This window comes from Echiichthys vipera, assembly GCF_963691815.1.
Source record: "Echiichthys vipera genome assembly, chromosome: 1".
In the NCBI taxonomy this organism is placed as follows: domain Eukaryota; kingdom Metazoa; phylum Chordata; class Actinopteri; order Perciformes; family Trachinidae; genus Echiichthys; species Echiichthys vipera.
In genome coordinates this window covers 30119927-30259063 of record NC_139826.1, presented here as the reverse complement: position 1 = coordinate 30259063, position 139137 = coordinate 30119927, and the positions used below count along the sequence as shown (strand labels likewise).

The 139137-nt window shown below is 39.5% G+C and overlaps 6 protein-coding genes across 14 annotated transcripts; 4 read left to right on the top strand and 2 right to left on the bottom strand.

The window, feature by feature from the left end:
- Positions 1-13723: 13723 nt before the first annotated feature.
- Positions 13724-19884, bottom strand: psmd14 (proteasome 26S subunit, non-ATPase 14). Its single transcript, XM_083921472.1, has 11 exons — positions 19819-19884; positions 17381-17436; positions 16598-16669; positions 16372-16491; positions 16163-16233; positions 15650-15800; positions 15420-15527; positions 14958-15032; positions 14745-14870; positions 14015-14077; positions 13724-13889 (listed from the first exon to the last, which is right to left on the bottom strand). The coding sequence occupies exons 2-11, from the start codon at positions 17426-17428 to the stop codon at positions 13791-13793; spliced, it is 933 nt and encodes a 310-aa protein (XP_083777598.1). The 5' UTR covers positions 17429-17436; positions 19819-19884; the 3' UTR covers positions 13724-13790.
- Positions 19885-26280: 6396 nt separating this feature from the next.
- Positions 26281-44376, top strand: rbms1a (RNA binding motif, single stranded interacting protein 1a). Of its 6 annotated transcripts, none has more exons than XM_083911268.1 (15): positions 26281-26354; positions 26579-26630; positions 29134-29276; positions 31918-31976; positions 33964-34055; positions 35337-35497; positions 36039-36118; positions 36230-36330; positions 36798-36847; positions 36940-37030; positions 38877-38927; positions 39779-39880; positions 40923-40991; positions 41215-41289; positions 42378-44376. In XM_083911268.1, exons 2-14 carry the CDS (start codon positions 26580-26582, stop codon positions 41281-41283), a joined length of 1119 nt encoding a protein of 372 aa, XP_083767394.1. In that variant the 5' UTR covers positions 26281-26354; position 26579; the 3' UTR covers positions 41284-41289; positions 42378-44376. The 6 variants fall into 6 exon arrangements, with proteins under 6 accessions (XP_083767394.1, XP_083767395.1, XP_083767393.1 ...); XM_083911270.1 differs by having other exon boundaries at positions 26300-26354; positions 26599-26630; XM_083911269.1 differs by having other exon boundaries at positions 26295-26630; positions 35340-35497.
- A 4760-nt stretch (positions 44377-49136) lies between these two features.
- On the top strand, positions 49137-64829 carry itgb6 (integrin, beta 6). 3 transcript variants are annotated; one of them, XM_083928024.1, is made up of 16 exons: positions 49137-49276; positions 51775-51844; positions 52182-52261; positions 52486-52684; positions 52777-53023; positions 53144-53309; positions 53403-53564; positions 53767-53862; positions 54130-54219; positions 55634-55768; positions 58139-58556; positions 58645-58867; positions 59355-59449; positions 62533-62649; positions 63031-63197; positions 64194-64829. In XM_083928024.1, exons 2-16 carry the CDS (start codon positions 51790-51792, stop codon positions 64290-64292), a joined length of 2349 nt encoding a protein of 782 aa, XP_083784150.1. In that variant the 5' UTR covers positions 49137-49276; positions 51775-51789; the 3' UTR covers positions 64293-64829. The 3 variants fall into 3 exon arrangements, with proteins under 3 accessions (XP_083784150.1, XP_083784149.1, XP_083784151.1); XM_083928023.1 differs by lacking the exon at positions 49137-49276 and having other exon boundaries at positions 51687-51844; XM_083928025.1 differs by lacking the exons at positions 49137-49276; positions 51775-51844; positions 52182-52261 and having other exon boundaries at positions 52565-52684; positions 52781-53023.
- Positions 64830-67541: 2712 nt separating this feature from the next.
- Positions 67542-96398, top strand: pla2r1 (phospholipase A2 receptor 1). 2 transcript variants are annotated; one of them, XM_083918184.1, is made up of 30 exons: positions 67542-67755; positions 69752-70132; positions 70299-70472; positions 70816-70980; positions 71375-71488; positions 72476-72625; positions 72939-73133; positions 73246-73409; positions 73795-73908; positions 76966-77078; positions 77186-77355; positions 77464-77672; positions 78194-78339; positions 79630-79714; positions 79821-79956; positions 80052-80087; positions 80748-80908; positions 82393-82457; positions 83234-83337; positions 83434-83570; positions 85320-85437; positions 85602-85741; positions 87364-87505; positions 88917-89152; positions 91220-91403; positions 91526-91660; positions 93412-93534; positions 93613-93789; positions 94436-94471; positions 95491-96398. In XM_083918184.1, exons 1-30 carry the CDS (start codon positions 67611-67613, stop codon positions 95706-95708), a joined length of 4473 nt encoding a protein of 1490 aa, XP_083774310.1. In that variant the 5' UTR covers positions 67542-67610; the 3' UTR covers positions 95709-96398. The 2 variants fall into 2 exon arrangements, with proteins under 2 accessions (XP_083774310.1, XP_083774311.1); XM_083918185.1 differs by lacking the exon at positions 67542-67755 and having other exon boundaries at positions 70071-70132; positions 70282-70472.
- Positions 96399-99785: 3387 nt separating this feature from the next.
- ly75 (lymphocyte antigen 75) lies at positions 99786-125391 on the top strand. The gene is made up of 35 exons (XM_083918163.1): positions 99786-100028; positions 102580-102954; positions 104636-104809; positions 105072-105233; positions 106123-106242; positions 106933-107073; positions 107764-107967; positions 108087-108247; positions 108588-108695; positions 109781-109869; positions 109989-110158; positions 110442-110641; positions 111526-111668; positions 112092-112170; positions 112725-112796; positions 113398-113521; positions 113723-113758; positions 113951-114120; positions 115215-115282; positions 115365-115441; positions 115760-115896; positions 116742-116850; positions 117086-117246; positions 117485-117614; positions 117846-118066; positions 118138-118300; positions 118946-119110; positions 119211-119333; positions 120467-120652; positions 120776-120999; positions 121170-121377; positions 121614-121775; positions 121862-121978; positions 122521-122703; positions 123622-125391. Exons 1-35 carry the CDS (start codon positions 99938-99940, stop codon positions 123795-123797), a joined length of 5229 nt encoding a protein of 1742 aa, XP_083774289.1. The 5' UTR covers positions 99786-99937; the 3' UTR covers positions 123798-125391.
- A 730-nt stretch (positions 125392-126121) lies between these two features.
- Positions 126122-136046, bottom strand: marchf7 (membrane-associated ring finger (C3HC4) 7). Its single transcript, XM_083911210.1, has 11 exons — positions 135975-136046; positions 133725-133917; positions 132422-132568; positions 132089-132260; positions 130354-130539; positions 129050-130259; positions 128338-128507; positions 128149-128252; positions 127614-127718; positions 126981-127029; positions 126122-126811 (listed from the first exon to the last, which is right to left on the bottom strand). The coding sequence occupies exons 2-11, from the start codon at positions 133905-133907 to the stop codon at positions 126729-126731; spliced, it is 2409 nt and encodes an 802-aa protein (XP_083767336.1). The 5' UTR covers positions 133908-133917; positions 135975-136046; the 3' UTR covers positions 126122-126728.
- Between the last annotated feature and the right edge of the window lie 3091 nt (positions 136047-139137).

The following is a 139137-nucleotide window of genomic DNA, read 5'->3' as shown; positions in this document are numbered from 1 at the left end:
AGCTTTGAGTGGGCAGAACTTTTGCTGGCCCTCAGGAGATGTAAAACCGTGCAATGTAGATCCATATAAGCCAGCCAAGAGTCAGGCAGAACATACAGGAAAACAAAGTTGTTTTTGTTGTTGTTTGTGGTGAGTAATTACATTAATTCCCCTCTGCAGTAAAATGCCGAGCCAATTTGGATCCATGTCCTAGCTGTATTATTTTTGGTATTTTTCCTCGTCTTTTAAAACATTCAGCCTTAATGAGTAAGCAGTTTCCATTATGTTCTGTTTCACTATGAGCTTTATTAGACAATAAGTTGTTTTCTATGGATTATGCTAGGCTGTCGTGCACGCAGCACAGAGCAGGTCAGGGCAGGGCATATTCCAGACCTCCTGCCTGCCTCCTAAAACTTCCTGACAACATCACAGACATAAAGCAGACTTTCACTGCGGCGACCCTGCAGGGAAGCAGGATAGAAGTTTACAAGACCCTGGCAAGTGAAAAAATGTCATTCAGAGTCTCGCTTTCTCTCTGCAGTGTGTTTTTCTCATTGTCGGCACATTCCCTCCCTTTTCCGCCAATGTCTACTTTTAAGGCCTGAAGGCAAAACTATTTCCCCACCAAAGCAGCAATCCTTTGTCGAAACTAACCAACTTTGTGCGCCACAAACGTGCGATCATCATCACTAAATATTTTCTGCAGCTGAACCCTGATGATGCAGACACTTTCCAAACCAGTGAGGGGAAATATCATTAACTGTGTACCTTGCTCTAAGCATCACCATTACTCACTCATTCCCGTCTAGACGACATGGGCATGCCAGATCACCTGGGGCTGTAGGAGGAGGCCCACCTGCTTCATCTCAGGTGAGGTCAGCCTGTTTTGGGAAATGCATGACAAGCTCCTCTGCTTCTATTAACTTTATATGGTAGAGCTTGTTTCGAATTAATGATCAACAGAACAAAAACAACCTCTGACATTTGAGATGCAAGTGTAGGAACCACAGTGTGGCTCGTTTCTGAGTTGGAAAAGGTCTGTGACAAAAGCACTCTTGTACAGACCACCACAGTCACCCTCAACTCACACTCATAGTCAGACACCTACACAAATAAAAACTTCCACAGAAATACACAGACACCTCAGCAAACACAGTCTGCAAAGTACGCCGGTATTTGTGTGTTGCACGTGGTCACCTCAAAATCAAACAAGAATTAAAGAAGTACTTCAGTGTAATCCTTCTCACAGCAAAGTCTTCCTCCCTGTCTTCGGTTTTACAGACACACTTGTGTTAGGATTCTGTTTTGACACGACTACTAGAAATTATACACTGGCATCTGTATCAGCCGTGCCAACATGAGCACAGCAGGGTTACGGGGGCTTGATTCAGAGGGAGAGATGGCGGAGGAAGGGCAGAGCAGCTTTGGATGAGCAATAGCTGCTGAGTGAAGCTTGGGTCACAGTTCACACCCAGACATTGATTCTACCAGTGGCTAACAGGAAGGATATAATAGCATTTCTTCAGCATTGGTAGGGTGGTGATGATGTTGGGACTGTTCAGTGTGATCTCTCAAGCAACGAAAGACAAGTACTGAGGTGACAACCATATCGCTAGACAAGAAAGGTGATATTACACAATCCTGCAAAACCTTGGATTGTGATCAGATTTACCTTTCTTATATGCAGTTATTGGCAACATCTTTTTTATTTGTTTAAAAACAAAGATTTTGGTTGTCGCAAAATAATATGGTTATGGTTGAGGTGAGACATCTAAAAAACTTGGTTAAGGATAAGATACAATAAGGGTACAATCTAAGGGTCAGATTGGGGTCATAGATCATTAAAAGGCGACTGTTTATTGTCTGTGACAGGACACAAACTCCAGTCTCCCATGGTACACGCCCATTCACCACCCCAAACTCAGTTGCAGTTCGGCAAAGGGCTGTAGGTCAGAGTCAAATGAGGGATTTTCAAATTATATCTGGACTAAGTCAAAGAAAAGCAGATTTACTGTTTTCTACTAACAAGAAGTTCCCACACATTTAAACCTTTATGGGCTGTGTTCACACAGTGATGTCACATTATCTCAACCCCTGACATAGTCCTTATAGACACATATATATTTGTTCATGAGTGAGGGGACGATGGAGCGTGAGTTTGGCCGGAGAATCGGAACAGCGGGGACGGTGTTGCAGTCGCTCTAGCGCACCTTTGGGACGAAAAGAGAGCTGAGCCGGAAGGCAAAGCTCTCGATCTATCAGTCAATCTTCGTTCCTACCCTCACCTATGGTCATGGCCGAAAGAACAAGGTCGCGGGTACAAGCGGCCGAAATGGGTTTTCTCAGGAGGGTGGCTGGAGTCTCCCTTAGAGGTAGGGTGAGAAGTTCAGCCATCCGTGAGGAACTTGGAGTAGAGCCGCTGCTCCTTTGCGTTGAAAGGAGCCAGTTGAGGTGGTTCGGGCATCTAGTAAGGACCCCCTGGGCGCCTCCCTCGGGAGGTGTTCCAGGTACGTCCAGCTGGAAGGAGGCCTCGGGGAAGACCCAGGACTAGGTGGAGAGATTATATCTCCACACTGGCCTGGGAACACCTCGGGATCCCCTAGTTAGAGCTGGTTAATGTGGCCCGGGAAAGGAAAGTTTGGGTTCCCCTGCTAAAACTGCTGCACCCGCGACCCGACCCCGGATAAGCGGTTGAAGGTGAGATGAGATGAGATAAATTAACTGATATCATTGGGACACTAGGGGGAAAAAAGTCAGCAGTAATGTAGAATAATTGTGATTTGTAGTCACATTGCTAAAACAAACGAAACCCCTAGGATGCCATTTCATACAGACATTCAGACATTTCAAACTAAGATATACAGATCCAGATTCAATTTATGTAGGTGAGGATATCAAACCATCCCCCACACTCCTCTTTTCTCTCCACTACCTTTTTTGGTCTCAGTCTGAACGCTTCTCCCCATTTGGCTTAAAGTGAGACTGGCTGCAGCCTTCCTCACAACAGCACAGTGCAGTTTCTGAGGGAAATGTTTTACAGACTGGGCCACAAGGAGCCAAACACTATAACCACAACGCTTTAAACCTACAGTGTGTTTGCTACCCATTTACTGGAGATCATCTTTGACATCTCAGACTGACAGATGAAAAAAGCCCACTTATTGTAATAATTAACTCCATTTGGCTGTGGCTCTAACAATACTTCATGTTGGCTGTGACACACGTGTATGGCAATGCAGCACAAAAAAAAAACATAACCAAGCTGTGAGAGAATGACTCACAGTCTGTGGATGGGCACACCGACAGACCTTATTACATTATTTCCCGGCAGAATATTTTTCTGCATGCAGGAAACATTAAGAATAAACTGAAAGGAGTTTCCCAAAGCTTTTCCTGTTATATCAAAAGTAGACACACGTTATAGTTAACTGCTCCAAGAGGAGTTACAAGCCTAATAAAACACCCTCGCACTCTTGGAAACTGAAACATGTTGTAAAAAAGCCAGGATAGTTTGGTGACTGACACTTCATTACTCAGCTGTGCCAGTAACAGAAATGTCTGATTTGTCCCGTGCTTACAAGAAAAAGTATCAAGTGAGAGGACAACAAAGCTGCAAAAATCACAAAGGATCTGAGGTCCAAAACCCAATCAAACCTTTTGAAAAACATCGCCCCCTGCCTCACATCCACCTTGGCTGACATTGCATGTGTCATTTGTCAGACAAAATACAAACTGTCAGCTCAGAGTAATCTGTCGCACCGTGCAGCTTTGAAGACCATTAAATAGAGGATAACAGAAGAATGGCATCATTACAGTGTATGTGCATGCATGTGTGTGTTTGTGCATGTCTGATGTCTCTCTTCCCTTCTAGGCTCCTATAATTACACAGCTCATCATCCCCTGAAGGAGATGACATCAGAAACCACAAGGCAGTTACTTGTGTAAAGGTGAAGAACAGGAACATCTTCACATGTTCACACAGTATAGAAGCTTATGGGACCTGCTGTTCACCTGACTCACTGGAGACTCTGATGCAACAGGAGGTGTGAAGGGCACATAGAGGTAGAGAAAGTGACATATCAGGGATTAACCACCTCTCAATACCTATACCTGTATGGAAAACAAACATCTATTCATGTGGATACTGTTTATCGCTTTAAACTACAGTTGAACTAACATGGGTGGGAAAAAAACCTCTAGACGCAGAAGTATTTGAATCATATACAGTGAAATTTAAATATAACTTCTGCTGTTGCAAATGTGAGAGTTACACAGAGATGCATTGTGAAAGCCTTTGTTTGTTGTGGAGATACCTCCGTCAGTGGTGAGTGTCTTCAAACCGAAGAGGAAGTCTGGAGGTTTCTGAGGAGAGGTCACTGAGGAGAGGTGACTTTCGCTAATTGAGGAAGTTCAGTGAAAATGCATGAAAATAGGAAATAAAACTTGATCAAGTTCAAGTGACATAACATCTGGATTTACAGTTGCATGCTTGCCTATGTCCAGATCTTGAGTTCGGCCACTCCACTGATGGAAAAGGAGTGTAATAGTTGACAGTTCTGACTGATATTAGACAAATTGTATACGCAGGTGCAAAAAAACAATTCGGCTGTTAAGTCGTGACATAATGCCCTTTCAAAATATGATTTCCGGGTCCAAGCAGGTCGAAGCCCTGTATTTCTTCCACAACGCAGTACCGTGTTCCCCCTTGTTTGAACAGATCTGAGTTTTTAAAAAAGCAACGTAATTGTCATTTTACCTCTTTCTTATGGATGAAAAAGGTGTTTAACTGTCGTTGGGGTGATTGTGATTGTTCACGTTAGGACGTTGTTGTCTGTTTTGTTTCAACGGAGCGTTTGGATCTGGAAGTCTTATTTTGAAAGGGCGTCACGTCAGACTTAACAGTCGGATTGCCACATAAGGTCAGATCTGAAGATATTAAATAATTAGGAAGTCTTAGGGGTCTTTCAAAAGTCCTTCTCATTCTTTTTGCTTGTGTTCAATAAAAAAGAAATTGTGCAACACACCAATTAATCTCGTAAGCACACTGTAGAGTCATACTTAGTATGTTGTATTAGCTGCACTTTAGCCTCAGACAGCTAGACAGACAGCTGAGGCTACCTCAATAAGCAGTAAACTAATCATAGAAAAACTTCCCAAAACCAACACAAATCGCAAAATTGCTATAACAAAAAACAGCACCTAAGGATAATGCTCCAGAAACGGTAGTTAAAATATTACTGTTAATATTTGCTAAGTCACAGACGTAGAAATAGTATGAGAGTTGAATGAACATTCCCATTTAAAGCAACATAGCAGGATGAGCAGAGCGGCGGCCATTTTTATGTGTACCGAGTACCACTTGGTGTTTTCCAACTAAAATCCAAAATAATATACTTTATGCATGTAATACAGAATTTAAAAAAATAAATTTCCTACAATTCTCTATTCATATCTTATAACTGCCATTCTGAGAGGTCAAATGTTTCATGTAACCATGAATTCAGGGTAAATATACTTTAAAATGAATAGCTGCTTACTGTCGTGTGTGTGTGTGTGTGCGTGTGTGTGTGTGTGTGTGTGTGTGTGTGTGTGTGTGTGTGTGTGTGTGTGTGTGTGTGTGTGTGTGTGTGTGTGTGTGTGTGTGTGTGTGTGTGTGTGTGTGTGTGTGTGTGTGTGTGTGTGTGTGTGTGTGTGTGTGTGTGTGTGTGTGTGTGTGTGTGTGCAGTCGTGGGGTTCATTATTGACTTACACAACACTGACCCAGACAGTCAGTCCCTGAGGACCAGACCACCGCTCTTTTGTGGTTGTGTTCAACGCAGCCCTCTTCCTTGTGCAAACGCAGCCAGTCCGACTGCACATCACAAACTCGCACACACCCACTCGCTTCATCTCCGCAGGCCCTCTGCCGTGGTGGAAACTCTGCGGACAGTGACATCATCATTCCGAGACCACTGGGTAACATTACAGAGAAGAGTGGAAATGTAGTCCCGGGCAACAAGTAACATCACAACACCACGGCACCTTGTTACTCTCATTACTCGACCACAATCACAGAAGCAAAGGATGGGGCCAAACAATTGTGGATGCCCCACACAAGGACACAGAAGAGCAAAAACATCTCTCTGGGGAGACAAAGTGAGCTCATATATTTTGTCAAAAAAACCTTGCTTCATGATAAAAACGTTAAGAAATGAGTCACCCCTGGTGCTGGAATTACATGTTCTAGACAGCCACGGACAGTTTTGTGTACTTGTCAGCTCTCGTATCCTTCCAATCATGTGTCTCTCTAATAACACAAAAGCCACGTTTAAACAAACACTCTGAGGGGGGCAGGCTATTCCCTGATATGTTTATCTGTGCTGTGGAAGATAAGAAGTTCTGGTAAATTCTTGTGCTTATTTGCTCTCGACTCTCTCCTGTGGATTGGAAGCATATGGCTTCATTGCATAACATTGACAAAGAGGGCAAACATGGGGAGAGATGACTTCACATAATTATAAGAAATGGTAGGTCGGTAGACTCCCCTGTGGGGCTGCAGCTTTGAATTTTTGGCCACTGGCCTTCCCTGCAGCACCAGAGCTCCTTAGCACATGCCTGAAAACAAATGGAGTGTTAGTCAGTGTTTCCTTTTCCCAGGAATCAGCAGTTTAATGCAGTTTGACACAACACAGAGGACAAATAGTTCCCCTTCCACACTGCTGTATTAAACTTACATCTGTAGAGAATAATCCACTTCAGATCACTTCATTAATCCTTTAAGAACAGAGTGGCATATGTTTGTTGCATTTGTATTCAAACAACAAACTTTTAAGGCGGTTTTATTAACGTAACTCCAGCTAAGTGCTTACCTCAGTTACATGCCTCAGCCCAACTCATCCAGATCTTAAAGGTGCAACCATGATCTGAGAGCTCAGACCTCCGCCAATGTCATGACCTATCTCGCACTGTTAACGAAAGTGAAAAACTACTTGTACATCAGCCCCTGTGATTCGGATATGGTCCAAAATGTAATGGGTTCTTGTTTGGCTGATGCTACACCCTTCCACCCAGAATTATGGAAATCGGGCCAGTAGTTATTTTCCTAATCCTGCAGAGAGACAAACAAACCAAACTAAAAACATTACCTTCTTGGCAGAGGTAACAAAAGGATAGATTCACCACTAAAAGTTAAAACATAGGGTAGGTGCCTGCCAGCAGTGCCAAGGTGATTGACATGTCTTTCTAGGCATTGGACGTCAGATTGACCTTTTCATTCTTGACAAAACAATCTCAACTCAACGTGTGAAGACCAATGGAGACTGTGTGATAAACTTAAAAAAATCGACCAGTCTAGAAATTGAACAATTGTTAATCAATATACCTCAAATATGGCCAAAAAGTATGGATTGGGTCTTTAATCTAAAGCTATCTCCAATGTAATGAAGAATGTCACAATGAAAGCAGAGAAACAAAATTGAGGACTCCATTTGTATCGTTATTAAATATGCTCGCGCCAATTAACTAGCTCAAGGCCAAAATTTGTCCTCAAATTTGACATAGTTCAGAAACTGCAAAGGCACACACAGATGGTTAAACAAAACAATTACACATTGTTTTTTGTGTACTCTGACAGATGAGTCTCCTCAGCCGAACAGAGGCAGCGCCAGCTTTAAGTCCAGAGAAAAGAATACATTTATGAATCATTTCCGTGCTGGGTAAGGGTCAGATTATGGTCACTCCGTCTTGTAAGGCCACAACAAGAGAGACCAACACACACTCACATTCATTCTCTCTCTCTTTCTCTCTCCCTCTCTCTGTCTGTGACTTTTACACCCTCCGGCCAGAAAAATGGTCTATTGTTGCTGTATACTGCTTTACTAAATACAGATCAGGGACTCCCATAACTTGTTTGTGTAGAGGAAAAGGAATGAGGGAGCACCTGCAAACGTATTATTATCTTATTTTCTATTGATTATGTTTTTTCACCACACCCTGTATTTCCTTCTCATTTTGTTCCTCATTTTTTGTCTTACGAACCCTATAAAATATTCTGCCTGGTAACAGAGCTCCAGCTAATCCACATGCCTTCATTCCCCCCTTTTAAGGAGCAAAATACAGTCAAACCACAAGTATTCCTGAGGTGAAATGCGGTTCAACTGGCACTGAAGAGGCAGCATGACTACTTTGCCATGTATGCCATTCATTTACGCATTCATAAATGGGTTCTGTTGTTGTAGCGTTGTCTGGCTAGCTCTGTAGCCCATTACTGACTATGATCCAAGTCTTCTGTCTGGTTCTGAGTTTGATTCAGACAGTAGCAGGCACCATTTGTTACATGTTGTATATGTTAGTATTTGCCAGAAAACACTGCAGGTATGAACCAACCTCCGACCCTAAGCTGAACTAAAGTGCAGATCTGTTTATTCCTTGGCTGAACAGATGTGTTGAGAGAGTGAAGATCTCTGCAGGTTAAGGGCACTCTGACTGATGGGAAAGGTTGCCTATGGAGGGAGTCAGACTCTAAGTTGATATAACACAGCTGTCTGGCAGATTGCATTACACTAAAATGCCCAAACGGCCCGTATTAGCTTTAATGGGCAGTGAGGAAAGGTGAAATGCAGTCTCCATGGAGAAAGTTCTCCATGGAGACTGTGTGAAAACAGATGGGCTGAGTGTTTATCGCCCCAAAGAGATGCTCCTCCAGATGTGCACTGTAAAGACGTCAAAATTCACATACATGTGCAATGATGAACCAGCAGAAATACTCACACTTTCTCACATATGTAGTCAAGTATGCACACTCCCTCCACCCAAACGAATACGCAAAACAAAGGTCACAAAGCAATCTCGCCTAATGTTTTATTAATAAGCTGAGCCTTCGATATTATTATGACATTCTTTTTCAGACAGCCTTTTGTTGGACTAGGAATTTACAGCCATGACAGTGTAGCAGCTGAGTAGAGAGGAAGATGGTTGAGGTTAGGTACTGACCTTGAGTGGGTGGGGTCAGGATAGCCCACCGGTCAGAAGATACAACCTGAACCAAATGTGTTTCCGGTACTCTCGCATGAGCAAAATGCCTGGCTAATCTTAGCGCTTGTATGCTATGCAGGCTGAAAGAAAAGGCTCAAGAACAGCAGTGGGACTCATAATAATGCTATACTTAGACAAAGAGGAGCTTTTAGCTAAATGCTAATGTCATGATTGTATACTCACAATAAAAATACTAACATGCTGATGTTAGGCAGGTAAATGTGCCATCTTAGTTAGGCGTGTAGGCATGTTCACATTTGCTGATTAGCACAAAACACAAAGTACAGCTAAGGCTGTTGTGAATTGTGTTAGCTTTGTGCAGGAATTTGCTCATAAACCAAAGTATTTGACAATAAAAAAAAAAACCTAATGGTGGCACCAGATGAAAAGTCACCAGACTAGTTAAAAGATATACAGATCAGGCATGAATGTACCAAATTTGATTCCAATCCTCTCACCGGTTGCCATTTCACTCCAGACGACAACCTCATGGCGCTACAGGAAAAGGTCAGGGGATCATTAAAGTCAGTTAGAGTCATCCTCTGGAACTTGAACATGGGTAGAAAATGTCATAGCAATCTCTCCCGTAGTCCAGATATTTCAGTCCCAAAGTGCTGGACAGGCCCACTGACCATCAAAACCAACAACAAAAACACCATCTGCTGGTGAAGCTTGTGTGATATGATCGAAATCTCCAGAACAGCCAATAAATGGACCGTGAAGGGAAACTGTCTTGTCAACTGCTGTTTGTTGCAGTAACTTTCAAAATTCAAAGAGGGAAGGCTCTAAAAATGATCATTTTGGATTTGAAAGTAAACTGGGCCTCCTCGCAATATTTCACAACAGTCCGACTCAGCAAAAAATATAACTTTAAGCACTCCACAAACACAAAAATGTACTTATCTGCATTTTTCATGCTGTGGTTGTTCACATTTTATAACACTATTAACTGTTCATCTGTGAGAGCACGCACTTTAAAAGCCTCAACTCTGTAATCTTTTTGGCTCTCACCCACTGAGGCGGGGCAGAGTGTTGTGTACTTGGCCGTGGCCTCAGGGGAGTGATCTGTCCTCTTAACCGCACCAAACAGCACCAGGGTTTATTAAAGTCCCCTTCTTGTTTACAGCATCCCCTTTAAATCATCTGCTTGGAAGTGGTTTGCCACAAGAGGAAAGCAGGGATCAAAACACCCCTTTGAAAATGAGTGCTGCGAAGAGAGAGCATGAAATGAGTTGGTCCTCCTGACTGGTAGATATGTACAGGAGGAGGAAAGATGTCATGTATGCTCTCACGGCCATAGAGGGGTAGCACTCTTTCAGACTAATCTAAGGAGAAGAAAGCTTAGTTTAGGCTTTTCTTATCCTGCTTTCAGAAAGAGACCCAGCACAAAAAAAGCTGGTTCAGACTCGTGTGTTTTTACTCTGAAGTTTTCTGAGGGGAAGTCTCTTATCACGGCCCCAGAAAGATAACATTGTGTTGTTGTTGTCCCATACGGCTTCTATGCAGGACGCACGCTGGTTTAACTTGAGTCTGTAATCTCAGTGAGACATCTCCTGACATTTCCAACAGGATAGACCATGTCTGGAAATGTCTCCATGATTTCAGCAGGCCAGAATGAAAATATTTCTCTGATGATTCAGCACTTTGAACACACAATGGAGGCGAGTACACAACCTCATGTGTACAGACAGGCTTTATAGGCTTTCGGTTGTTTTTTGGAGGTAAGCTGAAAAACCTAAATTTCGGTTCATGCAATCACTGAGAAGCATTACTTTCATCATCTATTTTTAAGTTGGTTTTTCATCAACCTTCACTGCAAGGACATGTGCACTGCAACTCGGTCAGTAAGCCCCACAAATACAGCTTCACCTCAGTGTGCACACTGATTTATGTGCAGAGTTTGACATCAGATGGCTGTTTTCACATTAATCTGCTGAAGGGGGAAAGTTTCTCTGTGCTCGCCTCAAATATGCGTTTAAGGTGTCTACATTTAAGCACGATTCTGTGACATTACAAGTGGTTTTGAGGTCAATCGTGGTTCACTGTGTAACTTGTAAGACGAGTGTGATGTGGAGACTTTAAACTTCTTCTGTGCAAACTGTGAATGGACTTTTTAGTGAAGTCGGAGACTTCCAGTGTCCAGTGGTGAAACTTTTGAGGTAAAAAAAATATTTGCATATTTGTGGATTCTTCAGTGAGAGATGATGATGAGGAGGAGGAGGAGGAGGAGGAGGAGGAGGAGGAGGAGTGGATTTTTGGTTTAGAGATTTTCTTTTTATTACGTGGCAGAAAATTACATCTTTTCAATCGGAGTATTTTTATGTCTTGCTAAATGCACTGTGTACTTTACTATTTCCATGTACTTCTACTCCATTGAATTCAAGAGTGAAATAGTGCCTTTAATTCCTCTAAATTTAATTCACAGCTACAGTCACTAGTTACTTTGTAGATTAAGATTTTACATTAAAAAAAAATCCCCACCAACAATAACCTTAGAATTCTGCTTATAAAATACTTCATCAATAATAACAATCCAATAATGTCACAATACAACATACTATAAAATGAGACAATCTGCATAATGTATTTTGATAGTTAAGTACATTTTTCTGATAATCAGTATTTTTTTACATCATGAAAGTTGAATGCTTTTATTTGTAAATGAGTACTTTTGCATTCTTTTATTTCAGATGTATGCTAAGCCGTATAAGCTATCATATAGAGTCATTATCAGTCATTACCATGAGCCTTAACCTGATCTTTTTAGAGAAACATGTTGTTTGTGGGTAGTAGTAGCTCAGTCCATAGGTGACTGGGCTGGGAACCGGAGGGTCGCTGGTTTGAGTCCCTGTGTGGACCATGAACGGAGTGTGGACTGGTGGCTGGAGAGGTGCAAGTTCATCTCCTGGGCACTGCCGAGGTGCTGTTGAGCAAGGCACCGAACCCCCAACTGCTCGGGGCGCCGGTCACCGGCAGCCCCCTCGCTCTAACATCTCTCCATTGGTTGCATGTATAAAGGTCCTGTCTGAGCATGTGTGTGTATTTCGGGCCTGTGTGTGTGTGTAAAATGAAATAACAATAATAGAGTGAAAATTGAATTTCTCCATTCGCGGGACTAATAAAGGAATTCTTCTTAAAATAATTAGTGGAAAATTTGCTCCTAAAACAGTTTTGATTGATTTTTAAAATCGGCACGCTGCAGTGTTGAAAGAACCCGGTCAGCTGCAGCAAGCATCTAATATATCTTGAAATTTCATCTTTTTTGAAAATGATTTCTCAGCTTTTAGGTTATGGAATTTATCTTATGGACTATAGTGGGGCTCACTTTGTCATTCCCAAATGGCCTAAGGAAAGGCGTTTCATTTTACAGCTCAACATTTCCACATTTTTCAGAGTGTGTTCAAAGAGAAAGCCGATTTTCTCCTGTGTGGGTTGCAAAGATTTTTAAAAATGATGTTACCCTACGACCGCTCAGGTGGATTTAATGGCCTCATCTGTCATTACTCTCTGTCTATTTAGTATAAACTGGACAGGGTGGAGGCAGATATGCTTCATGTTCTCTGCTGTCACTGGAGCTAGTGCAATACAAACTGCATCTCTGGCTGAGATCCTGTGAACCCATTATGAAGACGTTTCCCTTCAAACTGTATCAAACTAAGAGGGATGGTGGCTGTTGGGCCCAGCTCCCACTATGAGAACATGACTCCTCTCAATATAAGCAGTTGGATAAAGTGTTTGGATGCTTGCCTCAGATAATCAACCAAAGCATGTCCACCCAGGTGATTTGTATTTTATTATTTTGATTATATAGCTTATGTCAGGTTCACCATGCCACTTCTGCCTTTCTGAAATCAAACTATACAAAACTTGCAATTTATGCAGTTCGGTGGAAATAATTAGGATGAAATTCCTCTTTTCATGTCCTCACTGCTGATTACTCACTTCTGAATGTGAGGTCTGTACATTACAGACGCACACGTAATCATAACTACACTGAACGAAAGGACAGTTAACTCTTGCTGATCAGCCCTTTTTGTTGTTCAATCTGGGCAAAAGCTTACAATAACTCATCTTTTCCTTAAAAATAACTTTGTGCTAACGTCTGACAAATAAAAGGGGAAGGATTCCTAATTTTATGGAGACAGTGAGTGGAGTAAGAAGCACACAGCGTTGTGGTTTCAAAGTAGATTAATAAGAGTTCACAGACACAGTAAAGACAATGTTTTGTTTGTTGTTTTAATATTTTGGCGGTGAGAATTCGGTGAAGTATGCCTTTCCAGCTATACCACAAAACTGTCAAATAATCCCTACAAGTCTGTTTATATTTTTTTATGCCAAAGCTCTAAACTGAAACGTTATATAAAAACCTCGAATGACGTCAACTTCAGATGAAACGAACTAGCCTGTATAAGAATAAAACAGTTACTGTGATTTGATGTACTTCATCTTGATCACAACTTCTAGTTTTTGCCAATGAAACTTGCTTCTCCAACACCCTCCAGTGGTCAGAATGGGTATTACTGCAATATACAAAGAGGCTCCACTGATGCAGCTTTCTATTCCAACTCTTAATGAATTGTATTTGTATTTAATCAGAAACTAAAGGGTAAATCTTACAAAATAAGGTTGTCTAAAATATTTTCATTCAAACAGAAGGTTATGTGCACTGCCAGAATCACGCAATTTAACCGCTTGGGTCGTAAAATAAAGTACAACCAATGTCTTCATTCCATACATACATTTATTTTATATAAAAGAAAACAAGGGTTGCAATATTAACAGTTATACACACAGGCCCGTCACTGGAAAACTACGGTATCCAACATGGCAGCTAGGCACTGAACAATGTTGGATGTCATTAAAACGTCTACATGCTCCTCCAAGTGCCTCTTGGGATCCTGCAAGAAGGACGGAAAATTAGGACAGGCTGACATTGATGCAGCAATTTTTCATATTAGAAAAATCAAAAAGAAAAATATGTATAGAAAAATGTTTTCATCTGAAGCTTGAAATTACAACTTACCTGTTTTCCAACATTTTTGATTGCCAGCTGCTCTGGGGTCATTTTGTCCTCCTCTTCAACAGCCTGAGGTGGAAACACGACAGTGTCTTAACATTGCAGGGGAGCACACCAGCAGCATGCCATACATGCATATTTGAAACTCTTCCTCTGCAGAAATACTGTATATTGTTTTTAGGCCTTGCAAGACCCAAAGAATCCCATACAAGGGCGTGTGTGCACCAGTTTAGCACCAGCATTTGTACGATGGGAGTCTGAAAACCTGGACAGCCACAGAGCAAAGAGTAGCTCAACGATCCTCTGACCGCTGCACCGGAGTCAACAGTAGAATTAAATTATTGCTCTCTGATTTTGTTCATTTCAAAACTGTCCTTTAATCTTTGTATTAAGAGCAAAGCTGCTCCTTTTGTGTGTATTTTAAAGGATATTTAAGCCCTTTACAGAGTTGAATAAAATCAGGGTTCCTACAAGTTTTCCAAAATCAAATTCAAGTACTTTTTAAGCATTTCCAGCACTTTACAGCTGTGATAAATTACATGTGTATACACAGAACATGCAGCATACACAACATACCGATTATTGCAGCTCTTCATCACATTAGAAAATAATTGTGCTATAAACAACCAAAATTATGTTTTCGTTGCAATATTCTACAGAGGGGTGACAAATAAAGACACACAATAAGTGTGCTTTCCAGATAATGTTAAGCTTTCTAGATGAGGTCTAAAAGTACCTTATTGTAGTTCTTAGCCAGCTCCAGCATTTCCTTGACGATGGTCTCGTTGAGCTTACAGTGCTCGCTGTAGTCCTGCAGGGTCAGGCCCTCCATCCAGCTCTTCTTGTGCAGGTTCAACAGCATCTGAAGAACAAGAAGAGTTATGTTTTTCATGCCCTATTAATAAAATCAGTGATAGTAAATCATTCTGTGGCAAGTGTATTCTCAAACCTTTTGCTCCAGCTCGTTTTTCCTGTAATTGATGGTGATAGAGTAGTAGTGTCTGTTAAGTCCATGAATCAGAGCCTGTAAACATGAGAAACCTTAAGTTAAATATATGAATTAATACCACTCTGGTTGCAGAGACAAAAATCCCAAACATTATAAATATAGTCCAGTATATTATTGTGATTTAATCCTGTTTGGATCTGTGGCAGAGCATTAGGTCACATTGAGGTGGTCATTAAGCCAAGTGTGTGTGTTTTTTGTAATAAGGTCTCTGGTGTGATGTCAATGTGACCACTAATGGCTAAGAAGACAGAGTCGAATCAGGTTATCTGCTGATAGTCAAACAATTTGTATGAATCTTTGCTCATCTTCATGAGGAAACAAGTATTGTTCAGAGGTGGGGAAAACATCTCCAGACCACCTTTTAGAATAAATCCACTTCGAACGGAGGAGCTGGTGTTGTACCTGGATTGAAGGCTTGTTCAGATGACCCAGGTTGGATGTGGTTTGTCTGGGTTCGTGACCCAACACCATCATGTTGGCATTGATCAACCTGAAGGCATCGATGACAACCTGTAAAAGACAGGACATGAACCAGTTTACTGAATTGTAGATTATTTCTCAATCTTGAATAATGCCCTTCAAATCACAGCTACAGATTATACGGTTCTTTTGCAGCAGCCAGACATCTTTACCTTTCCTTTGACGCTCTGAATGGGATCAACCACCACAGCGACGGCTCGCTCTGACAGGGCTTCGAAACTCTGCTGTGTGTTGATGTCCACGCCAGACAACCAACAGCCGAATCCAGGGTGACTGTGGTACCACCCCACAACCATCTCTGGTCTGGAGAGCAACATGGGTGGAAGACAGCAAATACATTCAGAGGGTATCCACAAAAAGAGTCTTAATTTTACCAAAAAGATGTTTTGACATCAAAGGGAGGTTTCATAAAACTACTCAACCTTCAATTTATAGTTAAGTTGTAAATTAATTTGGTTAATGCAAACACTGACCAAGTATTTTTCTAAATGTGAAAAAATGTGATAAGGTAATAAGATAAGATACACCTATATTGATCCTTGCGCAGTACAACAAAAATAACAAAACAAATACAGATGAGTATAGACTTAGCAGACATAAATGATAACAGATATATTATCTAAATGGAATATAATAAAAATACAAACTATACAAGAGTACTTTACCTGCCGGTCTGCTTCAACATGTCCAACATCTTGGCCTGGAAAACAGGGTCCACTGCTTCAACACTCACACCCTGTGAGGAAGAAAATATGAATTTAGTAATTGAGAGTTACGGCAGAAATTGGCACGATACACAAACATACACACAAGGCCTTTACTACCCAACTACATATATAAGTTAGCTCTATAATTATGTAGGGGAAATACATACTGTTCCTGACTGGGGCATGGCAAACACATCAATCACTCGCACAGTGTAGTCATCAACAAATTCTCCCAGCATCAATCCCATGACCTCCATTGGTACACCTGCACGCCCGTGCTTCAACATCTAATGAAGAGCAAATACACGAGAGAGAGAGAGGTGTTATTATAAATACAAAAATTAGTATAACCCATATAACAAAGAACATTGTGTGCAGGTGATGCGTGATTACCTTGAGCAGGGCCAGAGAGGAAATGTAAACCTGCTCTGCTGTGTCCACAGCAGGTGCATCTGATGGGGGGCCCTGAAGAGTCAAAGCAGAGGTATTTTTTTTTAGTTACTCAGATAAATCACTAACAACTCAACTCTCTTGTTGTCTGCTGTATTAAGACTCTGACATAAGATTTGTGTGAAGATGTGAGACTGGATTGGGACTTGAGCAAAGCTACCCTTGCTCTAATCCCTGAGAATTAATAAAGTTGAAAATGAAAATATAAAATATTGGACACATTATTGATGCAGTCTGGGATCCAAGCAGTGTTATGGACATGTGACTTTCCAGTTCATCCCACATATTGTGTTTAAATTGTATCTAATGGTTTTAAACATATAAGCTAAGCATTGATACTCTAAAGTTTAAATGTTATTTTAGGATATAAAAGTTGAAAATGCTTTGGTTAAAGTTGTTTATTTCGGGCATGTCAGATAGATCAATAATCATCACACATTATCTTGGTTTAAATCTTACAATTCACATGTCCGAGAGGGAAAGCGGGAGAAGCAAACGCTTATCTAGTCCCACCCCCGTTACCCGACGAAGACATTATCTTCATCATACTATTTTTCTTAATACATTGACATAATATGTTTCAACAGCAGGTAGTTCAAGTTGGTGTGAATAAGATTAGGCCAAGAATTTGGGACAGACTTTCATTTTGGGCCGTAGTTCTACTAGGAACTATAAGTAAACTTTGTTTGTGTTCTTCATCTATAGCCAATTCAAACTTTGTGTTACCTGGCCAAGCCCTGGCATTCCACCTCCGAGCCTCAGCAGCCGATCCATATTGAAATCTGATGAGCAAACACAATAAAGTCAGTACCTTGCCTTCAAAGGATACAGCTCGAAAACATGAGCTCTGCAGATTTGTCTGGTTCCCAGGCTAAGACAGTTAACCTCGAGAAACATTACATTTGTCCTAAGTCCTTTATAAGATCAGATATAAATAAATCTAGGAGCAATTTTGGACAAATTCAGAACCGACATTTCAAAATATATACAGTATATGGCACAAATAGTGGACTTACACATACAGCTTTCAGACTGTTTAGCTCAATAACTGTTGGGATAAACGATTAACGGAGTACGAAGCTATGACATCTTAAGATTATGTTATCTATAAGGGTATATCCACTGATCTGCTTGGATTTCTCTCTGAAGGTAAACTTGACCGGCCTGTGTCTAGAATGTTTTTTCACCCATACATGTACAGGTGGCATACAGTTACACACGTAAATATTATGTTAAACGACCACCTGGGACTATTAACTGATGAACATATGGTCAGCTTTTACAGCAACACTTAACCGCTAGACTGTATATGTATTGCAGATATCTGTAATTCAGTTCTTTCTAGTCAAAAATAACATTTCAGATATCCAGAATGAGTCTTTCTAATTTTGCTATCCATGTGCATTGGGCTTTCATTTCTAGATATGCACAATTACATTTTAGATGTTTAGATTGAACATTACGGATGTCTGTAATGTAATTCCTACTAGGAAAAACTAATTTCCGATATCTACAATCCAATTGTTACTAATCATGATAATTTAATTTCAGATATCCCAAATGAAAAACCATTCTAGATATCCATAATGTCATATTGACTATCGAAAATATATTCTGACTGGTAAAAAATGTCATTACAGAAATGTACAACTGCAATTTTCCTAGTAAGAATGACATTACAGATATCCAGAATGTTCTTTCTAGATATCTAAAATAATAACAATAATAATATTTTATAAAATCTAATTGTGGATATATTGAACTGAAAGCTCAATATACATGAATGCAAAAATGAAGTAAATTTTACGAGTAAGAAAGAAAAACCTTTTTCTGTATTTTTCTGGAGTAATCACTATTTTGATATAGAGTGGGAAAAAAACATGGTTATTACCCAGGAAGTTTTTATCTCAAACTAGGTGCGAGAGTCTCTGAAATTATTGCACAGACGTTATCCTGTTAATTCTGTTATTTTTAAGATCATATATGTTAAGTGTTGATCTTCCCCGCTCCTTTTGTCACATCACAGATGAGACAACACATCTTTTTAGGGAATTCTTTTAATCAAACACTGTGGCATGAAATTACCCTGTTTTTAAACACAAAGTTAAGTATACAACTCAAACTCAAAAATATTTATCTACTTTAATGTTTTGTTTTATTTATGCTATATGCACTACCTCAAGCGATATTGTTGGTGTTATATTGTTTGAAGGTTGAACAGTAATCACAGTTTAAAGTCTATTTGTGTAAATAAAGGTTTTATTTAAAAAAAAAGTGAAAAAGTGGATATCTGAAATTACAATTGTGGACGGGAAGAATGTCATTGTGGATATCTTAAATTATAATTCTGAATAGTAAGAACTCAATCTTGTATTATGGATATCTAAAATGTAGTTACATTTGAGAGTTAGATTTTTTAAATGTTAAAAATGCTTGCCATAAGTTTTGGGTTTAATCATTTTAATATTTTAATGATCAAAATCAATCAACAAACAAGTCGGCTGGACTAAATCATTGTTGAAATTATGACCCAGCTATACTTCCCTCTGATGCCTAAGTGCTGTAACTACGCAATAATTTAAGGTTAAAAATAAGTGTTTAAAGTTTTTTTATTGTCCCAAACAATGAATATTTGACACACCGATGATGGATTATCGTTTACTAGTTTGCCAATTAATAATGAATATCCAAATAAATCCTTACATTCATACTTTCAGACCCACAAATTGTGCAGAAATCGTGTTATTAATGGTTTCGTAGCTACTGCACTATAGTAGACTGGGGTACTTGAATTAAATTTAGCGACAGATATCCTGAATCTAACTGAAGTTAATCGCTAGTTAGCTTCAGCTAGTTAAAATACCCACAGTCACGCAATCACAACACAAAGACCCGGATAACCACAACTTTCATTTATGTGTGATTCAAAGTTGAATGTGTTATCTTCCACTACGAAAACAATAAAAGCATGAAAGTGACGTTAAATCGCTCGTCTCAAAAACTGAACTAGCGTCGTTACTAAAAGCGTTAGCTCGCTGATGCTAACTCACACAATAAACTTCTGTCAGCTCGAACAAGAAAAACAACAAAAATATTATCATTGAGTCCATTTCACGGTATTTCATCAAAGCTACCAGCCGTGTTAAAGCTGTGAATCTACTCACCTGTTGTTTATTATTTCGTGTGTTTAGAAAAGTCTGTTTCTGTGTCGAGTCAAACCAACAATGAATCAGCCAGAATTAGAGACACGGCTTCCGTCGCACTGATGACGACATTTGCGGTCGCCCGACTGGTAGCGGCGATATCGAGACACAAGGGGGCGCCACAGTGATCCCAATTCATCCTGTTACTACTTTTTTTATTCTGTTTTTTTAATTTTATTGTAAATAATCGATGTAAACATTTATTTTCTTACATATTCCTGAGTTATACACCACTGTTTCTCAAACTGTGGTACTTGTACCACTGCAAGGAATCTCCAAAATAAAAATGGGAACATTAATTACTACTGCTAGTAGTAATAAGAAAATACTTATACTTTTAAGATCCTTGAAATGTCATTTAAAATAAGTTTAGCATTTCCTGTCACATTTTTTGTTTCAATATTAGCCTGCTACATAGTCATGTTCATGAGTTACGAGCTAAACTGTGATGGACGAGAGTCAGCAGAGGTAAAATGATTGGTTTAAAAACACTGACTTGTCAGTTCTGATGCCACTCCTTCATAAAGCGTGGCTGTGGCTGCAAACAGTCAACAGCAAATAATCTTCTGATTAGGACTAAACCTTCCTGTCTGTAGCTGAATAGTGTCGGCCTACGCTACTGTATTTTAACACTGGTCTTAGTGGTGGTACTTGAGAGAGCCTGATATTTACTGAGGTGGTATGTCATTTTGAGAACCACTGTTTAAGTTTTCTATACTTGTCAAATATACTTAAAATCTGAATCTTGATCCTATTACCTGTACTACTGCTGCAACTTTCACTTAGAGCTATTACCAGTGGCGTGCACAGACTTTTTGAAGGGCAGGGATGAAAAGGATAAAAAAGAGTACATATAGCCCATCCTGGCCACTGAAGAGGGCACTTCAGTAAGCGTTTTGGCCCTAGAGGGCATTGTAGTACATGTTTTGGCTCCTAGACGGCATTTTAGTAGGCGTTTTGGCTCCTAGAGGGCATTGTAGTACATGTTTGGCTCCTAGAGGGCACTTTAACACGCGTATTGGCTCCTAGAAGACACTTTAGCATGCGTTTTGGCTCCCAGAGGACACTTTAGCATGCGTTTGGCTCCTGGAGAGCACTTTATTACGCGTTACGCCTCTTACAAGACACTTTAGCACAGGTTTTGGCTCCTAGAGGGCACTTTAGCACACATTTTTCAACAACTGGGCCACAAGGGGGGGCCCAATTCTTCTTATCAAATTGATAAGGAGAATTATTATTGTGCTTAATGTAATATTACATTACCTATTATATAACCTGCATACATTTCTGGCATTGTGTACATTTGGTTTTTGCAGCTTATGGATCATCTTTATTGTTTAGATGTTTTATTTGCACTCTACATGTTTGTGCTCAAACATACTGCAAATCTTTATATGCAGTAGCTACTACATATAATGTGCTTTTGTTTTGAAATCATAGAAATGTGTCAATGGATTGTTAAGGAGATTGATGGTGAAAGTAACATTAACATGTAATTTGGATATCTGATATACTAAAACATACAGCGTCTCTCTTTCAATGCCAGAAAGAATGAAAATGGCTGTGATGTTTGTGTGGTTTCTCGTATTTCAACATGCAAGCATTTCATTATTCCCTGAGGAGCCACTAACTCTGAGCTAAACCATGCACACCATCACGGGATTGTGTAAAGGCTCCTCTATTTGGCTTTGTCTATATCAGTCAGATTGCTGCCAATCCAACACAGCAACTCGGACAAGATCGCCTGGCCAGACAGGCCATCAACAAGATTTGCAAATTCTCCGATTGCTCAGTGGATGAGGAAGGGCCAAATAATCATCCACATTCCTCGGTGGTCCCTTCCTTTTCAGCACTCACTCTTACTACCATGACACTGTTCAATACACAGCCGTCGTAACCAGGATGTGCGTCCTTGTGATGGGCTTAGTTTCTATGGCCTTTGAGATCCGGACTGAGTTAGTCAGGTATATATTATAAAATTAGACAAGACACCTTTATTGATCTCCATTGGGGAAATTACAGAACAGAAATAACAGAAATGAGTACAAAAAAACATAGAAAGTAACATTTATAAATAATAAGATGTACGTAAACTGAAGAAAAGAATAGAAACTACAGTTGACAGGAGTATTTGGACACACGACATGGTAAAGTGGCACTGGTGTGATTAGCAGAAGGTAAACGGTGTGCATATATATATATATATATATATAGTTTAGTAATGGAATTCCGTGCAAGAGTCAATGTAAGATATTAACACAATATACCGTATGTTGTAGTATAATATGGTGATAAGCGTTATAGTGTAGTAATATATAGAATAACACAGTATAGTTTAACAATATAACAGTATAGAAGAGTATGGTGCAGCAATATAAAAGTATAAATCTGTAAGATTTAACGTAATATGTTTTGTAATACAGCAGTATTACATATATTACTATAATATCAATACAACATTAGGTATCAAATGTATTATATAGTTTTTAATAATAACATTAATCTAGAATATTGTCTCTTTATTCACTGGCTTTGATGGTGATCTGATCTCTGTTTGATAAGATCAGAGTCAAGACAATACAGGAAACAAACCTGTCATTATTTTTCCTTCTGAAGTGGACACAGTTTATTGTTTGCTGAATCATTATTGCTGACTGGGTTATCTCATTGAGTTCAGCTCTGCGTGTGATTCGCTGACGGCTTCCCAGTGGTTCAATTTGAAGCCTGTTGTTGCACCAAACAGAAAGGCAACTCTTTGATAAATTAACCAGACAAACAATGGATGGATAGATAAATGACTTAAAGGCTATTGATCAATTGACCCGTTTTGATTCATTTGAAGCGGAGCATGTTAAAAGAACAATGCAACAAAAATATAGATACAGATATAGATTAACACTGAACGCCGGAGGAAGTCTTTTCTTCTGGTGGCCATCAAACTCTATAATTCATCTTCCCCCGGTCAGGTAAGGAACAGTGGAGACGCTGTGTCCTGAGCAAATGTCACTTTATATCACTGCATCACTTTATTTAGTTGTACTGTAACTTAGTTCAGTAGCAAATGCTGCTACACTTTTAACACTGTTATCACTTATCACTCCTTATCACTTATCACTTATTTAGTTTGTACTTGTTTTATTTCAATATGCTGCTAAACTGCACGCTGCGTATTGTTGTATATTGTATATACCTACGTTTAACCACAATGTCTGTTGCACTCTGTCACACTTAGTTATTGTTTGATTTATTTTACGTTAGCTTTATTTTGATTTGATTTATGTTTATGCTTATTGTCACTCTGATCCTTTTCCACCTTTGTATTAAAACTGTTGCACAATAATTTCCCTCGGGATAAATAAAGCTTCTTGAATCTTGAATCTAGATATAGAAAATCTCACCTGTGAATGGCAGCTTATAACACATTTGATCTAGCGGGTTTATCGATCAATAATTGACAACAAACAGGAAATCATCTCCACAAAGACCACTGCAGCTGATTATTCAGATAGGAATGATTGGACTTTCCAAGGAACATCAGCTTGTAACACAACACCAGCATGAAACCTTAATCCTACCATGCAGAGGAAATAAGGGAGAGAAACTTGATGCTTTAAGAGCTTCCCTGCACTCTGAAGGGATTTGGATTTAGCTTCGCTGTATAAATCTCCAGCAGGATGGCTGCTAATGGCAAGCACTGCATTGTGCCCTTAAGTTTTCGTATGTGAATTTAAAATTAGTTTAATTAGATAAAAGCCAAAGGCAAATGTGTACGGTTAAGTCCAACATCTCTGCGGCCACGTATATGCATAGTGTAAGGTTGAAGTGTCTCTGTTGCATCCGTCTAGCTGTCTGAATAAACATTAAAAATGATACGTATAAAGTGGTTTAGATACATATCAGATACTGTGATGCAGAGAATGATTCTGGCTTGTTACACATCATTTCCCCTCTGTCCTTTCATTTCTTGTCATCTCTGTAACGTACACTTACATCATCAGCTCTTCCTTGGGTCCGACACTGAAATCCTACATTTTAACAAACAACTATATACTGTACATTCAAACATTACATTGCATTAACAAAATCCATCATAAACCATTAGACACTACGAACCAAAACGATCAATAAGCAAGGTAGATCACTTACCGTTCATTCATACAGTTTATTGCATGAAGTGCTCCTTTAACACACTGAATATTATGTCTGTTTACCAGTGCTTTTACATCAAGAATAATTTATGATGAGGTAAACATATATTGGTGAAATACTTGAGACAAAAAAGGTATGGACACTTTTATTGACATGAACCTCTTACAGTAATACATTTTTATTTTTTTATTTTATTGAGTTCAGTACAATAATCTCATTGTTTGACAGTAAACTTGTTCCAGCTCATTGAAGCTTGAGAAACAGTGAAATATTCCATCTCAAGACTTTTTTATATAGCTGCACAAAAATATTTTACATGACCTGTGCATCATTTCAGACATTTTCCCCATAAAAATTCAGGCAACATATTTTGGTGTCTTTGGAAATGTTGCAATCTCCACGAGAATCTTATCTGTTAAAGTATAATATGATGTTGTTGTGTTGCTCCATCATAACTTTTACTCAAGGGATTTAATGATATGCATACATCCAGGATCATAGCCAGGATTAATATATACACTGTACGGTATATATGTGAATTAATTAAAAAATCTGAAAACACATACTGTATATATATATACACATATATATTTGCATATATTTTAACTATTTATTAGTTAACTTCTCAATATTTTTTTTTTTAGAATTTAAGGTTTGAAAACTGTTTCAAACTGTTCTCAGATACAAGAATAGATTTATGGTTCAGGGAGATGCAGAGCCGTTATAGGACTTATTCTTTTATAAGATAAAACATTTCTAATTTCATACTATGTTTCATTTAGTAATTCATTCATTCATTCATTCATCTTTGACCGCTTGTCCCTGTCGGGGTCACGGGGGGGGTGGAGCTGATCCCAGCTGACATCGGGCGTGAGGCGGGTACACCCTGGACAGGACGCCAGTCTATCACAGGGCAGTTTCATTTAGTAAAAGCTTTTTATTTATATAATACATGCAACGTTTGATACATTTTTATCAATGACAAAAAAAGGATAATTATATCCTTGTTTAATTTGTTGCTCAAAAATATTCTTATTACTACTATTACTATTACTATGTATTCAAATGTAAGTATATTAAGTCCAAAAGAACTTTATCTCCCTCCAAGTGGCTAAACCCTGATCTCAGTGGCCACAGTTGTAATCATGCCTCAACATATGATAATAATTACCAGGGCAAAGAACCTTAAAACACAAACTCGTCCAGGCTGTGAATAAAGAATAGAGCTGGTTTGAAATGACTTCTGATTGACTCTATTGAAGGGGTGGACCTGCTGTAACGAGAGGGGCTGTGCCTCCATCTGGGTGCAACTAAAAGCTTTATTTAAGCCTGCATCTGATGAACCTAAAAAGGTCTTAGAGGTAAAATGCAAGAGATCAGAAATGTAGAAAGACGACCAGCTTATTTAAAACCATCAACAGCCGACCACTGCGTCTAAAAAAAAACAATTCTCTAAAAGCACTAGAAACATTTGACCAGAAGCTGTAAAGCTACAGTTCCTCTTTTTTTTCATCCGTCAGTGGTGTGAGTTATTTGTGTGCCATATGTGAAAATGCTTAGTTTACATTTTTACTAACTGCATATGAAGAAATCAATCTTGTGCATGCACTCAAACGTGCATATAGGAATGGTGCTCTACATTTACAAGTTGCTTCTAATTCACAGTTAAAACCTTTGTGTCATATAATCTACACAGATTATAATCTACACATTATCTCATAAATATTTGTCCTCAGTTCTTGTCTTTTACTTCTCTCTCTCTCTCTCTCTCTCTCTCTCTCTCTCTCTCTCTCTCTCTCTCTCTCTCTCTCTCTCTCTCTCTCTCTCTCATAGCTGGGTTTATATAGGCAGAGTGTGACCTCCAGCCCGGGCCAGCCCCTGCTTATATTTCATTGCATCCTGATTCTCTGACATGTAGTGTGTTGGATGATGGGGGGAAGGGTAGGAAGAGGAAGAGGGTGTGTGTGTGCGTGTGTGTGTGTGTGTGTGTGTGTGTGTGTGTGGTTGGAGGAGGTGGGGGTGAAGAATGCTTGGTATGTGCGGACGACAACAACATGAAAGGCGACGAGTGTTCAGCCCAACCGATTGTGCGCCTACAAATCAAACCCAAAAGCACTTTGTATGCGATTATAAACCCAGCCACAGACACCAGACGTCTCGACGTGCCTTTGTCACAAAGAAACAAACCGCCAGTGTGAGTTTGTATGAGGCGGCCACGCAGTTTATTTGATGTCAAACACCCTGCAGAGGCGGAGATGGTTTGGTCTGTAGTAGGTGGGACTGCCGAGCGGTCTGCAGCAGGACGTCGTAGATCAATGAACCGGACCGTAGGGTTGGTCCATCGCCTGGTATGCATCTGACTGTATAGATGTGTCAGTATACCTATGCAGGACCGAGGCTTCATTTTTTTTTACACTGTTAACCGGTTCGTTCAGTATGCGGATGTTTTAACCCGACTGGCTCTTTCATAGGCTCCGTTCACCGCTTGTATTCCGTCTCTAGTGGCTCCTCGTTGCGATTTTTTTTTTTTTGGGTGGAAATAAAATTAAACCCCTTTATCTGTAACCTCCAGAATGATCTTTGCAAACACAGGCAACCCGCTGAAGACAACCAATCGTAAACAGGTAGGCCGAAACACACTCGCTGGTTTATTTTATTATTATTTATTTGATTTCTTCCTCTGCCTAACACCCCCCCCCCCTCTCTCTCTCTCTCCACACACACACACACACACACACACACACACACACACACACACACACTTGAGGCAGCATTTGAATAAACAGGCTGAATAATAGCAGCCACAAATGACATTGGGAAGCCCTCTCTGGCTTTCTATGGTACATATGCATTCATATAATCGACCGAATGATTTCAATTCTCTATAACAAACTAGATCCACTGCTGTTACACGACTTGCCAAACGGGAAGCTGATCCTCTGTTACATGTAGAAATAAAAATAATAATAAATAAAACAGCTGCTGACCCGATCCATAGCTCTACAGCCGAGACTTTAATTATTATGTCCATATAACCTTGTTTGCCCAGTCACTCGCCCCCTCTGGTCAATATGCATGGCGGTTATTGTAGTCCATTTCATAGATTAATGCATTCTGGGTGAATCCAGTGGGATATATCGGTGTGCTTGGGGGGGGGGCTGTGCTGCCTCCATCTGTCATTTTGACCTCTCAGGTGAACAGAAAGGTAACTGCACCTTTGCTTTCCCATCACACCTCTCCATTTAGATGGAAGATGGGAATAGAAAGCAGGAGCAGAGGTGAGATGCAGCTGCTATCCTAACCTCCGATAATGGATATGTGAGCCTTGTGTCATATGAAGTGGATTGAGACTGCAGTTGATAAAATCCCATCAAATACCCACCTTTCAGATTAAACTGTAATATGTATACATCAGAAAGCGCCGTATATGACTTTGAGGGCAGGAATCTGAAAGCAGCCACATATGTATCCCTGCAGGGAAGCCGTGAATGATTCTTCATTGTAGGCGTAACACAGGTTTAGTCTGCTATAAGGTGTGAGGATGCCTCTGTGAAATGTACCACCGTAGCTGCCCTCTAATGGAGTAGGCGTATGTTCTCGAAGGCCTGATGTGAACCCCTGACGGTCTCTAACAAAGTTAGCATGGTAAATTGCACACCAACAGAAATGTAAGGCCTCTACTTGAAGACACAACAGGCCCAACAGATGTTCCTGTCACGGTGATCAATTCTTTATCCATAAAAGCAGCTGCTATCAACATTTAACCATCACAAGAAGAATGTCTCAGTGATTCTTCTTGGCATGGCTGTAGCTGTATCCACCGCTTTGGCTCTTGGAGTGGATTGTACTTTGGTTATGGACAGATGGCGCGATTCTGCTATGCTTTGTCTTTGATCTGATCTGGAGAGGGTTTGGGGTGGCTGGGAGCGATTTTAATGAATGAGTAAGGGGAAAGAAATGCTTTGCAGGGCAGTGCTGCATTGCTTGGCTCGCAAGTATGAAGAAAAGTGCAGGTTTTTTATAAGCATCACAAGAAGTGGTTTTATTTTAAAATACTCTGTGGTATACTGGTGGACAGAATCACCTTTTTACAACAACCAAGAGCTTAAAGGTCAAACCTACCTGCCACTCACATCCAGACAGGGATAGAAGGAGTAGATCCTTCACTTAAAAGTATAATACAATACTCTATTACAATTAAAAGTCATGCTTTTAAAATGATACTTAAGTAAGTATTAATTACAACGTGTACTGAAAGTATCAGAACGCTCCTTCCAGGGTGTAATATTATTGATGATATATTACGATATATGATATGATATAACATGATATGATATGATACAACATATGATACAATACATCATTGTGCCCATTTTCTTTAACTCATTTTATTAGATTAGTGTACTGCACATGCATTATATTATGTGCCATAATTACTTATTGTTGTAATTGTTCAATGTGTAGCTCATTTGAGGTACTGTAGACAATAATTCATTAGTTAAGCATTGCATCATATTTTATAGGCTCATCATATGTTTTTCATGTAACTATGTGTGCCATAGAATAAAAACTAGAATATCTCCCCTTCGAATGTAGTGGAGGAAAAGCGATGAAAGAACTCCAGCACCCATACCTTACATGGAGACATGCACTTAAGTACAGCACTTGCGTAAATGTTCTTCCACCACTGGATACTGATGTTGTCTCAGGTGTCTCACAGTGTAGAAGCTAAGTTGTCTTGGCTGCTTTGTGGATCATTGATGAGCAGTTCGTATCCAGCACCCATACCTTACATGGAGACATGCACTTAAGTACAGCACTTGAGTAAATGTTCTTCCACCACTGGATACTGATGATGTCTCAGGTGTCTCACAGTGTAGAAGCTAAGTTGTCTTGGCTGCTTTGTGGATCATTGATGAGCAGTTCGTATCATCCTAAGAATATTACAAGGGTGACCTTTAATGCACCATGTACATGGAATATTAAAATCTGATTGTGCCCTCTGTGTGCCTCTGCATTTTTGTTTCGCTCAGATGATGAGATGTTCATGTAATCAGTGTTGACCTGGGTTTAAATTAGATTATCCAGCTCCCATACACTTCCTAACAGTGGGTTTCCTGTGTGCAGTCCTACCCCATGACTCCGTCCAGTCCCAGCAGCAGCAGCAACAGCAGCAGCACAGGCCTGGAGCAGCTCAGCAAAACCAACCTGTACATCCGCGGCCTGCCTCCTGCTACTACAGACCTGGACCTGGTCAAACTTTGTCACCAGTAAGTACACCCAAGTACAGTGTGAGCGTAACAAGTATACTAATGTGTGTGCACAACAGTGGTTTGTTAATGATATGCTTGTTTGCTGAAAAAGTGGCCAAAAGCTGGCTGAAGATATCACATACCAATGTCATTCCCTTCTGATTTGATGAAGGTCTCTCCCTGACCATAGGCACGTGATGTACAAAAAATAAAAGGACTTGTGTCATAACTATACTATATATAGGTAGAAAGTGCCGTTACAGTGACGTTACAGTCATTACCCGGCTGCGATGACGGTGCAGACTGGGCTTTTTCAGGAGCTGGGCTTAAAGAGAGAGGCGCTTAAAACGGAGCATTTAAGACAGAGTGAATATAGGTATATTTAGACTGACAGTACCAGAACAATAATGGGTTTTTTTAACATTAAATTATATAAACATGTTCAAGTAGAAACCCAAAATAAAAGTAAGAACCTGAAAATAAGCATAATTTGTTCCTTTTAACTTAAAGGAGTATGTTTGGCAATTTTGAAAAACGCCTACCCTATTTTTCGGATTGAAAGTTGCTCCGGAGTATAAGTCTCACCAGCCGAAAATGCATAATAAAGAAGAAAAAAAACATATATAAGTCAAGGTCTACAAGGTCGGTAGTATCAATCTTCTCAAATAACTCTTGGCAAGAAAACAAAATGTGAATTTTTCTCTCTTTGTTCTGTATTTTAACAGGGTTTAGCAGCTAAACAACAAAGGTTTGACAATTGATTTAAAAATAGCTAAATTAAATGACTATGAATAAAGAAATTAAATAGATTTTTGACCAAAAAAAAATCAAAAACAAAATGAAGACCGTGCGCAGTGTTAGTTCCAAATCATCCATGTTGGCATTCAAAGATACACTCTGGTTTAACCATAATGTACTGTGTGACATTAAATGCTCCAACCACCATACCTCTATAAACAGACACACATGGAAAAGTCTAGCTCAACTGTGGTATGTGAAGCACACTGTAAAAATGATTGTTTTCCAAAAAAAAGAAGTAAAAAACAGAGTCATGTAAAGCAGTGAACATGTTCGATACTTGATACTATAGGCTTCAGTCCGAGTGGTTAGTGTGGTGGATGCCATAATTAGTGGAGTTTTGTCTCCACTCGTTCCCTTTTGAATCACAAGCATATGGAGAAAGGCATTCACCCATATAACCAGCAGCAGCAGCAGCTGTTTGTGTCCTGTTTGCTTGTGTTTTGTTCATGTTCCCAATGGTGTTTGCCAGCACAAAGCAGAAATGAAAGCGCTTTTCATAGCAACAGAGTCTGAATAGTGATGTAAGCTAGGCATTCAGTCTGTATGTTGTGCGCGCTCAGATAGCAGCTCACAGCTCGTGCCACAATTCAACTTGAGTATAAAGTCGGAGATCAAACAATCCCTGAAACATTGACATTGGAACGGAAGTGTTTGGCAACAAATAGAAGAGAGTAGGGATGTACAGTATGTGCCTCTGAAATATGACCGAGTAGTATTATAATAAATTGTTATTTTCTGCTTGTGTTGTATTATTTGGTCTGACTCCACTATCATACTGAGTGAAAGTAATCTCTGTGCAAATTCCTCAGGAAATTTGACAAGTCTGAGGGGATTAAGAGTCCCATATAGTAAAAAGTGAGATTTCCATTTCTTTTTTCATTATAAAGCAGGCTGAGGTGTTACATAAATACTGTGAAATTATCAAAACATGCCGTCAGGACATCTGTACAATGTGATTTCACAACTATACTATATATACGTAAAAAGTGCAGCTACAGTGATGTCACAGTCATTCCCGGCTGCAATGATGGTGCAGAGACGCCAAGAGCGCAGATGCAGAAGACCCAGAAACCTATGGATTGATTCGCATTTGCTCAGCATATCCATCTGGGAACTCTCGGTTGGAGATTTTTTGGAAAGGGGAGGAAAATGGTTTCTGATTGGATAAACCATCTGTCTACCACCAACATACGGGCCAAATCAACCAATCAGATCAACGAAGCGTATCATGTGCTAACAGCATCGAGGCAAAGCTCAGAAAGTAAACAACATGTCAATAAAGGATATTTTCCATTTGTGTAACGCAAATTGACGGATAAGAGGCAAACTTTCTGCTGTACGGTCGATATTCCAACAGAAGGATCCAAGAGAAAAGTTGTTTACACTGAACAGTGGCTTCTCTGTGCGTCACACTTCGACTCGCCTTAAAAGCCACGCTGATTGGTTCGGTCGCTTGGGCAAACGGCTTGAAATTTTCTCTGCCGCACATTACCAGACTGAACTGCGAGTAAAATAGAACAGAAACCTGACCAATCAGAGCAGACTGGGCTTTTTTTAGAAGGGGGTCTTAAAGAGACAGGCGCTAAAACAGAGCGTTTCAGACAGAGGGTGGACACAGGTACTGTATATTCAGACAGACAGTATGAGAAAATAATATGTTTTGTTTTTTTAACATTAAAGCATTTAAACATGTTTTAGGAGTAACCCAAAAAACAGGCATGATCCTGGAAATAAGCATGATATGGGAGATTTAAGAGACATTTGGATAAAATACTGACACCAGCTCAAATGTTTCATTTTCATTCATTTTGTTCAAAGAACGTTATCTGAAAGTAATTTAATTTTGATGTGTGTACAGGTATGGCAAAATTCAGTCAGCAAAGGCAATCCTGGACAAGACAACCAACAAATGTAAAGGTCAGTAAGGTTATTAACTTAACAGCCGTCACTTATTAAGGCTGTAGGATTAGAATTTTCTATTTTTTTGAATATAGACCACTATCCCACTATAGTGTTCTTCCAGTTGTGGACTCTCTACTGCATGTTTACGTTCAAAGACTAATTGTTTCGTTGAGGCATTAAAGTAACTGTTCTTTTCAGATGATGTTCATAAAGTGTCACACCAGTGTTTATTTTATGCTATATATGACAGCACATATACCACGTTATGTTATATTTTTGAATTCATTTCCATACCTTCCAGGCGGCTCCTGGTTTTCATTAATTTCCATAGTGCATGAAAATCAATTTGCTGCAACTTGATACTTTGCTTGGTTTGTGTAATCCGTCACCGTGTGAACATGAACTATGAATGTGTCTGCCTTCATTTTTGTCAAATGTGTTATGTTGTGACATGACGTCGCAGTTGAAAGTGCAGCTTGATTTGCAAAGTCTGCACTGCAATACAATGCAATGAAAACACATGTTTGACTAAAACAAAAGCAGATTATGATGGATTACCTAACTCAAGCAGATTTAGAGTCTACAGATTTTTTTACACTTTATGGAAATTAATGTAAACCAGTGAGTGACTGGGTGATGGGAATGCTTTGTAAAATGGTGAATAGAAAAGCAGTAGGTGTATTTTGCCATAAGTCAGGTTAAACATAGACTCTGGTTTGTTATTTAAAGCAATAGTTCAACATTTCCTGGAAGTCACTGCGTACGGCCAAGTAATAGTCCCCCTTAAAACCATAATTCATGCACATCAGTTTAGTACAGATTTAAAAAAAAAAAAGATAAAGAGTGTTAATGAGTGAGATTTAAAAGTGCTGGTAAGCAGATTATTATTTTTCTTTAACCTTTGGCCAGAGCTAGCTGTTTCCCCCTGTTCCTAGTCTTTATGTTAAGCTAAGCTAACCATGCCTGGGTCCAGACTTTTAAATCCGCCCACTCCACTGAGTTGACTGATTCATCTGGCATCTAGATATGAAATACATTTTCTTGATTGAAAAAGCAACTGATCCAGTGAGCGCCATGGGGGAACTAACACTAAGCCAAACAACGCCAGGGGCGGGACTAATGCCAGTTAGCAGGTAGCTACAATTAGCTGTGAAGGGGTAAGGTTAGGGTCAGATCAAAAGACAAGAACCGGGTTACATCTTGTTACTTAGAAATTCAAATAACCGTCAGCCGGCAGAGTCCTTACTGTATTTTGACGAGTACAATATAGCATTTAACACTGTAGACCGCAACATTGTCGCCACACACACTGCCCACACTGCAGTGACACAAAGCTGGTTGAAAAGGGTCAAAATTAACATTGAAATGAGGATGAATTCAGGCGGATACATTGGTCTCTATTGATTTTGTAGGGGAAATTTAATCTCCCTCCCCCACGAAAATAAGAGTGGAGGCAATATCAGACTGAAGATGGAAACAGAGAGTAATGAATTGACAATTTTTTCCGATATCAGGCAAAAGCTGGGCTTGCATTGCCAGACAAATCTCCAAAATGCTGTGTCATTGCTGGAGAAAAGTCTGGCTGTACAAGTTAACATTCTGGCTAGGGGAAAAGACTTTCTGGCTTGTTTATATTTATTTAAACAAACGGTATACATCCAGTGAGTCAGACTAGGCAAAAGCTTAGCAGCGGCTGGCTTCAGCTTAATATCTACCGCCCAGACATGCAAGTAGTACCAACCTTCTTTTCTAACTCTTGGGAAGACAGTGAATAATTTCCCCAAATGTTGAACTATTTCTTTAAAATATTTAATTGAATTGTGTTTCATGATTGACAATGTGAAAGATATCTTGAGAGGTTTACAGTACTAAACAATCAAGATCAATACATAAGACCCATCCCTCAGTACCAGCGATAGTACAAAATGCAAAATATGGTTGCTCTGATTATTAAGTGACTGTTATAATAACAAAAATATAAATGCCCCTTTACCGACCACAGGTTACGGGTTTGTGGACTTTGACAGCCCGGGGGCTGCTTTAAAGGCAGTACATGCTCTGAAAACCAGTGGCATACAGGCCCAGATGGCCAAGGTGAGTTTGGTGCAGGCATGTATGTGTGTGTGTGTGTGTGTGTGTGTGTGTGTGTGTGTGTGTGTGTGTGTGTGTGTGTGTGTGTGTGTGTGTGTGTGTGTGTGTGTGTGTGTGTGTGTGTGTGTGTGTGTGTGTGTGTGTGTGTGTGTGTGTGTGTGTGTGTGTGTGTGTGTGTGTGTGTGTGTGTGTGCGTGCGCGTGCGTGTGTATGCGCATATTTGTCTTGCTTGTGAACATCTCTGTGGACCTGTGCTGATGTGTGTTGGAGAATGATTTTAGACTGGTCACATGACCTCAGCTGACAAGCTGTTCTTCCCGTGACCCCATTTACTTTCACTGTAGAAACCAGATGTCACGTCCCTCTCTGCCAAATAACCTGTCAGTCAGTGTGACACGTTACACACGACCCCCCCGGCCCACACACTAACACACCATCCTGCTTTGGCTGTACTATATTGATTGCACTTTTTTTTTTTACCAGTATTATTACTATGTCACTGAGTGTTAACAATTATCATTCATGCATACTGATGTCGGCATATCTGCAGCGAAGCACTGGGGCAACAGTACTGCTGCTCCGAGCCATTCTTGATCCTCAGTGACTAATGCAAAGATACCAGTTTTTCATTTTCCAAAAATATTTTTAGATGACCAACAATGTCATTCTGCATCGTATCTGTTATTTGTCTAGTGGTGGAGCAGCGTAAATAGTCTGAATCATGTAATTTGTTTCAGTCACCCATTCACGGCGCAGCCTGAGTTGCTGTGCTTACAGGTCTTAATTGATGGAGGGTCTCTCTCTGGAGAGATGCATGTAGCTGCTCTGTTTGGAACAAACACGGCAGAAGACAGTTTGTGTGTTGTGGTAGCTAGGCTACGCTCCTCTCCTGCTGTTTCTAGGGAAGACCGTAGAGGCGCTTAGCTTCTCCACAGTACACATGAAGTGTGTTTGTGTGTGTGTGTGTGTGTGTGTGTGCAGGACAGCTTATTAATGTTTGTTTAACCAAATGTCTTCGTCCGACCCTTAACTATACTTTAGTCTCAAAGCCTGATCAATTCACACATTTCACAGCAGAGAAACACTGAGTAGAAACATACATTCACAGTCTTTCATTAAGAAATAGCGCAGCACTGTCTTTGTCTGTGGTTCAATGCACAATTGCATGGTTCATGAGAAATTATTCTTGCATTTCATTATGTGGCTCTCTCTCAGGCACACAAGCAAAATATAAAACACATGACATTGTATGTACATCTTATTTTCCATCTTCTTTACTGTAAGCAGCAACAGGAGCAGGACCCCACCAATCTGTACATTTCCAACTTGCCTCTCTCCGTGGATGAGAAAGAGTTGGAGAACATGCTGCAACCCTTCGGCCAGGTCGTCTCCACGCGGATCCTCCGGGACTACAGTGGCAACAGCCGAGGCGTGGGCTTCGCCAGGTTGGTCACAGAAGATCTTATGAATCATCTATGAAGTAGTTGTAGAATAAACCCTTTTTTCTACATTATATATCACACATATTTTATAACACAATACGTCAGTTTATATTTATTTAAGTTTGCATCTTTTAGCTTGATAGTCTAAACTATATAAACCTACTAACTATGAAGATCTTATTTATTCTTCTGTATTTAAACTGTTATTTTCCTGTTATTTTAACTGTCAATAAGTCTGACTGTGCTATAAAAATTATTTTTTCTACCTGAATCTTGTATTTTAATGCTTCAACAAACCTGCTATTGTTTTGGAGAAAAGCCAAGTGAGATAATTAGCTCTTGTTCCTGTTCACACACACACACAGCGGAGTTTATTTATGCAAGAATCAGAGTCTACTTTGGTTTGTGGTTTACAACTGAATGTGATTAGCAACAATAGTTAATCCTAACTTGCATCACGCCTTTACAATAGCACGATGTGTTTAACTGTAGATGGTCTACGTGTGATTTGATGGTGAGTCTGTTTTATCTTCTCCCCTGTCAGGATGGACACAACAGAGCAGTGTAATGCGGTCATCTCCCACTTTAATGGGAAGTTTATCAAGATAGCTTCTGGAGCTCTGGGTAGGAAAGAAAGGCACCTTTCTGTTCATGTTCCTTTTGATGAAAACTGTGCAGGTGCTAATGATTGATTGCCGAGTGTTAATATGTCAGTTTTTTGTGCTTTGCCCCCAGCTCCCTCTCAGCCCTTGCTGTGTAAGTTTGCAGACAGTCAAAGGAAGAAACATACTCACAGCGGGTTTGTTCCCAATGGACAGACAGGGGATCTCAGACTAGTATGTATCTGCTATCGTCTTACATGTGTTGTGTAGCATTTTGCCCTCTCTGTTTGATGACAATGAATTAAGTTTTTATTATTGTGTCATGCAAAACAGCTATGCATAATTCAAGAAAAAAAGTAATTTCACTATCAAATACGAACAGAATTCATAAATCACTGGCAAAACATTTACTATATAACACTGGAAAAAACAGTGTATATTAATTAAATAGTCCCTCGTGCTTTTTTTCCAGGCTTGTGAGTTAAAATCAAAACTACAATTTTTGAACATCCGTACACCAGAGCATGCTTTGTTGAGCCATTCAATGGAAAATTAACTCTCTGCAATGAAAAGTCTGTTTTCTAAACATATTCCCATTTAAAAACATTACAACGGATTTTTATTTAATATTGGGTATGTATTCTGTTGTTCTGATGCAGTAAATATGTAACTCCTCATTATTGTCTATTTCCTCACCTCAGGGTGCAATGACTCTTACCTATGACCCCTCCTCAGCAGCTATACAAAATGGGTAAGTTGAACTCGGAGGTCATGACAACGTTAAACTTTTAACCAGAGTCATAATTCTTGAGCTCTATTTTGAAATGCTGTACTGTTTCCTAGGTACTATCCTTCTCCGTATCCAGTGAGCAACAGGATAATGACTGTGCAGCCTACGATGTCTCCCTACATGTCTCCAGTCTCTGCTTACCAGGTAAGGCAAAGGATCCTTTATACAAACATGTCCAATGGCCAGAAGTGAATTAAAAAATATCTCTTTCTCTGTCAATCTCTTCCATTTTTTGCATTTGAGTTAATGGTCTGTATGTATATGTGGGTTATGGTGTATTTTTGCTTTTGTATGGGTTGCACAGGTGCTATAGATGTAAGAATAGGTGTTAAAGCTGCCCCGGGCCAGCGTACACTGTGGCAGCTCTGTGTGGCAGTGGATGATGATGATCAATTGAGCTTGGTCAACCAGAAATCATGTAATATAACAGTAAGCTCAGTGATTCACACTAGTGAAGTAGTCAAAAATGCCCTCCTCTTTATCAGTACAACCTTGTCTTGTTCTTGCTCACTGCTTTGTAATATTTCACTCATACGTTTGAAATTCATTTGCACGAGGGATGAATCTTAGTTTTGAATAAAGACCTCTGCCAGCTGGTCTTCGGATGAACCCACAACCAGTTTCAGTCTTCCAGGCCGGCCCTGTAGATATTCCCGTCATGTGGAGAGTTGGTAATAAGCTTCTCTTTGTGCAGTCTGTCCAAGAGAAACAGCCATTCATCTGATGGAACACCTGCAGAGTCCATCATCGACCTGGTACTTTAAGGGCTCTGGTACTATGAACACAGGGAGTTTTTCATCTATACATAACTAATATTGACTGAAAATGTACATCCTGTCAATCAGATAGGAGAGGCAGTTCCTCTCATGTACTCCCTTCTAGGTGTCCCATTAATTGTCAGTATGAACACTGAAGTATTCAAGTAAGATGATGGAGCAGGTGAAGCTTTCTCAAGGACCAATCCCACTCATAGTTTAGAAGACAACATCCAGACTGCATCCAGTCAAGTCCAAGCAACCCTCTCCCCCTGGGAGAAAGAGAGAGTTTTACCTTATCTTGGTTGTGATTATGGAGGAGAAGCAATGCCGTATTAGAGTCCAAGTATCTCCAGTTGGAATCCCTCAGCTTTATTCTCCAGCTCCTCCCCCTCACTCCGATGTACAATTTGTGCAGCCAACACATCTGCATCCTCTATAGTCCTGCCATTTGCCCAATGGGCATTATATATATATATATATATATATCTCCTTTATTTAACCAGGTCAAAGTCTCATTGAGATTAAAATCTCTTTTCCAAAAATTACCTGGCCAAGAGGGCAGCGAGGGGAGTGAGGGCAGGGCAGCAGGGAGTGAAGCTAGAGCTAAATAATAATAAAAAAAACAGGCTTTCAAGGCTTGTTGGCACAGGTAGTGGACAAAAAAGGTTGCACTTGTTATAGTTACATATGCAAAAACAGAGTATGGGGCATGCTTGTAAAACCAGGAGAACCTTTAGACAGCTTCAGAGAAGTTCTGGAAAACCATTGAGCACCTCAGGTGAAGTGGCAGGGCCTTTGCACAGACTCACAGATGTTGTTGATGGGTCGAATAACTTTTTTTTTAAACTCCTAATCAGACAGACATACCCTCGGGACAGGAGGCAGATTCGTGGAGTTTGGAGGCCATTTAAAAGGTTGAGGTTATGGGGTAGTTTAAAAGCTTTTTAGCCAACAGAGGGGTAACCAGATAGGCCCAAAAAAGCTGAATGCTTTGGATATTTTTGGGTCATGGTTAATTAATGTCCAAGAGCAGAAACAGAGGTTCAAATGGCATTAATGGATGGATGCAGTATTTGCTCCAGATGTATCATTTAGACGGATGGCGTTCTTGTATTTCTATTTAAAAACAATGCCTTTTGAAATTGTAATGTTAGTTTGTAACATAAAGGTTTAATCCCTTTGTCCATCTGTCTTTTGTTCTGCCTCTCCCTTCCTGTCTTACCCTCCGTTAGGTACAGAGTCATTCTTGGCTGGCACATCAACCATATATCATGCAACACCCGGTAAGGAAACAACGGCATTTGCTTCTTTTTTTTCATACCCACGTAGACCACCTCCTATTCTGTGTACAGGAAATGGCTGTGTGGCGCCGCTGCAGCTCTGAGCTCACAGTGTTACTTTAATAAGCCTGTTCTGCTGACTCAATCAAACCAACAGCGTCTAAAACTTCCCCAAATGTACGAGAAGAGCACAGCTGACACAAGTTCTGGGGAAATAGCCACAGTGTATACACATATTGGAAGTGTGTAAATGTGTGTTTGAGTGTGTATGAAAGAGAAATGGAACAACTAAAAAGACATCCAGCCACCGCCCCCGCCCCCCTCCTCTTCCTCCTCCTCCTCCCCCTCTCTGGATCCAGCAGGAAATGCCTGGAGCAGAGACAGTCTTGTGACTCTTTGACTCTTCCAACAGATGGTTTCCAGTGGAACAAGTGTCTCTGCTGATCTGACCCCTCCCCCATTTTTTACTAGGAAACGTCTATTCCCCAAAGGCAGCATGTTTAAAGGAATATACCACATCTGAAAACAGACTAGAGCTGCCAACGTCACACCTTTTACATATTTCATTCCGTAATGTGACCCAGGAGCCTAGAATACGTCACATTTACCACAGACTAACATATTATCACAGAGTTATTGATGCAAATGTTTTCTTTTACATTTTGTCAGCTCATTTATCTGGTATGTCGTACAAACAGTAATTCCTGCTATATTTATACTTAACACACACTGCCTACCACTGTTGCTGCAGCATCTATTTGCTATTTTATATGGTATTTTATGAGTAGAATTAGCCGATTTCTTCTGTTGTATCATGTGATATGTGGTAAAAACTTAGCTCCTTTGTATTACAGGCTGCTGTGATGTCTCCCTCTGTGGATCCCTCCATGTCACTGCACCCTTCAGCCATGCTTACTCAGCAGATGGGCCAGCTGTCACTGGGAAACACCGGAGCGGTAAGCTGATTTCTGGGATATTCACACACAGCATTCACCAAATTAATCTTGTGTAGTATAATTTAATATAAAATGCTCACCAATATCAGGATAGCATTTAAATTTCAGTTCATGCAATCTGTAACATGAACAGTGACAGTACTATATGTGAATATGCCTGAACAGCAACACGCTAAAAAGATCCTTAATTGCAACATTTTGCATCAAAGCCCCTGGATTACTGAGGCCAAATATTTTACTTCCGTATGATTGATTCATCTTTTTCTTTTTTTAAACAGGTTACAATGTAATATTTATGATACTCAGGGCAAATTGTTCCTGATGTAAAAAGGAAGATGGCCTGTTAAATGATACAGATGTAGTACAGATGTTTTATAAAAACAACTACAGTGTAGAGGAGCAGAGAAGCACTGTATGCACAGTTATGTTCATGTACATTAGCATTAGCCTTAGAAACAGACAGGTTTACTGGTGTTTGGTTGTTTTGTATTAACCTCCAATGCTCTGAGATTTACTTAGCTTTTCTTTAAAGGCTACAGTTTTAATACAGTGTGATGAGTCCTTCTGATTGGATGATTATGAAAAAGAATTGTGGCAGATTCTTCTTTTCAGAGCTTGAGACAGAAGGGAAAGTTTGCAATGTTACATTCATGTCTGACAAATGTTTCACCACTGGTCCCTAATGTGTGCACGACATAGTCATTAAATAAAGCCCCCTAAATGCAACATGTATGCTGACAGGGTTTTATCAATAGCTGCTGTCTCCCTCACACCTCACATTTCTTATTTAACTTAAAACACACTTTTACTCACTGGCATGACGTTGTGTCCTAAACTGATCTGCTCTTATAACTCTCCTGGAATGCGTTATCTCTGTGCAGGTTGTTTATTTATTTCTGGAAATCGTTTTCAAGTTTTCTACTTATGTTTTATTTTTCGAGTCAAGTAGCACAAGATGCATGTTTCAGGCTTTCAAGCCCAACAAAAAAGTAATACCATTCAATCATTTGGACTTAATTATATATATTTTTTTATCTTTCAGTATATTTCAGCCAACCATGGTGTCCAGGGAGCTTACATGCCTCAGTACCCTCCAATGCAGGCTGCACCTGTAAGTTCATTGTATCATTGTCTCTTCATCCATTCTGCTTCATACCTGGAGTCCATTTAACTGTAATTATAACAGCCTGTGCCACTCCAATCATCTTCTCACCATGCAGCCTGGAGTTGTTTTTGAAGTGTTCGTCCTCTAAAACCATCAATTATCTCAGTGCAAACCCAGTGAAGATAGTTATTATCACGCTCTAAATGAGAGACGCTGTTTTGCTTTTCAGGAAAACGGCACGCCGCAACAAGTGGATTCTTCCAACAACTCGTCTCCTTACAGTCAACTCAGCAAGTAATCACAGGTACACTGTAGTTTCCGAATCCATGTGAATGCTAGCTTGTTTCTTTCAGCAACTTTACTGCCACATAATAGAAGTTATGGGGCTACTATCTAATAAGACACCAAGGTTTTATATGCTTATAAGTATTTGCTTTTTTAATGGTTAAAGGAGCTGTACTCAACACAATGTATAGTGGAGTGATGGCATCCTGAGCAGAGAATGAAGTCACTCCTCCCCGTGTGTGTTGTAATCCCCAGTTTCTTTGTTGCTTTGCATGTTGAAAAAGTGATTTCACTCATTGGGGAACAGTCTGAGAGCCGTGTGGCAGTTTTTCAGTATTTCAATTACAGCTCCTTCAATAAATCAGTCTAAAAAATGACAATAAAAAAGATATAAACAGGGTGCCTATGTAGAAGTGATGGGCGTGAATGAACAAATCTTTTTGAACGACTCTTTAAAGGTTCGCCTGTCAAACTTAGCGAGTGCTCGTGGATCCCTGACTTTTCCCCAGTCATACTGCCCACACACTCTCTGTATAGCTGCTCACATGTAGGGGTGCAGCCGTTCAAAACATAGGAAGCGGTACAATGAATGAGCGGAAAATTATCGTCTCGAAGAACGTCAATGAGTAACTCGAGTTGAGACAACCTGGCAGCTTCACTCACTGAACAAGACCAAATTAACCGTTCTCTCGAAATGGGACATCTGCTATCTGACATTCCTGTAACACAGCCTTTACATACTGTGTAGTGGGATGCTGAATCAATGCGTTGAAATGAATATCTTTATTAATGTAAACGTATACATGATAGCTGGTAATGCGTAGAAGAGAAGCTTTGTGGTTGAGGCAGCACTAGCTGATGAACATGCATGTACTGTAATGGAGTGTCACAGAGAAACTGACGGCATAATTTGCAAAACGTTTCAAAAATGGAAAGGTTCGATATATTCACATGTATCATCTCAAAGAAACCGGTTCTGTGAAAAATAATCAGTCAGACCACGATTATTATGTCGTTCAAAGATAATAAGATTCTCATGATGCTGTTGAATATTAGTTTATAGTTTTTATATCGATGCTTCTGCTTTCTGTGGTTGTTTATTCTTAGGCCAGATTGCCGCTCTGTGAGCCAGAGGGCCGGTGGGAAGTTGCCGATGACATCACAGTGGTAACGGTCGCCGCCTTCTCTGATTGGACCAGATACATGAACTTTTTTGCACAGCCCCGATGTTTGTGGTGGAAAATGAGGACAGTGTAAATGGACTCAAGCAGTTGGCTAATCACAGAAGAAAAAAAAAAGATTTATTTTGATAAGAAACAACATGCTCTTCTTTTTCTCTTTTTTCAAGGATTCTCAAAACAAATGCCAGAGGACTCCCTCTCCCTCTCCTTTCCCTTCCCTTCCCTCTCCCCACTCCTCCCGCAGTATGATGTGATATTAAAATGCATGAGATTGAGATAGTTTCCTCCCTCCCAAGGTTTCTATGATTTTATAGTTTCTTTATTTGTGATATATGAAAAAAAAAAACATTGCAAAACCTTGTTTGCACTGAAGTTTAAAGAATATCTCATTTTTGGATTTCCACAGAATAGCTATAGCTATTAAATCAATTGATGTTCAACTGCACTAGACAGCTGATACAGGTGACCATTTCATTAGGAAATTAATGAATTTATTATTGGAAAAGGTGCCTTCCTTACGTCACATCAAATATTCTCCAACATTTTTTCATCAAACTTGATCAGGTGTCATATTTCTATCTATGATTGATCAAACGAGTGTGTGTGAAATCATGGAGATCTCCATTGAGTGTTCGCTATCTAGTCTTCTGGTAGCAATAAAGATTATGAGAGTCCAATGGCAATACTGAGAAAAATGAATGGTGAGAGACTCAGAGTAAGGTAATTTCCCTCTTTCCTTTTTAAAAAAAAAAAAAAGATGTGACGTGAAAAAAAGAGCAGTGCTTTTATGAAATTACAGGTTTTACACCCAATGGACATCTTTGAGGAGGGTTTTTGTTTTTCTCTTGTGGTCAGTTTGACCGGTGATCTACCTCATGGTTCTGCTGGAGTCTGCTGGTGTTGTGGGGTTTGCAGGTAAAGCCCCCTTGTTCACCAGAGTGGACAAAGCAGAACAAAAGCCACGCTCAGGAGCTGGCTAAATAGGACTTCTGCCCGTTTGTCTCCAACATGCAGCATTTCTTTTCCTGATCTGCAAAGAAACATTGTGCTTTGCTCCATCTTTTTTTGTCATTGCTTCTGTTCTGGTGTTTCTTTTTTCGCAACATAATGAGCGTAGAGATTCAAAGTAAGACAACTGCTAGCGTCTCCTTGAAATAGTTGGTTTACAATGTGCTTGAAACAAATGAATGCAGGCTACGTGCATTTATTGTGTACATTCTTCCTGCCTTCGCCATTCTAGACGGATCATTGATGACTTTCCGTTACCTTGTCTGTTTTTCTTTAAATTTTAGGTTACACAGCAAATAATGCTAGGAGTTAACCAAATGTTGGTCATTTGGTTATACAGCAGCTTAATAGTGGACATGCCAAACTATTTGGATCTCAAATCTTGCCTCCTGCAAAAATAAATGCAACAATCATGTATCAAGTAGTTCAAAGACAGCGGTATTTCATGGAAGAATTCGATGGAAGTTGAGATCACAAGGTTGGCTTGTTCAGAATAAGATTTGTAAATTAAATGCATTGAGGGCCAAAAGTGAAAAACAAGTGAGTTTATTGTTTGCTTTGCTTTCTTTTCTTTAAATTGATGATTTCCGATGTAAGAACTCTACACTACTATGAGACAAGAAAAATGGTCAAAGCTGTGTGGTCGTGGTGCTTTTCCTCGATCTATAGTACTGTCGCAGGAAATGCTCACCTTTGGAAAATACAAGCAGTAACCTGCTCTTACTGAGTGTACTTTCCCATTGTGAACATTTGCTGCTGGAAAAAAAAAAACTGGAAAAATGGAGAAAAAAAAAATCTTGTACATGTTATCCTCATTGCTTTCCCTGTCACCTTCAACTGATTCTCAAACAAGCTTCTCCTTGCTCTCTCCTTTGAAATCATTGGAATAAAAACAGTGCTGAATAAAAGGCTCTTCTGTTTCTCAAATACGACTCCATGTCTCTTTATTTTCTTGCTATTGCACATTTGTAACGTTGTATTTCAAATACTTTGCCCCACAAAGGCAAAAGACTATAACTGCTTTCAAATGCACAAATATCCTCTGTCTTTAAAAGTGAGTTGTCTTTGCCTTACATGTAACTACAAAAAGAACTGATTAAACCAAGGCAACGTAGCTTTTCTCAATTTGTTGCGTTGTGCTTACAATGCTTTGTTTACCCCTGTATGGAGTTATGCTTTCCCACACTTAAGCTACAGCGTTTTGCCTCCGAATGCTTTATCACGCACTTCAACAAAAAGAGGTATGGTTTAGTTTTACTTTGACGCAAATATGAGATCAACCAAGTTGATCCTAATAATGGGAGTTGGTAATGTACCCTCAGAAGACAATCAAAGTAAAGTGGTTTTAAAAACAACAACTATGAACTCATTGTTTTATTCTTATTCATGTTATATTGAGTGGATTCCATTACATATCACTAGGTCATAATTATTATTATACAGTATATTACTCAAAGTAATCAACGAAGTGAGAGATCAAATGGAATTTAAGGCCTTTTGCCTCGGGATCCATTATTAGAGAGTACATTAAAGTGCAATTCTGGCGCAAAACCATCCCATAGTCTTTTTTCGGCACTTACATATCAAATAAGCCATCTATTAAAGTTGAAATCCGGCAGGGTAGCTAAACAGCCAGACGTGGCTAACACTGATTAGCTTGGGGCAGTATGATGAAGGCATTAAAACAGCTTTTTAACCACTGATATTTCTCAAAATAACACCAAAGCTCTGCAATAGCATGATAAGATTCCTAACACATAAAACTTAGCCACGTCCGGCTGTTAGCAACTCTACCGGATTTCTCTGTTACTAGTTTAGCTGTTGGGGCTTCACTTTCAGCTAATTTAATTTTGTGTTCGTCCCTATTCCCCTGGACATAATTGGGGACGTAACAACACAAAACAAACCTGTCTCAATGGCTTATTTGATGTATGTAAGTGGCGAAAAAGACCATGAGGGGATTTTGCGCCAGAATTACACTTTAACTAACGCATTAGGGTCAAAGGTCAAGTTTGAGCTCAAGATTATTCATGGATATAAATAACTTCATTAAAAAACAAAACAAATAATTGTCACATTTCCAATTCATTTACCTGGAAACCAACACAACATCAAAGCCATTTTTCTCAGTTACACTCTGGTGAGTTAAGCTCTTTTGCCTTTGTAGTGCAGACATATCATGCTTAAATCCAGCTTCATGCTGTTCTACTAGAACATGTTCACATGCTTTAATGTTTCTAATACTGTCTGTCTGAATATACCTCTGTCTGAAGCACTTTGTTTTAGCTCCTGTCTCTTTAAGCCCTGTAAGCCTAAGTGTTGGATCCTACAATTCTCATAATGCATATGCAACGTATTTCTTTCTATCCCCCCTTTCTGGTAAAAGCTTGCAACCTTAAAACTGCATATCCAGTTTGTAATCCAGGCTTTCCATTTAAATATCTCCATTTATTATTTATTTATTTTAGATATGAATCTATGAATCTATGAATCCAAAGCAATAGGCTGAATTATAGAAAATGGACCTTCATGTGTTAAATCAGTGAAATGCCCCTTTAAGACGTTAAACAGGAACACCTCTCCCTGATAACCTTAAAATCCTCTGAGCATGCATACATTTCTATAAGATGCTTTTAAACACGTCTCCAACGGCTTCAGTGATAAATGGGCTGAGCTGATCATCTGGCACCAGAGGGCGCTGTGAGCCAAAGCTGTCCAGCATATTAGAAGCCAGAACAAATCTTCAAGCTTGGATATCTTTTTTGTACGTCTGATCTTGCAACTTATGACGGATCAGATGAGCAAAAAGTGCAACATGTGTGCGCTCATGCCCCCCAGCCCTCTCCTGCACTATTTCAGGCACACAGGCTTTGAAGTTTCACTCTTACACTGGATCTAATTTCTAAAGCTCGGACTTAGCGCAGCTGATCCCAGAGACATAAAGGCACCATGCCCCCATCTCTTACCAGTCAAAAGGATCAACATTAGACATCACACCCTCTGTTACCCACCCAACACACCACCCATTCAAGCCCAACTCCAGGAATATACAGACACATCCCATGTAGCACACACACACACGTCAATCAAGTGCCTATTGTAAGGGCATCAAGCCTTTGAACATAAGACACATGCCAAGTAGAGTCCCCCTCTCTTTTCTCTCATCCGCTCTCTGTCTCTCTTTTAATTCTCCACAGCTGAGGGGACACATGGCACTGATCCCTTGAGAAGGCCCAAGGTCAGACTCAGGGCACAGACTTTAAGAGGGGAGGCCTGCTTCAGTATCCAGTATCATTCATTTAGCATGAATTCAACACATGGGATGCTTTCTAACGAAGCTGGCTGTTAATGTTTCTTTCTTTTATGACTGTAATTTACCCATCATTTCGAAGGGGTGGTCAAAAAGACAGTACACTGCAGTTTAATATACAGTATAGGGCTGCAATTAATGATTAGTGTGATTGTCGATTGATCTGCAGATTATTTATTTTCTCAATTAATTAAAAATGAAGTCATTTTTGGTGACTTGTTTTGGTCATCCTGTATCTCTTTTGGTAATTATTTTGGGGCTCTTTCTGGTCGTTCTGCATCTCTCTGGTCAGTTTTTGTCCCTGGTCATTTGTGGTCTTTTTTGTTTGTTTTGGTCTCTTTTTGGTCATTTTGCAGCTCTGTTTGATTAACCAATCAACCGATCAATTTATTATGAATCAAAAAATCCAACAGTATGAGGTTTGGCTGCTCTACCTTTTAATTATTTCAATAAAAGAATAAAAATAACTTTTTAGTTTTGGACTATTGGACAAAACAAACATCGTCAAGGTGCCACTTTGGGCTCTGGGTAACTGTGACCACATTTCTCACTATTTTTTGAATTCTTACAAACCATCAATAGAAAATTGAAAAATAATCAGGAGATCAATCCATAGGGAAAATAATTTGTTTAATATAAAATAGTTAAAAATGAGCTCCACCTCAACCATAAAGTTACGCTTTTACAGGGGTCATTTTTCTGCATTCAGCAAGTACTTTTACATGTAATAATTTTAATTAAGGTACATTTTCCTGATTCTAATTTTACTTAGGTAAAGGATCTGAATACTTCCTCTACCACCACTAAATACAACTTCTAACCTGAGCTTAGTATGATGAGAATTAATAGATCGAAATATTGTCTGTTGCATGAGCCTTGTTATAATAAGCCTTCTTCATACATTTGAAGATTAAAGCCATGTGGGTTAAACAGGACTTTATATAGTGTATAGTGGGGAATTTGTGTAATCTGAGTATTATGTCGATTAGAAATGCTGCTGTTTGTCTTACTCCAGTTTAAAAAAAGTAATTGGTGTTTAAATAATATAACAGTTAGCCTGCCATTAAATGTTATAAGACCCTGTTCAATTAGTGATGCCATCAGAAATGTGGCTACTTATTTAGAAGAATGCCTTTAACAGACTCATGACGCTGTTGCACGCGTGTCCACCCAGGAAGAAACGTCTGAAATATATTGTATTTCTTCACTAAAATATTTCTACAACAGTTTCATGCAATGATGTGATCTTTGGGGCATGCATGATCCTTTGATCTCCTGACTTTTCATCAAGCACCATCACCTGGTCAGAATTGATTTTTGTCCAATACTTTGGTTTATCACCATATACCTGCATATCTAATGCCACTCCCATCAGCATCAGTTCCTTTAAGCGCTAATTAGCAAATATTTGCATGTTGACGCCCTAAACAAATGGAGGTTGAAATAAACAACATGCTAGCATTATCATTGGGAGCATGTTAGCAGACCATATTCATTATTTTGGAAAGAAGAGAAACATGCTAAAACTGAGCTTTTCAGATGAGAAAAATGTGTTGTTGTTTTTTTTACTTTAAAGCATGAAAACATATTCTAGTAGAAACCCCAAAATACAAATATATACCTGAAAATTAGCATAATATGAAACCATAAATCTAAATCAACAGTCTTAGGACAGAGAGTGTTACATGCTGTCCAAATTGTAAAGCCCTCATTGTGATTTTGGGGCTTAAAGTATTTTATAGTATAGCCCTGTGCTCTATTATTTTGTTCCACTCGCATATGCATGTATGCGTCCACCTGCATTCCTGCCATACTTCTGTAAGAAGGAGGCTGTATTACAGCACTGGCACTCCTTCTCTCGGCTTCCTCCTCCTTCTCATTGCAGGAAGTAATTGAACTTGAGCAAACATTTGCACGGACACACACACACACACACACACACACACACACACACACACACACACACGCAGAATCCAAACTAATCACAAAGACCATTAATTTGTGTCAGGAGTGTTGTGGTGCAGTTCACATCAGCTTTAGCCTCTAGAGCGCAACACTATCACATCAGTCAGGTTGTCTCTTAGTAAAGACGCTGGCTCCTGTGGAAATCTCACAGCATGCAGTTGTTACTGTCACTCATTATCATCACAGCCTCCCCCTGCGCGCGCACTCACACACACACACACACACAGGCAAATTTGAGCTTGTGCAAACACCCACACATGACCCCAGTATATTATGCATGCACACACACTCAACCACTTTCAGACACACACACACACAAAAGCACACATGAGCCAAGGAGCATGGGCAGCAGGGTCACCCTAGCGCCATGCTTCATAAAGGGCGCCGTTACAATAGGTTTACTGTTACTCTGACTGACTGCTGGGATACAATAGGACTGAATGTGCTGGCCTGATGCTCCTCTATTTCTCTCCATTTTTCACTTGATGTCAAGGAAGACAGACTGAGACAAGACAGCATGATATCAGAGGACGCCCCTGAAGGTGAGTTGTCTTATTGCAGGGTTAATGTGCACCTCTATTTCTTCAAAGGTAGGGCTGAGAGAGAGAGGTATGTGGGAGAGTCATTTATGGATGGCTGAATTTTTGATAAGACTCTTTAAAAAATCATGTCACGATGTGCTTCAAGTACTACTGTGAGGTTTCCTTCATTTCTGAAAGTCAACAGATTTTAGATTTAGATCAAAAGGAATCTGTGCATGGTGCAACTGTGACACCTTATTACACCTTTTATAAGAAGTTACAAAAGATGGTGTGTGATTGCGTCATGGTGAGATATTTCTCGAGAAATTCAGAAATTGATGACAACTGGAGCAGGAGGAGAGAAGGGGAGAGGAGAGGAAAGAAGAGGAGAGGAGAGGAGAGGAGAGGTACAAAACACAATTTTACAGACCAACTCTTCTGGCTGCTGGTTTAGGTTGATCAAAATCCAGAGAGCTGGGGGAGAGAGGGTTGTCATTGAAAGAAGGAGAAGAGGGGTGAGAGGGATTAGTATAAGAGGGACGGAGGTGGGGTTTGGTTTAGGGTGACAGATGGGACTCACCCAGATCCAGAGGGGTGTGGTGCTGAATTGTGAGATTCCTCTGAGTTGGGACAAGCAGCGATATTTGCACTGCAGCTGTCAATGATTCAACACCTACGCAGCTCCACCCCCCTCCCCTCTGTATTACACACACAGCACACACACTCACGCTCATATTTCATATCCTGTGATAGGCCTGCATGCTAGGTTGTGTCAAGTTGAAAAACATTCTTGTGAGACGATGACAATGATTCACGTTCTTGTGTCGTTAAAGATTAACATATCTCATGTTATGGTGTCTATGTAATAGGAGTATACAGGCTATATTTGCTTATGACGTTGGCTGCCTGTATTTTACTATTCCTCTTCGGCCAGTGATCAATGATTCATCCATTTTAATAAAGTGAAGCTTAATTCAAGCCTATTACAGTGTTGCAGCTATGGAATGAGGTCATCCATCTATCTATCTATCCATCTATCTATCTATCTATCTATCTATCTATCTATCTATCTATCTATCTATCTATCTATCTATCTATCTATCTATCTATCTATCTATCTATCTATCTATCTATCTATCTATCTATCTATCTATCTATCTATCTATCTACCTATCTATCTATCTAACTATCTATCTATCTATCTATCTATCTATCTATCTATCTATCTATCTATCTATCTATCTATCTATCTATCTATCTATCTATCTACCTATCTATCTATCTATCTATCTATCTCTGTGTATATATCTGTCCATCTATCTCTGTGTATCTATCTATCTCTGTGCATCTATCTATCTATCTATCTCTGTGTATCTATCTATCTATCTATCTATCTATCTATATATATATGAATGTCTATCCATCCATCCATCTGTCTGTCTGTCTGTCTGTCTGTCTGTCTGTCTATTATAAAACATAAAAATGCTACATTCAAACTTCTACTAAAGTACTTAATTCCAAATACAGATGTATTAACAGCTATGTACTCAAACGATCAAAGGTAGAAGTAGACTCATTTGGCAGGAAATGAATGTCAGAGATGCCGTATATTGCTACATGATGAAAGCTAGTTTTAATTGCTTTGAATAGCCTATGTTCGAAGGATTAGTCCAATGGTTCCCAACCTGGGGGTCTGCCCCTTCAAAAGGTCAGAAGATAAATGTGTTTTTAATATGAAATATTGGAAAACCTCTCTTGGACTCTTGGACTCAAGCTGTTATTTAAATTGAAGACACCTGAGAAGTGTAGAGGGGGAATGCCGATTCGGTTGAACTGCTAACAGCGCATAGACATCTGAAAGGTGACAAGGGGCTCCAACTAGGCCTACACAAATTATATTCTTTGTAAGGGGTCACCGAAAAGTGAAAGCTTTGAATTCTCAAGTAACAATAGCTGTTAAATAAATGCAGTGCAGTAAAAAAGTAGACTGCAATAGATGTTAACTGTAAAAGTCCCACAACATAGAAATAATAAGTACCTTGAGAAAATGCACTTAGTTATTTCCCACCACTTCAACAGTATATGCCTATTAGATCATTCCACTCAGTAGGCCTATTTTATTTGACTTTTTGTTCATTTGTTCTGGTGTTGATCTTGTTCTTCTAGATGTCTCGCCTTCTATGTTTTTCTTTCATACTTTATGAGTTATGCACATGTCAAAATGTTGTGGGAACCAACTTGATTCATTATGAGACAGTTAACTGTCAGCATGTCAGCATGTCAGCGTGTGCCTTTGATTTCTCCCCCCGCCCGCCCCGCTTTCTCACCTGGACGGAAGTGAACATAAAAGGCAGCGCAGGTACAGTCAGCCCCCTCCGCCTCCTCTATCCAGGTAACGCAGCGCTCCCCTCTGTAGTCTGCTGTCGGCTGAGGAGAGGAGGCATTGACGCTGGATTATGTTTCACGCCTGTAAATATGAGACAACTTGAAATATTCTTCTTCTGTTTCCTCATAACCAGTAACCTCGCGGACTAATGGGGCTTATACTGCTGAGCCTGATTCTTCGGTACTGGATCAACACCGTGGAGGGTAAGTAAACGCAGCACTGAGCAGGACTGCTGTTGTTCGGCTTTCAAAATCAAGGGCAGCACGTTTGTAATGCGCCAACAAAGAGAAACAGTTACTCAAGAGCAGGACCATAAATGCTGTGTTGGTATTTATGACTGGTGATTTACTGTGAAAAGCCCTTTTTCGTGATTGCAAAGCGATAGTGTATTAGTTTTAACTGCGCCCTTTCATAGTTATACATGTTAATAACTGCATTACATCTTAAATTAAACTATTTTTATTTTTTATTTTACCTTTTTAATTGTGGGTCATTGACACGCTCACTCTTAACTGTGCACTGTGTGCATGTATGTTGCAGGATCATGTTCGGCTGGCAGCGCTGTGACCTGTGATGAGTGTCTGCAGCTCAGCTCTCACTGTGCATGGTGCACACAGGAGGTAGGCAGCCAGGGTTGTATGTAAACACAATATATATGCAGGTGGCTTTGATGCATTTTTTTAAGTGTGGTTTCTGGACACAGGTGAATGCAGCAGAATGGCATTTGTTGATTGGATTTTGCACCTGGTGATGATAATAAACATATTATTTTATGGCATACTGTAAAACAATCCCAATCTACCATCTGCAAGCAGCACATGTGACTTTTTCCTTCACCTCTCAGAATTTCACAGACTGGTTTTCAGTCAGCAAAAGATGTGACACACTGGATATCTTGCTAGAAAAGGGATGCGCCGGGGACCAGCTGGAGTTCCCTGTTTCTGAGGGCCAAATCCTGCTGGATCGCCCACTCGGGAAGAAGACAGGCAACGTTAACAGCACTCAGATCTCCCCACAGAAAATGGCACTCAAGCTGCGACCTGGTACAGTGCATTTTTGATTTGAGGATATGGTTTCATGAAGTGGTTCCTCATTTTCAAACAAGAAGTAAGGTGCTGATTTTGTTTTTGCACAGGCAGTCAGGTGACTTTCCAGGTCAAGATTCAACACACGGAGGACTATCCTGTGGACATGTACTACCTGATGGACCTATCAGCATCCATGATTGACGATCTGGTGATGATTAAAGACTTGGGCTCCTCTCTGTCTAAAGAGATGGCCAAACTCACTAGTAAATTTCGAATGGGGTTTGGCTCTTTTGTAGAGAAACCTGTCCTGCCCTTCATCAAAATCACAGAAGAAGAGCTGGCCAACCCCTGCAGGTATACAATAACTATTAAAACATGACCTTCAACAACATCCTCTTTTCTGATGTTTGACATTTCAACGATGTCATTTGGTATCTGAGAGAATCTTTGTTTTCGACTTCTGCTGTGTTACAGCGGTGTAGGCTTTACCTGCCTGCCAACATTTGGGTACAAACACGTCTTGTCTCTGACGAGCAGCACCGACAAGTTCAACGAGATAATCACAAAGCAGCGTGTGTCTGCAAATATCGATGTGCCAGAGTGCGGATTTGATGCTGTCATGCAGGCAGCTGTTTGTGGGGTAAGAGATTGATATTAAAATATCTAAAAGACATGAACTTAGATGAACTTATTTATATTTGGAGGATGAGCAACATGATATGTCTTCTGATAGGACAAGATAGGCTGGAGGAATGATTCAATGCGTTTGCTGGTGTTTGTCAGTGATGCTGACTCACACTTTGGGATGGACAGTAAGATGGCCGGCATCGTGATTCCCAACGATGGGCAGTGTCACCTGGATGTCAACAACGAATACTCCATGTCCACAGTGCTGGTGCGTCCACAGTTTCTGTTGAGAAAGACTGTTTTTTATCTTTTTCACCATGATGTAACAGCTGTCATTCTTCTAAAGATTTAAACCCATCCTATGACCTTAGTTTTATGACTTTCATGAGTCATTTTAGGGTCATCTGTGATGCGTCCTCACAGCCTTTCAGCATATTCACTCCTGACATTTTGCCAATTTCTTTTCTCAGGAGTATCCAACTCTTGGTCAGCTGATTGATAAGGTGGTGGAGAACAACATCTTACTGATATTTGCTGTGACAGAAGCTCAGAAACACAATTATAAGGTAATACCTGCTTTTTATAAATTATTATTTTATTATATTAAATTATATTAATTTCCAGGTCCAAAGTAGAGAACTGTGTTTGTGTGAGCATGATGTTTACTGGGGTTGGTCATATTTATTCATGGAGCCACATTCTCATTCAACCTGTTCTAACTAGCCCTCTTTTCTTCCCTGGTACGTTTCTTTGCTTTCGTGACCACGAATCCAAGCCTACCCATATATTTTAACGGCTACTTTAATGTTTATCTGCTGTTGTTTTTTCCACAGAACTATGCAAATCTCATACCTGGCGCCACAGTTGGAGTCCTGGCGACAGATTCACGTAACATCCTGGAACTGATTGTAACAGCATACAAAGTAAATAAACGGTCTTGGTGATCTGGATGTGTGTGTGTGTGTGTGTGTGTGTGTGTGTGTGTGTGTGTGTGTGTGTGTGTGTGTGTGTGTGTGTGTGTGTGTGTGTGTGTGTGTGTGTGTGTGTGTGTGTGTGTGTGTGTGCGTGTGTGTGTGTGTGTGTGTGTGTGTGTGTGTGTGTGTGTGTGTGTGTGTGTGTGTGTGTGTGTGTGTGTGTGTGTGTGTGTGCAGGCACTGGTCTTGAGAAATAAGAAAGAATACACCTGCCATTATAAAAGCAGTAAAACTGTTCGTATGAATTGAATCACTTAATGTGACATCCAGATGTTTTAACTGAAGCCTGTGAACATAAAGCATGCATAATGAACACTCTGTACATCGTATTGGTTTCACAGCCAATGGACGGTGTATCTGCTTTCTCCATTCTTTCTCATTATCTTGTTTTTCCTCTTTCATTCTTTGTTCTATTACGTTTTCCCCTCTACAACCCGGTGCTTTGCATCAGCATGTTTGACAGCAAGTCTCTGCTTGTCCCAGCTGTTTGATCTCCTCGTCCTTTCCTCTTTCTTTCCCACTCTCTCTCTCTCTATCTTTCTTTCTCCGTCTACCTCTATTAAATTCCCCCTAGCGGCAGTGTTTGGTGGCAAGTCCTCTAATGAATACATCAGTTATGTCGTTTACACCCACTTTTGGTTTCTGCCACGTAATCCACACTGAAGAGTCCCTGTTATCACACTGATTGAAGATACTGTAGTTTTGGTTCTTAAGGGACATAAAAAACAAACAGAGGGATAAGACAAATGGTTAGTATTCACATTTGCTTGCATTGTTTCATGTTCAGATTCATGTTTGTTGCTCACCCACCTGCTCTAAATTCCCTTCACAGTTAAGTCTTTTGAAACTGTTTTACTTACTTTACTTACTTTCATCCATTTTTGATTGTATGAATTGATTGATTTGTCATGTATCCCACAAATGTCCCTGTGTTTTCTCCTCCTTAGCAACACTGAAGCCACACTAAAATTACAGACCTACAGGAAACACACAATTTACCCTCTGTTAGCACCCAGACAGTCTGTCACAGTTCATTAGTCAGTCAAACACAGTATTTCCTCCAGCTGAGGTTAGCCGTCGCCCTTTCCTCAGGTGCTTTGTACAGCCCAGCACACCTGGGATGATGACTCACCTTAAAAGAGAGAGCTAGATAGGAGGGTTTTAACTGTCTGAGCACGCTATAGGTCAGTGCAGGGTGAAGGTGTATTTCCACTTAAAGCCCTGGAAACCCCACTTCATGATAATAGAAGACAGAACATGGATTTGATGGTGATTTTTGCTATTTTTAGGGAGGAGAACCAGATCTGTGATGCCAAATGCATTTCCGTAAAAGGTGCTTAAATGTATTTGTGCCGTTTTCCAGGAACTGCGCTCAGAGATCGAACTGGAGGTCCTTGGAGACACAGAAGAGCTCCAAATGTCCTTTACAGCCATCTGCCCAAATGGGTCCGTCCTCCCTGATCTAAAACAATGCTCCAACATCAAACCTGGAGAGACGGTCAGTTGTTTTGCTCTAAACTGCTCTTTCTCTGTATTTGTATAGCACCTTCCATGCAGGCTAATGTAGTTCAAAGTGTTTTACAGGTGAATGACAAACTGATGAGTGTTAAGACACTAGATAGGAACAGTAAAATAATTGGACACACCAAGAACAAAACAATAAATAGATAATATAATATAAGATTTAATAAGTTGATATGAAACATAACGAAAAATATCCATTCATCAATCCATCTTCAACCGCTTGTTCCTATCGGGGTCGCGGGGGGCTGGAGCCGATCCCAGCTGACATCAGGCGTGAGGCGGGATCCACCCTGGACATGACGCCAGTATACTGCAGGGCACATAGAGACAAACAGAGACAGACAACCATTCACACTCACATTCACACCTACAGGCAATTTAGAGTCATCAATTAACACGTTCACGTTTTTGGACTGTGGGAGGAAGCTGGAGAACCCGGAGAAAACCCACGCAGACACGGGGAGAACATGCAAACTTCACACAGAATCAGAACCGTAAATAAAAATATATCAAAGTTAAATTAAATACAAAATAAAACCAATTAAAGACAATAAAACTGCTACAAAGAGAAAAAAACAATCAAAGGCAAAGGCCTAGCAAAAGAGCTTTTATAGTTTCTGTAGGTTTAAAAATCAGGTCCTATTTGGATCATAATAGTGAAAAGCTGCTGTATGACACTGAGGATGAACTAAAGGTTTTGTGACTAGTGGGATCTTCATGGTTCATACATTAAAGCTATTTCAAAGAAGACTAGTAGAAGACCATGTGCTGATTCATCTTTTAGTCAAAGGTCAGAACATTAATGAGAATCTAGTTTGATGATTAATTGTTTTATTCATTTTGTATGCAAAAAAAGTCAAATGTTCTCTAGTTCCACCTTCTTGATAATTTGCTGCTTTTCTTCGTCTTACATGATAGTAAATATCTCTGGGTTTTCAACAATAGTGTGTGACTTTCCCAGCCTGTCTATGTCACTCTGCTTTTAGTAAATGTTTTCAAATATGTTTATTGGGAAACAAGTCACGTAACAGAGAAATTAGCAGTTGACAGTTATGTTTCCTTTGTTTTTTTGAAAAAGTAATCCCAAAAAGACTAATGACAAAAATGAATAGCAAGTAAACAAGCAGAGCCCTGCATCAACAAAGCAGATGAAACAAAAAGGAAAGGACAAAAAAAAAAAAAAACGTGCATACCCTGGGTGACATCTAACCAATATACCATAGAGTGTATTCCAGTGGCCCGCTAATATAAAATAATATTAGGCAGTGCCAGTCCTGCATTAGTTTTTTTTTTTTTAAGCCTTTTATTAGATAGGACAGACAGGAAATGGGGTGAGAGAGGAACGGGCAGACATGCAGCAAAAGGCTGCAGGTCGGAGTCGAACCTGCGGCGACTGCCTCGAGGACCTTCAGCCTCTTTACATGGGGTGACTGCTCTAACCACTGTTCCACCAGTTGTCCCGCCCCACATTAGTTTTGTGTTGGTCTTCTTTATTCTATGAGACTTGTAATTCCATACAAATGGGAGAATGATTGAGTCCAATTTAATGAAAAAAGGTTTTGGCAAGGTAAAAAGGTAGGTTTTGAAAAAAATAAAGCAGCTGAGGGAGAAAAATCATCTTAATAGCATTCACTCTGCCCAGCAGAGAAATGGGGAGTGTTTTCCAAAATGATATATTGTTTGCTAACTTATTTAACAGGGTGGGGAAATTGGCCTTGTAGAGATCATTATACGTCTTGGTGATTACTATCCCCAAATAAGTTAAACGGTCTGATGCTATTTTTAGAAGAAACTGTTTGAGACAATATTGATCCGTAACTTGTGTTGGTAATAGTTCTCTTTTGCCTCAATTAATCTTGTAACCCGAAAACAGTTGAAATGTTTTCAAAATTGAAGGGATTGTAATCCTAGGCTGCACGACAAATAACAAAATGTTGTCCGGGTACAATGATATTTTAGTCTTGGTGTATCCTTTATTGTAACCATGTATATCCGGATGCGAACGAATAGTCTTGGCCAGCGGTTCTATGGCTAATGCGAACAGTAGAGGGCTAAGTAGTTTTTAGTAAATGTTACGGAAAGTAGCAGTGCATTTGTTAAGGAATATTTTCAGAGGAAAATTGAGTATTTATGGTGTATGTGGGATTTATTCAAAATGAACTACAGTATCCATGTTCTGCATAGTGAAGGAACATGTAACCCAGCAACGGTGTGGCTTGTTTCTCATAGATTATGGGACAACAATGGAGCTCTACAGAGAAATAAACGGTTACAGAAAACCCTGGTTAGGATCAATAAATGAATAGTTTTGGTCTTCTCATGTGACTTCTTCTTTGCTCCTCAGGTAGTGTTCAACGTGTCTGTGGAGCTCCCAGGATGCCTGTCAGGAGTTCGGCACTTCTCCCTTAAACCGGTGGGTTTACAGGACAGTCTGGAGGTGGAGCTGGAGTCTCTTTGCTCGTGTGACTGCCGGTATCCTCCTGAAGCAAACAGCAGCCAGTGCACCGAGGGCCAAGGGGCTTTCCAGTGTGGCGTATGTGTGTGTCAGCCGGGGTTCCTGGGAGCAGAGTGTGAATGCAATGAGGAAAACGCTTTGTCGAGCAACTGCCTCGCAAACAATGAGTCTGAGATATGCAGTGGTCAGGGGCAGTGCTACTGTGGACAGTGTGTGTGTCATGCATCCAGCTTTGGACGCATCTACGGGCCTTACTGCGAGTGTGACAATTACTCCTGTGTTCGCTTCCGTGGGGAGCTCTGTGGAGGTGAGTAATTATACGTGATGAATGTTGTTTATTATTCACATGTTTTTGAGTTGAGCATGTTGCTTTAGTGATTTTGTTTTTTTTACAGGCCACGGGATGTGTGACTGCGGGGAGTGTCACTGTGAAAGTGGCTGGACAGGGGAGTACTGTAACTGCAGCACCAGCACAGAGGCGTGCATGTCAGAGGAGGGCGCTCTCTGCAGCGGTCGGGGAAGATGTGAGTGTGGCCAATGTGTCTGCTCTGTACCTGGAGCATCTGGGGACAGCTGTGAGAAGTGCCCAACATGTGGGGACGCCTGTAGCTCTGCAAGGTGAGAACACATTTATGCCATCAGCTCTTAGAGGTGAATAAGGATGTAATGTAGAAGCTTTTGTCAGCTTTACCTTTGCATTTGTTGCTTTTTTACCCGAAAGATATAAGATTTTGTCTCCTTGTGCCACATGATCTGTCTGTTCTTTTGAGTACAGACATATCAGGTTCTGGTCCTCTTGTTCAAATGTGTCTACACTTTCCATGTGACATCAAAAGACAACTAATGTCCCCAACACAGCACTAAGAGATTTCCTTGCTTCATTGTAAAGCAGCTGTCACGGCTAGTGCCATATGATACCACTGTTATGGGGGAGACGGGTGATAGAAGCCTTGGGAAAACTCTGATAAGTTACCAACACTGTGATATCTTTGTACTCACTGTGTCATTGATTGAAGTCTCATTAAACCTTAGTTTCCGGAGAGGTACTGTATAATCTCTAAGGAAAACCTGACCTTTTCTGTTTTCCCACTTGTTTTAACACCAGGGCCTGTGTCGAGTGCCATCTGCAAGATAAGGAGGATGTTGAGTGGTGTGATCAAAAGTGCAGTGTCTCTAAAATTTCCATCAACACAACAGCAGGTAAGGGGCTCCACAAGCTACCCCTTCTGTATCTGAGAAGCATGTCAGGTGAAGGGCTGTATCATCCCGTTCTCATTCCCAGGGCGTCAAATAAGATGTTATGTGCATAGGTATTTGATACCAATGCACAAAGCACCCTTGAGTGTCTGTATGAAACACACGATGCTTCAACTGTAAACCCACCCGCAGCAATACAAGAGGCTCAGAGCAAGCGCTCCATAGGTAAAAGTGGACTTTCACCCAGGAGACAGCCGTTTGTGTCCCGACCATGTCCATGTCACTTTAGTTAAGTTACAAGTACCTTATTTTACTTATTTTAATCCCACCCATGATCTTTTCTTAACCCTTACCACATACTGTAGTTTTGCTTGAATTCACAAATCAAAGTTCCCCATGTTTAAAACAGTAACGGTTACAATGTCCATAAGTGACGAGTTGGGATGAGAACAGGTTAGGGTATAATGATTCAAATCATTATCAAGACTTAAATATGAATATTTCCTAACATATATATATATATAGGTTTATACTCACCAGCCACTTTATTAGGTATACCTTGCTAGCACCGGGTTGGATTATTTTGCCTTCAGAACTGCTTTAATCCTCAGTGGCATAGATTCAACAAGGTACTGGAAACATTCCTAAGAGCGTTCGGTCCATATTGACATGATAGCATCACGCAGTTGCTGCAGATTTGTCGGCTGCACATCCATGATGCAAATCTCCCATTCCACCACATCCCAAAGGTGCTCTATTGGATTGAGATCTGGTGAGTGTGGAGGCCATTTGAATACAGTGAACTCATTGTCATGTTCAAGAAACCAGTCTGAGATGATCTGCACTTTATAATATGGCGCCTTATCCTGCTGGAAGTAGCAATCAGAAGATGGGTCCACTGTGGTCATAAAGGGACGGAAATGGTCAGCAACAATACTCAGGTTGGCTGTAGCGAAACGATGCTCAATTGGTTCTAATGGGCCCAAAGTGTTGCCAAGAAAATATCCCCCACACCATTACAGCATCACCAGCCTGAACCGTTGATACAAGGCAAGGTGGATCCATGCTTTCATGTTGTTGGCGCCAAATTCTGAGCCTACCACCCAAATGTTGCAGCCGAAATCAAAACTCATCAGACCAGGCAACATTTTACAGTGTGGTTCAGAGTGGCACCCGGTGTGGTCTTCTGCTGCTGTAGCCCATCCGCCTAAAGGTTTGACAGGTTGTGCGTTCAGAGATGCTCTTCTGCATACCTTGGTTGTAACATGTTATTTGAGTTACTGTTGCCTTTCTATCAGCTCAAACCAGTCTGGCTATTCTCCTCTGACCTCTGCATCAACAAGGCGTTTGCGTCCACAGAACAGCCGCACACTGGATATTTTCTCTTTTTCGGACCATTCTCTGTAAACCCTAGAAATGGTTGTGCGAAAAATCCCAGTAGGTCAGCAGTTTCTGAAATACTCAAACCAGCCCGTCTGGCACCAACAACCATGCCACGTTCAAAGTCACTTGAATCACCTTTCTTCCCCATTCTGATGCTCGCTTTGAACTGCAGCAGATTGTCCTGACCATGTCTACATGCCCAAATGCATTGAGTTGCTGCCATGTGATTGGCTGATTACAAATTTGCGTTAACAAGCAGTTGGACAGGTGCACCTAATAATGTGGCCAATGAGGGGTGTATCAAAATATGTTAATACATTTGAAATCAGACATTACACTGTTTGGCTGTTATGTATTGGGCTTTTGTCAGACAAAAAAAACACCTACTTTCTGAAGCATGCCATGTGTTTTTAGATTGTTTTTACACCAAGCAGTCACATATTACAGCTCATGTGTGAAACAGTGTGAAAATGAACTGGTTGATACTAAGACATGCTTCAGATAGTCGATGTATCACAGGGAATATTTTGTTCCCTTCATGTAACATTAACATTTAATGCCATTTTAGGCGTGGACTATTTTTTCCATTCCCATGCGTTGGCGCCTAAAATCTGAAACTTTAGAAATGGCCACCACAAAGTAACCATTGTTAAAAAGAGTGTCTGCCTATTGCTTGTCATCCAAGTTTGTTGATAGCATACAGTCGCTAATGAATGCACGGCTCTATGCACGCCAATAATGACAATGATATAACTCTGACGGAAAACAAGGTCACTAAATCTTATCACCAAGCAGGTTTTAAGTTTATTCAAGTTGTTATTCATCTTGCACAGATATGGAATTAAATCAGTGGATAAATAGAAGGAAATAAATTATGATGCTTAAATAGCCAAATAAGCAATAAGGTAAGGACAATATTTAGAGTTACAGTATTATGTTTTCATCCAGCGACTAACACAAGTCTTGTTCTTTTTTTATCATTATAATGTTCTAAAATCAATATCTATTCTTACACATTTAAAAAAAAGGATTTAAAAAAAATACAAGAAACTACAAGAAGCAAGAAACTACAAGAAATGCACATATCAATTAATGCTATATAAATGCACCTTAACTTCTTATATACCCGCCATTTGGCACAATCACTCACCTGTGCTGTAAAGGCTTGTTGTAGCTGGAAATTGTTCTTTCTGCTCAGTGTTTTTGATAGGGGTATCAACATGGGGCCATGCTAATTTTCCCCATGGGTCAGAGATTTGTAGGAATTCTGACCTGCATCAACTTGGGTATCTCTGAAGCCTGTACCCCCCTCTCTAACACAACACCATCCATGTCCATTCAGGCAGCGCTGGACAATGGGGAACATATTATTTACCTTGTCGTACAGGCAGAGCTATTGTAGTGCATGTGAATAGCCAAAGGACTCTGTCTTCCTTTATAGGAGAGATTATTTTAAACCTGCTATACTTGTGCAAGCTGAGAGGTATATCTGATTATCACAGAGGATTTTCAGGCTTCAGATGTTAAATACAATGGCGTAGTCCACACACACCAGATTGTAGGCTTTGATATGGAAATCACTCTGACAGCACAACAGAGGCGAGTATATCCTTTTACATTCTCAGCACAATGTCGAAAGGGAAGGTGATATACGATGGATTCATGCCTTCCTTATGGATATGTATGTTCACATTTCCTCTCAGATTATGACAAGAGCCCTTCTATGCAGTGCACGCTGATGACAGAGAATGAGTGCTGGATCTCATTTAATGCGGTAGCAGATGAGATGGGGACCACTGCCTACGATCTCCAGATGGACGGTGAGTTTGGCAACAACGCAGATGAAACTAGAGACCAGGGGCCCCTTCTACTTTCTAACCCCCCAACTTCCGGCGCCCTTGCTCAGACCACACCTTTAATGTTTAGTGACTGCATCTTGCATGGTTATCCGGCCAGGGGCATAAAGATGGTAGGCCGGCCCCTTACTATCTACTACTACTGGTTGTGACGCCATTGCAGTGACAAAATCTGTCCGCAGAGAGACAGGCATTTACACCTGACAAAATCCTCCAAGCCTCCTCTGAGGTAGTTCCCACTACAGTAGGGTCATTTAACCATGATGACACACACTCACAAGGTGAAAACAATACCAGCATAGCTATTACTGCTGGAGTCTCGTCTCATATTCTGTCCTGTCCCAGGTTGCCCAGAGCCTCCAAACATCCCAATGATTATTCTGGGGGTCTCCCTTTCCATCGTGTGTATTGGCCTGATCCTGCTGGCTGTGTGGAAGGTGCTGGTGTCAGTCCACGACCGCAAAGAGGTGGCCAAGTTTGAGGCTGAAAGGGCAAAAGCAAAATGGCAGACGGTAAGATATGGCTATGGTAGTATTCTGAATTTTCTAGTCAGCAACAAATCCCATGAAAACACTGAAACCTATTGTTTGATAGATTCCTAACTGCTCAAACAAATGATTATCAAACTGAGAGAAGTTTGCCTCAACATGAAAAAAAAAAATGTATTTTTTCTTCCTATTATTATTCTTTGTTCTGATTTTGGGGATAATCATGCTCTAAAGGTTGGAACTACAGTTCCCATAATGCTTTGAGATGTAAACAGGAAGTAGAATGTCACCATGGAGTCAGTTTAATTAGTTAGCTTTGGGCTACAACTTGAAAGCCGTTTTTATAGCCTATATTAGTTTACCCTTTGGAAAATTGGCACCAATAAAAGTATGCCCAATAAGTTATTAACTGTTCCTGTTTGCAATAAACACATGGATGTACAGACAACTATCACTGGAGTACTTTATTACTCAAACAATTTTAAAATGTGATGATTCTGGAGTTCTAGAGACTCTTGTTTTTCTATGATTTCCAAGTGGATTTAAGGACATTTAGTGACAGTGACATTGGAGTAAATGATATCGACGGAAAGTGTAAATCCCATCAAATCTAAAAATGTGTGTATCCTGTCTGTGTGTTCGGATTTGACTGATTTATGAGTCAGAGAAGAAGTTTAGGGTTTTAAAGTTAACCCTTAAACTTAACTAAACTTACACACAGCAAAACATACTCCCCAACAAAAAGCACTATTTACTTCTATTTGAGTAAAACTAGAATGCCTAGCTAATTTATGAAATGACTAAGTCTTTTAAGAAAATTAAACACTTACCTTTTCAATGGAACAAATGAGTTCAGGGGACAGGTTGATATTTAGGGAAGGACTAACGAATGCATTGTTGGTCTTTGGTAATTGTTGGCAACGTTAATGTTCTCATGACAGAATTTTTTAATAATCCCTTTTTCCATCTTTTTAATTCAAAGTGATTCTGAAATGTTAATTTGTGTTTTTTGTTCTTCAGGGGACCAATCCTCTGTTCAAAAGCTCAACGTCTACATTCAAAAATGTAACTTACAAGAACGCAGAGAGAGAAAAGATCATTACACTGGATCCCTATTGATGATTCACTGGAGGCAACAAACATCTGAGTGCACTTAAGTGTGTATGTGTGTGCATGTGCGCCTGTGTGTGTGTGTTTGTGTGTGTGTGTGTGTGTGTGTGTGTGTGTGTGTGTGTCTGTGTGTCTGTGTGTGTGTGCGAGACGGAGAGAGAAAAAGTTATACAAAAATTTGTTTTTGAACAGATCTCTATGTTGATTCAGAGATGTTATAACACAGTAGACGACACTGTGAACAGACAAACACTACATGATGAATTTGCTGCTGTAAATGTGCACTGTCGATGTACTGTTAAACACTGCACTTTCCTGACGCATGATCCTACGAACTTAAACCTTTGTCTACTGTAACATGCAGCTTGGAAAGGAGGAGTCTACACTACAAGTGGTCTACTACTGAATTTGTTTGTTTTCTTCTAATGAATGTAAATATACAGGTGGATTAATATGATTTCTTTTTTTATATTGTGTTTGTTGGTTGTTTTATTCTAAAGTAAGGCTGAGCCTTCGTTGTTGATGATTGAGTTTTTTAGTGGCATGGCACATAAATAAAGTTGAATTTCTGACTTTGTGAAATGATACTTTCGGCATTGAAATTTGATTGTATGTTACAATGTAGTTCTTAAAACCCCTGACAATTATTGGTTAGATTTCAAGCTTAAAAAAAACAATTTGAAGTTTATTTTGTTTACAGTGGGAGAGTCATCTCTGTATTATCTCTTTGAGACCAGTGATGGAAAAGCAAGAAAGTGCATTAACTCAAGAACTGCATTGAGGCACTTGCACCTCACTTGAGTGTTTCAATTTTCTCCTACTCCATTAAACGGTGGATTACCCACCAGACAAACTGTCCTGCGGCCCTGAAACCTCCAGGTTTGTGTCAGTCACGTATTCCTTTAGTTACATATTATTTGCACCTCTGCTGCTTTCAATTCTTGTGAACACCTAAATACGTATGGAAGTGCAACACTAACTCGCTTTAGCAATAATAACACATTGTACAAATAATCCATTACAAAAAAATACGCAATAAAAATGTTACTTGAGTAAACAACAAAATATGTAAGAATTATGAGTAAAATAGTCACTGTGCTCGGTGTAACATTAACTCTGTGAGTCTTATATATAATATATTACTGGATTTTTAAAAATGTGTAAGAAGGATTCGACTACATTTTTTTCTAGTTGGTCGAGATGGAGCTTATTGTAATATTGTATATACTGTTGATTTCTATGTAAAACATAAATATATTATTATTATTATCGCTCTATCTCTCTCTATCGCTCTATCTCTATCTATCTGGTGATGGAAGAAGATCTCAGATCTTTTAGGTAAAAGTAAAAAATCCAAAGGTGTTAGCAGTAAAGTACCAGAAGTCATTAAGCAGAATGGCCAGTTTAGAATGATGTGTATAATAATATGGGATTATAATTATTGATGCATTAACCTTTATCCTACCAACGTATTTAACAGACAAGGACTACCAACTGTTGGACCCATAGTCATAAGAAAGAACCATTATAGCAAAATGTTGATTTATGAAGAAAAAAACACAGATTATTATGATTTTCGGAAGCTGCCTTGAATATTGTGAAAAACGAAAATAGACATAGCACATGAGGAAATCTTTCTACTGCATTTGTGTCCGTCTCATTCAAAATGACTGAAGGAGTGCCTCTATACTCGGAGTAAAAGTAGTTTTGTAGCAAAAAGTGGCCTAATATTGGTCTCTGAGAGTAAAAACTGTGTAGCCTAGTAGAAAATGGAAATACTCAAGTAAAGTACCATTACCTTTAACAGTAGGCTACAATTTATTTATCTATCTATCCATCTATCTATCTATCTATCTATCTATCTATCTATCTACAGTGGTGGGAAGTAACTAAGAATATTTACACATATGCTGTACTTAAGTACAATTTTTGAAGGGCTTGTACTTTACTTGAGTATTTCCATTTGAATCTACTTTATACTTCTACTCCACTATAAATACAAACAAATATTGTACTTTTTACTCCACTACTTTTATTTGGTAACTTCAGTTACTTTACAGATTCAGATAATACATATAATATTATACAAAATATTATCAACAAATAAAAGAGCATATATTGTTGCAGATTAATCTACACAATACACAGTCTATACAGTAAATACAATTAGCCCCATCTTTATCGGCTGCATTAGATATTTGTATGAATCTCTCAATAATTATAACCATATTTTCTGAAATCAAGTAACATTTTGAATGCAGGACTTTTACTTGTAACAGAGTATTTCTAGTGTGGTATTACCACTTTTACTTATGTAAAAGCTTTAAGTACCTAATGCACCACTGTTTATCTATCTAACTATCTGTCTATCTATCTATCTGTCTGTCTATCTATCTATCTATCTATCTATCTATCTATCTGTCTGTCTATCTATCTATCTATCTATCTATCTATCTGTCTGTTTATCTATCTAACTATCTGTCTACCTATCTATCTATCTACCTATCTTATATATCTATCTATCTGTCTGTCTGTCTATCTATCTATCTATCTATCTATCGGTCTATCTATGAATACATCAATCTATGTATCTATCTGTCTATCTATCTATCCATCTATCTATCTATATATCTATCTATCCATCTATCTATCTATCTATCTATCTATCTATCTATCTATCTATCTATCTATCTATCTATCTATCGTTCTATCTATGAATACATCAATCTATCCATCTATCTATCTATCTATCTATCTATCTATCGTTCTATCTATGAATACATCAATCCATCTATCTATCTATCTATCTATCTATCTATCTATCAATCCATCTATCTATCTATCTATCTATCTATCTATCTATCTATCTATCTATCTATCTATCTATCTATCTATCTATCTATCTATCAATCCATCTATCTATCTATCTATCTATCTATCTATCTATCTATCTATCTATCTATCTATCTATCTATCTATCTATCTATCTATCTATCTATCTATCTAACTATCTATCTCTCTATCCATCTATCTATCTCTCTCTCTGTCCGTCTGTTTGTTTGTTTTGTTCAGTCTAAATAAAGTTGTGTCCCAGTGAAAACAGAGAGCAGCAGCAGCAGCAGCAGCAGCAGCTCCTCCGTCTCCGTCAGACGTGACGTCGCTCGCTGGTCCCCCCGCTGAAAAACTTCACTCGGCAAACTTTTTCTCTTTTTTCTACATCCATGAGTTTTCTATGAGGGAAGAAAACAACCCCAAAAATACCCTCTCTGACCAGGAGCCTCGGAATGTGCGGACATTTGCACTCCAACACTGCATCCCGCCGTCGAAATGTTAACACAGTCGTCTCGTTTCCCCGACTCTGTAGCTGTTGTGGCGGCTGTTTGTGTAGCGGTGTTGCTGGCGAAAAGCTGCGTGTGTGTCACCGAGGAAGACGATGAGGTCCTGGAGAAAACTCAGCTCGTGGAGTTTTACAGTAAGTGAAAATCATCCGGCTGCAGCTGCTGCTCTAACGTTTACCGTGACCTCCTGCAAAAATAAAGTCTAAAGTCTGCATCTTTTGTTTGCTTGTAACATGGAACATAACTGCGCTGAGTCTCTGTGTGGAGAGCAGAATAACCGGTGCAACATGTTGTCATTGTGCTCATGTTTGAGAGTGAAAGTGATGGTGATTGAAATTAAACTGTTCCTCCTTTTTACATGGGGGACCAACCTGAACTACTGTATCTTCCATGTCCACTAGTTGGCCCCAGGACCACAGTTTGAGCCTCTCTGCTGCAACTGGGCTCACATAACCGACAGTGATTTTTATTGAATAGAATAGAAAGCCTTTTTTTTCTTTGTACAGAATACAACACAGTTATGATCACCACTCCTGATCATAAAAGCATAAAAAGGACAATTAATAAATCCAATGTAACTTTTGCACTAGTTTGTATTGCACTAAAATAAAAGTATTACGTAGATGTACACATTTCGCTGGTATAAATGTAAACATGTCACTGGTATTGTTAACATTATTGCACTAGGATAAAAGCATTACATAGATGTACACATTTCTGGTATGAATGTAGTCTAGAATACATGCATTTATGACACTACTATGACTGTAATTACTGCACAAGATCCAGTGGATTGCTCCTTGAAGAGACTATTTCCAGTGTGGGGTTATTCAGTTTATCTGTAAAAGAGAACAGTGAGGAAAGCATCGCGGGACCCTCGACTCGCAGCCTCAACACCTGCTATTTTAGACCTGCCAGGAGATGTGCTGCCCCTGTATTTCAAACAAACAGGGGCGGACAGCTCCATCCCCTCTGCTATTAGGCTTCTTAACAGACACAACACCCTAGAAGAACCCCCCCCCCCCGCCCCTCGCTCCCCGGCCCCTCTGCCTTCACGAACTGGACATGTCGTACTAACACTCCCCAAAGCACACACACGTACACAGAATTAGTAGAAGGTATTGTCTTTCTTTCAATAATCATGTGTCTTTTTTAATTTAATAATTGTATTGTCTGTGATTATTATTATTATACTGACCTGAGCTAAAATAATTTCTCTTTGGGGACAATAAAGATTATCAAGTCAAATCAAACAGGACAACTCACAAGCTGTATGTGCAAGTTAATGACATATTTGCTGTCCAAGGTGAATTCATTATTGAAAGTAAGCATAAAACCTCATGATGTGAAATCTAAATAATGTCATGTGCAGATGCTCTTTTATCGTGTAAGCTCAGACTGAACAGCAATCTGGTTATCCTGATCATGTTTGCGGTAAGGCTGAAGCGAGTGGAGACAATTGATGACTTGGATAGTGGATCGACAAAAAAATGAATCCACAGCAATAATAATCGATCGATGCGGTTGTTCAGTCGAACAAAAAAGGCTCATGTTCTCTGGTTCCAGCTGTTTATTGTTATAATTGGTTGCATAAAGCAAGCAATTTGAATGTCACCTTGTGCTGAGAAATTGTGAGAGCATTTCTTATAACTTGTATACTAAAACCAATGATTGATTAATCTGGTTATTTAAAAAATTCAAATAAAGTTTTCGAATAGTCTCACCATTATCATGACACTCATTTTGTCCAGATCAGAGCAGATAAACACGCTCTTCTTCCCGTCCGATACACAGTTTAATATGTGCATGTTGGTATTATTGCATAGCCCGTTCTAGTCAATAAACACAGATGAAGGGTATCCGGACACTGAAAGTACACTTGTTTTTCTTCTCCTGTATGCACTAGTGACATGAAGGAAGAAAGCATTCATCCAGCTGTTTTCATCATTGTTTACATCCTCTTGTTTTCTTATTGTATCTAGTTACACAAAGTAACAAACTTTATTCATTTTGGAAGATAAGAGGTTCCCACAGGTCTTCAACTACCATTACTGTTTGAACTGACCTTTTGTAAGACCATCCCACTATCCTTTTTTGCTGAAACAAATCCATCCATCCATCTCTTTCCAGAAAAAGGGCTGTTCATCCTGGAGAGCGAGCCGCTGAAACGCTGCATCACAGTGGATCGCTCTAACCTGGTGCTGGAGGACTGCGAGCAGCCCACACGCCGCATGCTGTGGAAGTGGGTCTCCCGACATCGCCTCTTCAATTTGGGCACCAGCATGTGCCTGGGCCTCAACATGTCTGACACGACGCAGCCTCTCGGCACGTTCGAGTGCGACATGGCCCTCCCTGTGCTGTGGTGGCGCTGCAATGGAAACATGCTGCAAGGGGCGTCCCAGTGGAAGGTGGCTGTGGCCGGACGTTTGGTGGTGGTAAAGAAAAACTCCTATCATGAATGGAAAAGGTACAACACACCCAAAGAGGGGCCCTGCTCATATCCATATGAAGGTAAACACCTGAAATATCCTGCATGCTTTCCGACTTGTCATCTGACAGCTCTTTGGTGACATTTGACACATGTACGCAATGCAAAACAGTCATCTCACTGACTCTCTGACTTGCCTGCACAGGGTATTTGTCATTCAAAATCATACTAGGTGTGTTTTATTTGCAGATATCCACACTTTGTTGGGAAATGCACATGGCATGCCTTGTGCTTTGCCCTTTAAATACAACAACAAATGGTACTTTGAGTGCACGACTGAGGGGCGCGAGGACCATCTGCCGTGGTGTGCCACCACCACTCGCTATGATGTGGCGGAAAGATGGGGCTTCTGTCCGGTGCAAGGTAACAAATGGACACACAGACGCACCAGAGTAAGAAAAGAACTTGGTTAGCCTAGGGGTTAAGATTCATAACTTTTATACAACTAACTTATAACTATAATTAACAAATGCTACTTATTAGGGTCTAAATCAACTCACATTTTCCTAACCAGAGCTTTTTTGGTTGTTTTATCTGACTCAAAAACAAAAACAAACAAACCCAATATAAGGCAAAAATGTCAGTGACATTTTGCTGACACGCCATACACTCCTACCCACACCTGAAGACATGCACATACTGACTAATTTCATCTCTTTCCTTCTCACTTTCCTCCTGCCTTTTTAATTCATGGCTTTGTTCGTAGATTCCAGTTGTGAGCGTTTCTGGGAATCAAACCAGGAGCTGCGTGCGTGTTACCAGTTCAACCTGTACACCATCCTAACCTGGAGTCAGGCGCTGTCAACCTGCCAGGCTCAAGGTGGAAATCTGCTCAGCATCACCAGCATGGCAGAGCACAGGTACATCAGAGGTAGGCATCTGGTAGAAAACGCATACAGGGACCATAGAGCTGCTGCATGAAACATCCATCATGTATTGTACGTGTATTACATCCTCAACACGGCGCACTTGAACTACTCTATACTAGTTGATTTTGCTTGCTCAGTGGGACACAAAGACTGTAAAAGTTCTTCAAGCATACTAATTCACATTATTTTTTGTGCCTTGTCCTCCCTGCTTTTCACACATTTGTTTTGTTGATGATCTACCACCCTGTGTGTATTTTGTCACTGTCTAATGTCCTGATTTTGTTTCTTAAAATCACATAGTGACGTGAGAGCCGCCGATTGTTTACCAATCATTTATTTTCACTGAAATCTGCTTAGATTAGTGAACAACATTCTTGTGTTTGCATCTTGCGGTAGATCGACTGGCAAGTGTCGGAGCGATGGTGTGGATCGGGCTGAACCACCTGAAGGATGGACGGGGGTGGCAGTGGTCTGATGGAGCACCTCTATCACTGGTCAATTTCACCACAGGTACTGTTTTTGTCCCTCCATGCCTGAGTGAGTCCGTTCCATGGGATTTTAGCATTCAGCAGTACTTTACATTTGTAATATTACTGTTCATCAAATGCATTTAAGAGACAGTAGAATCAACATTTAATCATGTAGAGTGTATATACAGTAATATATAATATATACATAAAAGTTGCTCATGAGTTGAATGAACAGTGTGGAAACAGATTGTAAAATGTGTGCATGACATAAATAAATGCATGAGCCAGAGAAACTACATTAGTTTATATTAACATGATGTTGGATTGCGTTAAGTGTTGATGGGCAAAAAAAAAAAAGATGCTAAAAAATGCTGTCGATTGCAGTTTTATCATTTAAAAGATTAACACCAGAATGTTAATCCCATAATTTCACTGCAACAAATGAAAAAGTTGCTCCAACAAATAAAGTGTTTAACAAAAACATTTAATCAGATCTAACATGTTATCTAATATCTCCCTCATGTTACATATATAATCTTAATTAACTCATTATTATATTGAGAAGAGGTTTATACAGAATTGACATCAACAACAACAACATTTTTTAAAATATCATCTAATATATAATATTAGTAGAAAATATTATTTAATGCAAGTTTCATATAAACCCAATAATGGAAAATCGAGGACAACTTAAACTTGATTAATAGAGCAAAAATACACAAAGTGTACATTTTCTTAAAAATATTAAATATATCTTTGTTAGGTGTAATAACTACGTCACCATCTAATGGGCAATCTCAGTGTGTGGCAAAAGGAAGGGTTTGCACTGAAATACTTTTCTAAATATTGGAGTTTAATAACATCAAATATGCAAAGGAAATTGGTTGATTTTGCATTATTATAATAGAAAAAGGAATAATTTCTCTGGGGCTTGTGGGACCCTAAACGATAAAGAAGTAAAGATGGGGAAGAAAACACCGGGGTTAAAAATAAAACATTGCTCCCATCTCTGTGTTCCCATCAGCTCTGCCTGCCAGCCCGCTGCAGGACAACGCTCAGTGTGGAGTGTACAACTCAGCCTTCGATGGTCACTGGCAGAGTCTGTCCTGTGAGTCTGCTTTGCCTTACATCTGTAAGAAGACACCTAACGACACCCGGAGAGCCGAGCCACTAGGTGAGAGCATGTGCACTCACATAGCATTCATACCTGACATGCAGACTGCTTCCTTGCATCTTCAGAGGTGTCCCAGACTGTAGCAGGTATGAATTATGACGCAAAGTGCAAAATGTACAAGAAGCTTTCTTAGCTCTTGTAGCTTTTGGCCTCAACAGCTGCACTGCACCTGGGGAGTGAACTTTTGACTTTTCTCTCTATTACGCTGTTGGTGGCTAGACCAAAACAATGTCTGCTGTGAGCTTGTTTTATTCCGGTCTGTCACGTTCTGATTTCTCCTCCTCTCCTTTCCCAATTCTTCTTCCTCTTACAGAGAACTGGCAGTATATCCATACAGAGTGTGCTAATGGCTGGTGGCCTCATAATGGTTTCTGCTACCAGCTGCTGTCGGAGACAGAAGCAGGAAGCTGGGAGGAGTCTTTCCGGGCCTGTGGCTCTCAGGGGGCAAACCTCACCAGCCTCCACTCTCTGTCTGAGGTGGAGATACTGCTCAACCTCCTGACTAACTGTAAGCAGCATCATGCAGTGCAGATATACAAAGTCATGTTTGTTTCAGGAGGAAGATGGCTATACCAAGGGGGTACTGCATTTTTATGTGTGCGTCCCCTCATGTTTCTCAGTTTCTGGGGAGAGTATGGAGGTGTGGATCGGTCTTTGGAAACAGGCATCGTCACCGACTGTAGAGTGGTCTGATGGCTCTCCGGTAACTCTCACTCTCTGGCACCAGTATCACCCTCCTCATAACCTGACGGATGCAGCGCTCTGTGTCAAAGCAGACAGGAAGGTAGGAAATTCTGTGTTGGTGCTTCTTTTATGTAGAAATGCTCTTAAATCTCAATTATAACAAGTGAGCTTCAAAATTAAAATTTAATGAATCCCTTTTAGGGCTGCAACTGTTGATTATTTTAAATATTCAATTATTGCTTGAGCTGTCACAGTTTTGTAGAGCCCAAGGTGGTGTCTTGTCTGACCAACAGTTTAAAACTCATCATTTAAAACCTGTCTTTTGAGAAACTGTAACTGTCAAACAACTTGAATTAATCAATTATTGAATTTGTCAATGTAACCGCCAAATTGTGTCAGCTTTAATTCTTATTATAATGTTTTCATGTACAGTATATTCGTCAGGTGCTATTGTTGTGAGAGTAAACTGTTAACCTCTTTCACAGAAAGGTAACTGGCTTTTAGCGTCATGTGATGAGCAACTGCCTGCTGTGTGCAGAAGAGCAAGCCAGAGTCCTGCTGTCCGTCAGCCTGGAACCTGGGATGAAGGTTGTCCTGAGGTAGGAACACACACACGCAGCCACACACACACACACACACACACACACACACACACACACACACACACACACACACACACACACACACACACACACACACACACACACACACACACACACACACACGCACACATCCAGGTGTACTCAGTGAGTGATGTAAGGCAAGGAAACCCAGTTTTACACAGTAGCTCAACCTTTGCCCTCACTTTGCAGCACAAGCGGATCAAAAATAACACATTAGATGATTACATAACACTTAATCTGCTTAAATTTACCTCTGACTTTACCCGAAATGTGACGAAGAATGTAAAACTCGGCCTCATAGTTTAAGTTCAAGTTGGGTTTTTTGATATGACTTATTTTTAACTTTGTCAGGCAGATTATGTGCTGTGCAGTGTTACAATAGCTCCATACAGATCAGGACGTGCACCAGGCGGAGCAGTTCAACGTCTGAGCAAGTTGCCCCTTCGGAAGCACAATGAACTGATTCACTCGACTGCTGACGTATTGTCTGGCATTCATGTTGCTTCTCGACTCTGTTTACAAGAATATCAGACTCCTGAGTCATCGGGCTACCTAATGCCCCGGAACATGAGGGCAAAAAGGGCCCTGAAGGCGCAATATCAGTGGACATGCTCGAGCCAGGGTTTTAGCAAACAAAACTATATTTTTCACTTTAGTCTCTTCATTGTCTGTGTTGTTAATGTTTGCCGTAGTGTCTGTTGCTGATAAAATGACTCCAGGCACTCTAGTTGAAAAGAAAGCTTTGAGTTTTGTCTTAATTTAAATGTTTGTGAAGGCCCCTGGACCCCAAGTATAGGGATGATGGGGGGTAGATGGGCTGAAGGGGGTGGGGGAGGGGGGGGGGGGGGGGGCTTAATTGACACCACTTGTCAAAACACTCCGACCCCACAACCGAACACAGGGACCTACATATATTTGCACTCTTACACTAACACATAGAATAACCTTCGCTCTAGATAAGGACCGGGTAGCTTGGAGGTTTTTAATGTAAGTGCCAATAATAATAATACCTTACCTTGACAAATATAAACATGTCACAGACTAAACTAAGAAAGGGAACTGGGTGAAAAAAAATCCTTATCAATATCATCATGCTTGCACTGTCAAAGTTAGCATTTTGCTCGAAGCCCTGCCGTACCTAACTGCAGCCTCACAGAGCCGCTAGCGTGGCTGTAGACTCGTTAGTCTTTTAACTGCAAAACTATTTTTTTAATATTGACAAAAGCCAGAGATCTATTATATTAGTGTTTGAATGAAAGAATTTAGCCTGAATAAAAAGTAAGTAAAAGAGATCCAAAATCTGGCCGAACATTCAGTACTAATTTTTAATACTTGAAGATTTTAGATACCGGGTTAAATATTCTATGTGTATACTTTTTTATTTATCTGTTTTTAGCTGCTTCTTTTTTTCCAAATTTTTTGATTACATTTTGCAGATGATCAGAGCAAGAGAGCATATACAGTGTATCAGTGCATCTGCCTCAAGGTGAAGAAACAGAAACAAAAACCCCAACATAAAGCCCACTATCCCTCCCGACAACCCATGTCAGACACGGTCACAGTAACCAGGTAAATAATTGAATAGCATATAACATAAGTAATTAACTGGAGTACAATGAAACCAAATGGAGTAAAAAACTATAGCTAATTATAGCGAAAATGAATAAGGTAATTCAGGAAAAAGAAGAGGGGGGAAAAGAGAAAAAAAATAAAAATAAGAAAAAAGGAAGGGTGGTGGGGGGGGTCTCTCCTTCCAAGCATTAGGAAGTGTCCTCAGTTTCGTCAGAAATAACAGTAAGACTATTACTAATAAAAGTCCCAAGTTTTGTGGAATGCTGTCAAAGATCCCTTCTGTGAAAACCTCGACTTCTCTAACCATGGACATTTCACGTATCCAACTTTTGTGAGTCTGCGGAGAAACATGTTTACATTTAAGTAGGATGGTACGTCTGGCGAGCAGGGTGGTAAAGGCCACAACACGTTGTGTAGTAATGGGCAGATTTTAGACGGAGGGAGCCCAAAAAGAGCAGTCAGAGGATTTGGTTCTAATTTTGTGTTAAGAGCCTGTTTGAGGGTTTGAAATATTTTGGACCAAAATTCAGCAGGCTTCGGGCACGCCCAGAACATGTGGCCGTGGTAGGTTATAGGCATCACTGTGACTCGGGTATATCTTAGCCAATTTAGCGTTGGTGAAATGGGCTCTATGGAGCACCTTCCTCTGTAAAAGGCCGTGCCTGGTGCAGATGGAGGATGAGTGAACCAGTTTAAGAATGCCCCCCCCCCACTGGACCTCAGTAATGTCTACCCCCAAATCCTCATCCCATGCATTTTAGGCGATTCAGTGGGGACTGGGCTCTTATTATAAATGACAGATATCAGTTGTTTGTGTTGTACAATGAGAGACAGGAATCAGTTCGGAAAATGTGAGAATCGCTTTTGGATAAAATGTCTCGTTTTTGGCTATTGTATTTAGTCCATTATTGTATTTTTCATCTGTTATTTATGATACTGATATTTGCACTATCCTCTTTTGCTGCTGTAACCCTATACATTTCCTTCCACTGTGGGACTAATAAAAGACTCTTAATCTTATCTTATCTTTTCTATCATTCTCATCTCTCCCTGTACATCACAAGCTCTAGCTCCTTTCACACAGCCTTTTTGTTGTGGGACTGCTGCGCCTTTATTGCGCCATCTGTGTGAAAGGTATGGAGACAGAATAGGGGGAAAGATCTGTTGGGCCTCTGAGCCGGTAACATAGGTAGTCACAGAGCCAGAGCAGCGCCGACCCGACGTCTGTGTGAATGGGAAAGTCAGCAGAGTGGAACTACGCATAGTAGTCGACCCACAGGCCAGTCAGAAAGTGACAAAGCAGCATTAAGAGTAGCTTAAGTTGTAACTAACTTAACAGAACATTGTTTGCAATAGTCCGCCTTCACTTTCACAAACGCACGGGTACCACGTCACTGCAGTCCCTCTCTGTCTGTCTCTCTACTGACATTGTTGTTGGTTGTTGTTTTGTTGATGCTGCAGGGCTGGAAGAGACATGGTCACTCCTGCTACACGGTGACTAGCCATGAACAGAGCCATAACGATGCACTGATGGGATATTACTGCAAAGCTCCTCTCCTTACTGTGGAAAACAGGTGGTTTATCAAGCAAATTATATATATATACTGTATATTGTGCTTCATTTGTGACAACATCGGAGCCTCTCTCCTTACTTTTCCTCTCCTCTTCCTCGTACTGGCAGGTTTGAGCAGGCATTTGTCAACAGCTTGCTGAGCGAGAGTGGGACCAACAGCAGCAGGTATTACTGGATCGGCCTTATGGATGTGGAGAAGAGGGGAGAGTACAGCTGGCTCCCTCGTAATGGCTCCTTGCTGCCTCTCACCTTCACAAACTGGAACAAACACCAACCAGGTAGGCATTTTTTATTTGCTTATTATGAACAAGTATACTGTGACTGTGTTAATGTAACTCTCCCTCCTTCTTTTCAACTCTTTCCTCTCCTTTTTTTCCTTTTCTTAGTCAGCGCTGGTGGGTGTGTTGCAATGTCAGGTGGCCCTGCTTTGGGTCATTGGGAAGTGAAAGACTGCAATTCCTACAAGGCCTTTTCAGTGTGCAAGCAGAGCATCAGCAGCTACCACGAAGTCCAGCTGCCAGAGCACCGCATTGATGCTTACGCCCCCTGTCCTCCAGGGTGGGAATCACACTCTGGGATGCTCTACTGTTTTAAGGTAGGATCATCCTCATCTCTTCTCTGTCCTTACTGTTATTTCTGATTCATCTTTTCAGCTTTATCGTCTCTCCTTACCTCTCCTCTTAAGTTAGGTTGACTTTTAACGTTAGCCAAGTGGTCATAAGTAGACCTTGAAACTTAAATATTTGATTTTAAAATCTACAAACGATTCCTTCTATCTGTTCATTTTCTATCCTGTTCTGGGTCACAGGGGACTAAAGCCTATCCCAGCATGCACTTGGTGACATTTACAGCAGAACTACATTTTGCTGTTCTTTTCTTTTTTGCCCCATGTACAGTACTGTATACATTTCGATTGTATACATTTATATTGGATTGGAAAGTATATAATATATTATTCTCATTCTTGCCAGCGACATTTTGAACTGAAAAAATATATAAATGTATACAGGAAAAAACAGAAACTGTTTATATGATGCATCTCCACAGCCTTACTGACAATGTTTGTTGTCCATTTAACCTGAAACTCTCAGCTAACAGTGAGTGTTGCTCTTTTAGGTGTTCCACGATGAGAAAATCCTAATGAAGCGTTCCTGGGTGGAAGCCGATTTCTTCTGCCAGGCCCTCGGGGCTCAGCTGGCCAGTTTCCACCACTATGAGGAGCAGGTGTTTGTTAAGCAGCTCCTCAGTACCATGTTTGAAGGGTTGGTACAGCCCTCTGGGCCTCGTCAGTGCAGGAATGTTATATGAAATGATAAATGCATCAGTTGAGATGTTTTTATTGCATGTGCATTAAGCAGTGGGTACAGAATTGAATTATTCTTTTCAGGATTGAATGTGGATTGTTTTATAATCTGTCTATGGATCTACCAGACACTTGCAGTGAAAAACACCTAAGTTCCTTAATTGCAGTTGTGAACAATGGTGGATGTGCTGCAATAATAAGATACTTTTGTTGAATCAAGTAGGTGTTAGGTTTGGGTTTTATGATGATAAAGTAAATCTTAAATTCATTTGCAGGGCTGTTTAATGACAATATTTGATTTTTAATCATATTATTACAAAAATAAAACAAAAGCAATGTTAAAAGGTATTTTACTTACAACAAACATTTAAAAAAGCAATAAAATCAACAGGACAGAAACCATCGAGCCAGACATAAGATAGAAATCTAAAATGTGCAGAGTATGACGACATGTCAAGGAGACCTTTATTTTGCAGACATGATTTTAAAAAAGATAAGGCAGGGGTGCCCTGACAGCAAACAAACCTTAACCTTAAAGTTTAAAATCTAGGAACAACGAGCAGGTTCTTGTCACATTTTGTACTAGTTCGAACCCGTTTAGTGATTTCTGGTTTACACCTTTTAAAAAGACCATTGCAGTGGTCCAACCCTGAAGAGACATTTGCAACGACCTCTGCATCTTTAAAACTTAAAACTGTCCGAATCTTGAATGTTTTTTCAGATGATGAAAGCAGGACTGGACAAGCTTGCTGATATGATCTTGATAATTGAAGCTGTCATGTTGAAAAAAAAAAAAAGGACACTTATATATTTGTTGTTTGCAAAGAAAGTATGGCTTTATCCATTCATGCAGGTTTTTGTGGGCCAATTGTTTTTGAGAATTCATTTGAAGACGATTTGCAGACATCCAGAAATCTGCCAGACTTCTAACAAGACAGGACAGATCAGAAGGCTTATTGGCCAACACCGTATCTGTGTATGATGTGATAGAGGAGATTACCCGATTAGTCAACAATTTTCACTTTCTTTCTTCTCTACCTGTGAAAATATTCCCCAGATTTCCCAGCCAAATCTGATACCAGTGATGTGATGAAAAGATAATTTACAACGAACAGTGACACAATAATGTCCTATTTTTTTTGTCTAAAGTCTAAACAAGGGTAAAAGCTCTAATGTTGAAAGGTTAAAACACTTTCTCAGACTGACTTTGTTGCATTGTGTTTTTTTCCCGTTCTGCTTCTCCTTTTAGAACAGAGGGTCGCTGGTTCTGGGTGGGTTTAAATAAGAGAGACCCTGAATATCCTGGCGTCTGGGAGTGGTCTGATGGGTCTCCTGTAAGTACAAAGTATCTAAATGTCTTTTAACAGAGTACTATTCAGAGGGTGTATCCATTACGGTTGTGTTGTGTGCGTGTGTTTGTGTGTGTGTGTTTTGGTGCAGGTGGTGACGTCTTTCGTAGAGGATAAGAACGAGGAGGATGACAGGAGAGACTGTGCTGTGTACAGCGACCTGACCAACACTCTCACGCCACAGCCCTGTGACACCAAACACGAGTGGATCTGCAAGCTGTCCAGAGGTAAACGCCCTCACACCACCACTGTCCACACAGACATACTGCACATACACACATCGGTACTGAATTACTTACCCAAACTCTGATTTATGTTGCAGGTGATAAACTGAAAAAACCCTATTGGTACAATGAGCGTAAGTGGAATCTTCTGGAAAACACAAGCTTTACAGACACTGATACTATAGATATTGTTTATGTTTCTACTGCTATGTAATGTAAAATATGGCTCTGCAGGGTAAAGCAAGACTACATTATAACTGCATTAAAAAGGTTTATTTTTCAACGATTATAATTGTTCTATGAATGTCTTCATTCGTTTGGCAGAAAATGTTGAGACTTACTATTCAATACAACCCAAAGAAAACCCAACTTATTTCACTTAATACCATATTTTATATTATAACTTAGCTTTTACTATACCTATTTTTATTGTATTTGTTTTTCTCCATATCGTAATTCTCCTACTACATGTATCTACCCTGGATAAACAGCCCCTTGCTTTACCTTTTCTGGAGTTTGTCTTTATCCGTATTGAGAGTCTTGTACAGATTGTAAAGACATATAGCTCATTAGGACTGCAGTGTATATAACATTTATGGATTTCAAGTAAGTTTGATTTCAAGAGTCAACAAAATGTATTTCTTCTAAGTAGAAATGGATTATTTGATGTGAAACAGCATCAGTCTGTCAGCAATTAGACCTGTGAATTCATTCATTATACCATTGATGTATTTAAAATGCTATTACTTAAAGATGTGTACGGTTTTGTAATTGTCCGCCTGGCTCCCCCACAGAGAGCGAACCCTGGGTGTTTTACCGCGGAGCTGAGTACCTGGTGGCGAAGAAGCCCTTTGACTGGGCCGCCGTTTCTCTGGCCTGTCAGATGATGGGAGCCTACCTGCTGTCCATTCATTCCAGAGAGGAGCTGCACTTCGTCAAGGAGCGCTTGCGGCGGGTCTGTTACTGCCACTGTTCATAAACCTAGATTCCACATATATTTGTAAATTGGCATCTGTTTTATTATCACTCTGAAGTGGTAGCATACAGCACTGCTGTGATATTATTAATATTTGTTATATTCAAGGTCCGTGCAGGAGAGGCAAAACTGACAAAACAAAAGATCCAACAAAGACTGAATAGAAAACCAGGATTCAAATACAAAATAATCTGATGAGAGGAAGAAAAGCAGGCAGAGATGAGCGGTGAAGCTCAGGGGAGGGGAATGAGGTGATTAAGCCGGAAAACAAGCAGGAAGCTGATTAGCTGGGGAGACGCTCCGGGAGCAGTGAAGGACTAACGGCAAGTCTATTTACAAACATGAAACGTTGGTTTCCTTTAATTTGTCACCCCTCTGTAGCTGTCACAAAACATAATTGTGGTTGTTTATAGCACAGTAACATCTAATTTAATGTGATGAACACGTACAGTAATAAGTATCTGAATATACTGTGTGTACTATATACAACTATGTAGTTTACCACAGCTGTAAGGTGCTGGAAAAGAAGGAAAATGCAGTTAAAATGTTTGGAAAGTGCTTTAATTTGACCATGGAAAAGGTGTAAAAAACTTCTACATGATCATATTTATACAGCACAAATGTGTATGATACTACTTCAATAACCAATAATTATTTATACTGCAAAATCTCATTGCAAAACATGTAATATGTTAAATGTATTCCAGTAATTTCAATAACTATTTTATTTAACAAAATAATATAGTTGAGTCAAAAGTAATCATTTTAACTAATTTAAAAACGGACATATCTTCTCAGTTGCACAAAATAAAATCTGCAGTTATTTTGCCCAAAGAGAAAGAGAAAGTTACATTTACTTACTACTTTATAAATGAAACCAGGAACGTTAACATAAACTGTTTTTCAGTGAGCAGGAGTACACAGCCAAAGCAATGTACTCAATCACAGAGGCTCTTCTCCATTGAAAGGCCCAATAGGCTCATTCTAACTGTTCACACGCACACACACACACACACACACACACACACACAAACACACACACACACACACACACACACACACACACACACACACACACACATATCCAAACACTCAGTGAAAAACAAACATGTGCACGAACAAGAGTGAACACAGTTAACACACTCGTACAAAAAGTGTTTACAGACACGTCGACAAGCTAAAGCGTACTCTGTATGCGGAAGCTTTTATGCTCGAGTGCCCCCCACACACAGGGAGTAAGAAAAAGGCTAAAACGTCTCTTGTGGTGTTTAGGCTTTTGAGGGGATAAAGGGGACAAAACAAGGCAATGAAAGAGGCGGCGCACGGGCCAAGGAGAGTGCCTGAATGGCCGCTCATCTCAGAGAGGCTCTGAAAGCCTCTTTTCTGGCCCAGTGAGGCCTTGATGGCAAAGGAGGAGGGTAAAGTTCTTTTTCATCTCTGTTCCTTTCACTGTGTCTCCTCAGCTCTCCCTGGGTCCCACAGACTGGTGGATCGGCATGTCCATTGGGCAGCCCGGAGAGCCGCCCAGGTGTGTGTGTGTGTGTTAAACATTTCCTGTTGCTGCCACTGATTCTATTAGAGCAGTCGACACTTGGCTCAACATCTCAAATAAAGAAATGTTAATGGAGTTGCAAACTGGGGATCCTAAACCCCAAAAGCAATTTTCGACTACTGCTTGCTTACAGATGGTGGCAGCCACTGACAAATTGAAGAGAAATTTGTGTGGCTTTTGAATGCTCATTCACGATTTGCAGGTAGTGTTTTGATCAATAAATCATGTCAACATGAGATTGAGATTTTCTGTTGTTGCATATTGAAAATTGGGCCAGATTTGGTATAATGAGATCCAGGTCTCTAGGCCAGGGGTAGGCAATGCCGTTCCTGGAGAGCCACTGTCCTGCATGTTTTAGGTTTCTCCCTACCCTAACACACCTGAGTCTAACAATAATCAAACTGTGACAAGCATCAGCTGCTTGATAACGAGCAAATCATTAGAATCAGGTGTGTTAGAGCAGAGAGAAACCTAAAACATGCAGGACAGTGGCTCTCTAGGACCGGAATTGCCTACCCCTGGCCTAGGCTAAAGCAACACAAAGCCAACTGAAGTGCAGAAAGGCCTGCAGGTGTTGCCAATTTAAACAAAGAAAAGAAAAAAGAAATAGAAGAAGAGCGGCTCAACTGGGTTGCTCTTCTACTTGACTACCAAAACAAAACACAATAGAAACTTTTGTGTCAGGTTCATCAAAACCAAGACATCAGGGAGGGCCATTCATTAAATGTGTTTCTGTGTTTGTTTGTTTGCAGGTGGAGCGACAAGACGAATGCAGAGTTTAGGAACTGGGCAGAAGGGAGTGCCAGTGTTGGCCCGAGGAGAACCGGGTTGTGTGTCACCATGTCCTCTTCATCAGGTACACACACTCAGTAAAACACTCACTGATGCATGTTTACTGTACTTGCACAGGCAAGAATGTGTTGAGGTTTTCCTGCTGTGTCCTGGCATGCAGGGAAGTGGTCAGCAAGTAAATGCAGCGATCGCCACGGCTACGTTTGCAAGAGAAAGACTGTGTCTGTGGTGGAGACTCCCAGGGAACCGCACTACATCGGAGGATGTCCGGAGAAATGGCTGTACTTTGGACACAAGGTTCAAACACACACTTTGCATGGCATGCAGCCTATAATTTGCCTCCATCTTGAAAAAAAAATCCAAATTCAAGCAGGGTGGAGCTGAGTTGGGTTAGAGCAGCAACAACAATCTTGGATATGTGTAATTAACCTGTCAGTCAAAGCAAAGATACCTCGAAAACAATCACTTATGTTCTTAAAGAAACTCAACACATATTATTCACATTGTAGTAAAATTGGTAATATGAGACCTTCATATATCATGGAAAAAATGAATTAACCGAATTAAATGTAACCCCCTATTTAGCATTTATAGACAGCATATAAACATTTAACAAATGGTTTATAACACATTCAAGTAGTTACATGTAGATATAAGCAGTTGTTATTATTGTTATTGTTATATTATTATTATTATTATTATTATTATATATTATTATTGGTATTTGTGAACAACTATAAGTCATTCTCTATATACTTTATATCTCATAATTGGAGGCTGGTGTATAAACAGATAATGAATGACAACATAGTAAAACACAGTTGTAGTAAAATGTGTCTTCATAGGAGAAGTTAAAATTGTTTACAAGTGCTGTGTATTATGAACATTTAAACATTTATTTTAGTGTATTATAAACCATTTATTAAATGGTGCGTATAAATGCTACATATGGGAGGCATTAAAATAAAGTGTTTCAAATTATTATCCGCTTGTTTTGTTGTAATGTTACAAAAAAGTGGTTGACTTATCTCGTTCTGTGCCACAAAACAGTCACTTCTCTAAATTCCCAGCTGCCTCTGGGAGTTGAAGCAGGATGTTTGTGTTTACATTCACTGTTCTTGAGTGAGTCCTGCTGACAACTTTAGAATAGCCCCCCCCCCCCTCCACAAGCTGAATCAACCTCCATAAAGAGGAAAACCAGCTGATTAAATAATCTTGACCATTATTAGATCTTAAAATGTAGTTTTATTTCAAATAAAGGACTGGATTGTTCAAGTCATATAGATTGTTGCTCTTAAAAAAATCAATATTGTGTTATTTAGTCAGCTAGTTAGTTATAGTTCATTAAAAATATTGAAGTGACCTGATAAGATGGACATTTAAAACTGTGTTAGTACTAGCTGAGTCCCACTGATGTGGAATAGATGTTCTGCATATTAAACAGAATGGAAAGCCTTGTGGCAATATCTGTCCTTTCTCTTCTCGATCGTAAAATACGGAACAAATATCTTATTTTTCATATAGTATTTCTTTTAGTGTTGAGAGAGCTGAGAACAGCATGACACCAAGTTCAGACTCAAACTATGGTCTATGTCACTACTATAAACTATTGTGGTTGATGGTTGACTCCTTAATCCTCTAGGCCACAAAGGCAACATTCCTAACTGAAGTATACATTCTTCTAGTATACATTTAAGTGCCTTTTCCAACTAAACTTCACGGGATTTTGGCAGTGAAGAGGTTAATGTTTAGCCTTTGTGTAGATGTTACAAAGTGTCCCTCAAATTTAATCATAAGGTGCAGAGCTCTTGTTGATACACAGAAGTGGCAAAACCCTTTTCTTGTTTCACCAGTAACATTAAATCACATCTTTCTCTGTCTATCAAAGAAGACTACATGCATGTTTTTTTTAGAAACTGTCTCCTGACTTCTCTGAACAAAAGTACCAGTAGTGATATGAGAATAATGATTTGCATCTCACAATGTGATGTTCACGTTCTGTGTGGCATATGTGTGTGTGTGTGTGTGTGTGTGTGTGTTTGGCAGTGTCTCCTGCTTCACCTCCCTGACAGCCCAAAGGAGGGAAAGAGTTGGAAAGACGCCCAGTCCATCTGTTCCTCATTCTCTGGTTCGCTGATCGCCATAGAAGACGAGATTGAACAAGGTAGAGGCAAAGTTAGCTGCACAATCCTCCGATGAAAGCATGTTTCGTATACAAACACCATCAGATATAATCACTCCTTTCTAGCTCTGTGGGTATGCATGACAGAAAGGATCACGACTGTATGTATATTTTATTTTCTTGTTGTCATGCCATCATTTCGGCAGCCTACATCACCATGTTGCTGCAGGGAAGCGCTGTAGGTGTGTGGATTGGTCTCGGGGATGGAGACCCCACGAAATGGACCAATGGGAAATCAGTCAGCTACACCAACTGGTCTCCAATTGAACCGAAGAGCTACCTCACTGTAAGCTGCTGTGAATACTTTAGGTGGACCCACACTGCTAACTGTTAGAAAAATAGCAATTTATTGTCTTATTTTCATATCTTATTACGTGTGTTTGTGTCCAAAAGTCCTAAAAAGGATGTGCGTCTGTATTTGCCTATAAAGGAAGATGTGAATTACTATTAATACACATTTATTGTTTTTTTAAACTGCTGTTGAACATGACACTGGGAATCAAGAAAAGTAAACTCACTGCTGTAGAGAAATAGCAAAGTGGGTGAAGACACCAGTTCCAGAAGTATTTTTAACACTAAATTCCCATTGACTTTCCAAATTTAAAAGTCACCGGTGTTCCCTGGATAATTTCACAAAGTTTCAGTTTGGTATGGTAGATGGCTTTAAATACTGCATTACCCATGAACCTCAGCCACTGTGGACTGTGGCACAGAGTTGAATCAGAGCTGTAGCTGGGGTTGGGACAATATACGTTTTTACTGCGGCTCGCGATAAAAACACACATTTCCGTTATCGGCATAATCGTGAATATCCACGAGTGACTTGAAAAAGCTGTGTAGCTCTCTACCCTACAGTGCAATATTAATTTCCTGATTTATTTTTAATTGCAACAAGGGGAATAAGATTATATATTCCTTTTTCTTAGTCCCACAGAAGGGAAATGTCTTATTCACAGCAGCAAAGTGGATAGCACACATAGAGGAAGCATCAATAAGAAACAAAAATGTAGAAACACAGGGAAATATACAAATATAAGAATAACAGGAACAATATTTACAGAAATTATATTTATTTGATTTATTTATGTATTTATTTAAGTATTTTAAATTTACAAATTTACACAAAGGAACAGAGGAAAAAACAAAAGTATTGCACATGATGATTGAGCCTGCATCTTTCCAGTCATTCCAAAATCCTAAGCCTGTCAAAACAGCTGAATGCTTGGCCCCCACAAAAATAATTAAATATGATATATGCAAAAAATACAGATTTCAAACTAAACAGCGACAGGGAGATAAGGTGTCCACCTGCAGACCCTGCAAAGATGTGCGTCCTATCCGTGGTGCAATAAAATTATGCACGTATGTTTGTAATAATAAGTAAGTGTAAGTAAAGGGATTCCAGTATGTCTTTGTGCCATTTTAGTGTTTTAAGCATATTTTCATGATTATCAGGATAATATCATGAATTGCAATTATTTTGGGCACGATAATCGTGACATGAAATACTGATATTGTCCCATGCCTAGCTGTAGCTGTATCTGTAGCTGTAGCTGTAGCTGTAGCGTGGTCGTTGCAACCCGAAACAAAATACACTCTCTAGATTCATCCAAAGCTTGATGCCTTGATGTTTTATCATCCAAGCCAAGGAAGTACTCTAAGTGACGTTCACCTGAGGTTGTGCAGAAAACAATCAGAACTTTTACTTCTGGATCCCTGGGTTTCTCAAAATAGCTCCTCAAACTTTGCTGTACAACCGTCCAACCGCCATAGACCTGTGCAAACACAAGTATTGGTTGAAGTGTAACATCAGTCTAGAGATGAAAAGAAACTTTCATAAATGTGCTTTTGTGAATGAGTTTTGTGTGTATGTGTGTGAGTACTGAGATGTGCTTTGTGAACCCCCAGGAGAACGAGTGGCTCAGTGGATTTGCTGATGAGCCGTTGTGTACTGTTCTCTCCAACAACCACAACTTCCACCTGACAGGCAAGTGGTACGATGAGAAGTGCAGCGAGAGTGGGTACGGCTTTGTTTGTCAAAAACCTCAAGGTAAGATTTCTTCAGTTTTTTTTAATCTCTGATTTTATTCTGCCACGGTCTGTCTTTCATTGGCTCTCTGCCTGTTTGTCAGCACGTCTGTATTTGTCTTTTGCTGTCAGACCACTCTAGCCTTCATATGCTGGAATGGTCTCTCATCGATTCTCTTAATACTTATCATCTCTGCAAGTAAAGAAGAACCCTTCACTGCTGCTGACGGGTGTTTCTTTCCTGACAGCCACACACTGTAGTGTAGTACTGGCCCACAATGATTAACAAAACTGAAAGTACTCTACTACAGACATATCTTCAAACACAATAGAATACAATGGTGTTTAGAGGAACATTAAAGCTGAAGCAGGTAACTTTTCAACACTTTTATGGGAGAAATAGGCAATGCAATACGAAAACCTTGAAATCTTCTCTTTGCTGACCTCCAGTGGTTTAACGTCTTACCTTGTAGCGGTGATTTACAAGAGAACTGCAACGTCACTGCTGAGTATGGTAAAGGTGTAACAAAGCACAATCAACCACCGTGCAATTATGTCATATGTGGATGTAAATTCGAGTCTGAGGTTTTCATTTCACAACATTTCCAGGTTAGATTCTACATCATCTGCCATCAGATGTTACTTACTGTGGTACTCTGGTTTATTCTGACCCCGGGAGTTTCCCATAAATGTGGCCATTGTGACTCTTGATTGTATTGACCCAGATATTGATCCCCACACAGTTTTATCCATAGTTGGTATTCCAGGTGCTACCATCTATATTTACCTTTGATTAGACATAAAAATCAAGTTTATTTGAGACTGGAGGATATCCTTGTTTCCCGAATCCTCGAGTAAAGATTTAACATGACCCAGAGAGTCACAAAAAGCCATATTTATGGGAAAATGCCAGTTTGAAATGCATTTAAGTTAATGAAATAAACTCTAAAGACACAATGACACAAGTGATGGTGGCCAGCTACACGCCAGGCCCCTCCTTTTATACGGAAGTTGAGTTGATTAAATATTGGTTGATTAAAATAATTGGTAGCTGTAAATCTAGATCTTAAATTACTAATTTGACTTTCGGGGAAATGTGTTCATTCACTTTCTTGCCAAAAGTTACGTGAGAAGATGGACGATCCTCTGTTACTACTACTACTACTGTTAGCTTAACTAAAAGTTTGGTGTGCAACTATTTCTTGGGAGTCCTGGAGTCTCTGCTGGTAGCCCGGCAACTGGTTACTATTCAGATTTGGGATCAGTATCAATTTTCTTGGGAAGAAAGTAAATATGCCAAACGTCAATGTCAAACCACTCCTTTAATTGATGTGCTTAACAGCAAATACATTGTCCAAAACATTAACACCTTGTAGTAATCACACTATCCTTCTTCCCACACTCCTCTCTTTTGCCTCTTTTTCTTGTCACAGATACATCCAAACCCCCCACCCACTCCTATCACCACCCTCTCCCTGACAATATTGAGTACAGGAGCCGCAGCTACAAGGTTGTGTCTGGCAACATGAGCTGGTACGACGCGATGCATATGTGCATAGAGAATGATTCTGACCTAGTGAGCGTTACAGATGCCTACCACCAGGCTTTCCTTACTGTCCTTGTCAATAGATTGGCAGTCCCCCACTGGATTGGACTGTATAGTCAAGACGTATGTATCCTCTCATGCAATATGTACTGTTAACCTCTGTCTACTGTGTGTTTGTGTCAGAGAGGTGGCAATGTGTGTGTTTGTCTGCTGTTTGTCTTTAAAGAAATGGTTTAACATTTTGGGGAATATGCTTATTCATCTTTTTTAGCAATATTTAAATGAGAAGATTGAGGGTGTTCTCATGTCGGTAGATATGAAGCTACAGCCAGCGGCCGGTTTGCTAGCTTAGCATAAAGAATGGAAACGGGGAAACTAGCCTGGCTAAATAGTTAACATGTTTTTTTCTTGGCTGGTTTTTATATCCTAACAAAAACCAAAGTGTAAAAATAACACAGACTCTTAACACAGTCCTGGTCACGACACGTCTCCTAGCTAGCCTGGTCAATGGTCTTTATGCTAAGCCAAGCTAACCATCTACTGGCTGTAGCTTCATATTTAACGGACAGACATGAGAAAGGTATTCCTTTCTAACACTCATCAAGAAAGCGAAAACGTGTATTTGCCCAAACTATTCCTTTAATACTGCTTAATGAGCATGAATTGCAGTGAATACACATCTGCATGCATGAGACGAATTTAAAAACTTGGTAGTTTAAGACTTTAAATGTATGTTTTTTCCCTTTTTTTTCATTTACCAAAAGCACAGTTTGTGCATGTCCACGTCAAATCCTAAAACCCTGAAATTAGTTTGCATTTTTGTTCCACGACACCAAATATGTGAATTTTGACGCTTTTACGTGTCTTAAAAAAGGCGGTTGCTAACAAATGGCTAAATGAGACTACAGACGTTGCCTGGGACATTAAATGTCATCCCATCAAACTCGCAAAATCAGCTGGAGCTAGTGTTGGTGATGCTGTAGTCATGCGACCGTGATAGTTCATTTATAGCCTATGTTAACAATAGTTTATTAGAACTGATTTTCTGCAATAATCCAAAAACCAAAGAGCAATTGGCGTTTTGATCAGGAATCCACCGTGATGCTAACTTCCAGGTTGGCCTACAAAAATGTTTTATCCCTGCAGCACTCCATTGCATGCTCTATAAGGGAAAATGTTAAGCTTTTAAATGGTTCTTATAGGGAAAATATATGCTACATAAGTACAAAGAAAATTATTACAAAAGCTCCTGAAATATTATTTAAATTAACACCTAATGTAATGTATTTAGTTTGATTTGTTTTACAAACCAGCTGATGGCAAGTTAAAGTTGTCTCACATGTCCCTAGGGTTTTTTTTTCCTGGCCTTCTGCCCATGTAAAGGTATCCCATCCAAAGGCATTTGCCTTCCTGATAGACAGGCACAGTCTTAACATTTGGATTCAAGTATCACTGAGCCCCCGTGTCTTAGTCATGGAGAGAAGAACACAAAGTGTGGGAGCCGATTCTCTCTCTGCCTCTCTTTTATTTTTTATCATGGTTGATCTTGTTCAATTTCAGAATCAAATAACTTTGTTCTTTAAGCTTTTATTGCACTCTTTAATACAATAACCATCCTAGTCCAGTACTACTAACAAATAACTGTCGTATTTTTGTCATAATTTCGTAACTATTATGACTCGTGGGAATCATGTTGAATCATTATATACTGTGTGTTTCACTTCTGGCTAATCAGTAGCCTGATCTCCCCACAGAAATATGCACCTCTTTCACCAAACAGGGCATATTGTTTTTTTGTTAAGACTTTAAAATATATATATACATTTGAGTTTTAAATTAGAATAACAAACCTGTAGTCTTTCAGTAAGCAGGGGAAAGAACAAAAAACTGTGAGTGAGTTGGTGTGAAGACTTTTTTCTGTTTAACCAAAACGTGATTATGGTAAATGAAACATACACAGTAAAGAAAAAGAAACCAAACCACTGACAGAATACAGTACTTGGAGGTTTTACACAGCACCAACCTGCAAGTTTTTTAAATGTACAATACAGTAGTTTGATATGATGAACTAATGTTTGCATTAGTGTAAAAGATGCAGTATACATCAAAGAACAACACAGTCAGGGATCCATGTGAACTAAGTGTTGGGTGTTACTTAACAGTTCATTTAGTGACTGTGCTTCCTTACAGAGCGGCATCAATTATCAGTGGTCAGATGGCAGTGACACAGTGTACACACACTGGGACGCAACTGATGAGGAGGAGGAGGACATTCTGACGGGAGAGTGTGTGTACATGGACGTGAGCGGAGGTTGGCGGAGAGCTGACTGTGAATCTCTGCTACCAGGAGCCCTGTGTCATGTTCCCCCACCAAGTCAGTGCTACTTCAGTGAAAGTCGGAGTGCTCGCTCGACACTGCACCTCTTCAGCTGCTGAGTTTCTGCCGCTCATAATGTGTGAAACCATTTTCTGCCTTTCTCCTGCTCTCTCACACAGGCAGTAAACCATTTATCTCCTATGAGGTGGCGTGTCCCTCCACCTGGGTGAAATTCGGACATGGCTGTTACAACTTTGAGCCTGTGGTGCAGAAACTTACATTTGAAGAGTCAAGAGAGCACTGCAGACAGAAAGGTAGGGACTCATTCACGTGTGATTTTGCTTATGTGTTGACATTATCTGTGTAATTTTTTTTATGTGTTGTTTTTGTAAAGGTGACAATGGTATAATAGACAAATTTGTGAAGTCACCATTATCTGCAGGATGGAATACATACTCCCCCTACAGGTTTAATACAGAAGCTGCTCTAAAAGGCACTCAAAAACTGTGGTGGAGTTCTTAATCAGAAATGTTGCTTAGAGGAAATAGATATAAAATCATGCATAAGGCTATATTCGCTGTACCCGTGGTTCTCAACCTTTTTTAGTGTCAAGGACTCCTAAATTGATACAAATTAGGTCACAGACCCCCATTTGATAAGATTTCGCTTCAGGAGCCTCCATCTGAAAATATATTGTTTGTTTGATATCAGAATCAGAAATACTTTAATAATCGATGAGTAATTTCCCAAGGGGAAATTATTTTTGCAATGAAACTCCACATATACAAACAAAAAATATTATACAGACGATAACATATATTATTAAAAACTTTAAAGAAGTATATACAAGATTAAAAAAAAACAGACTAATGTGCAATAGAACAGATTGTCTATAGTTGAGTTTAAAGCACAGAGAGGGGGTGACAGACTCTCGAGGGATGCGTTGTATAGTTTAATGACCACAGGCAGGAAAGATTTCCTGTGGTGCATCTGGGTACGAGGAGTCTTCTGCTGAAGGTGCTCCTCTGCTGGGCCAGTGTGTCGTAGAGAGGGTGGGAGCCATTGTCCAGGATAGACCGGAGCCTGGACAGCACACTCCTCTCTTCCACGGTCTTCAGGGTGTCCAGCTCCTCCCCCATGCCATCACCGGCCCTCCTGATCAGTTTGTTCAGTCTGTCATTGTCTGCGACCTTCAGCCCACTGCCCCAGCATGTGACAGCGAAGAAGATCGCACTGGCCACAACAGACTCATAATAGGATTAAAACAGACTCATGTTAGAATTAAAACCAAAATTATAAAGTTGTCTCTTTTGTTTTAAACTCTTTTGAATCTTACTAACCTTAGACACACTTCTGAAATAGTTAAAAAATAAGCAGGGGACCCCAAACTTCCCTTTCCCGGGCCACATTAACCAGCTCTAACTGGGGGATCCCAAGGTGTTCCCAGGCCAGTGTGGAGATATAATCTCTCCACCGAGTCCTGGGTCTTCTCCGAGGCCGCTGGACGTGCCTGGAACACTTCCCTAGGGAGGCGCCCAGGGGGCATCCTTACTTCTTTAACATTACTGTTGGGTCTTTCTTTTGGCTAGAAATGTTTTTATTCTGCACTAATGCTTTTAGACCACTGTAGAATATGAGGTAGTGTTTCACTTCAGTGTTTTGTGAACAAAAATAACATTTCAAATTTAATTGGAAAAAAAAGATTCACATGCCAAAACTGATCTTTCGCACCTGTTTTTCACAGATTAAGTTTTTCTTTAAGGAGCTTTAAAAAAACATTGTCCTTGCAAAAACATTTCCCCCGTCATAAACCCAAGAGAGAAAACAATGTAGATCAGACATAGAAAAGGGTTCACCCGATTTTTAGTTGTTTTGCACTTGCCTCTCAGGGCTTCTGTAAATACACGATACTCGGGGCCCACTATATCTGTTTTTAAACAAGCAGTTGGACATTTTGGGAAATGCGCTTTATTTGTTTTTGTGCCGAGAGTTTCCCAAAAATGTCAAACTATTCCTTTAAACTACACAGTAGTTATGAGTTTGTTGTGTGACTGTCGCTTTCTAGTCAACACCTCGGATGTCCTGACCATTGAGAGTGAGACAGAGAATCGTTTTGTTCTGGAGCAGCTGTGGACGTCCGGGTTCCTTCACCACGCCGTGTGGTTGGGGATGTACTTCAACATTGACAGTAAGAATCTCTCGTACCCATCAGATGTTTACCATCTCCCGCAATCCCATTTCATTAATTTGTTTCCTCTGATTTTAGCTGATTCTATGACCTGGGTGGATGGTTCACCTATGGAGTACACCAACTGGCCCAACAAAGCCCCGGACTCCGAGCTGTTGACTGCAGATGTCTGTGTTACTACCAGGGTGGTTGACGGCGTGTGGCACCTGTCACAGTGCAACGAGCGGCTCGGCTTCGTCTGCAAAACCATCTCAAGTGAGTTGAATCTGGAAGAATATTGGGTCCCCTGTATTGAACTCACACAACATACTGGAATAATAGTTGATTATCTCTAGCTATGAGCCCCCAAAGGATGATATAGTGATATGTCAGTGTTGTGTTCACAACTTGTTTCCACTGCGACAAAGTGGATAGAAAATCTCTCATTGCGGGTTTTAAAAATCACATTTTCAACAATCTGTAATTATCCTAAACAGGCCTGAGAGAGACTTCATCAGTGCCTCTACATTTGTCACTACATGCAGAAATATGTGTGTATTCGTTCAGGATAGAAGTGCTTTTCAACTGCAAAGTTCATTACTGTTCATTACTGGTTTATATATATTTTTTTTCACAGCCTGAAATCCAAGTCTGTGCTTGCCACAGAACACTTAGATCTACAAAAGCTACTTACACAGAGACAAAGTTGACAAAATAACTGAAAACTCTAATTAGCATAATACGGTTTTGATAATCGTGGCTGCACCATTTTTGAACAAGATCACATTTCATTGCGATGAGCTTTCAAGAAGTAATGTCAGTGTCTATTTTCTTCTGTGCTCATACCACATGGTCTGAATACCCAAGATGATACATGATAAGTTATATTGAACTTCACTGTGCTGTATGTGTTCTTTTGCAGATGTAATCGCTGAGGTGGAAGTGGAACCACTAAATGGTAAAGTGCACTTAAATGTGAATGATTCACACCTTGGTTAGATGCCAAAAATCATGAGCCTTTTGTTTCACATCGTGAGGCTGTGCCCAGCTACGAGCTTCTTATACTTCTTAAACTAAACAAACCATTTAAAAAGCCTTAGCTGGATTAGCTGGAAAATGCATCGTCACAAAGCTGAAAACAGGGCGGATTTTCTTTAGAGACATGTGGTTCTCACAGGACAGAGATGTTGCAAACATAGGATCCTATAGAATATTTCACTGGGTGAAAATGTTCCCATTATTTTGTATTTAAAGCAGAAGAAACTAAATTAATTAAAATCAAATAAAATATATTTAATTAATTTGAAAAATATTTTTGAATTAAATTTTTTTAAAACAATATATTTATATATACCAACAAAATAACCAACACTAACCGTGAACAATAAGCAACATAAATAAACATCTGATGTCTGAAGAGGATTGATGACTCTAAAATTGCCCGTAGGTGTGAATGGTGGTCTGTCTCTGTCCGTCTCTATGTGCCCCGTGATAGACTGGCGCCCTGTCCAGGGTGTACCCCGCCTCACGCCCGATGTCAGCTGGGATCGGCTCCAGCCCCCCACGACCCCGACAGGGACAAGCGGTTGAAGATGAATGAATGAATGAATGTCTGAAAAGGAGAAAAACCCCTTCCCCCATTCTCTACTAATCTACTCATCAATACATCAATTACCTAAACCAACTCTCCGCTCTTGCGTCCACCCTCATAATTAAACCACTTTATTTTTCCTCTTTATTCATAATCAACAGCACTGTGAAAAAGAGAACAAGAAAACCTATAACAACCAATAACATATCATGTTATGCTCATATTTAGTATTGAGGTAATCCAAAAGTAATCAAGTCACATTACTTGAATAATGTGACACTTGGATTAGGTTACTGTTTATATGTTTTAACAGGGAATACATATTTAAAGTTAACCCCTCCTAACCCTGAATACGTCTATATAAGCTATCTTGTTGTGTATTTCAGGTTTACATCACGGTATCATCCCCGCTGCGGTGCTGGTGGCTGTGCTGATCTTTGCCCTGCTGGCAGGAGCGATGTGGTTTGTGTACAAGAGGAACGCTTCACGTTTTCGTAGGCTCCCCACGCTCGGCAGCGCTTATTACAGACAAACCAGCTCACAGGCTACAGAGTCGGATGGGAACGTGCTGATCACTGACCTGGAGTCTCACTCAGGAGAATAGCACTCATTGACACTCGGTTTTCCCACGTTCTCTTGTCTGTCTCTCGCCATTTCACCATCAGGTACGAACGACACTGTAAAGCTGCGACTCCTCAGGACAGTGGCGAGATGATGACGGCAACGGTTTCTTTTTGAAATTTGAGACTGTGTTTGAAGGATCCTCAGTTGCTCTCAGCAGTTTTCATTCATTCGTTTGTTCACACTGAAGAGCCCACATTTGAATTTGTAGACTTCAAATAATGAGAACGATGAAGAAGTGATGCTAAAGAGCTTTGAACTTGTTAAAAGAGGCACTTAACACTTGAGCGTTATAATCCTTTATGAGGATTTTAATCAAATATAATTTTGTAAACAGTACTTAGGAAAATGATTTGGATAACAAAGAAGATTTTTACTCAACCAGATTCAAACAGGTGAAAGAAAGTGTGTACTTTTCAGGAGCTGTTGGAGCTGCACACGTGGTACAGCAATGTTGTCAGTATTACTTGTGTGTTTTTATTGTATTTTTTTAAGTACACATGCTGTATATTGATTAAGAGATTTTTGTATGTTCAAAACTAACAGAACATGTGCAAGGCATAACTGATGATTGGCTTTGTTCTCGTTTGGTTTTTGTCTACTGGTGCAAAGCAAGTTATTAGATGTATTTTTGCACAACGTTCTTTGTGTTTTAATAAATTAAAGTTAGACTTAACAAATCCAGTTTCATCACTGAGTCAAAGAAAGGCAATCCTCAGTGAAATCTCCTGAATGTTTCCCTTTTTTACCCTCTCAATTGCTTCACTTTTCTCCACAGCATGACTGTAATTTCCTCCCAGAACATCCTCATTTCAAAAATAACTGAGATCAAAGGATTCATACAGTAATAATAGCCAACCATGCTTTATCTATTATACCCACTTACGCTTTGCAGGGTCAATTGTTCGCAGTTTTGGTCTTTTTGCTAACAGTTATTTCCAGCTCCTTTTTGGATAAATGTGTTCTTAATTAGAGTGATTGTGAAATGCCACAGCCAAATTGTGATATCAAAGGTCAGAGAATAGAACAAAAAAGTATAATAAACAATAAAAAAAGACAATAAAAAAGCATATACGTGAGCAAGAACAACCAGATAGACTTTAAACAAGGCTGCTCTTTGGTCTTTGTATGTTTATTATTCTTTTAAAGAAGATAATGTATCTTTGCTCCTTGAATATTATCTTAGTATCTGTTTCACATTGAAGTAATAGTCATAATATCCCGGTCACTTACATCACTGACGGCACAAAACAAGAATCAGTGTCTCCTTGGAAACAATGCTGAGTTTGTAAGCCTTTGTATAAAAATACTCCTAATCACCCTAATGTTTAAAAAAAATACTCCAATCCACTGGAAAGCTTAAATAAAGGTGTCAGTGTTGAGCAGCACATAATGAAAACACCAGAGCAAAGTGTAGCTTTCGACCGTTTCTCTGACAGCATCTGAATCAGGAAGTAAAGTGATTAATAATTCATACCAGCTGGTGCTACGTTTACAAATACTGTGTATATTATATATATATATGACATTAAGTGCTTCTGTACGTTCAAATTAAATTATTAATGCTCTGCTGCAATGCCACTGCAGCTGGAGGACGAAAAACACGACGTGCGTGAGTTTGAGTTGCCGGGAACAGCCGAGTGGGCGTGCAGCATGGGCGTGAAGATGAAGTGGATAATTGGAGGAAATATCTGGGCTTTCTGGGAACGTGAAGGGAGGGCACCGACGAGAGGAGCAGGAGCGTGCAAACACAAGGGCGGAAGAAGAGGCGCTCCGCCTTCAAAATAAAAGCGTTTCATGAAATGTGCTGTTCAGACAATTAAGTCAGAAAGTTAATATAAGTTATAAGATGTTGAGTTAAAATTATGATCTGGTCAAATTTTATCCCAATTTATTTGACTCAATACTTTTTATATAGTATGCATTGTTTTATAATTTACCTGACATAGTGAGACTTATGTTGGATTTAATGTCGTGATTTTAACGTTACTTTTTTTTACTCAGACAGTATTTAGATTAGAGACTTCATACTTTTGATGTAGTAGGCATTGTCTCATAATTTACTTGACATAGTGAGACTAAAGTTGGATTTAATGTCGTGATTTTAACGTTACTTTTTTTACTCAGACAGTATTTAGATTTTTTTGACCTAATACTTTTGATATAGTAGGCATTGTCTCATAATTGACTTGACATAGTCCAACTACTTTTTTTACTCAGACAGTAGTTTTTTAGATTTTTTTGACTTAATATCTCTGACCTGCTATCATTTGTTTAGTTTCACAAAGTAACTTATAAATGTGATTTATCTCATATGACTCTTTCAGTCAATTTTAACTCAGGCTGTCACATAATTGTTGACTTACTAACAATTTTATCTCAGTGTCTCAAATTGACTTGACGTAGTGAGTGAAAAGTCTGATTAAGTAGCGCATATTTTTATTTATTTATTTACCAATATGCTTAGTATTTCAGATTTTTTTTCAACTTAACACGTCAAATAAGATATCTGCTATTACTATCTATATGAGGTTTGACTCAGTAAATCACAATTTGGACTTCGTGTCTCATATTTTGTGACAGTAATAACTTTGACTTATTGTCTCATAATTTACTTGACTGTCATAAGTTTGATCTAGTAATTCATATTTTGTATGACTTAGTATCTCAGTATCTTGCTGTCTATTTTATTTTATTTAGCATTTAATAAATGTGACTCGTATTTTTGACTCTGACTTAGTAATTTACTTGACTGAGTTATTATTATGTTTGATTAAGTAGCACATTGTTTTATCAGATTCATAATTTTGCCTCTTTTGAATCTCATAATTTTTTAACTTGGTGAGTTATTTTGACTATAATTTTGTCTTTTTATGTCATCAGTTTTTTTTCTTATAGTTTTGACCTTTTTTAACTTTTCTACTTTTTTTAAATGCTATGCTGCCATATGATTTCTCATTTCATAATAAGTATTATTATTTTAGTTGTGTATTATATTTATATACAATCAATATTTTTATCACTCATAATCATTTTTAATCAAGTTACTACACATCCTGGTGGCAATGGGCTTCCTTATAATTCCTTATGACCAGTTTGTCGACATTTAAACATTTTTCTTACATGTTTGAGAGTTACACACAATGCCAAACATGTATTTAAAAATAAAGAAACAACAACAACATAAATTAAAATGCACAAAGACAGTAAAACATTTAAAAAGGAATGAAGAATAACAAAAACAATAACATATGTGGTCTGCTAAACCAACTAATACTAATACCACTAATACTATATGTTTTAAATGTATATAGAATAGAATAGAATAGAATTACTTTAATGATCCCAGACTGGGAAATGATTTTGTAACAGCAGTAGTGGGTCAGCAAATAAAAACTTTGTACATGACATAAATAGAATCAAATATATACATAGTGTATATATACAGTGCACAGTGTGCTATAAACAATAATCAATAATAATATATACAACAAAATATGGAAAATATACTATAACAATAATAATATATACAAAAAAACAGTAGAGAGAGCAGAGTTCTCTGTCAGGCAGAGGTGAGACAGTTATTATATACAGTGATGGATTGTGGCAGGAAAGACTTCCTGAATCTGTTGCTACGACAGCGAAGCTGAATGTTTTATGTGTAATTCCTCCCAATGCTTTTAATGTTTAAGTTGAAGCACTTTGAATTGCCTTGTTGTTGAATTGTCATACAAATAAACTTGCCTTGCCTAAGAGAGAAAATGTGAAATGCCTAAATAGTTTAAATTGCCAATTTATTATTTGAGTTTTAAGTTTCCCAGAGTGGTCAAATATGATTTAAAATCTGAACCTTTAAACATATAAAATGAGGGTAGTTTGTTAGGCCAAATCATTTCATGGACATAGTATTTTGCCAACATAATGGTCGAATTAACTATGCGACTGCGGCTTTTGAGAGTTTCTCGACTTTTATTTTGTACGTTAACCGGAAGTCTCCGCCGTCACTCTGGTGCGTGCGGGTTTGACGGCGTCGTCAGAGCGCGTCTCTGGAAAACGCAGCTGACAGTTGGGGGAGAAGTGGGTTATGTTAGTTAGTATCGCATAACTTTCGGTTTGGAGTTGAGTTATCGATCGGCCTGAGTATTCCCAGCTGAACACTCCGGGGGGCAGAGTCTTTATGAATCCAAACAACAGCAAGACTCTGCCGTCACCATGCTAAAAATATCGACTCTTTGCCTTTGTTTGTTGACTGCTCTGGAAACAACTGTCTTCTTGGGAACTTGCTCACCTGCTAAAGGTTTCGGTAAGTAGCCAACCTCACTTAAACACCTTACTTTCCTTTCTGTCATTTGTTTAAGGTATATTTTCAAGCCGTTTCTGCACGCTCAGTTTTCGCTGGAGAACAAGTTCGCGCACACAGAAGCGCGAGGACAATAGCCTCAAACCTGCTGGACTAAAACAAGTGGAGGCAGACACACAAAACTGGGTTCAGTTCAAGTATTAGTTCAAGTAGTTTCACTTTAGTTCTCCTCGCAATGTGAGCGTTGATGTGTGAGCATATTCTGACAGGTCAAATAAATTGCACACTCATCCCTCCCTCCCCCCTCATCTGTAAACAGCTCTCAGTGTGTCGGCTATTAAAGTATGGAGGACCAAACATGACTTCAATCTCAGAAAATAAATACATTCATGAGTAAATTAGACCTCACACTTTATTTACATATAGACGCAACTACAGCGATAAATAAATGTAGGTGAACGAAAATGTAGAAATGAATGTAAAGCATGGATTTATTATTTTATTTGTTTATTTCTGCATTAATTTATTTATATATTTATTCATGCTTTTATTTATTTAATCCTGTATTTATTTCTGCATTTATTTATTTATACATTTATTTATGCATTTATTTATTTAGTCCTGTATTTAATTCTGCATTTATTTATTTATACATTTATTCATGCATTTATTTATTTAGTCCTGTATTTGATTCTGCATTTATTTATTTATACATTTATTTATGCATTTATTTATTTAGTCCTGTATTTAATTCTGCATTTATTTATTTATACATTTATTCATGCATTTATCTATTTAGTCCTGTATTTGATTCTGCATTTATTTATTTATACATTTATTTATGCATTTATTTATTTAGTCCTGTATTTAATTCTGCATTTATTTATTTATACATTTATTCATGCATTTATCTATTTAGTCCTGTATTTGATTCTGCATTTATTTATTTATACATTTATTTATGCATTTATTTATTTAGTCCTGTATTTAATTCTGCATTTATTTATTTATACATTTATTCATGCATTTATCTATTTAGTCCTGTATTTGATTCTGCATTTATTTATTTATACATTTATTTATGCATTTATTTATTTAGTCCTGTATTTAATTCTGCATTTATTTATTTATACATTTATTCATGCATTTATTTATTTAGTCCTGTATTTAATTCTGCATTTATTTATTTATACATTTATTCATGCATTTATTTATTTAGTCCTGTATTTAATTCTGCATTTATTTATGTATACATTTATTCATGCATTTATTTATTTATTCCTGTATTTAATTCTGCATTTATTTAATTATACATTTAGATAAAGTCATGTTTAGTTCTCCATATTTTTATGAGCTTGTGTGCCAACAGTTTTTATATTTCCATATAATCGCGCATACCTTTTCACCCAGGTTATTATTACATGTCCCTAATAACTGTCGTTAATTCAGGTAACCATGCAGTTGCATATGTATCTTCTGTAAAAAAATATATATATTTCTCAACATAGATCTAGCAATAAAGCAATACATTGATTTATTTTCCAATAGTGGATCTTAAAAAATACTGAAATCCGCCCTTTAAAATACCAGTAAAGTGTGAGGGTTTTTGAAATATATAGATACTACTCCTTTATTCATATATTCAGTACTTCTATTTTTACATATTATTCAAATTTTAGTCCTCAGATAAAGTTCTCCATACACTTTATTTCATTGACAAAAGCAGCCCAGCCGTCCTTGGTTTGCTGGGTTACCTGCAGACATTTTTATGATGGCTTTCTTTCTGGTAGCACTTAAATATTTTAAAGTGACTTTTATACTGTGTAAACAATTATCTGGGGTTTTGCCCACAGTATGATCTGCAATCTGCTTTTGTGGCAGATATTTCATTGTCTCTTTGGCAATAGACTGTCATTATGAAAGAAGTAAAAGACAAGCACAGGAAATCAGAAAAAGGTCAGGTATTTTGTTTTTAAATTTGTTTTCTTGTCAGGGTCTCCCCCAGAAATGCTTTTAGGTCTGGTGGAAAGTGTGTCTTTTTTCACAGGGTCCGGTGCGGGCAAGTGGCAGACTGATGTCAGCATTAATGTTTTATGATCCAGAATTGCAAAATTGAGAATTTTAAAAAGCTATAACACAGATTCCATACTTTTCCAACCAAGTAGCTGTAACTGTAATGTAAAAAACATCTTAAAAATACATCTGAAAAAAAATCCCTGATGCATCAGGCTTGCAATACACTGGGGAAACACTGTTTGGCATTGGTTTTGGACTTCCCCCATAAAGCCAATGTTATTTCTCTAATATAAGTACAGAGGAAGTTCTACTAAATTATAGCCTCTGTCTATTACTGTCATTGTAAGTAATTTGAACCATTTTGTTTAAACAAATATTTTTGTTTGTGATTTTGCCTTTATGGCCTAAAAAGAGCAATTCAAATATTTTGTTCAGCCTGAAAACTCATCGCAGAGCCCAGTCTGGATCTTGATGTCAACAAAAGTCACCAATCCTTTTTGAAACTGCAGTGTCTTCTGTGTCTGCCCCATTACCACAGACGAGGATGCTTTCACCATCCAGCACGCCAGCACGGAGAAGTGCCTGGGCACAGGGGCTTCTGTGGACTTGAGTCTCACCTCCTGTGACCCAAACAGCAGGTCCCAACTGTGGAAGTGGGGTTCAGGTCACCGTCTCTTCCACGTGGACACGTCCCTCTGCTTGGCGTTGGACGTCCGCACCAAAGCATTATCTCTGGTCGACTGTGGCGCCAACATCCTGCTGTGGTGGCGTTGCCTGGATGGGGCTGTTTACACTGTTTATCAAATGGGCTTGGCGGTCAGCAGTGATGGCAAAGTCACCACAAAACGGGACACTAATGACACTTGGGTAAGAGGGGAATCCCAGGACAACATCTGCCAGAAGCTCTACCGCGGTGAGTGTAGTTTTCTTTGTCTTATCTGAGAGAGAAAATGCTAAAAAACTGTAGAACTGCAAAAAGTGTTTTATGGTGTCCATTGTGGAGCTAAACTGGAGGAATTTAGCAGTCAAGAAATCAAAGTAGTGTCAACTGTAGTTAGTGTTGAGACACATTGGATTCTGTCAGAGAATCCTTTTCCTCAGTTGTACCTTGTGATATGTTACAGCCGTGTATTTGACCAAACAGGTTCTTGTGTGTTTTAAACAACCCGACTGGTTAGTAATCTTCATTCCTGTCAGTTTTTGCTCCTTAATGCTCGGTAACAACACGGTGAGTCATTTTCCAGGTTAAGCAATATGACTTCTGCTGAAACCCCGAGTGTCTTAGTTTCAAATAGGAGTGGGAGAAAAATGGATTTTTAGACAATTCTCTAATGAAATGGAAATAAACCCAATCCCCGACATTATGAGGGCCTGTAACAATATGTAACAGGGCTCAAAGCTAACTTTTAGCAGTGGTTAACGAGGTATCAGCTTTGGGTTGCCGAGACAGAAAAATATGGTTTCCATTTTTCACATCTCTTAGTTTACATTTGGTAAATAAGTGATTATTTAAATTTTTACCTATGTGCTATGTTTTTAAGTTATACGCTAATCACACAGTGAGAAAATAAATAAAAAATGTATAAAAACGCTCTTAAATATGAATCGATAATCACATTGTAGCCCTCTGAAGTCAAATTGAATCCATTTGAGAGGCCTAGAGATTCCACCCTTAGTTTCAAAACTGTGTCTTGTGAATCTTGGGGGAATTCCTCCGTTGTGTGCTTTATGATCATGAAGAAGGTCTGTGTGGTGCAAGATAAAAGCTGGCTTTCACTTTTGTTTGATGCGTATTGCTCACTGCATGCCTCTGTTGATCAAATGCAAACACCTGCACTTTTAAAAAACACACATAGAAATGTTGGTAATTTACATTAAATGTGTGTTTTCTGTATATTACAATCACATGATGATTTTTCTAATAACTGCGGTACTTACCTTGATTAAAGTGTTCATTTCTTGTTGATTATCCTCCGTAAGATCTACAGAAGCATTAAGTGACAGTAAAATAATTCATGATAATATGAATAATGTGTTATTTCAATAGGATTTTATGCAAATTCTGATGTCTGTATCCATGACTGTCAAAAACTCAAGAGGCAGGAATTTAAGTTTTAAAAATATAACTTATTTATATCCAGAGGACCAAGAATATGAGTGTGAGTGGTGTTTGCTTTCTTTATAACACAAATATATATTTTAAAAGGATGTAGCATGAAGAGGCAATGGCATGCTTTTACGTCTTATATGATTCGATTTTCTGCACTAAGACGACTTTCATTTCTTGTTTCTCTTGCTTGTTGCTTCTTTATTATAGACTGTTATTGCTCATGTGTATAGTCCTTCCTGTTCTTTACCAACATAAATGATCTGATGTGAAGTAGTGTGAGGTAAGTGTTAGATGTCATCATTTGCATTTGCAAAAGAGCAACACTAAACTAATTATGTCTAAACGTTTTCTGGGTGTTTTTGTATCTTGAGAAGAAGAAGAAGTAGTGACAAGACAAAAAGTAAAGGCATGGTTTTTGTTTTTCTTAGAAATTACAAATGGTTTGACTTTGGTTGTGCTCTTTGCTCACTTCTCCTCTGTGCAGTTGTCCACACCGCCGGTGGGAACTCTGCCGGCTCTCCCTGTGACTTCCCCTTCAAATACAACGGTAGCTGGCATCACGGCTGCCTCCCAGATACAGATTTCCCCGGACTGTCCTGGTGTGCCACCTCATCCGACTACGACCAAGACCAACAGAAGGGACACTGTCTAATACCTGGCATGTTGTTCAATCATTTAAAAAAACCTATCATAAATTTCTGAAATTTTGTCCCATTTATTCAACAAGACATTGACAATGGAGACATTCAGCTGCCTCCTTTTCTTTTTTTAATGTTGGCATCACTGTGAGATGGTCTACATTTGTTTTTATTTTCATTGCCTGGCTGGATATTTTCCAGAAATTTGTTAAATTACATCCGGCATCAACAGAAGACTTAGATTCTCACACTCACACTGACACTGTCTCTTTGACCTTGCAGAGGAGGGTTGCCAGACTCTGTTTGCTGGGCTGGAAGGGGAATCCTGTTATGAGTTTGTTTCCAGTGCCGCTGTGACCTGGCAGGACGCTCTGGATTCATGTCGCAGTCAGGGAGCTGATCTGCTGAGTGTGTCTGAGCCCGACGATCTCCACTCCAAAACCAGTAAGACTGGAATTACTACTTAACACTTCTTCTTCACCTTCTTCAGGTGTCATTGACTTCTTGTTGGATGTGTTGGACTCACGACTCAAATGAAAGGAATGCTTCCTAACACACCAGTATAGTGATACAACTGTCATGATTAAGTTGACAGAGCATCACTTGTGGAGATTTTAAAACAAAAATCTAAAATACATCTATTTTAGATTTCCCTAAAATAATCTTAAAGAACAAAAACAATAAAACAGACCCACTTTGGGTAGTGTTTATTTATTGTAATTTAAAGCCTATATATATACACAGTGTATATATATATATAAAATATTATACAATTGTATCGTTGAGGAAAACCTTCTGTTTTGCACTCAAATGTGTGTAAGAGTGTCTCTTGAGTGTGCATAGAGCATGAATGTCAGAATCTTCTTGAAAACTGTGGGTTTTTCCGTGGGTTTTGGTGAATGAGTCCAATTGTTCTTTATATTAAAGTAAAAGACAAATTCGGTAAAGCTAAAATGACTAAGAACCATCTGTTTGTGAGAGTGGAGAGGCCTGACCATGTCATGCTTATGAGACATCAGCTGAAAAAAATTTGGTCAGGTTCAAGCACTAGAAATGTTTTGCGAAGGAAACTCAACCGTCCTGATGTCTTCTCTGTTTTTTTTCATCAACACCGTAACAGTGTTGTTGTTGTTGTTATGTGGAGCATGATTATAATCTAACCTGTTATGTCTCATGTTCTTAAGTGAATGCTGTTAGCTGTTTGAGAGTGCAGCTGTTACAACTGCTTCCTTGTATTTACGGCATTTGAGATACACAACTAACTTTTGTGTATCCCTGTGTTTGATGTTCTATTATGTTGTTTTCACAATCCAAAATGATTTGCATCGTACAGTATCGGATGGCCTTGACAGAATGCCTGAGAGGATGTGGATCGGCCTTCACCAGTTGGACACTTCTCATGGCTGGCAGTGGTCAGATGGTTCCCCTCTCTCCACCCTTCGCTGGGAAACAGGTGATGATGGTTATATCCTTTTGTTCTTGTCTTTCCCCTGTGTTTCTAATCTTTGTCCCATTTCTGTAAACATCTGTGCAAGTGACATGTAAACACATGTTGATCTAAAAGTGGTAAAAAGGGGGGGGTGTGGGGGCATAAACTTCAACAGTTGTGCTAGCACACTAAAACCAGCACCCTGTTGTGATCTGCTGTTGTCGCTGCCCTTCTATACACTGAGACTTGTCAGTCAGAGAAACAATGAGGCCAGTGTTGTAAAGAAGCTCATTGTGCCTGGTTTTTGGACACAGCGTGGCATCGGGATTGTTACTGTAGCTGAATCACTCATTAATAGTACTGAATGGAAGGCTTTATAAAGCCCTCTAGCTATTGTAATATGTTTGCTGTTTTTTTTCTTCTTCTAAAAGGGAAGATGTTGTTCTTAAACTGCAGTGTTACCTCAAGGATACTGCAACCATCTGGCTGCTGTTGATATGAGCTCTCTGTGGTTGCTACATTTTACCACATGCCATTGTTGCAACTAGCAGCACTGTGTTGAACCATTATTACAACATAACACATTTCTTTTATTTCACTTCATTGTGAAACATTGAATACACTGATTGTTGATGCAGTGAACCTAGAAAGAACCTTCACACTGAGTGAATGTGATTTGTATTTATTGTGTGGGTGTGTGAATGTGTTTGACAGGAATGCCATCCACCTCCATGATTTTTGAGTCCGACTGTGGAGTCCTGAACTCTAAACAGAACTATGAATCTGAGTCATGCAACAAACGGCTGCCGTACATCTGCAAGAAGAGTGTCGACGCCTCTCACACGGCAACAACAGGTGGGTTAGGGGCTGCCCTCACTTTCTACACTTACATTTTTTCTGAATCATATTCAAACAACACCGAGTCTACAGTCATGAGCAGCTTGATGAGGCTGTACTAAGGCACAGCTGTGCTTTGAACGAAAATGCATGCTTATAAGCTGATTGTACACAGGTGTAATGTTAATCATGTTCACCATCTTTGTTTATCAGGTTAGCATGCTAACATTTTCCTTTTTTCACTCTAGAACAAAGTAGTGAACAAACTATCTGACAGACAATATCCTTCAAATAAGGCAGCAGCTTAAGAAGCTTCAAAGCAGCTCATAGCTTCAAACATTACATCCAATATTACCAAAGTGTCTGGTTTGACCCAGACTACCAATACTTAGTGGGGTTAAAATTGGTATAAATACTGTTTGTGATGCTTTTGTTTTGATGTTTCTTTTTGTTTTTCAATGGCGGTTGGCAACCAGCGTATTGGGTGCATATCGCCACCTTTAGCTTTGCTATCTTTTGTAGTTACAATCGTAACCTTTCTCTCTTTCACCTTCCTTCACATGTATAACAGCTATGGCGTGTTTGCATAAGCTCTGTTTCTCTTCTGTTTGTCCCTGTTGTGCAGATCATAAAGCATTTTGGCATATAGAGATAAAACTGACCTGACTTCCCCTCACAGCCTCTGTCTATCTCGCCCCCTCTCTGCAGAGTCTTTTACATATAGCGAAACAGTGTGTGCAGACGGTTGGATCCCGTGGAACGGCTGGTGTTACAAGTTAGTGAAGGACAAACCCCGAAACTTTACAGATGCTCAGATGCACTGTAACATCACAGAGGGAGGAGGAGGAGGCTTTGTGGCCAGCCTCCACTCCATTGACAGCCAAGAGATGATCAGCACTAATTTCCATGCAGGTAAATGATAATAAATTTAAAAAAAAATGTTCTCTCACCAGACCCCTGCCTTGAGGGTTAGAGTTTGATTTTAAACATTTCCATAAAGTGATATTCTTATGTGTATTGTGGTCCATCAGATGGCAAGTTGTTGGACGTGTGGATCGGTCTGATCGGTGTCGGCGTGAATCCCACTGTCTTCAAGTGGATCGACCAGACTGCCGTTGCCTTCACCTACTGGGGCCACAACCAACCAGTCCAGCCCACTCTTGATACCAGCTGTGTCTTTTACTCTGGAGAGGTGTGTGTGTGTGTGTGTGTGTGTGTGTGTGTGTGTGTGTGTGTGTGTGTGTGTGTGTGTGTGTGTGTGTGTGTGTGTGTGTGTGTGTGTGTGTGTGTGTGTGTGTGTGTGTGTGTGTGTGTGTGTGTGTGTGTGTGTGTGTGTGTGTGTGTGTGTGTGTGTGTGTGTGTGTGTGTGTGTGTGTGTGTGTGTGTGTGTGTGTGTGTGTGTGTGTGTGTGTGTGTGTGTGTGTGTGTCCACCCATTGTGTGTGGAGGGGCTCTGTTATTGTCCTCTTATGATCTTCTGTACTAGTTTGTTTATATGAGGTCTGCAGAATCAAACCTGTCTGTGTTTCGCAGAGTCATGGTTGGCGGGTTGGGGACTGCACACAGAGTCTGCCTTTTATGTGTCAGAAGAAAGGAAAGGTCGAGGATCCAGAGCCAGTGGCCGGATGCCGCTTTGAGGATGTGAGTATTGTTTAAATGACCTGAAGGGAAGCCTTCAGTTAACTTCTATTGACAATCAACCTGTAATGTAGGTCCAGACTCAAAGTATATGTGCATATTACAGGCTTATTTTTTTTTCTGCCCCTGCACAACCAATAGCTGTGGACAAAAGCATTATGTTTTTGGATTGTCCATAAGTACGTCCCGATATCTCAGCAAAGCCTTGAGGGAATGTCCTCACATTTGTCTCAAATGTCTACTAGGACTTAAGCAATGAACAGATAAGATTAGGAAGGAAAAGGTCACTGTGACCAAAATGTATCAACCATAACTCAAGAATTCTACACTAAGTATGACAACATTTCACACAACAAATCATTTCACATTTTATAACAATAAGTTCAACTTCACTATAATGTTTATGTCCATTTTCAACACCATAATTCAAAAACAGAAGGGGAGACATTTGGTTGAATTCTGATTTTTTTGACAATCCATTGGTAAAACTGGTGATTGTTTAGATCTTCTGTGCTGCTACTTAAAAGTCTTCACTACATATATTATGTAAGTGATGACAGTTTGGATGTACACTGCAACTTGACAGGTTGGCGGAAGCATACAACCGCAAGGGTGGTCAATATTGTTTTTGGTCGAATGTGATCCTTTTTGTTATTCACGTCCATGTTTGCAAGTGATAGCTGTCCTTCTGCACATGAACATCTTGTGCTTGACCTGCATGCATACATCATGAAATTGTGACAATAAATTAAGTAGACGTGTGAGTGTGTATTTAAAGGATTACTTGCTGTTACATTTTGTCAGTCATAAAGGTGCTGAATGCAGAGCTATATTCGCAGCCATTACCGGAATTAGAAGAGATGTGTGAGTGCAAAAACGAAACTGTCATAGTTGACTGTGATGCTGACGAACGCATGAATACTGATCTGACTGTCTTACTCATTACAGTCCTGGTCCTGAGGAGTTTATGTGTATGAGATCTACTGTAGGACTATGCATGAAAGTGACAGATGTTTGTTTGTAATTTGAAAGTAATTTGTTAATTTGAATGTTTGTATGTAAAGTCTTACTGTTGTTTAATCCCTCAGGGTTGGAGAAGACATGGCAACTCCTGTTATCAAGTGAACAACAAACAAGTGTCCTTCAAAGATCGCTGCAACATCACTATAAGAAACCGGTAGGAATTTGTTCAGCTTGTGACCCAGCTGCTAAATACACTCATTAATTGCTGCACACGTGAACATTTCTGGCATCTTCATGTTTTTCTTGACTTTATGTCATGACTTTTCTTTCCAGGTTTGAGCAGGCCTTTATCAGCCGTCTACTCGGAGAGAAGATCAGCAAGGAAACTCAGTATTTTTGGATAGGGCTGCAGGACATTAAGAACACAGGGGAGTACCAGTGGATGAGCCAGGATGGGTCCCCGAGTGTGGTTACATACACCAACTGGGGCTGGTTCGAACCAGGTTAGTAAACCACTCCTTCTCCGCTCAGTACTTAATACAGGGAGAGCATGAGACCAGAGGAGTAGCCATGTCATAACAGACTGTATATGTTCATTCAAAAGTTAGTTTACCTCAGTTATGTGTGGACTGTTTACCAGTACAACAGGCCCGCAATTTCAAATTTAATGAGCTACAAAGTACAAAAACTGTAGAGTAGTCAAACTCTTTGATTAAATATTTTAAAAATACATGTAGTGCTATATGAGCCGTTTAACTTATTTGTATTTCTACATGTGTGTTTCAGATCGAGATGGAGGTTGTGCAGTGATTTCCACCGCAAAACCCCTGGGCAAGTGGGAGGTGAAGAACTGCACCATTTTTAAGGCCGGAACCATTTGTAGAAAAGACCTCATTCCACCTCCACCCCCAGAACCAGAGCCGAACCCCAACGTAACCTGTCCTGATGGATGGGTGTCCAGACCAAACATCAAATACTGCTACAAGGTTTGTAATTTGAGTCAGTGTTGTCTGGAAATGATAAGAAGTCGGTTGAGTTAGAAAGACGTAATCTTACCAGGCTCCTGTAGCCCGCTCCTCATCTCTGCATGAGGCCAGGGCTCAAGGTAACATTAGCCACTAATAGCATAGCAAAACCTGTCCCCCAAATGACCTGTGGTCAAGTTGCCTTGTGGGTAATGTAAACGGCAGAAGCATGCATGGAATAAAAAAAAGAAAAGAAAAGTTTGTGATTCTAATTGAGCGACAACCTCCAGTGCTGAAATCTAAAACCCATGCGGAGGTGCAGTTCCTCGAAAGGCCACTTGAGGCTGACTCAAAAAGCCACTCCAATCCCATAAACGGGACAGTGTAGTACAAAAAAAACGTTTTTGGTCACTGTAGCTAATACCCCCGTTCATGACAACTATACAAGGGGTACATTTTTGTGTAACTTGCCCATTTAAATTATATAAAGGCTTTAATTTGTGCATAATTAAGAGCATGGCCGCTTTGAGTGATAAGTGGGTGCCATACAGGAGACTGCAGCCTTCTGTATTCATACAGTCTGGTTCTAATTTATCAATTTTGAAAAATGTAATTCCAAAACATCATTAAAGAATGAGTATTGAGAATTAAATTGTTTATTATTCAGTATTGTATAAAGCAATTCTGAAGTATCTGTTACTGAAGCTGCTTCTGTATCAGACCTATCAAAACAATAATCTGCATTGTGTTTCCCACAGCTTTCTTATTGTACAGAATGTCACTAGAAACTCTAAATTACATGAGCTGACAGTTTTTAATTGTCTTTCTCTGTTTTTTCTATCCAGTGTGTTACTTTACTGCCACTGTTTTAGTAACTGTTGTAAATTGTTGCCTCACCTTGTCAGGTGTTTCATGGGGAGAGGCTGAGCAGGAAGCGCTCCTGGGAGGAAGCTGAGAGGTTCTGTCAGGCTCTGGGAGCCAACCTGCCCAGCTTCACAAACAATGGTGACATGAGGGCCCTGCACAGCATCATGAGAGACACCATCAGGTATACACAAGTGAACACAGGTCCTGAATGTATTCCTTTTTTGAAGTTTGAAGTTTTTGGAACATTGTGACATCAACAAATCAAAATTAGTACTTCAATTCTGATTCAACCTTTATACAACCTTCACGCAAAAGAGTGTGGAGGCACTACCAGTCACTTATCAGAGAGATGAATGCTAAACATGTAGTTTTGTTTTTCTTAGGCGCATACCCCAGAGTTCGACCTCCTCTTATTGTTCATATAAACACATGTTAAAATCAACACATAGCGTCTCCTGACTCACGTATTACACTTCTTCCCTGTCTATCTTCACTGTCTAAGAGTAAAATGCCAACAACCCTTTTTAAAATCTTGACACTAAAAGTTGAAGAAGACTGACTGAGTAGTGTAAATTGTTGGTTTACTCTGGTGTTCTTGTTGCAGTGATAATCGGTACTTCTGGGTTGGCCTGAACAGGAGAAATCCAGCTGATCGTTCCTGGCAGTGGAGCGACGGCCAGCCTGTGAGTATAACTCTAACCCTTAACGCCTCTCCAATACTTTGTGAGAAGAGATATTATATAAGACATATTTTTGGTATGAAATCACTCTGTTTTTTTCCAACATTTGCACATACCAGCCTTCATGTTCTGTAATTTTATTTTTCACAGATGAGTTTTTGGTCAAATGTGATCCTTTTTATTTATTCACATCCATGTTTCTATGTGCTATCTGTCCTCCTGCGCATGAACATCATGTGCTTGACCTGCATGCATACATCAAAAATAACCAGACTGTATAACTATGAAATGATTAGAGAGAGTGGAGGAGCTGTGCAAGTGTGTATTGAATTACTTGGTGTTAAGATCAGATGACATTGGTCAGCTTTTGAGTCACAAAGGGGCTGAATGCAGATATGTAGCTGTACGCTTACGTCAATGTTTACGTTTACAACTGTGAAATGGTCTATATCCCTGCAGCTTTATTCATCTCAAACACAACTTATCTGGCTTGGATAGATTTATTGCACTGTATTGCATTTATTTCTGAGTGTGATTAATTAATGTCTCAACAACAGGTATCTATGGACGTTTTACACCAAGATTTCCATGAGGACGATGCATACAGTCGAGACTGCACTGCATTCAAGGTGGGCTGGTCAGAAAACATTTGTTCTGTTATTATTCTCCATTTACATACCCAGTTATGCATTGTTTAAAGGCTTAATCTCTTACAGTATATTTTCCTTAACTTATCTTTATACATGTATTTACTTTTATTTTATTTTAGCGTAGGGAGATCAAGCTATGCATAGTGTACAGCTTGATCTGTGAATCAAGGCCATTTGCTCAGCTGCTTGTGGGAGTCACAGGAAGAGCTGCAGCGGAAATCTGCCCCTATTGACTCATGATTTCATGTCCAGCATGCCTTCTTAAAACAAAATCCTAGAAAAGAAAGTCCGGGCAGAGCAGTGGTTTGTTGTTTTTTTCACATCATGAGGGCATTGTCATACATCAAAGTGGTCATGACGATAGTTTCTTTTTGTTTATTTGCCAGTGCCAGGTGATTGTCTCTTTCTGTTGTGCTCCATTCACATACTTGACCTTGTTCTCATTTAGGTTGTCACATTTAGTGATTGTGTTGTCAGAAAGAGAGTCACTCTCTTCTTAAATTATCACTGAACTCAAGGGAGGAACCTTGCACATTACTTTCATGATAGTATTCATGCAAACAATCTGTGTCTTTGTTAGACATCGAAGAGCACCTTGAAACACCTGTTTGTGTTTCTGCTGCACGACTTACCTCCAACACCTTTCTACGCCACACCGTTTCACTGTGACGCCAGGCTTGAGTGGGTCTGCCAAATACCCCGCGGTAAGACTTCACATACAAGCACCACTTAGTATGTGTGCACAAAGCAAAGGGTGTTTTTTATTTGTTTGTTTTAATTTAATGGATTCGTAATGTCACTAGAATTAGTGATCCACACAATAGCTGACTTATTTGCACAATTTTACATCTTGTTATTTATGCGTTTCACATTTTCTATCATATTTTTTGTTTACGCTTCAACAGGAAAGACACCAAAGAACCCAGACTGGTACAATCCCGGTAATGACAAAATCTTTCCAGATGTTGAAATTTTCTGTAAATTGGATTTATGGATGGCCAGGATTTCTTTTTCTTACCAACAATCTCCCGATTTATTTATTTCACCCATGCATGTCTGTTGCTGGGTGTTATTAGTTTGTTGTCACTGTCTAATGTGTCATGATTTTAGAGCATGTTTGATGTGATTTTCAGGTGGACACCATGAGACCTCTATCTTCATAGATGGAGCAGAGTTTTGGTTTGTTCAGGAGCCTAAGCTAACTTTTGAGGAGGCAAAGCTCTTTTGCAGTATGAATGGCAGCAGACTGGCTGCACCACTCAGCTCAACTGCTGCTGGACAGATCCACCAGAACCTAAAAGATGTAAGTGACAGGGCACAGCGAGTGGCCATGTAATGATGATTACTCAGATTTAATCAGGTGTTTTGAAAATGGTCTCCAGATGACTTTTATATATTTCTAGCTAATTAGCTTTAAAACAAGACCCATGTGAAGGGTTTTTAAATATACACTTTAATGCTACATACATAAATCTAGGCTAAATTGATTAGTCAGAAATGCTAATGTAGGCTTATGCAGCATATTTAAGAGCAGATGAACACGTTGTTTATTCCATTCCATTATTGCTTACACTTTTGAGCTTGTTTTTTAGTTTTGTAAAGGTTAAAAAAAGACTCCACAATACACACTCTTACTGACTGTAGCTCTTACTAAACCATTTCAGCCCACAGTTTGTGTAGAATTCACAGCCAAACCAGACCTGCCATGCCTAGTGGTTGCTAAGCTATTATTGGATTGCTGTTCGGGGCGGCCTGAGTATTAGCAAACTGTGCATCAAGGTCAAATTAACTGGGGCACTTAAAAGTTAATAAATATGTCTGTGCTGAGAAAAGGGTAAATACCTTTTTTTTCTCCTCTCCATGTGCATCTTCTGTTCATGGGAAGATGACTTTATTTCATGAGAATGCAGCAGGAAGCAGTACAAAATAAAGCAGAACAAAGTTCTGCCGTCACGCTAACCACTGAAACATAGCTTAGTGACATTTACTTCAGCCTCATGAAATTTGACTGTTCTGTTTTTATTGTCTCTTCTGAATTGTCCAACTTTGAGGAGGTTCTATACTAAACCACTGGAGATCTCACAAATATGTTTTATCTATGTTTTCATACATCAACTATAGTCAAGTATTTTACACAAATAATTTTATAAGTTCCATATGTTATCATAGATCTTAACTAATTAAATCCATATTATTTTTCACATTAAAGTGATTTATTTTTTATTTTGTGTTGTTTCTTGCCTGTTTGACAGGTGTCCTCCTGATTACTGCCTAAACAAGTTCTCTGTTTTTGTTTAAAGAACTTTATAAACTGTGGTCGGATGACAGGTGGTAATAAAGTTAATTAAAGAGTAATTTTATTGTGTGGTACTTAAGCTTGTTTTTGTTTTTTTACAGCGGTCAACATCTCCCAAGCAAAGCTGGTGGGTTGATTTGAGAGAGCCTGGACGGATATTCCCCATGACGTAAGCCAATACAGTCACACACGTATATTGTTCATGTTGTAGAAACTCAATGTGATGTTGACTGACATACTGTATGTTCTAGGTACACCCAGATGTACTTTTATCATTCAGTTTTCCTGGGCAGGTGTACCTCCATTAGTCCTGAGAACTTCTTTCCAGGTGAGTAAATGTCAGTGTTTCTATACAGCTGGGTAGGATTAAGGATGTTTTTTTAATTTACCATATTGTGTGGATAGAAACAGCAGCCAATTAGCCATTCATTCAGGTGACAATTCAATTTTGTCTAGGCTTATGAGACTGCTAATGTCAGGAATTTTACACTTTCAAATCACACAGCTATGGAAATCCAGGATATTATTAGTTACTTGAGAACAGTCAAAAATCTTATAGACGCATATTACTTTCTTGATTCATAGCAGGCATGCTTACAGTCTCTTTTACTAATACACACATTTACTTTCCTTTGTTTATTTAAAGAGCACGAGCGCAGTTGCCGTCAGAAATTGTCCTTTGTGTGTGAGAGACACAACATCACGTCAGTGGAGGTAAACCCTCTGGAGCCTCAGTCTGGAGGACTGCCCTGTGGAAACAAATCTCTGTCCTTCAGAAATAAGGTCTGATTCTTCAACACATTTACTCTGCATCTACATTTTAGACCTTGGATGTCAAACATATGGCCCTTGGGCTAGAAACTGCCCGCCAAAATGTCCAATCTATCCCACTGGATGAATTTGCAAAGTGTGAAAATTGCAGAGAAGTCATTAATTCAGATTTTTCAATATTGCTATTTGTCCCCTGGGGGTCCCGCTGCCCTAATAAGAGTAGCAGGCACTTTGCTGGATACGCTATTATAGATCCAACGTGCTTCCATACAGCTACACACTGTCAATTGCGCTGTTCGTTCGGGAGCCACCCGTGGAAAATGTCTTTGTGGACACACAGTGTCAGGCTTTCCAAGAAAAATAGACCAGTTCCTATTTGTTCACAGAGGTAAATTGAAAACCACTATCACACCTAGTTCATTTTATACCCTGACCAGAATACAGTTGAAAACTGAGACATATTATTGAAATTGCAGAATTTTTTCCTTTTTACTTCTTTACACTAGAATAAAGTGACAAATTTGGAGGTGTTATTTTTTATCAGTTATTATGCAATGGTTTTACTGGACCGGCCCACCAAATGTGGCCGCATGTGGCCTATGAACTAAAATTAGTTTGACATCTCTGTTTTAGCCATTGCATGACACTTACTCTAAAATCAGATAAACTCCTACTTTTAATGTCTTGTGTGAAAGCTGGACAAAATGGTAGTGTTCCAGTATTTAACACAAGCTCTTTCACGTTCACATACAGCACAATATCAAACAGTAGGACTTGAATGGCACAAAGGTCTTATTTATCTAATAGATGAATAAACACTCTTTGCTCTGATGATGATACAAGTGTCTTTTATTTAGTGCTACACACTGATGACGAGCATGAAGCCTGTGTCGTTCAAGTATGCCAGTGAGGAATGCCAGTCGCTGAGGGGAACCCTGGTCACTATAGCAGATCAGGTGGAGCAAGGTGAGGACCGCTTTAGTTCTGTGTTTAATAAACAAGACAAGTATGGTTCATATGCCAGTCATGACTGCAATGATGTCAAATACATAGTTTTCTTTTGTTTAGTAAAGTTTGTGTAGGACCTGGTTAAATAAGAAATAATAGTTCCTCAGAGTCAAAATGTAGCATCTGCTCAACACAAAACATTGTTGTACTGTGTGTGTGCGTGCGTGTGTGTGTGTGTGTTTTTGTTTTTTAGATTTCATCACCACGCTTTTGCCGAGCATGAGAAACATGGAAAGCATATGGATCGGTCTGAAAATCAAACATAACGACCCAGAATGGGCGGACCATTCCCCAGTAAACTACATAAATTTTAACCCCCTGCTTCTGGGCATGCACAGGGCTATTAAAGTCAACGTAAGTTCCCCTTCTTTTCTCTGCTGTATTAAATGGGGACTCTTTTTATTGTGGAAAAAATTTAATTAATTAATTAACATTCGGAAATGAAAAAAAAATGGTACTGTAGTCTGTTTTTTACTGTTAGAAATGGCCAGTGGTTGCTCTTAATAAAGGAAATGGGGGGACTGGGGGTTAACCTAATTTGAATTCACAATGTAATTTATTTTGTTTGTACTTTATTGTTCTTTCTTGCCAGACATGGGATCTAGAGAGTATGGATTTGTGTGCGTTTATGATTAATAACCCCAACTCTGCCATGCTGGGTACCTGGGACTATTCTTCCTGCACACAATATCAAAATTCGGCTGTTTGCCAGCACTACGCAGGTAAATCACCACCTCCAACACTCAATACTGAGTCACTCAGTCACGTTACTTAATCTGCCATGCTAAAGTTCCTTTTCAGATTAGTTTTGATTGTCGTTTTAGACTATACCTTTTATGTTAACCCTGAAAAATACAGGGGATACTATAGTTATACAGACATTTATTTTTGCATTGAGGCAATCTAGGTCTCCCGCACAACATACATACTTGGGATTTGTTCACTCATTTCAGATGCAGTAGAGGAGTCCCACGTCCCAACAGAGCCCTTCCAGGTCAATAACCACACCATCCTGCTGCTTGTCAAAAATCTCACCTGGTTTGAGGCCTTAGAGCAGTGCAATAGTAACAACATGAACCTGGCAAGTGTGGCTGATACCTTCCTCCAATCCACCCTCACTGTGCATGTGAGCCGCGCACGCACACCCATGTGGATCGGCCTCTTTAGCGAAGATGTAAGTATGCCTTTATTATTAATCCACTACTTTTGCAAGATACTTGTCGAACTTGTTGGTTTTGTGTTCAGGAGGGGATCCACTACCGCTGGACTGACCACAGCCACACTGTATTCAGTCGCTGGTCTTCTGCTGCTACCAGCGGCTCGTGTGTTTACCTGGATACTGATGGCTTCTGGAAAGCCACAGAGTGTGAGGACCAGCTGGGTGGCGCTATCTGCCACAAACCCCACGGTGAGTGGGGGTTTGGAATACAGATTAACTGAAATGCCTGCCGTACCTCCTCGTACAGCTAATTCTTGCACAAAACATTAGAGCTTATTGACAGTTGTAGCTCAAAATGTTTGTGTGCTGTGTTTAAATTCCCATCCCTGCTGAGAACTGCTGAGAATCTGTGGAAACAGGATGTAGAGTCTGTTGTAGAGGAAATTTAGTAACTTAGAAAATTAGGTTATGGCTTCCCTATTTGGCCTATCAAAACAAAGCACAAGAAACATCTGGGCGTCTTTCCAGAAAGAAGGACTGTTGAGTCATAAGTTAACAGGAGTCTTTAAAAATAAACTCAATTTTACAGAGAAAGCAAAGAAACTATTATTTTTGTATGTTTGGCTATATATGAATATAATAATAGTGTAGGGATAATGAAATGCAAACCCTTTTAGACTCTTGTAGACTTCATAAGTTCAATAAAAGCATTCAAGATCATTTTTACTTTTCTTGTACATCCTTTCCTTCTTAGCCTTGAGGTTTGAAAACTTTACAGGTTTCATCTCCTTTTAAAACCTCTTCCTTTTCTGTTGGCATGTGTCAGTATGCTTGTAAATGCTTATATCTTTTTATTTATCTATCTAAACCTAAATAAAAACTTGGGTATTACAGAAGAGATCATCACCACACCAGAGGATGTTGCAGTGAAGTGCCCCCATAAGATTAACGGTCCAAACTGGATCCCCTTCAAGAACAACTGCTACTCCTTTCAGCTGGTCGGCACCAGATGGGAACAGTTTGACCAAGGACAGATTCAGGATACCTGCAAAAAACTTCGTAAGGCGGTCACAACTTTGGGCACATGTTATGCCTATGACGCTTCCTACAACAGTTTGATGTTGCTTACGTTGTTAAAGACGATGCATTTATGTTTCAGATGCAGATGCAGACATTCTAACCATCCGAAATATGGAGGAGAACGAGTTTATTAAGAAGCAACTCGTACCGTTCCAAAACTTGGTCCAGTTTGTATGGCTGGGGATGTTCAAAGATGACAACAGTAGGAACATTTTATGGACACATAAAATTTAGTTTTTTCTAACAGGGCTGCAATACATTTTCTTCTCATACAGATCCAGATATTGATTCAACTCCAGAGATTTTTTTGCTTTCTAATTTAATAAAATTCTGCGTAATTGCATGACAGAAAGTGATCATAAACTCTGATGAGCATCACTGGTACCAACACATAGCTCATTGACTTTAATTTGTATGAATGCTGAGTGTAGGATTGTTACTCAATTCAATTCAATTTGTCCCCGGGGGGCAATTCAGGGCACACAGAGCAGCAAATAACGACAGTACAACTATACAAAAACATTTTAACCTAACAACAAGAATAATGTGTAAGAGAGGAGTAAGTGTCAGGATGTTAGTGTGTTAGTACAGGTTAGATACGGAGAACATCGTCGGCGTGAGATGTAGAAAGACATGCGTGTATCAGATGTAAGCAGATATGTGAACGGGTGTATATGATGTAAACAATGTAAACACGCAGTAGACTGTTGAAACAGGTATGAACAGAACTGTAGTGCAGAAAAGATATAAGTGGACAGTGATCGGATTCAGATGAGGTCAGACATGATACATGTGTGTATCATGTCTGACCTCATCTGAATCTTTCTTTTCTTTCTTTTTTTAAATTAAAATCTAGGGAGCCTCACTGTATGAAACTGTTCCTCATGTTACCAGTGCAGTGTTTTTAGGATAAGATTTACAGTAAAGTGACACTAATACTAGTCTTTTGTGTGTGTGAACTTGTTATTATGCCAGGGTTAAAGCTGAAATCGGTTACCTTCTATGAAAAAAGGTGTTTTTTTAACATTTTTTCTTAAACTGTGAATATATCCTGACACCTCTGAATCAATCAGTGCTGATCAAATATCAATCAAGATTCTGTTACTGTATTGCTCATTTCTCGCATAAAGTGTTTTCAGAAACATATTTTAGTTTATGTTTAGCTGTGAATTGAGCGTCAAAACCAAGCCCCACCCAACAGTCGACCGGCAGGACAAACTGTGTCTGTTTCATTGTGCTGTTAGGATATAGTGACAATTTCAGCAAATCTGAAAACATATTATTTTAAAGAAAGTTACCCACTTCAGCTTTAATAGTATTTTTTTTCTGCTGTAGGTAACCAGCTGAAGTGGTATGATGGCACAAACGTCCAATATTCCAAATGGGCAAATGGCAGACCGGATGTAGACGGACCATTCTTGGCTGGCCTCACTGTTCAGAGCAACTGGATTCTCATCTCGGACCCAAACTTATTTGCAGAGTTCAAACAAAGGTCCATTGTGACCTGCAAACTGGACAACGGTTGGTGTAATCACACTTTACATCGAAATTCATATTTCTCTGTCCAGCTCTGTTGTTACCATTACTGAAAATATTTCATCCTCAATATGGTCTCACGTTTTTTCGATCCTTCCCTCCCCAAAGAACCAAAACTGGAGTACAACCTGTCTTCCACGGATTTCAAACAATACGGCAACCTAACTTACGAGGTCGTAACCCAGAAGTTGAACTGGCACCAGGCTCTGGAAGAGTGTGGGAATCGTGGAGGCCACCTGGCGAGCGTCCACGACATCCAGCACAGTGCACATGTGAAGCTCATCGCCAAGACGGATGGCTTCCCTCTCTGGATTGGCCTATCAAACCAGGATGTAAGAGTCTGAGCACAAATATTTTCTGAGCTTACACAGAGAACATCCCGAGTATATCTCATGTGGATTTCTTTCACATGGTGGTGCTTCATAATTCTATGCTCATAATCTCACGTGACGGGCTTCATGTGACGCTCTTTCTCCCCCCTTTTTTCTCTCTCTCTGTGCAGGTTAGTGACTCAGGCTTTGAGTGGTCTGATGGAACGATAATTGACTACAAAGCCACCATCTCTGACTCACAGGAGGGCTCCAGCTCAGAGAAACAAGAGGCCAGCTGTGTTTTTGTAACCCCTGCTGGAGCCTGGGTGAGGACCAGCTGCAATACGTTGGTAGACGGCGCCATCTGCTACACCACCACCATCACCACCACTTTCCAGAGTAAGACACCCATGTGTTTTATATATAACCACATTGAACCACATTGTTCTTCTTTCATCGTGTAAGGAAAGGCAACTTGAATTGTTGGGGAATGGTTTACTCTGCAAAAAAGGATCCAGAGGAAGAAACAAGCACCACTGAATCATGTTGTATATTAAAGCATCTACTTGGGACTTAATTTGTGTTTGAGCGGCCTTGACCGCCGTCCATATTGTTTCTGTGTTGTTGTGAATCAGGAGCCAGACTGCATGTTGCCCCAGAGGCCAATCACTGCCCTCAGAGCAACGGTGTGTCCATGTGGGTGCAACATGAGGATCACTGTTACGCCTTTGACATGGGCTTCTACAACTACAGCGTGTTCAGCAATGAGCAGGCCAGGAGCATCTGTCAGAGCATGGGTGAGTTGTTGTTTGGTGTATGAAGGGTTATAATTAGTATTCATCTGAAGCAACGGTAGCAATTGTTTTTTTTTTTCTGCTGACAGATGCTCAACTGCTGACCTTAAAATCCAAAGAGGAGAACGATTTTGTGTCCAAGTACATGTTCGATGACCCTCTCATCACCAGTCGCGTATGGCTCGGCATGAAGCTCGATACTGAAGGTAAACACCGTTATTTGAAATAGAAGAGTGCGGATCGTTGTTGAGGATTTAGGTAATTTTACAGGTCCAATCTGCAGTTTTTCGAGTTTGACTTCCAGACTTCCATTCTCAAATGACCAGAATTGTCAATACAGGTGTGTTTAACTGCAGTGTTTAAAATTCACAGCAATAGAAAAACATTATCTCAGATGAAGATGAGTGTGTTTAAGTAAACAGAGAAAACCTGAGTATAAAAATACCTGATGCTAATTCAAGAGTGAAGGCTGATTCTAATCCAATTTAGAATTTTAAGGTGGATGATCCTTCTGTTTACATATGAAGGAAACAAACTACGAAATGAAAATATTAAATGGTGATTACAGGTGGCCAAACAAAATGAACAATGTTGTTTTAATTCATCAGTTTGTGTTAGCTTCTTCTTTTGAGTCAGATAATAACCCTCAACATCATTCAGAAACACATTATTTGTGACATTTGTGTTGTGAGACGTGTGTTGTGATGATATTCCCCACCTCTCCTTATCTCCTCTTTCTTCCTCTCAGGTACGCCTATATCCTGGCAGGATGGCTCGGCTCTGGCTTACTCTAACTGGAAGTCTGAGGCCTTTGTTACTGGGAAGAAGTCAGAGCCCCAGTGTGCCGTCATGATGGCAGGAGATGAAGGAATCTGGAAACTTGTCAGCTGCAAGGCTAGTAACAGTCGGGTTGTCTGCCAAACTAAAGCAAGTGAGTATAACAACTGCATTAAAGTTGTACTTCGTAAGATTTCCATCTATTTAATTGTCTTTTAAGTTCCTATCTATCAAAGAGTGAGGTAAAACAATGATGACTGATCATATGACCCACTAATAAAAGCCCTTGTATTTGCTGCTTTGACGAAAAATCCGGTCTGAGTGTCTGTGGCGACTTTCCCAAAGCTAAAATCAAATGCGCCACACAGTTAGTGGCGCTTTTTACCTCCGTTTCCCTTCACTCTTCGGACCTCCCATCAGTGTGAAGCGTACGAAGGAAACATGCAGCATTGCCCAGGTGAAAGCTGCCAATCTACTGAAGTCTGTACGACACTGTACGACACTGTTTGATTTTGAAAGGAAACTCTGGGAGATAGGGTCCAAGAGGCACGCCTGCAACGACATCTCTCCGCCAAAGCAGTACAACATATCTTAATTCTTATGGACTACAACTCTAAAGGAGTAGTTTGACATTTTGGGAAATGTGCTTCCTTGCCAAGAGTTAGATGAAAAGATAGATACCACACGCATATATCTATATGCCAAATATGTATCTGGAGGTAGCAGCCAGTTAGCTTAGCTTAGCACAAAGACTGGAAATGTGGAAACTGCCAGCCTAGCTCTATCCCAAGGTAAAATCGCAGACTCCAGGAAGTTGCTTGTCCCTCATTTTTACCCTTGAGCTTTTGCATGCATTAAACAAACAATCTGTATCTTGCTAATAATAGAGCTTTAGGGGTGCTGAAGATTTTCTTACACTTCAACAAAAACCAGGCTAGTCGTGTCCCCCCATTACTCAGTGTGTCTCAGAGTCTGAACTGAAATAAAAGCTGTACAAACTCAAACATGATGACCTCTTGTTTAGTGGGAAAACAAAAACCTCTGTTGACTGACTTCACTTTTGCGTCCTCAGAGTCTGGAGGCTCTCCTGTGGCGTTGGGTCTCTTCATCGTGGTGTTCATCGCGCTCCTCTTAGCCATCGGCTTCATCATCTATAAGAAGAAAAGGGCCCACTTCCCTTCTAGTGTCCGCTACAAGAGGACCTATGATGAATCCGACGCCACCAGTATTATGACAGAAGCTGACTGAGCTTGTTTAACTAATCAGCCTCAGGGAGTATTGATGTGCCTTGTGTGCATTTGAGTACTTTTCAGCAAGAGCGGATGCAGCCTTCCTCTTTTTTTAAATTATTTATTTATCCTGCTCAAGCCTGCAAAGTTTCTGTAAATACTGTTCAAGAATTGTGAATATCTGCCAATTCGGTTTCTTAATTTGGGTTATTTTAAATTGTGTTTAATAAGATCCCTGTGTTATACCTAATGTAAATACTGGGACCGATGCGCTCTGGTAAATATTGATAGTTGACATTAGTGGGATGGTAGAGTTGTTGTTGTTTTTTTTTGTTTTAGATTGTAAAAAGTTTTTTGAGTTGATTTACAGAAATATGCAACCCGACGAAAACACTCCCATTCTTCAGCCTTATAACAAGTTAAATTGCACTGATGTATGAGTGACTCCAAACTATCAGAAACAAAACCTGCATTTTATTGTTTCATACTGAATATACCATTATTCACTCTATTTCAGTTTTCATTTTCAGCTTAAGGAGATTTTGATTTCCACATGGTCACAATTAATCATAAAAACATTCAGAGATTTTTGAAAGGCCAGTTCACCCAAAAATACAGCCAGATCGTTTTTTCTTTGACATGTTATGGACTGTTATGTATCGTTCGATCGTTTCTCCTATAAAATAGTCACAATACTGCCCAGACTTCACCATGACAAGTTTTAGTTTTACTCTCTACAAGCAAAAGGAAGAAACTTGAGACTGCAGCTTTTATGTACTGGAAATGTTCTATGATATCTTGGATGGTTGAGTTCTTCATATTATTTTAGTTTTGTTTTTTTTTTCCATTGAGCTCCACTTTATTGGTCTAAGGTACATCTGATCTCTCCAAACCTTTAGCAAATCCCATTAAAACTCTGAATTGAGAGATTGCACTCTGGTGAAGAAAATAGTTTTTAGCTGGACTGTGCCTTTAAATAAGTCGAAACATCTGATTGATGAAAATCTCACTGACTGCTTCAGAACAAATGGGAAGTTTTAAACCCCTGTTTCGGGTTATTTTCCATTGTATTTTCTGATTCAGTCGACTTATTAATACCTAACAATATGTCTTACTTGTCAACACATAAATCATGACAGAGAAACATCAGATTTTTTAGTCCTGCTGATTAGTTTTGAAAGTGTAGGACACTGTCTTAGCTTCAAAACGAGTCAGACACCTGTTTGTATAATTTGTCTGTGTATGTAGATCGGACTTTTTCTATGCACTTAACTACTGAGCAAGAACGCACTTTAATGTCGTGGAGCTACAGTTCCTATGTTTAAGCACAATGATTTTTAAGAGACGTTCAAATTGCACTGGCGTTGCTGTGAATGCTTTGTAAATATGTTTTGTAACTGAGAATGAACCAAAGATGCTCTGAGTCGTTTGAATGTCAAAAGCCTGAGCTTTCCTTTCACTTTGTTGAACCGCCTCAATACGGCTTGTTAACCCATTCATATCATTCAACCAAATGTTAGTGGGTTGTTTCTTTGTTTTTTTCTTTTTACTTCCCCACCACTTCTTTTAATAGATCTATCAGCTCAAATCAGGTACATTATCCTTCCAATAAAATTTCCTGTCCTCAAAGACTTGTCTGTTTCTATCTGGATCACTGTGATTACTGTATGTGATGTTGAGAAATTATTGTAAACTAATGTAGTTTTTACATTAATCAGGCTTTAGTGAACAATTAAATAAAACTAATTCCACCATCATTGCATGTATAAAAGTAATTCTGACATGGATTTTAAAGGGAAAATCCATATACATATATATTTATACTACAACACTACTGAAAGTCAGCCTAAAAGAGTTATTTTTGTACCCTTTTGTTAAGAAAACTGAAGAAAACTATATATATATATTTTAAGAAATATTTAACAGCAGAGCTAATATTTAGTTATTCAAAACAGGTCACTGTAAACCGGCAATGAACACAACACAGGCCGTATAATGTTAAAATGATGTTTTGGGGTGGACTTCTCCTTTCAGTCTTTAGGCTACTCCTGTTGAACATTTGTAGAGGTGGCATTATAATCATACTGAGCTGCCATTTTGTTTCACTTCATTTGAACTGATGAACAAATTTGAACCTGACTCATTTTGAAGTAGCTGAATGTCAGAGGTGGCAGCAGTGTCTGGAGATTTGACTCCTGTCTACAACAACTTCTCTGGAGTTGAAGTGAGCCCTGAAGTCTGCGTGATTTTTTTAAAAACAGGAAGCACCTCCTTATTAACTTTATTGTGCCTGCAACATAAATAGATACTCTATAATAAGAAAGGAAGACCTGACAGAAAACGTTTCCATTCAATCTTTATTTCCAAAATTCAAAGCATGAAACTAAATTTGTACATACGTAATGTATTTCAAACACTGAAATAAAGATGAAGAATTTGTACCATTATGTTCTCCCTTTCTTTTCTTTAAACATTCTCAGTGGGAAAGGTCAAAGGAAAACAGGGAGTAAAAAGAATAATCGCCACTTTTTGTATTCTATTCCAAAAGCATCCATCTCACAACAACCGACACTTGTCATCGCTATCCTTCTAGATTTCTATTTACTGCCTGTTCATTTAAACATTAAAGCACTTGTGGTATAACAGTTTAAAAAAAAAAAACCTTGCATTTTCATTAATTGTAATTGGATAAAGTGCACTCTCATAGGAACAGAAGTACAACAGTGTCAACCAAAATATTTTTTAAGCACTAGGTCATTTCGAGTTTGCATATCTGCAGAAGCCACCTGCAACAAAGGCGAGACATGTTCTGCGCACTTGCCATTTCTCACTGCCGTCTCAGATGAACATGGCGATGTCAAAGCATGTGTGAAAACCGGGTGAGCTACCATATGGCATCGAGTGTCCCACTTATTTATTTTTTAACCCTCAACCCTCCACTTTCACATAATTAGTACTCCTCTTCAAGATCGTCGTCCAGGTCGGAAAACTCAATAGATGGTCTGTTGTCCTCGTCACTTTCCCCATGGGGAACTGCAAACGAGACACATTAAGTCAATTATGTAGCCACATAATAAATATAACAATTAAAACACAAAAATCTACTTTAAACTTGGCAAATACAGTTAAAAGATTGTTTTCATCATATCAGAACTGCCTTTCAACAAACACAAGCATAGAAGAGATGGATTGAGCAACATACTTTCAAGATTGTCCATGTGTTCATGAAGAATTCTCACCAGGTTGAATAACTGGGTGAGAAAAGGAAGCAGTTTCTATTTTTAAGATTTACATTCGACCACAAATGGGTTAGGCATTTGGCTGTGATGGTTAAGGTTAGATTGAGGGGAATGCATTCAATGAGGTTCCGAACGGTCATAAAAAAGGACAGGGTTATAAGGATATGGAGAAAAACCACAATATTTTTAACCAAATACGACAATGTGGTGTAGAGTTGACTATTGGTGCTTTCATGAAATATTTCCACGATGAGATTTTTGATAAATAATCATCAGTAATGTTGATATAATGACGTGAGGTGGATAAAGACAAATAATAGAAGAGATAGAACAGGGAATTAAGAAAATGACATCAGTAATGTAATGCAGCCTTTAAAGCCAGGAAAGACATCAAAATCTGAGACAATATCTAGTCTCTACAGGGGTGTGTGTGTGTGTGTGTGTGTGTGTGTGTGTGTGTGTGTGTGTGTGTGTGTGTGTGTGTGTGTGTGTGTGTGTGTGTGTGTGTGTGTGTGTGTGTGTGTGTGTGTGTGTGTGTGTGTGTGTGTGTGTGTGTGTGTGTGTGTGTGTGTGTGTGTGTGTGTGTGCGCGCTCACCCCAGCAGCATCGACTGCTCCCAGGACATCGGAGAACCTCTGCTCACAGAAATGCAGCAGCACCACGAGATAGAGACCGCTGCTGATGAACTCGTCATATTCTGACTGTGAAGCAAGAAAAATTGTGTTAAACAGATGACAAAACAAAAGGTTGATCCAACATGTGTGGAGTCACCAGAGCGTCAATGACGGTTTCAAAGCTGCTTGGTTTAGATCTTTAAAGTCTTTGGAACACCATAGCATATGATTTCCCTCAGTCATGTGTGAAAGCATTTGTTATGTTTTGTCACTCATTAATTCAGTTTTTTAGTTACAAACTGAAACTTTGACATGATTTTAGTCTAGCAAACTTAAACACATCATGCAACATCTGCCCAGGATACCATGCTTTATTCATCATCAACTATCAGACTGGTGTTTCCATTTTTTTTATAGATCATAAATTAATGTTTTAGTCTCATTTGGCAGGTTTTTTTTTTTAAGAAATGTATTGGGTGCTCCATTTCTAACTAAAGGAAGTGAAATGGTGACTCACTTGCACATGTGTCCTGTATAACTCCTGAATGTCAAAGTTGTCTATGTTCAAACGCAGCTTCTCCTTGCAGAGTTCACATGTTGTGATGGCCTCAAGGTTTGTGCCTAAAAGAAAGAAACATATTGACATGATTTGACAAGACGTGGGTTTGGTGATAGCTGCAGCCAAGTAAGAGGTTTCTTTATTTACCTGAGCCAATTTTTGAGCGGAGCCACCTCTTTATGCATTCTTGGTGGACGTACTGCAGACTGCCTGTACAGCGGCAAGGCTGAATCAGGGGATTGGATACAGCTTCCTCCCCCATCTGGCAGATTCGGCACAGGTCGCCTTCTTCCTCGTCAGAATCCTCCAACAGCAGTCTGTAGCAGGAGAGTAGGATATTTAGAGATAAAGTGCCTATTTTTCAGGGCTACTGGGAAATACATTTCTGATCTAGCTACATTATGAGCCATCCAGACGGCTCAGGTCGTCTGGGACAGGTCTGCTTTCTATCCCAAGAGTCAAAACTACCTTTATCCACCAAATATCAAACAAAATCCCCTAAATCTGCAGGTCCCTGCAACTCTCAGTACTTCTAAAAACAAGGTAAAAGACTTGTTTGCTGCCTTTTTACAAGGCGCTGTTACCTCTGTAAATTCATGCATTTTTTTACCCACACCAGTCTTATTCCTATAGTTACAATATGATGTACATTTGTATTAAAAATGAAGTACAGCCAGATAAAAAAAAAACTACCAAAATGTAAAACTGTACTTACAAAATAAAAATCATATTGATATCTGTTATCCAACTCCCAGTGAGACAACAATCAAGCACCTTAGCCAAATTACTTAAATATTTAACTGCTTTCTAAGAGGACAAGAAGAAATAAATGCAAATATGGGCGATCCAAGTCCATTACCTCTCCTTGATCTTGCGCAGCTTCTCCTGATCCACGTTGGAAACGGGCTTCTCCTTCTGACTGTCAGCACCACCCAGCTGACCCAAAGACACTGAAATATTATCATATAATCCGACTCTGCGGCGTGGCGAAAATTCTACATCTTCGAGTTCAGGTAATATTTCATCCTCGAGTCTACAGGGACGACCTGCGCCACAGGCTTCTAAACCAACCGCTCCTCCATCTACGTCTTCCTCTTCCTCCTCCTCCTCCTCTTCTTCTTCTTCTTCGTCATCATCATCATCATCCTCCTCCTCCTCCTCATCGTCGTCATCTTCATGGTCTTCCTGCGTTGCTTTATGCTCAAGGTCGTCCCACCTTCTCAGTAAATGCTGTGGACGGCTGTAGCCTTCTTCTGAGTCTGCAGCCGTATCAGCCGGGCCCCGAGCATGTCTTCTGAGGCGGGAAAGGAGGGGAGGGCAGCGACCACGGAGAGAGGAGGAGAGCCACGACGAGTAGCTGCTGTTTCCTCCACTGCTGGTGTTATTACTACTGCCGACACCAGGTTCTCTCCACGATGCCGGTCTGGGCCGAGTCAGGCCACTATGATAGACATCGTTGTTTTCCTGGATTGGGGCGAGGTCTGCTCTACGATTCCTAAGGCTCCCTAAGGTGGCCTCTGACCCTCCAGTGTCAGGCTCCACACTAGGCATCCTGGTTCCCTCGTCGCTGTCCACAGACTCTCCACCGGTTGATGGACTGTCATCATCGAGGGACCGAACACTGGAAGAACCACTAGAAGAGTCTTGGCTGGAGCGCCGTGAAAAGAGACGGGACAAAAGGCGTCGAGTGGAGCTACGGCCCTCTGTGTCTCCAACTTCTGGAGCTGGCCTTGTAGGGAGGGTGGCCTCTGGTCTGGGCAGGGGAGTAGCGTACCTGGAGGTGTGTGAGGAGTAAGAGGAGGAGATATCTGACGAGGAGTCATGGTTTCTTGTTTGTTCCGGAGAGGAGTGGAGGGTGGAGGAGCTGTTAAAGAAACGGGATGTGGTCCTGGGGCTGAAGTCGCGCACGAGAGGAGAGGATCGGTGTGAGGTGGAAGATGGGAGGTGGCGATTTAGGGAGCTTTCTCTAGCAGCGGAGAAGGATGAAGAGGAAGAAAAGGAGGGGGAGTAGGTAGTCTCTTTAGGCCGAGCTCCCTGTGCATATGTAGAGGTCACCCTGTCCGTCTGATCTGAAGTGAGGGAAGAGAAGAGCAGTTTGTATGAGAATGGCTTATGTGTAAGAATATATTTGGATAGGTTGTCTACATCCTAAAATAGGCTTACATAATGAGGAAACTGATCCAGGAGTCCTCATCCTCCTTTCTCCCAAACCTGAGAGACTGGGCTCGTTCTTTGTCTCTAGCTCTCTCCTGGTAAACAGCGGCTTTGAGGAGGAAGATGACGACCGTGAGAGTAAATTGTATGAGCTCCACGAAGAATCATAAGTGTCATTTTGTTTTTCACCTGTACCTATTAAGAAAAAGAGCAGACAAGGTATTTAGAGGATCACTGGGTTCATTATCCAAATTAGTTTAAAACTGTTGAGAATGATCAGAATTATGACATTTACACATTCTTACTGCCAGGTTTGACTATTACGTAGCCAACTGGACCATCTGACAATGCTATATAACCGCTTAAGAGTGAAAAGTACGAGGTAATTGGAGGTATTATCAACACAAAATACCTCAAATTACAAAAGGTTATTAAAGTAATATTGGACTGGAAGACCAAATAACTCACTTAGGTTAGCATCATCACACATTTACCAACTTATTCTAAACTGCATGAATACTACTACATCTGAAACAAACACATTCCTCGATGTATTAGTCACATCTACATTTAAAAATGATTATCAGTTAAGCGTTAGGTTAATTGATGAATTGCCTGTAGGTGTGAATGTGAGTGTAAGCGGTTGTCTGTCTCTGTTCATCTCTATGTGCCTTGCAATAGATTGGCGTCCTGTCCTGGGTGTACCCCACCTCATGCCCGATTGTCAGCTGGGATCGGCTCCAGCCCCCCCGCGACCCCGACAGGGACAAGCGGTTGAAGATGGATGAATATCAGTTAAGCTCAACGTATCCTCTGGACTCCGAAAAGTCTTATTTCTGGCAGTCATATTAGAGCTTGTGATAATGCAATGATATCCTGTTTATATGTAGTTAATTGCTTTTGAAAAATGTCTCCAATTTATGATGCAAAATGACTGTTTAATAGATTGATTGATTGATTGATTAATATTACAAGCTAGTTTTAAGCTTATAATCAATCAATGTATAAGGATTTTACACACAAACTTATTGATGGATTTACAAATAGCTGCTGCAACCTGATTCTGGAGTAAAACTGACAACACAGCTTAAGCAACACCTCCACCCAAAGTTACGACATTTATTAAATTGAAAGCTGCTTGTTCTTTCCACATCAGACTGTTGCTGCAAAAAGAACGGTTTAAATAAGAGTTGTTTTTAAAAAAGAAAAGAAAAAACAGCCTAACAGTCATCATATTTTGCTTTAGTGTATCATGGTGACTTGTTACTAATGCAAGCTAATGTAAATTAACCACCACGTACTGGTTGTAAGCACAGCTTTGTTGACAAGAGCACTGTTTATTATTTATATTCTCCAGTTTGAGCACCGCTGTTTAACTACTGTTGCCGACAAATTTCCGAGTATTTCCCTTGAAACGATTTAGTTTCTACTGCTAATGAGCCAAAAACAAGGTAAACTTAACAGAAATCTGATTTTGAAGATGCCCCAGCTCTCCACTGCAAGTGAGTCCACTAAACTGAGGTGATACACTTGAATTCCAGTGTACAATACAAAAGGTTCCAGTGTACTTAAGTGGGCCCAGTTCAGATCAATGATTTGCAATGCGCCAAAACCGTTTTAGAACGTTGCTGATGAAAGTTGCAGCGGTGGGAACTGACCCGTCTCTTCTGGGTATTAGAACGTGACACAACTGTCGCAACAGCCATTTAAGTCTTAGCAAAGTCACAAGTCTGGTATTAAGTACCTCTGCCACTGCTACGCCCAGTACTCAAATAGGTGGATCCTGTAACTGAGGGGCTGGCCGTTCTTGAATAAAGTCCTCTGTTGCTGTATGACAGTTTGGCCCTTTTGGAATCGCCATCATCAGTGGCGTTCAACAGACTGGAGCGCATCCCCGACCTCACCTCAGAATCAGTCTGGGAAAATGAAGGCAGACATTAAAAACTAAAATTCATATTTCAATGACATCATTCAGCAATAATCCTAACCTCTAACTTAGAATGTTTAACATTTTGGAAAATACATTTGACAGACTGTATTTCTCCTGCTTTAAACAAACACCGTACAGTTTCAGTACCAGTTTGCTCCTGCTGCTGAGAGAGGATTCAGCCCACGGGCGATCATAAGATCTGCTGGAGGTTGTCAGAGAAGAGGGCAACTTCCAGCTGCTAGAGCGACTGTCAGAGCTGCTGTAGTCCCTGGACGAGCTAAGCAGACGAGAACTCTTTAAAATAGGAGAGAAGATAAAACACGTAGCATTAGTTAGTGCTCATGCATGAGCAAATATGTAATACAAAAATGTGTTAATGTTCCCTGTATTTTAGTAGTGGGACAAACAGATCAAGTTGCTCAGGAGCAACGTTCCAATTAGTGGTTCCCCATTTTGTTTGCATCTCGTAAACAGCTAAAGGGTGGGGAAGAAGAAGACTGTAAGCTGATGTTAATGAGCAATAGGTTTTATAATATTCATATAACTGGCTTTGGAAATGTCTATGAGGACGGACATGCATGCAACAGTTATGTGTGTTTTGGCGAGAAGCATTGAATGGAAACATAACTGTTAACATGAAACCTCCAGAGTCACCTTTAATGACCTGTAACTGTAGACGCTAACTAGTAGAGAACAGTTTTGCACACATTTTGTTTTCTTGTCAATAAATATAGATTTGTCTCTCAACACATACTTTCCTAAAAGAATGACTGAACCCATAAAAGGTTCAATAAAATCCTGGTGAGCGTTTTGTTGCGTCTTTGCACCTAACTTGGACTCTTCTGGAAAGAACAGGAACTAGACAGGGGCCCAGGCAAACAGTAACGCTATCTTTTGAGACGGGCCTTGATGAGCAGCAGGACTGAAATACACACGTGTGCCAAGGAATCTAGGCTGCCCTATAAAAAGACCTCCAAAGTGTCTGCTGTTGCACCGCTGATATATGTAGTTTGCTACTGTACCATGCTCCTAAGAGAACCTGTAAGAAAAGAGGAATAAAAAACACAGATGCAGTAGTATGTCCAATAAGTGCAGTTGTTATTTTTTGCTCTTGACTGACTGTTTTAACAAACATAATAAGGCTGACAGTTTTACCCCACAAGACCTTTGCATACCAGGCCGAATCAAATTAAGCTGTATTCATCTACAATGTGGCCTACCTAAAAACCTCTTAATAAGCATGTAAAGTGAATCTAATATGAAACCAGAAGCATCATATACAAGACACCAAGACTATTACAGTAAATCAAGGGAGTGGTGTAGTCTATTTGAATCAAACACGTGCTGTCTGCAAAGTTAAAGCGGGGATGTGCACTGTGTATAAAACAACAATGATATGCATGATTCCTAGTCTTGTGCAATCAGTCTGATAGCTGAGCAGTTAGCCTACCTGGTGGTCCAGGTCTACTTTGTAAGATGATGATGCCCTCGGGAAGCGGTCATTATTCAACACTGTCTCCCTACTGTACAACCTACTGGAGCCCATTGATGAGGAGGAGACTGTTGGACTGGATGTGTAGGACGACCTTGAGCTGGGCAGACAAAAAGGAAGTCTGCGCGACCTGGAGTCCATCACGGATTGCCTGTTGTGGTAAGAAGACGAGAAATCCAAAAATGTGCTATTTCACAATAGTTGAGAAGAGCTGGCAGGAAGAACAAGCTTGGTCACGAATGCATCTTTAAATCCCCACCCAAAGTGACAAGACAGGGAATAAAGTTTACAAAGACCATGCAACCTCTCGATCTGTCTAGTAATAAAGCTTGGTGGGGTGGTGTGTGTGTGTGTGTGTGAGAGAGAGAGGGAGAGAGAGTGAGAGATTGGAGTGCACGTGACATTGTGTGTACACACTAAGTTGCCATCATGCTGCTTCTTGGACTTGGTATCAAAATCCTGGTGCCTATCTTTGGGACTATGAACTCTGTCACATGAACGTGACACTTCCAAGGAGCAAGCAGCAGGCAAGGTGCTTTATAACAGTTATGGGACACTGAGATCATTTATTATTAAGCTGCATTACTAAATCCAATACATAGTGCACAGTCAAGTTAAATGTGACACACTTTTAAATTGCATTTAAGTAGCCTGAAATGCTACTGATGTATCAGCTAAAAGCCAAATGTACCAGTGGACACGAGAGGGAGTGTTGAGAGTTTCTGACATAAGGTGGTGCAGTATGAGTTACTCCCTGGTAGTGATATGGATCCATGGACTTTAGCTACAGCACTGGTGGTCAAAGATAGCTCAGAAGCCTGTCAGACTGAAATGACCAGCAGTAAATAATGACAGATAACAAATATTTTAAAGCACAACACTTAAGCACTTTAACCTTTTAACCACCCAAAACAAAATACAAGACATTTAGGGATATGTAAATGCTTTATCTTTAAACAAAAAAAACAAAACAATTCAATTGAAGTAATCAAGGAAGTAAGTATTGTGGTTAACTACTAATTGAAAGAAATAGTCTAATTCGCTGTGGTTCATTTCTATGTAGCAAGCTGCAGGTGTCATGTCTCCTGAGAAAGAAACACCCTGCAATTAATCCTACCGTCACAAAGCTTATAATATTTAACTGTTTCAGGGAGGTGTTGTTACAACTTTATGGTCATTATAGTGAAGGCTGTGGCTGGTGGTGCTGTTGAATTCTGTTGCCTTATATCACATTGAATCAATTCAGGTTAATGGGGGCAACACAATTCAGCAATCAGCACAAACCACAGTCTTCATCATAATGACCATAGCGTTGAATCAACAATAGTCTAAAGCAGCATCCAATTAAGGCAAGGCTAGAGTATTTGTATAGCACCTTTCAACAACAAGGTAATTCAAAGTGCTTTACATAAAACATTAAAAGTATTAGAAAGAAACAGATAGAAAAGTATTATTTTAAAAGTGTGTTCAATTAATGAGGGAACGGATTTTATTGCATGACTGATCAACATATTGAGGAGGCTTTAATAAGCTTAAAATGATCCAAAACACTGGCAACTGACCACAGCACCTGTTAAGTCAACTAACCGGAGCATCAATATCACCAAGTTATCAGTTAGTAGCCATAGTAACAACAAGTTAACGGTCAGTTAGCTACAAAATAACGTTAGCAGTGTTAACTACTAAGGAGGACTAAGCATAACCTAAGTCTCAATAAATAAATAAATAAACGCGTAATTAATTATTTATTTATACATGTATTTTTGCATTTATTTATTTATTATTTTACGTATTTACTAATTTATGTATTGATACTTAGGTCATGTTTAGTCTTTCATACAAAATAACGTCTATCAGTGTTAACTACTAACGTTAGCTAGCTAATAACGAAAAAAATACCCAGTTTGACGTGTTTATCATTTGCAAGCTAGCTGTCATTAAACATAAACTACCTCCCTAGTCGTTATGTGGAGGAGCTAACACGGTAGTTCAGCGGTTGTTTTTCAGCAGAGCTGCCACAGCGGCTGACCACTCAGTTAGCTTGGAGCTAGCTGGTTAGCGTGTCATTTGCACGCTGGTCGTTAAGGAGTCCTGAACATTTAACCAACCAGTGGAGCTATATTAAACGACTAGTTTCAGTACCGAGTGGCGTTTTATATTAACTTAGTTCCTAACACAATGCACTGTCAGCATTGAACACATCCTCACCTTAGATTTCAGTCTTCCTCGCTTAGACACAACAGCAGCGATGGCGTCTGTGTTGACTGCTGTTGACACCATGGATATATAGTCACGTGATTAACAGTGACCCGCGGGGCGTGGTTAAAGGATTTTTTTTTTTTTTTTAAATAGAGTTTAGTTGCAAATTCTCACAAACATCATGTGACATAATAATAATAATAATAATAATAATAATAATAATAAAAAAAATAATACAAATACTACTACTACTACTACTACTAATAATAATAATAATAATAATAATAATAATAATAATAATAAACTTTATTTCCATAGCACTTTTCTAAGTACTTTCCAGAACAACAGAACATAAAACCAAACAGAAACCACAAATAAGACGGTGGGATCAAGAAAGAATCAAACATAAACACTGGAGGATAAAAATGTAAAAATAAACAAGTAAAGCAAATTAAAAGGCCAAGGAGCAATGATAAAACCTAGCATCAAATTAAATATCTATAAGCATAGACAGTTGTATACATCGGCATCATACCTCATACAGAAAACTATAAATATATATGTATATGCATATATTTCAATGAACGTTACAGTAAAATTAAGAAGAAAAAGTACTTAAAAATAAAAAATGAAGTAAAAAATGAAGTATAAAATAAAACATTAAATACAAAGTAATTAAATACATACAAAAGATTATTTGAAAGGTAAGCTATATAATCACATTTCATGTGGGGATAAAAAGTATATCAGCTGTATTAAATGCCTTTCTTATTATTAACCAATTAGATATACTCAAAATAGAGATTAAAGGTTGGCCAAAAATTTTAAAATCTAACTTTTTGGATGTGAAATTTTCCTTGTAGAAATAATAAGTTGACAGTCCAATGTATTGTTTTGTTTTTGTTCTCATAGTATAGAATTACATATTTTGCTTCCAATTTAATTAAGTAATTGTTTTGAATGTTGAAAAGGTTGATACTTTTTTTTTCCAGAACTCCAAAGAATACAGACTCTCCCAGAATAAAAGTACAATAGTTTCTTCTTCAATTTTACAAAATTGACATTTGATGAGTTGATTGGTTTTATCTGGTTCATTATCTTTACGCAAATGGTTCATCCATGTTTTTTGGTTGTTGTTAGCACATTTGAACTACTACATTAGAGTAGAAGAAAAGACACATTTATGCCACTGGCCACATCAAACCTCACACCTCAGCCTGGAGTTTGACGCCTCATAACATCTCAGGACTAGTCAAACAGCGTCCTCATGTGGCTTGGAAGATAAAGTAAATCATGATCTCATGTTTATTCATTTATTTATTACACTAACGACTCAAGTGCTGATATATGTATGTATATGTAATGTCGTTGTGCCAATACAAGCCCTGAAACCCACAACATTTTGGCTCTAACTTAAAAAAAGATCAATGGGAGTCACTTTCTCAAAATATGTCACAAAGGCTAGGCTACAGATGGTGCTTCAAATTTCTTTTGTTACTTTTGTTTTCACAGCAAAGATTCAGTACACAAATGCTTAAAACACAGGCAAACCAGCTGCTTCAAGAAGATCTTGGTGTACAATCCTAAAAAGGTCTAACCACTTAATGGCTTAAAATGAGTTTAAGTCCAAGCGCAAACGCTCATGATTTATCGATGTAGTTTACGAGAATTTGTTTATTGGGTACGCTATATGTGTTCTGTTCATTGTATTTTGTTATTGTTTATTTACATGTTTGAAATAAACTAAACTACATTAAAAAAAAAAAAATTCTTTTAAATAAAATCTCTCTCACATAGAAAAATACAAAAAGAACAAAAATGTTCTGGTGCTTTTAAACTGCATTTACTTGTAGGGCTGCTATCTCTCTCTCTCTGTCTCTCTCTCTGTCTCTCTCTCTCTCTCTCTCACACTCACACACACACACACACACACACACACACACACACACACACACACACACAAACACACACACACACACACACGCACACACACACCACTCATTGGATTTTGACTAAACTAGGGCATCTGATGCATCTAACGAGCATCCTTGCATTCTGACATTTTCAAAATTACTGCCCCAAGGGAGACGCTGTGAACACAAGTCAAAATGAATAAGTGAAAAGTCTGCTTACAGCTACCTCAGCACTGGTGAGCAAATGCAAAATATATAACAAGTGTTTTTCTATGAGAGTCATAAACACATAAAACACATCTAATAATTTAGCATCTCCTTCTGAAGACAAAGGATTTGGAGCAGTGATAACATCATCCACATGACATCTGTGTCTTTGTAACGTCTATTTCTTCGATAGAAAGAGTTTTAATGCATATGTTTACAATAAAGTCTGTGGATTATCCAGAGTGACTTCTGAACGACATAGATTTTCTTTTAATTGTGTTTTTCAATGCTTTGAGAAGTACAAATTCAATTTAATTAATAATTGGGGGACTCACCCGAATGCACCATGTGTTTACGAGGTGCCCCTGACTTCAGGGAAGCAGGAAGATATTCAAGTTCTGTTGTTTCTCCATCATTTCCAATTCTAGCAGTGGCCATCGTGTTTCATTAAACACAGCTGCTGGCTAACGTAATGTTACCTCTTATGTAACATTACGCTGTGTCATCTGTGTATGTTGTTTTTTTCTTTGGTGGAGAGAAAAAGAATGCTGATCCTGTTTTTGATTCTTGAAAAGCGAAATATAAAGATAATTTCGATAAACTTTCAATTTAGACACCCCTATGTATTTTAGCTTAAGTCTTATAACTAGTGTACACTTAACCCCATGGTAAGCTGCATTTAGACTTAGACTTAGACTTCTCTTTATGTCATCCCAAAGGATCAATAAATCATAACCAAACAGCAAATAATAGCAATAATCTCACAAACTACATCTAAACAGTATGGCTAATTTAACTTGGAACTTAGGTATGGGGCAATATTTATGACAAGTTTTGTATTTTAACATTAAGATGATAAAATTATGCATTTTTGATGTTTTTGTAATATGTAATGCATATACAGTAAGCTATTTGAGTCAACATCGGCCTGATACCAGTATCGGAACAGTGTGTATCTAGAAATGCCTGCAGTAAAGATCCATCCACCCATCCATCCCATCCAACCGCTTGTCCCTATCGGGGTCGCAGGGGGGCTGGAGCCGATCCCAGCT

What these genes read in the sequence shown, in the direction of transcription:
- itgb6 (XM_083928024.1), top strand. Translation starts at nt 51,790, where the DNA reads ATGGGGCTTATACTGCTGAGCCTGATTCTTCGGTACTGGATCAACACC. An exon ending in CTGGATCAACACCGTGGAGG is followed by an intron (nt 51,845 to 52,181) that starts GTAAGTAAACGC and finishes TGTATGTTGCAG; the next exon opens with GATCATGTTCGGCTGGCAGC. An exon ending in TGATTGTAACAGCATACAAA is followed by an intron (nt 54,220 to 55,633) that starts GTAAATAAACGG and finishes GCCGTTTTCCAG; the next exon opens with GAACTGCGCTCAGAGATCGA.
- psmd14 (XM_083921472.1), bottom strand. Translation starts at nt 17,428, where the DNA reads ATGGATCGGCTGCTGAGGCTCGGAGGTGGAATGCCAGGGCTTGGCCAG. An exon ending in GAATGCCAGGGCTTGGCCAG is followed by an intron (nt 16,670 to 17,380) that starts GTAACACAAAGT and finishes TTGACTCTTCAG; the next exon opens with GGCCCCCCATCAGATGCACC. An exon ending in TGAACAAGCCTTCAATCCAG is followed by an intron (nt 15,033 to 15,419) that starts GTACAACACCAG and finishes TCATGTTTACAG; the next exon opens with GCTCTGATTCATGGACTTAA.
- ly75 (XM_083918163.1), top strand. Translation starts at nt 99,938, where the DNA reads ATGCTAAAAATATCGACTCTTTGCCTTTGTTTGTTGACTGCTCTGGAA. An exon ending in GGATACCTGCAAAAAACTTC is followed by an intron (nt 119,111 to 119,210) that starts GTAAGGCGGTCA and finishes TTTATGTTTCAG; the next exon opens with ATGCAGATGCAGACATTCTA. An exon ending in TTGGCCTATCAAACCAGGAT is followed by an intron (nt 121,000 to 121,169) that starts GTAAGAGTCTGA and finishes CTCTCTGTGCAG; the next exon opens with GTTAGTGACTCAGGCTTTGA.
- rbms1a (XM_083911265.1), top strand. Translation starts at nt 26,580, where the DNA reads ATGATCTTTGCAAACACAGGCAACCCGCTGAAGACAACCAATCGTAAA. An exon ending in TACAGGCCCAGATGGCCAAG is followed by an intron (nt 34,056 to 35,336) that starts GTGAGTTTGGTG and finishes CTTTACTGTAAG; the next exon opens with CAGCAACAGGAGCAGGACCC. An exon ending in GATAGCTTCTGGAGCTCTGG is followed by an intron (nt 36,119 to 36,229) that starts GTAGGAAAGAAA and finishes CTTTGCCCCCAG; the next exon opens with CTCCCTCTCAGCCCTTGCTG.
- marchf7 (XM_083911210.1), bottom strand. Translation starts at nt 133,907, where the DNA reads ATGGACTCCAGGTCGCGCAGACTTCCTTTTTGTCTGCCCAGCTCAAGG. An exon ending in AAGTAGACCTGGACCACCAG is followed by an intron (nt 132,569 to 133,724) that starts GTAGGCTAACTG and finishes CCTATTTTAAAG; the next exon opens with AGTTCTCGTCTGCTTAGCTC. An exon ending in CTGCGCAAGATCAAGGAGAG is followed by an intron (nt 128,508 to 129,049) that starts GTAATGGACTTG and finishes CTCCTGCTACAG; the next exon opens with ACTGCTGTTGGAGGATTCTG.
- pla2r1 (XM_083918184.1), top strand. Translation starts at nt 67,611, where the DNA reads ATGTTAACACAGTCGTCTCGTTTCCCCGACTCTGTAGCTGTTGTGGCG. An exon ending in CTCCTTACTGTGGAAAACAG is followed by an intron (nt 77,079 to 77,185) that starts GTGGTTTATCAA and finishes TCGTACTGGCAG; the next exon opens with GTTTGAGCAGGCATTTGTCA. An exon ending in ACCCTATTGGTACAATGAGC is followed by an intron (nt 80,088 to 80,747) that starts GTAAGTGGAATC and finishes GCTCCCCCACAG; the next exon opens with AGAGCGAACCCTGGGTGTTT.